The sequence below is a fragment of the Uloborus diversus genome, unplaced genomic scaffold (genome assembly GCF_026930045.1).
Source record: "Uloborus diversus isolate 005 unplaced genomic scaffold, Udiv.v.3.1 scaffold_251, whole genome shotgun sequence".
Taxonomy (NCBI): Eukaryota; Metazoa; Arthropoda; class Arachnida; order Araneae; family Uloboridae; genus Uloborus; species Uloborus diversus.
In genome coordinates, this window is record NW_026558408.1 from 256 (window position 1) to 122,053 (window position 121,798).

The window sequence follows — 121,798 nt, forward strand, 5'->3', positions numbered from 1 at the left end:
GTAAGAAATTCTTGACCATGTTGTATGGTGAACAGAAATGACTTATGTTCTGTTATGTTACGTTATTTTAACGAAAACTTTTTAAATGTTACGATTTATTCCAATGATATTTTGTACGAATAAAAATTGTAAAAAGTTGTATGAAATTTGTGCAAGACTATGTTTTGCGAACATAAACAACATAGAAAAGAGAAAAATAGAACTAAAATAAAAGTAAATAAATAACGTAATAACAATAAAAACTTGGTTGAGAGATCTTAATTAATATTATTATTATTATTATTATTATTATTATTATTATTATTATTATTATTATTATTATTATTATTATTATTATTATTATTATTATTATTATTATTACCTGTGGACTCGGGTTTTGGCCTGCCTGAGGTTGCCAGTCGGTGAATTTTCAAGATGCAGAAAATCACCAGCGCCCATGTCGCATGATTATGCGGCATGTAAAAGATCCCAAGGTTATTCGTTTGACTTAGAATTCCTTAGGCAAAATTAAATTCCTAGTACAATTTTGCATCAAAAGAGAGCCCAGGTGCCTCCAGAAGATAGCGTTCATATAGTTGACCGCTTTTTTGTTTCTTCATTCCCCTGAAAGTACAGTCTTACCAGTAAAAGAGTTAAGTTATCGAATCGAGTTTAGCCTTGTCACAATAAGGCCTTTCCCTGCATGTTTAAACATTACCGAAACACATTATCAAGTTATCATGCCATGGCGCGAATTTCATTGTTGAAACACGCGGGTTAGTCGATCATCAGCTATTATTTATATGAGGATTATTATCATTGTTATTATTATCATCATCATCAGTATTATTATTATCGTTATTATTCTAATTATTATCATTGTTATCATCATCATCATTGTTATTGGCGTTTTGCTAACGTACAAAACGTTGTGTTTCTAATCAGCGGTTTAATTGAAAGCAAAGTAAACAAACACCGAAATGTGATGAATAAACATTTATTCGTAAAGCAATAATAAAGTTTAAGTATCAAAGTCGCCGGTACAAAGGTAACAGTACAACATAACAATATGACATAGATTTTATACAGTAAACGTAAATAATAAAAAGATATGTATCTTAAGATGTAACAGTTTAAGACTAAAATCAAATGTAAAATTGGTATGTAACATAAATTACAGTTGGTAATGCGTAAAAGGTAATTCAAAAATTCAAAAAAGTATATAATGATGAGAATGGTGGAAAAGATTGTTTTATCAATAGTTACCATTCAAATCTTCAGAAATATCACATACACCCATTGATGTTGTGGAATCTCATTGATAAAAGTATTTTTTTAACTTTTTTTGCGCTTCAATTCAACATAATTAAAAATAATCGCTAAACAATGTTCGTTTTTAATTTAGGGTAAAATATTTTTCATAGCAATTTTGATCAAGATTTGAACTGTACATTAAAGCAAGTTTTGAACTATATGTTGTACTGTACATCAAAACGAGTTTTGAACTGTACGTTAATACGCATTTTTCTCTGAAGCTATAAATTATTTTCCAATGTTTTTTGCTTGTGTTGGAAATTCCAACGCATCTATTTTATTACGTTTACACATAATAATTAGATTTTTTTCTCCAAAATTCAAGATTTTCCATTCAAAGTTTTGTTAAATATCTTTGGTACATAATCTCTTAAAAGTCATTCAATATTTATTTACACCAATAGTGCGAGGGAATATTTCTTATCAGCAATCACGTGTGATCTATCTTTAGGGTACAAAATAAAATCTCAGTTCGTTCAATTCGTCGTTATGGTCCATAGCCTCTGAGATGTAATTAAGGATCTGGTGGGGCAAGAATAATCGAGAACTGATTACTGTTATTGCTATAGTTGTCATTATTGTCACAACTAAATTATTATTTTGAAAAATCTTGCTAGTCATCACTTCGTAAGAAACAGGTACTACAATTCTAAACGTGGACTGTATTGCACAAGCGGATAATACTATTGATTTTATTTAATTAAGATGCATTTAAAGAGCGTACAGGCCGACTCCTCCGCCATTTTGGATCAAAGCGCTTGTCTGCATATCTGAGTTTTCTGTCATGATAAGTCACTTTAGGTGATGTTTCTGAGTGGTTATATTTTGCGGAAACGAATTGGTAATTACATAAAATGTATGTTTCTTACACAGAATATTTGAATTTAACTATATCCGCGCTCTGTAGTGCTTGAACAGTTTGGTGTTAAACAATCGTCATATATTACGCAATGAATAATCAAAACCTCGTTTTGAAAAGCAAAAATGCCGATTCATTGATCCAATGTGGTGGTTTTATAAGTTTTCTCTGGCATTTAAGCTTCTCTCTCACCAATTTGACATAACTGCGCTCTGGAAATCCCAGCATTTCAACAATGAAAAATATGATCGAGCGAGTTGTAGCGAGCGGGGGGCGGAACCTACTAGTAATATGAGGACTAGTAGGTTCTTATCAGCAATTACGTGTGATCTATCTTTAGGGTTTAGGTTTAATAAGTAGGAACCTACTAGTAGTATAAGTAGCCGTAGTCATCGCTCATCACTTGCATCATTCGCCAATTTTGCCGTTTCTTTACTCAAATGGAAATCTATTACTGTTTTCCCCACCTATGGGACTAATGGTTTTTTCGTCATCACAACAAACCTGAAATTACATCCAAGAAGCTCATTTCAAGAACTCAAGTGAATCCAATCATTTCTTATTTTTCAAAAATTTTCGTAAAACCAAAGACAAAACGTATGATTTCAACGAACATGAAATGTATAAGTGTAGAGATTCTATCAACGCGGGAATTGAATGGAGTATATAAAATAACAAAAAGTTCCACAAGTACTAATTACTGGACATACAATCCGTCGATGGCAGCACACTAGGTTACTAATGTTCTTATGTACATAACTGTGGGGAGCTATTTTCACTGCGCAGTGTCGTAAACGTGCCCCTTGCTTTTCTTCTTCATGGAGGAAGGCTTTGAAGGAAGTGGTCTGTCCTTCATATTCTAAAATAAAGAAGCAGAAACACTATGAGTATTTTTTTCCATGGCTATTTGACACTTAAAATAATTTTCAAATATACACGCAGCTAGTGGCAGAAATTTTTTCAGTAGTCTGCGACCCAGATTAAAAAAGAAAAAATAGTCTGTAAGAAAAACCGACATCCGAACGACCATAAAATCTAAACATCGAGCAATGCTTAAAAATAAATTTTTTATACAAGTACATACGAGGGAGGACCCAAAAGAAACTGGAGTAATAGTGCGATGCGAATCCTAGTAGTAGTAGAGTGTTCTCCAGCTAGAAGGCTCAAGTAGAGATCTTCACAAACCAGCTGTGCAAGTGGCGTCAGTTTAATTGATAACGTCTGATCGTAGGGTTGGTTTTCTCAGGTGTTGTTTCTTTCCGCCTGCAAACTCATTATGGCAGATTTGAAAGAACAAACTGTAAACTTGAAATTTTGCTTCTCCTGCTTGAAAAGTCGTCAACGGATTAGCTTACCAAATGTTTCAACAAACTTTCAAGATCGATGATATGAGCCGTACATAAGTTTTCGAGTGGTTTGGGCGCTTTAAACGCGGGTAGCATGAATGTTGAAGATCATGCTCGCTCTGAGCGCCCTTCAACGTCCCGAAATGATGAAAACGTTGAAAAAATCTGCCAAAAAATCAACGAGAGTCGTCGTTTTACGATTGACGAAAATTTAGAAGAAACAAAAGTGAGTTGGGAGCTCGCTAGGGCGATCAGAAGGATGGTTCCTGCACAATGATAACGCTCCCGTACACACAACCTTCACTATTAACAGCTAATTGGCCTCTCAGGGATGGCCAGTCCTTCTTCGACCCCCGTATTCGCCAGATCTAGCCGCCTGTGATCTTTTTCTGTTTCCGAGGATGAAAAATATTTGAAAGTGAAACGTTTTGATGATGTAGAGGTTGTAAAAACTGCTTCGCAACGGGCACTGGACATGGTCAAAGTTAAAGAGTTCCAGGGGAGTCCTAGAGCATCTAAGGGTGAACACTTTAAAGGAGACTAAAGAAACTTTGTGAATAAACTAATATATAAATATTTTACAACAAAGATCCGGTTATTTTTGAGTCCCCCCTCGTATTACTTATGGGTTATATACCAGAAAATACGGTAGAAATCTTCACTAGCTGAAATTTAAAATTTAGCTTTCTTAAAAAAATTCAAGGTTTTTTCTCCTTCAAGTAAGAAATAATCTACAGACTTTCTCAAGATTCGGCGACGCACTTCGTAGCATAGCGTTGTTTCTGCTACCGGGAACTCACATTGAGAATATATATTTATGTTTGAAAGTACAAGGGTTCAGACACTTAATTATGTACAAACGGGAATAAATATGTTGCCATCGTAGCGTAGCGTTGTTTCTGATACCGGGAACACACATTGAGAATAAACATTTATGTTTGAAAGTACAAGGGTTCAGACACTTAATTATGTACAAATGGGGATAAATATGCTGCCATCCTTCGATGTTATCTAGAAATTACGTTACGATAAATGTAACATCCAGCACAAGAAGCAAGTTTTCTTTTTTTATCAATGATGTTAAAATTAATATTATGTACCTTATTTTCAATTTTAACACCAAGCATATTACGTTTTCTCGAGCCATCCAGATTGCTAATTGTTATCACTTTGCCATAGTTTAATGTTTCTCAAAATCTATTGTCCCTGTGATTGGTATATAGAGACTCACGTGATCACTGTTTGTTTTCCGTTTGGTTGTTGCCGATGCATTACATTAGTATATGAAGAGCGGACCATATGCTCTGTTCAAAGATACGGTAAGTATGATGATTCTTTAAATCATATCTCACTTAGGAACACTGAGTAGATAGCAGTCATGGGGTAGCACTATGCAAATAAGCAGACGGTGGTATAGTTTCGTTTACAAAATGTATAAATTAATAAAGTATTGGCAGGGTTCTAGTTATATTCTAGTGATTCACGTGAAAAGGTTTTTGACATGATCGCACGATGGGAATTAACAAACTTTGAACGCGAAATCATAGTTAGAGTTAGATTCATGAGGCATTTCCTTCCGGAATTCATTAGGAAATTTAACATTTTAGTAAACTCAGCGCCAAAAGCTGTTGGCGATAAAAGTAATTTCAGGGATAATGTGCCCATGAATAATGCAGTAGCCGACCATATGCGATTAATAGCAAAGACCAGCGGCATGTACCCGTATGAATTTTCAGCTTTAACAGAGAAGCAACACTGCTTGAAATAACAGCAGGAACCAGGTGGGAAATACTAATATGTCTGTTAATAAAGCGCGGCGAAATTTAGCTAGAATCAGCAGCAGAAGACAGATTTGAGCATCTTCAGTAACAGCACGACGTTGGCTGTATAGCGCATTTCCTGGGCTCGTGACCCTATCAGTTAGATACCAGACGGCTGGAAGATCGTGACTTGGCAGATGAGTCAGTTGGTAAGAGTTGATAGTAGGAGAGGCCAATCAAGACAGTGGCGTAGCTTGACGCGACTTTCGGGGGGGGGGGGGGGGTTACTTCTTTTATATATATATATATATATATATATATATATATATATATATATATATATATATATATATATATATATATATATATATATATATATATATATATATGTGTGTGTGTGTGTGTGTGTGTGTGTGTAATCGCTTGGAATTTTTTCCTTTTCTTCTTTTTTTTTCTTTCTCTTCTCTCTTCTTTTTCTCTTTTTTTTGAGACTAACTTTTCGGGGGGGGGGGGGTTTTGTCCCCAAAACCCCCCCCCTTAGCTACGCCCCTGAATCAAGATATCAAGAAACTTTAGGCCAAGCATCCTGCAGTCAAATCTTACAATTTTAGCCTTTGGCTAGAACAGTTTCAGCATGGCGGCCTTTGCATGAAAGGAATCTAAGGCCCCTGCTAAGTTAGCCAATTCAGTAATCAGGTCCTGATGCCTTGCACTGAGCTACGAAGCCATCACTGTATGAATGATTCATAAACGTTCCTGGAAAATAATGGCCAGGTAATATATCTTGCAAAAACCAGGAACGGTTTTCGCTAAAATTCAGTAACCTTCCTGAAATTTTCCTTGAACCTTTCTGAAGAATTTGGAAGTCTCCCCGGTTAAATCTAGTAATACAACCATATTAGCGGCAATGTAACTGTAGCCAAGGCTGAACTGCAAGTAAGAACCAAGCATCTCCCTTGCCTGCCATCCGGAGACTTATTCGCTCTCATTTGGAGCTTAGTCATTAGTCAACTGGACGGACCGCAATAGAACTCACACCGATATACTTATTAAGCATGTTCTGTCAATCTGTAAACCGGTAGCTAAAAATATTTTTTGCAAGAGTGAAAATTTTTCATTCGTGCAACTTGTAGCAATTCAGAAAACTTTTTTTGCAAATATACTTAATTTTACAGGGAAATAGATTAAAACCAGTGAAATTCCGAAATGTTCCAAGGAAATAATCAGCGACGTTTCGGATTTTTTTTTTTAGTGATGGGTCCAAGTTGTCAACAAAGGCACTATGCAAGTTGGTGGTGATTCATAACGGTGTGTATTTTTACAAGGCATGAACTGGGTGTTTTGATCCAACTACGCCGAACATTGACAGGAAATGGTTATGTTCTGCTACTTGAATACCTAATGCAGCCATTCATGGACTTCATGCACTCAAACAGCGGTGGAATTTTTATGAATGATAATTCTTTGTATCAATGGGAAATGAGCCACAATTGTTAGCGATTGATTTTGACAATATTCTGGACAAGCCGACGGATGATTAAGACACCTATATCACTCGATACAAATCCCATTGAACATGTATGGGATATAATTGAAAGAAGAGTTCATACGCAAAATTCTGCGCCGGCAGCACTTTCATAATTATGAATCTCAGGCATTAGGCATGGCTCAGTATTTCTGATGAAGACTTCCATTGACTTGTTGAGTCAATGCCACGTTCATTTGCTGCACTAAACCAGACAGTCACTTATGGCTTTAGGAGGCATCATATGAATTTTGTCACCTTATCTTATACTACTTATTTGGTTTGCTGAAATAGAGAGAGTGGGGAAAAAAAAAACAACAACGATGTTTAGCCTTACCCCGTGCATAAATGCTTTCATTTCTTGCGTGCCTTCTTCCGTGATTTCTTGTGGGGGGATGGTGGCATAAGAGGAAGTGAGAGTTCCTGGCTCGGCGGGAAGCCTGGTTTTGTCGATGTCGATATAACGCTGTGTCGAGCCAGTGTATGGGAAAGGTTTTCCTCCCTGAAGAGCTGGTGGAGAAAAAAATCATTATAATTGACTAAAACAAGAAAAGAAGATAGGCCAAACGTAAACTTCATCATAATATTACAGGATTTGCCTAAATCATTCATCGAGTTCCAAAGCACTGCTTATTTAATGGTATAAAACATACAAACATTGTTGATGCGTAAAAAATACTCTCCAAGCTTTGGTACATACTATGAGGGTAAAATGTGTTTGCTCTTGGTCACCTGGCTCGCATCGAAATGGTACACTGCAAATATTAAAACACTTTTTGAACCCTGACACTTTTCCCCTTTTTTAGAGCACCTTTAGAAAATTCATAAGACATCCATCTTTTTCTAAATTTTATCTTTTACTAGTGTTTCTTTTTGATTTTACAGCGATCCCGCTTGGCAGACGTTAGCCGCTGGACAGTCAATTGCATTGTCTTTTACTAGGGATGGCCGGCCTTTAGAAGGGTATTCAAGATACCAATCGATTTCGATACATTGCAAAAAAAGTTTTACTAGTATCACATTGAGGGATTCTATATAACGATAGTTTAAAGGTAGTTATTATGGGTAACTTGTAGTTCGTATAAAAAAGCGGTGGTTTCCACCAGGGTACATAAATTTGTTCTCAAACGTAACCCCAATATGTGCTCAAATGTTCTGTTCCCAAGTTTAAATTTAACCAATATCCTGAGCGGGACACAATTGGTACGCTTTCAGAACAGGTTCCGAAAACATCTCAGTAATCTTTATTTTTACCGGAGCACATTTAGAACACCTTTAGGCCACTGTAAATTTTTTTTTCTGAATTTTAGCGTTCCAAACGTGTTCCGAATATGTACTGAAAATTTGCAGTATAACCCAGCTCCCGTTCAATAGCTTGTTTCTGTCAATATCCGTCATAGCAGTGGTGATGCGTTCCTATTCTGCGTACAGCAATGTTGGCATTCAGGACTCTCATGATTATTATCTCCTTCATATAATCTTATTAGAATAAATTACATACTTGCGATGCAGGAACGCATCACTGTTATTGTGACTGAATTGACTGGAAAAATGCTAGTGCACGTTTGAAGGATGTGCAGTATATTGCTCATCCTTCACATTGCATATCCTCGGATATTCCGTTTTCTTGTCATTTGATTGCGCGGCATGTAAAGGATCCCTTCGGTATTTGTTTAGTTTTGAAACCTTTAGGTCACATTCAATTCCTATACTCAGCTGCAACCTTTCTAGCTATATAGAAATAAGCTGATACCAAGCGAAGGAAGTAGTGTCCAGTGCAGTGTCTGAAATTTGAGTGAAATTCGGCACTTTTCTTTAAAAATCAGATAAGTTTGTTAAACTCACACATATGTTACCTTTTTATGCCATCATTTCTGCAAGTTATTAAATATTTTCGTTTTTACGAGCGGTGCAGCGCGGAGTATCACATCCGTTTGAATCAAACGCGCCAACCAATAACAGCTCACAAACAGTTGGCGATCTCCTCCAATTCGCCAGTAGGCAGCTAGAAAGTGTGACATTTTATCTTTTAACTCGTTTTTTTTTTCCGTGCGTCGTGACTTCAGTGTCAAGATGCAAGCAAGTATAGTCTAATTTCGCATAGCCCAGGTGCCTCCAACTAATGGAGAGACTGGGCTTCAAAACTCTCTTGTCAATGGCATCCGTTGATAGTGGTGCCACATGAATGAATGGTTGCCGGTCTCTGGGATCTGCGAATGGTTAGGAGCCACTGCACAGCTCCATTAGAAACAACAACACCGTTTGAAGGGAGCTTGGTTACCGTTTGGATGCGTGCGTGGGGACCAAGGGCGAACACATTGAATCTTTGTAGTATGTACCGAAAGTTTGGAGAGAGTTCGCATCTTTTAATGCATCACCTGTGTTTATAAGTCACACCTGTACAGGAACAGCCCTTTAAAACCTGATGAATCATTGCCCAGTGGTGCTCACCCTTTTTTTACCCGAGGGCTGCACTTCATATTATGGTATGTTTTGTGGTCAAGAGCACATACAGAATTTAAATATTTTTTCTCAGTAAAGAACATGGGAGAGATGGAAAGAGAAGGAAAACTACAAATCAATAATTATTATTATCATTACAATATGCTTATTTTATCAGTATAAAGTTTCTATCCGTCTTTTAGAAACCTATTTCTGACCATTTGGTTCTAAATACTTAACTTTCATTCTTACTACCGAGTGAAGATGCCCACTGATTTAGGTTAACCCTGTATTTTGTGAGCATAATGATCGAGGAAATACATATAAGGAGGGTGGTAGTATTTCGGTTGATATTGAGTTTGAATGAACAAAGAGAAAAAATAATAAAGAAAAAAGTAAAACTTTGATCCTCTTTTTAAGAGGACATAAGTGGGAAGATTTTTAATTTTTTTAAAGTTTGCATCTGAATTTCAGATACGGTTTTGTATTTCGTACATGCTTAATCTTGTTGGGCCGGAGTGTTTTAAACGAAGAACCATTCGTTTTAGGATTATAAAATTTTCAGTTAATAATAGTAACAGAAGATGGCATTTCCTTTACTAATTTTGAATAGTTGAACAATGTTTTGGCTTGTTGGAAAATATGTTAAAATTAACGGTCGTGTCCTCTTTCAAGTGATATATTTTCTTAAAAAATAGTTGTTTATGTATGAGTATTTTTAGTAATAACTTTTCCAAATATCAAGAGAATAAGTGTTAAAATTTCGAATAATATTGTACTGAATGTATCGGAATCTTCTATTTTTGAAGATTTCAAGAGCTCTCTTCTTTTATTACTCTAGGAGGTCAATAAACACTAAACATTCACTTTTCCCTCAAACTTTCGAATGATTAGTATCTTTGACACAAATAAGTTGATAATACATGCTTAAAGATTGGCTGAAAAATATGTGCAGTTTGTGAAACATTATAATTATGTTCATTTTTCTACTTTCACCCATTTATTTGCATGAATTTATTCGCCAATAGAGAAAACTACTTTCAAAGGATCAATTTTCATTGTTCTACCTCGCATTCAAATGACGTTCATATAAAACGATGTTTTAAACTAATTTTTAAAAATCACTTCACATATGTTTCTTTGAAATTGTATGCCAGAATTTGGCGTTTGAATAAAAATATTTTTACGGTCTTACTTACCTCTTTCTAGATTGTTTCGAGCCTTTGATTTTCTGTAGTAAATTATGACAACTATGGCAACCACAATAAAAGCCAGGATGCAAGCAGCTACTGGAACTATTACAGAAAGATCTACATACGTTTCTGTGTTCCCAATAACAAAACCTATAACAAGAACAAAAAACATTTTTCCTAAAGAAAATTTAACTGTGTTTCAAATACCCTTATATAAGCAGCATAAATATGTGTATTACATACTCTGACCTATATTGTTCTCACGAGTGTATAACATAAAAAATCAATCATTATTTAATTGATTTATGTATATCTTCAACAAATGTGTAAAACATACTTATAAGTAATCAGTTATCATTCATTATATATTAAAATTCTGATTTGCAGGACCAAAATGAAACCGTGTAACTCACCACTTCCATAATATTTAAGAATTTTTTCGATCAAAAATGAGATAATATTAATCATTTTATGAGAATCGAAAGTTGTCATTCCCTTTTTTAATACCGGTACGAAACCAATATTATATAAAGTGTATTGCGGGCACAAAGAAGATTTTTTTTTTTTAAATCGTATTTTTTCTTTTAAATTCGATTTTTTTAGCGAAAATTTTCGCACGAACTTCCAATTTTGGGGGCAAAAAGCCTGAACGCTTTCAATTTTCCTACCACCATAAAGGTTTGCCTATATTGCCCTACTTAAGATGAAATTTTGTCATTCTTTTTAGGAAAATTAAAAAGCTTGTAAATTTTTCTTGCACCATTTTACTTCTTGCTCATTTTCTTACAAATAGAATTTTGCATTTTTAAAGCGAAAGGAGTGATTTTTTTGACGTTTTTTTTTTTTTTTTTTTTTTGTGCTTTTCATGATTATATTTCTTTTCCTGATTATAATACATTTTTTCTCGCAATTTTTGTTCCTCGATTCTTAAATTATTTAATATTTTGCATTTTCGGCTGTTTTAGCTAAAATATAGTTTTTTACATTATTAGTCCCATAAACTTTGGCGCAATATTCCTCAGGTCCATAAGGATGTGCACTGCGATTTTTTTGAAGCAATTTATCAAGGAAGTTTCAAGAGCATTATTGCAAACATGGTCAAAGCTAAGCCAGAATCGCTGGTAAATAACGAGAATTTTACTCGCCTGCAATTCTTGCAAAGCAATGCAGTCCATACTTATTCGCTCCCTTAGGAAACTTATTTAGCATAGACGGGCCGTAATTGAACTGAAGCCGATGCCCTTTATAAATAAGCTCAGTCAATATTGAAACTGTGAGGTAAAAATATTTTTCACAAGTGTGAAAAGCCCACATTCGTGCAACTTGTAGCAGTTCATGGAAACTTTTTGACAATGATACTTAATTTTTCCAGGAAGTGGATAAAAACCTTTAAAACCCCAAAACGTAACACAGAAATACCTAGTAACGTTTCGGAATTTTTTTACAGTGCAGAATCACAAACAAGCGATTTTGCTTTCCTCACAGCTATACTATTTGTTAAGAAATGAATATTATATTTAGCTACTTCAGATTGGCTTCAATTGCACTGTTCAGGCAGAGACAAATGTTTATAACATCTTGTACAGCATCAATAAAATAAGTACATAGGTCAAAAAAGCACAATATCAAACTTATAAGTTAAAACGACACAAGATGTTAAATTAAATAGAAATAAAGATGAAAATAAATTTTTAAAAGTACTCGCCTTTCATAGATGTGGTGACAGTAGTGATATCACTTGCTTCTCCATTGCCGTACTGATTCGAAGCAGTTATGTAGATCTTGTATGGGGTGGAACTTTCCAAACCGGTGATGGTGAAGCGATTCTTGCTGCTGGACGCTATGATGGGAATGTGGAACCACTCGCCGCCTTCCTTTTTGTAGTGCAAGGTATATCCTAGAAATAATTCGAGTAAAATTTTCGAGTGAAAACTTTTATGAATTCAACCAAGCTTATTGGTAAATTCATTTACCCTTTAAATGCGGGGGGTTTTCATTTGGCAATGCGCATATTTCAGTCATGTAAAATATAAAACACAAAAAGAACAAATTTGAGGCTCTTCTATTGCCAATAACCAGTAAAGTATCTTTGAAAATGCTATTGAACCAATTTTAACTTGAAGAAAGCAGTTATAATGTCAATAGAAAATAATGATAATAATAATAATAAAAAAATTCCCCCATGTGCTTCATGCACATTTTGTTTAGTTTGGGTACACTTGAGAATGCCTCTGTTTTTTCTGAGAAGAATAAGAATTTGCTCCTTGAACAGTAAATAATGTATTTTAAAAATATTTATCAATAGTTTAGGCTGTTTAAACTGAAAGAAATTGTTATTTTTTCAGTTAAAACCTAACGCTGCCAAACGGTTTCAAACCATGAACCGTAGTTAAAGTAAAGTCTTTTAAGGAATTATTCCCATGGTTTTAAACAGGAAATAAAAGCCGAAGAACACTTAAAACCGCTCTTATTATTTAAATGTTAACAGCTGAAAAGAAGAAGCGAACCAGATATGCTTTTGAAAACAGAGAAGGTTTAATTTGTTTTTGAAAATCCTTCCACTAATATATGTGCTTCACTTTTTATGATGTATTCGGGAATTAAAAATTTTGAAAGTGCATCGACGGGAAAACAGTCGCCAGTGTACCCTGTTTTGCATTTTCCATGTACTTTGTAGCAAACAATATCTAATTAATTTCAAAAAAAAAAACTAAATTTTTACATTACGTGTTGGGCTAGTTACGCGCCCAATAACCAGCCTGAAGACTACGAAATAACTAAACGACTAAGGGAAAAAAATGTGAGAATCCGACCCTCGTCAGACAACGTCCATTAGAGACCACCAATGAAAAACCTCACTCTGCATTGAAGATATAATGTAGAATGAGCGAGGAGGGAATTTCGGGTAGCGAAGTGTACATAATTTCTTCTGCCGGCACTTCACAGCGCAAGGTTAATAATCCATAGAGTTTTATTCGGTCTTTATATCAGAGCTTATTGATATAATGAGAGGTGTAACGAGTTGAGTATCAATTCCAAGACGTCTGGATTCCAGACAAGGACAGAAATCTTACTAGACATTCTTGATGGGCTTTCTTCAAAACACACTATTCATTTTCAATGGATTCCATCACACGGTGGTGCAGATCAGCGGTTCCCAACCGGTGGTTCGCGAACCCCTGGGGGTTTGCGAGAGGTTTTCACGGGGATTCGTGAAAAAAAAAAAAAAATGTTGTAATGGTGGAGTTTTAACATGCCGGGTTCTGATGAAGTCTCATGTTCAAGCGGTTTCAAGAAAATTTTGCTCTTTTTTATTCTTTTTCTCTTGCACAATCGATATTCTTAGCATGAAAATATTTGCGTACTTGCTGACATATTTTACATTAAAATAAATTAGTCTGTCATTGCAAAGCGCTGGTTTTAGTTCTTTCATTGAGAATGATAGCCCTGAAGCCATTCTGAAAAAGCTCTACTAATGAATACAATGTCCTCAGATGAAAGAATTTGAAAGCGTTCGTTTCCTCAGAAGCTTCACTGTAAAAACGATTCAGAAACGTTCCTGGAAAATAATAGGCAGCTGATGTGCCCAATTTCAGTCAGTAACATATCTTACAAAAACCAGGAACGTTTTCTGATAAAAGTCAGTAACCTTTCTGAAATATTAAGAAATCTCCCCTATTAAAGGCAGTCGTGAACTATCTAGAAAAATTAAATAGGTTTAATTTATTTGATTAGAATCTTCCTGATTTACCAAGAAAGCTCCAGAAATATTAGAGCAACCACGGCCAAGCTATGCGAAAATTGCAAGCAAGAACCAAGCATATTTCTTGCCTGCAATTCCTGCCTCGCAAAGCTGTAGCTATCCAGTGACTTATGTGCTCCCATTGGGAGCTTAGTCAATCCGAATGGGCCGTAGACGAATTAAAGCCGGCATGCTAAATAAACACACTCAGTCAATCTTTAAACTGGTAGAAAAAAATATTTTTCGCACCAGTGCAAAGTCTGCATTCGTGCATCTTTTAGGAATTCAGGAAACTTTTTTGCGACGATACTTGATTTTTTGGGGAAATAGGTGAAAACCTCTGAAATCACAAAACGTTTCACGGAAATAACCAGTAACGTTTCGGAATTTTTTTACAGTGTTTTGATGGAAAGATTGATTAAACTTGATGAAAACATTACATGGAGCATATGCGAGAGTCTCAAATATTTTGTTGTTTAGTTATTTTACCATTTAAGTGTGACGAAAATTTGATGAATTTGAGTCCTCTTCTCTTGAGTTGAGTCAACAATACATAGAAGTGACATCGCGCTGTTGCTTGTTGCTATAATTTCACGATACGTAGACAATTAACTTCCAGCTTTATTGTCGAAAAAGAGAAAGATTGTCTAGCAACCCAAAAATACCACAGGAAGTATGAAAAATTAATTACTTTAGAAAATTTTCGTGAGTGAAAGTTTAGCAGTGTGAGGTTTACGCAGTAAAAAAAAAAAAAAAAAAAAAAAAAAAAAAAAAAAAAAAAAAAAAAAAAACGAATTTAACCATGCAAGTTAATTTACGCTATATATAAAAAAGGAATTTATGAAAATGTAGTGTGTAGAAAATTGTCTTGTAGTAAGTAAGCTTAAAAATAATTTGTTTTGTTAAAATTACCTTTTGTGTGGACTAAATGCGTGGGGTAGACCGGGGCACATCCACGAGGATTTTTTTCAATGAATTTCCTAATTTTTGTGCTCAAACCTAGGAAATTTTAGACATTGTGGTTTTATGAAGCAGTCAATGAAGTCAAAATTTGTGCATTCAGTCGTCGCTCAGCTTGTGTTTTTAACCGTTAAAAAAAAAAATGTTTTTCGAGTCCGAGTCGGTTGCGTAAACTTGCTCCGAACATGGGGCAAGTTTACGCATCGAGTAGGGCACGTTTACGCCCATTAAAAATGATGCCAAGGAGTAAGCGAAATATATATTTAACCAATTTTTAACATTTTATTTCTCCTAAAACACTTTAAAAATAAGAACATCTCAAATAATTAATTAAAGAACATTTTTTAGTCCTAAAATCATAGGACTTATTGCTAATTAAAAACAGAAACTTCTTCATCACTGTTATATTTTACTAACAAAAATAAAGTATTTCTTTTCGCATACTTGCCATGAGACTGCGTTTTGACACCTAAGGCATGGAACCCTGTCTTGTCCTTTTTTCGATTGGATGTGTACTTTCAAACAATAGATGCAAGCCCAATTTTCTACTTCGTAAACAGAATCGTTCATTAATTTCCTTTATGCAGATTGTGCTAACTTTTTCCCCGTCGTAGGTTTTGGTTTCATACTATTTTCTTTGATGTCTTCTATTTCTGCTTCAATAGAAACTTGTAAATTTTAAAGTAATTTCTCCTTTTTGTTTTGTTCTGTCCATTTTATTTTTTTTCCTTTGTGGCTTCTAACTGCTTTTGTCTGAAGGCTTCTTTAATCGGAATACCAGTTAGAATTCTGAGCATCTTTGTTTTTTTCCCTTTCCTGGTTCTTAAGCTTTGGTCCTACTTTTGCAAATGGTCTCCATTTGGATAGTACACATGTGACGATGTGGAAGGTCTACTGTGAAAAATACTTGGATTATCGATAAGCCTTTTCATTATTTTGACGTCTAACGTGGTTTTGTTAGTGTTTTTAACTAAATGTCTTACTATCTTTAAAATAAAGAAAATGTATTACAGGCTGAATAGTGTATAAAGTTAAAGCTGAACAGTCATGAAGACAACACTATATGGTTGTAAGCTATAAGAAACGAATCTTTTACTTTATTTAAAATGAATGGTGATTTTCAAAACTAAATAACCTAAAAATACTAAAGATTTGAAACAGTACAGAGCAGTGGCGTAGCTAGACCCGACTTTCGGGGGGGGGGGGGTTACTTCTTTTACATATATATATATAATATATATATATATTATATATATATATATATATAATATGTATATATATATATATATAATCGCTTGGAATTTTTTCCTTTTCTTCTTTTTTTTTCTTTCTCTTCTCTCTTCTTTTTTTCTTTTTTTTTGAGACTAACGTTTCCGGGGGGGGGGGGGTTTGTCCCCAAAACCCCCCCTTAGCTACGCCCCTGGTACAGAGCGAAAAAAGCGTTCGAAGTCCTTTTAGAAGTATGATAGATTAATAAGACACAGTAAGAACGTGCGTAAATGTACCCCAATGAAAATGCGTAAACGTGCCCTGTCGGCAAGTTTGGATTTATTTTTAACGTGCAAGAAAATTTAATAACTTTTCTGTCCATACAAATACAATTCTCAAAAAACGATAAAATTCTGCTAATTTTTATACATTTATTTGTTTTCAACTGTGTATTAATTACTCACAATAAGCTCCAAAACGCTCAACACAAAATTTACTCAACTTGATAGAAAACAAATTTTGCTATCCGCATGCTTAACCGAAGCTCGACTGATGCTCAAAAACTTGTGAGAATATTGGATAGGGAGCAGCATCAATCTAATATGACTGTTGGCTCTCCAGTTATAGCTCGTTTTGGAAAAATTGCACTGCGTAAACGTGCCCAATGCGTAAATGTGCCCTAATTTACCGTACAATGGAAAATGGACGCTTCTATTATTTTTCAGTATACGCTTTTTACTCCTCCCTTACAGCATAATTACAAGAACATTCTTCAACAATCAAACGATTAATGTGCGCAGTATATCCTTATCTAACCGCAATGCTCGTAGTCCTTTTCAAGAAGACTTAAACCTAGAAATATTGCTCATATTACTAGAAGAAAAACGTTTATTTAGTTAATCTGAGACAATGCCCTGAAAGGTATTTTAAAGATCATTCTTTAATTGGCTTCTGATTTAGTGATAAAGATAAATGTACCTTTTTGTCAGAAAAATTTCAGCCTAACTTTGAGCCTCTTTGTTCTACAAATATTTCATTTTCAAAGTTGATTGAAGCTCAACCCAAAATGATCACTGTATTTATTTTTTGGTGAATTTGTTTTACATTCATTTTTTAGTGATCATTTTAGTCGTGGCAATATTTAATTCTGTATTTTGCAATTATGTTTTCTTTCTTGTAATAAACTCTAGAACAGCATATATATATAAATCCGAATTTTATTGTGTGTGCGCGCGTTTTTTTCTTTAATTTTTTTTATTTATTACCTAGTACCCAAGGGGTTCGCCAACTTCTTTCGGAGTTTGCAAAGGGTTCGCAAGGGGGAAAAGGTTGGGAATCGCTGGTGTAGATGGTAAATAGAGAATCGATTTCCTGGCCAATGCTGCTGAGAAGGGTATGAGACCTTGTAGTGAGATTGCAAAGTCTGACACTTTTGGTAAGACTGAGCTAAACCATCTAGAGAAAACTCCTCCAACCAAGCCATAGTATTTATATGAAGTTTGCTTGGGTGTATTCTGCTCAGTTCACAAGGTATTAAGCTGCATATTCGCGCTTAATGAGTAGCCAAATCAGAGTCCTCTCTTTTTGGCAGGGATGAATAGTTCCCTGAATGCCACTGGTGCACTTACTTAACGCAATCCATTTAAGGTATGGGCTTTCCTTTATTTAGGCTTCACAAAAGACAAGGCCCTTCGAGATCTCCTGCTGTTTCTGAACTTCTTTCATACTTTTAGGCTCATGGAGATTGTCTAACTCAGCTAGGCGGTCTAATCTCTGCGATTAGCAGCAACCTGTGATTAGCAGCAATAACAACAACAACAACAACAACAACTCGACTTTAGATACCCATCTTAGTGGCTTTTGAAAGTACTTTGCTCTTGTCACAAACATGTTTATACATGCAAACAAACAATGTCTTACCTGTCACTGGAATGTTTCGTGAAGGCGGGTCGCCCCATCGTAAACTTATTTTCGATTCAGATGCTGCGACAACTGTGAAAGCTGGAGCTTCGGGTACATCTGAAACATTTTAGACAATGAAAACTTTTGAAATATAAACAATTCTGTTTTTATAGTATGAACTTAGTGTTTTTCAATTAGTAATAAAAATATATCTTACGCTACATATTTTAATATGGGCGGATCCAAGGAGGGGGCCATAGGGGCCATGGCTCCCTCCGAGAAAATTTAGTTAAAATCCCCTTTTTTTTCAGCAAAAATGCAAAAAAATCTCTCTTATAATGCAACAATAAGGAAAACAATGAGAGGGGTCCATGGTCACCCTGAAAAAGTGTCAAAAATAGTTAAAACCGTTTTTAGAGCTAAATATTAAAAAAATTCTTATTATTCCTCGAAGTCTAACATGAATATAACAACAATGCCGAGGAGTCATAAACCCACACGGAGGAAGTTTCAATTAGTTTTTTAAAACACTCTTTCTGAGCTTAAATTGAAAAAAATCAAATCTTTTTTTTTTTCGTTCACAGTGGACCTCCGAATCTTTTCAAACCCTAATCTTACCAAAGATAGTCTAAAATGTGTTTTAAAGTCTATAAATTAGAAAATTTTCCTGTGATGTGCCTTTTAATCCCTCCTCTCCTTAACATCACAAAAAATTGTCCAAAACAGCCTTTTTAAAGCTACAATTTCTAACAATTTCCGGGGGAGTGCTCCAACCCCTTCTCTCCTACCATTACCAAAGATAATTAAAATGCATCTGTAATTGTAATTTTTAAAAAATTCTTGGTGTGAGCCCTCGAATCTCTCCTCCACGTATCATCACGAAAAGATCGTATTAAACTGCGTTTTTAGCTCTACAATTGAAAAAAAAAAAAAAAAAAAATCTGCCGGAGAATCCCCGAACCTCCCTCTTCTTAACATTATTGGAGATAATGTTTGCGTTTTTAAAGTTTCAATTTCGAAAAATGGAGGGGGGGGGAGGATGGGGTCGCACTCGAGTCCTTAATATTACGAAAAACCGTTAAAATGAATTTCTAAGATTACAAATCAGAAAAATTTCCTTAGATGGCCCCTCAAATCTCTCCTCCCTCTAACATCATCAAAGATAATCTAAAACTGCTTTCTTAGAGCTACAATTTCAAAAAATAGACAGGGGCACGCCACCAAAACTCTTTTCCCCTAACATTAGATTGTTTAAAATGCGTTTTTAATACTACAAATTCCGAAATTTTCCGGAGGAGAAACCCCCGGACCCCCTTTACTTCAGAGTTAATATTGTACTTGCGGTTGGTTCATATTTGCTTCCTCTTATATCAGAAGTCCTCTACAGTCGCCTCTGAACAAACAGTACGGATTACAGGAATAGCCCTATGAGACGACGATATATACACACGTGAGAAAGAGGAAAAATATTGGGAAGGTTACAGCCTTTATGTTTAAGCTTGCGTTGCCTTGTGAAAAATCCTTAAAAAATGCTCTAGTTAAAAGGTGGGCGACATTGATACTTGTAAAATTCAAAAATTTCCAAAGCATCATATGTTTTCAAATGGCCCCCCTCCGAGAATTCTGTCTGGATCCGCCCCTGTATTTTAACAAGTAGGGACAAAAACGTTCTTTTTGTACTTTATCCAATTGAAAATAAATGTTTGGTACCACACAGTACAAAAGTATATGAAACATCACTGATTACTTCCTGGTAGCGATTCCAGATTTCAAGGTTTTACACTAGTTTCCTATGAAAAACAAGTTTTCTTGCGAAAAGGTTTCCTGAATCGCAACAAGTTCCATGAGTGTCGATTTCACACTGTGGTGAAAAACCTTTTTAGCTACCGTGTAAAAATATTCGATTCTTTATTAGGTGTTTCTCCCTCAGCTTAGTGACGGTTCCGTAAAATTAACCGAGTCCCAAATGAATGCAGTCTGCGAAATGCAGTCTGTGGACATTGTCGCTTTGAAGTATTTGCTTGCAACCTCGTCTTAGCTTCTGCCATATTTACTTTAGGAGCTTTCCTTGTAAATCAGGAAGGTGCCAAGCCCAAGCTATTACTTAATACATATAGAAGTTTTCACTGAAGGTTCCTGAGATATTCCAGAAACATGGCAGCCTTTAATTGTAAAGGGTTTGGAGTTTTTCAAAAAGATTCCAGGTTAATTTCAGGAAAGTTAATAACTTTTAGTGGAAACTTTCTTGGCTTGCGTCAAATATGTTATTGCCGAAATTAGGCACATCTTATTTGTTTCTATCTATTTATTCTATTTATCTTTCTATTTATTTAGCCTATTATTTTCTAGGAATCTTTTGGAGTTTTTTACAGTGCATGCATTACGGGGAAGACATTTTTTAAAGAATTTTCTCTGGTTAGTAATTTTTAGCTGCTTTTAACAGGTTAAACCTTTTTATATAATAGATGAGTACATCAATGCTTAGCAGATCGTATCTGATCCACAGAGGAAAAGAAGAGGGGAGGGGGATCAACAGTAGACATTTTTGTTGATCACATTTAGCGTAACTACAACCTGAAATATAAATCTTAGCTCACAATTTCCGTTTAAGAGGTCAGAAATAATATTTTGTCTTTTGTACAAACTGTATCGGAATCCTAAAATTTGGTTATTTTTCGAGACTGCAGAGAGTTTAGCAAGTAAATACTATTCAACAAATGACAATCGTCAATTAAGGTATGAATAAACATATGTTTTTGTAAAATGCAGATTTTTCAGAAGACAATATGACGGGGGAAATGCAACCTGGCCTCTCAAATAGTAGAATACCCAATAAATTTCTAAAAAAAAAAAAAAAAAATCTAGAAAATTTTATATTCTGCAAGTGTTCGTGCAAATAAAATACAAATAGTGTTTAAATGCAATTTTTTCACAAACCATTCAGGGGAAAAGAATTTACTTGCAGTACTCAAAAGCATTCAAGACAATCAATCATAATTTCTGATAGGTGTATGCGAAAATTTTCATAATGTTGTCAAGAAAATGAAAGAGCATTGTTTCAGAATTCTCTTTTTACAGTAAAGCCCTAAAATTACTATGTACGGAACACATAAATTTACTTTAAAACTATTTCTTTAACATAAAAAAATATTATGTATATATTCGTTTAGTGACTACTTACCAAAAGGAGCACCGTTTGTGGGGTGGTGGAACAGGAAGGGCAATTGCACCCCTCCCCGGCTTTAAGAAATTAATCTTTTCTATACATGTGAAGAGGGTGTGGTTTTTGTTCCTTTTTGATTGAATTGCAATGAATTTATACCTAGCAGCGCCCCCCCCCCCTTCCGGTCTTAAAAAAATTCGAAACATTGAACCTACTAATCAGTTTATAATAAATGTTTTAGCCATACACTAAAATCTCACCACGTTTTATGCTCCTAGAAATGATATGTTGAATTTTCGGTAATAAGCTTTCCCTCAACGCTTATTTAAACTTTTTTTAAATAACTATTACCACACCACTGACAGAAGATCATATTCTAGCAAGGGAAATTAAATTTATGAACTACTTATTTTAATCATTCGTAAAAAGTAGCATACATTTTTGTCTTTTTAATTAATTGAACTCTCTTCATTATACATTCATATTTTCATTAATCTGTTGTTTCCTTGTCTTTTCCCTAGGATTTTTTTTCTCTTTACGGGCAGAATTTTTTTTAAAAAGATGGTTTTGATATTTCGCATTAACATAAAAAGTTATATTCACACAAAATCGCAAAGGATTTAAGGATTATTTTTTTCCCAGAACCTAAATGCCAGTTTGGCATGGCAAAAACCTCTGTTAACAATTTCCAAGCACAAATAGCTGTCATGATTAAAATTCGAGTTCTGATACGGAATACTTGACTGCAACTTTAAAAATAAATATTACGATTCTAGAACAGTAGATGGCACTGCAATCGATCACAAAAATAAAAAATAATTGTGACGTAACGTGTGACGTAGTGAATTCGTCGAACTCGCAGCTGCTCCTCATAACATCTGTTTACAGAGGAAGGTCAACCGGATAACTCATAAAGATGCCATTCATAGGCGAAACGGCGAAATGGGCTCTAGATGAGCGGTTTACTCACATTCATATCATTTTCATTGCGTTCATAACTATGAGACATGCATGTTGCAAGCTTTGTATGAAGAGTAGTTAAGAAAAAATCTCCTCAATTTTTTTTTTGTTTCTATCATTCACTATTCGTACAAAAATTATTATTAATTATTTAAAAAAAATAATTCATTGGTAAAATAATGATTTAATAAAAAGGGCTACGGAGTCAGATTCGGACTGATTTTGGTTAAAGGGACAGGACGCTATACAATTCCCTACGAGTGTGCAGCTTTAAAAGGGCTATGAAGTCAGAGTCGGAATGATTTTGAGAGTCGGATTTGGTCATTTTGCCCTGGCAGCGACTGACCACTCGTACATATCTATAATGGACGATTATTTCCAAATCTAGGTCTGAAAATCGAGACCGCAATTTATTAATAGTAGTTATAAAACTTCTTACATTTGAGAAAAGATTGCTAGATATATGTAAGTTAACTGCAAAAAATGCCCTTACAGTATCATCAGTTTAGTTTCTTTTTTCTTTCGCTACTATATAGAAGTGTAACTAACAGGTTTTTATAATAAATTATGTTGTGAAATACACCTAATTAAACCACGACAAAACAACAACGTACTAAAACACTAATACTGCAAGAAGTTGCGGGCAAGCGTTTCGCGGTTTCAAGGGTACCCTTCGACGCAAAAGCTTTAAAATGTAAAGATAACCGATGCGGTAAAAGAAACGAAATGGAACAAAAGACAGTTTAAATAGTAAAATGTGAGGAGAAACAAAACAACCAAGATAAAATGAAACCAAGAGCTGAAATTTACTACGCAATTCCCGTCAAAATCGTTTAAAGCAATAACTTCCTTGAAAAATCCAAAAGCAATAAATTCTACTATTGAAAATGAAATCGTCATTAAATAAGTTAGCAATAAATTTTCTGTTGAAACTTTTTTTTTGTAATGAATTAATTGTAACATTTTAAAAGAGGCAGAAAAAACAGAATGAAGGAAAAACATTTGAAATTAGTTGCGAAAGAAACAAAATTCATCTGCAGAAAATTGAAATAATAAAAATAAGCGTAATGCTTTATTATGTTGTTTTGTGGTTTTTTGTTTTGCAAAGACAGTTTTTCCTTTCTCATTCTATTTTATTTTACACAAGACGTTTGACGCTTTAAAATTGAGATTTTGCAGGATTGAACAAGATCATTAATTGAATGTAGAAGAGAAATATTTTTGAAAGAGCACTGTGACTTTTTTTAACATCAAATTAAGCAAAACTTATAGCTGCAATTAAATATCGATTTTCATTTTTGTTTCGTAACAAAACGTGTTTGAAGTATGAGTTCTTAATGAGTTTTCTACTCTAATAATACACAGAAAAAGGTATCGAGTGTATAATAAAAAAAAACTTCTTCGGAATGAAAATTAATAAATAAATAAAAATTAAAAACCAATGACTTTTAAAACCATGTTGATAATACTAGAGAACTTTCATCTGTAGCGCTTTGAAGAATAATTTTTAACTGATAAACTTCTCATTTTATGCATACTTCCAAATAAAAATACTGTAAAATGCCATGCATTAAATTTGGTTATCAGCATGAACAGTTATTTGGATCCAAAAAACTTTTTGGTAGAAGTTATTTCACTAAAAGTAACTAAATTTTGAAGAGAAAGAAACAGTAATTTAACCTGCAAATTCTTACTATTAGAATGTTCGTAGATCAATTTTATTTATCTAAAATTTAGTACTAAATAGAAAGTTATGCGTAAAATGTAGCATTTTGACTGTCTGAGCTTTAATACAGCCACGGGAACTGTTAGAACAACTGTCAATCGAAGTAAAAACCATGGCCAAATTATGGCCATGGTTTAATATACATTTCTTTGCACACTTATCAAGAATACAAGTGAATTTGCGCGACCCTCGGTGCGGGAATGGGACTAACCCACAACGTTCATTCGCTTCAACAAAGAGTCGCCAGTTCCTTCTAGTTTGGCTGTATTTCGCTAATTTATTGGAGGGAAATGTTAAACATTTTCATTTCGTGAATGTATAAAAAATAGTTTTGTGAACAAAAGTTGAAAAAAAAAAAAAAAAATTAAATTAAATAAAATTAAGTCAAAAAAATATCACTGAGGGATCACTGGGGGTCACTTAATGATCACTGGGACAGAGCATGAGTGGGGGTAACTAGGCGAAACGAGATAAAAATAAGTTAAATGATTTAGTGTGGACAAGAAATATAGCTTCTAATTATGATTGTATTTACTGTGCATTTATTGTAAAAATTAAAGTTAAGTCGCAGGTAATGCAAAGCAATTCAAATGTTGGGCAGTTTTTTTTCCAGCGTTTTTTAAAATATGTCAGCTGGTTGTAATTGATTATGTTTTGTTACAGATGGAAAATTCTTTCTTTAAGAGTCTTTTTGAAACAACATTGACTGATTTTCATAACTAAAACGAAGAAAATCATACAAGTGTAGTACAAAAAAACCATTTTTGAGGAATATGTAAAAACAAATTTCAATTTCAACACTAGGAGAATAAAACAAGAAATTTTCTTTAAAGATCTTTTTCCAGAATAATACATTCAAAGGAACGTTGAAATAGCAAAATGTGCTTTGGTTGCCTTCACGTGTAATGAATTTTGCTTTACGACAACCACAACTATATATCGATCCAACATCCTTCAGCATTCCAGTTGGCGAAAAAACTTCATCCTCGATTCGGAGTATAGCAACCCTACCGACTCCCCAAACAGCTGAGCTTTAAATACCTCCCTGAGTGACGCTATCATACGCTTGAGAGGTGACGTCATACAGGGACTCTTTAAATGCTGTGTAAGGGAGAAAACATTCAGTAACCGCTGCGAGCGGAACTGGGAAGGAAAAATATTTCAAACATTTTAATTTCATGTGAACGGTTTCAGCATTCAAAGTTTATCGTTGAAACGGTAACATTATTGAGGAAGTAGATATTAAAAAAAAAAAAAAAAAATCTGACATTGACAACATAAAATTTAAAGTGTAGAAATACGCGTTAAAAAACTAGATTGTTTATTTAAGGTAATAAAATAAATAAATACACATTTCAACTGGCACTTTGGTAAAACGTAACGTTTAAATTTGTTCCAATCTCTTGCTAGATTTGACAATTATAACTCTCCTTCAATTTTACTCAATTATCAGGAAACGCTGAATGCTTTTTAAGATTTGTTTATTGTTTAATGCATACACACAAGACTACTATGTACAATATGATAAAAAATTAAGGATAAAAACATCATTCATGTAAAAATATATAGGTTAGTCCTTAGCTTCTCATCCGTCTCTAAGTCTTTTTTATTCCCTCTGTTTCTCTCTTAATTCTTCTGAAATCCTTTCTTGTTGCCATATTTTACTAAATAAAATATATTGGCAGAACTCGTAGAAAAAGCTCGTATGTCATCAAATGCATCCTTTAACTTAACCGTTTGCATATTTGCACTTCATTTGTATAACATCTAGCCAAGTAACACAGAAATGTACGAAACTTATGCAAGCAGTTGGTGTGTTTTGAGATTTTGAAGGCTTTGTAGATGGTCCGAAATTATTGCAAAAGCACTATGATTTAGTTACGTAGGTTAAGTTATGCCAGTTTGAACGATATCTATATTTGTGGGCTTGAGTGTTAGTTTCTGATTCTAAGCATTACGAATGATGAAATTTAATTCAAAAATTCTTTTTAAAATACTACATTACTATACAGCACCGTTGGAATAATTACAAATGTGTCAAGCAATCTAAAGTTTACCACTACAAAAAAAAAAAAAAAAAAAAAAAAAAAAAAAAAAAAAAAAAAAAAAAAAAAAAAAATCAGATTTTTATAAGAGCAGAGTCCCCACGCTTCCCCCTGAACTAAAGCACTAAGTCTATTGGCGAAATTCAAACCTTTGTTCCAAAAATAAGTGTAAATAAAAATTATTTCTTAGCAACAAAAATTGAGAAAAAAAACCAAAACAAAATAAATGCTGGTATTCTGTTTATATTTTAGAGTTTTTTTTTGTTTCAAGAGAAAAAAAAGTAATAATAGGTAAAATTCATTCGCTGCAGACTTAAGACTGACAAAAGTCGGAGGTTGATTGAATCAATGTGAAGTGAATTCAAAGGCGTTTCATTTCTTTTGCAATATAAATAGTAAACGACACTATTTTTTATATTTTTATTACCCCTCTTGGTGGCAGAACCACGCCCACACAGTGTTAAACGCTGTTGTCAACCCTGCGTATAATCTATATTACCGGCAAGAGGATAAAATTGTAATGTCATTATTTTCATTCTAAATTTTTAATATTATTCTTTTATTTTTGTTGGAGTAAAAAGTTGAAACATTTTTTTTATGCCCACTGCTGAAAAGAAAAATAAGCCCTAAGGAGAAAGAAATTTGACTTTCAGTTTTGTCTGGTTATAACTTTTGTCTGTAACTTTTGTTAAGTGCTGCACAGATATTGTTTTCACTTTGCTTGATTTTGTTTCACATATTCGGATTCGGAATTTTGTATCTAAGGAGATTTTAGCTGTAGCCAGAGGCGTGCACAGGGGGCGGGGTTAGAAGGTACACCTGTTGTTCTGGGCCCGAGCCTGAAGGGGCCCCAGTTTTTTTAAAACTAGGGGTTAAATATGGGGGTAAACAATATGGAGGGGGGCCCGGAAAAGTCATTTGTGATGGGTCTCAAAAATTCTGCTCACGTCCCTGGTTCTAGCCTGTTCCTCCTAATTTTGTACTCTTACATATTGAAGAAAAATGAGCTTGAGTTTACTTACTAGGTTACAATTAGAAGAACGAAAAAAAATATTAATAGTTGCAGTTTTTGAAACATAAAGCCTGAAAGTCTGAGAGAACGAATTCGTTACTACTTTTATTATGCAAATATCTTCTCTTCACGTGAAAAATACATTTCATTTAAAAAAGAAATAATAATAACTGTTGAAAAGGTATATAAGAAATGATTTGGAGCATAAAATAATCGACGGAAAACATGGCCAATGTTAGAAAATCGATGTTGGCATATGAAAAAGAAAGCTTGTTTAGCGGTTTTTTTTGGTATTTTAAGTTGGATTCATGTCATAATATTGGTATATTAAAACGTATAACCTTGCTCAAACCTTAATTTCAAACTGTCTTTCGCGGAATCCCGAAATTCGTAGCACATTTCCGGGATTCCGTTAGTTACAATAAAATGTATGAAAGAAACCTCGAAGCTAAATAACACTATTCCACTAGTTTTTGTTAGTTAAAACATATATAGAGAAATCAGATTGAAATGTGACTGCAAAGAACATTAAAGGGTACACTCCAAATGTCAGCATACACTGTAAAAAAATTCCGAAACATTACTGAGTATTTCCGTGTAACGTGTTGGGGTTTCAATGGTTTTTATTCATTTCCTGGAAAAATCAAGTATCATTGTCGAAAACTTTCTTGACTTGCTACAGGTTGCACAAATGCAAATTTCTCGCTGTTGTGAAAATTATTTTTAGCTCCCAGTTTAAAGATTAACTGAGCGTATTTATAGAGTGTATCGGCTTCTGTACGATTACGGGCCGTCCATGCTGATTAAGCTCCCAAAGGGAGCGAATAATTATGGACTATGTTGCTTTTCAAGAATTGAAGATGAGTAGTATTCTCGATACTTGCTTGCAATTTTAGCTTAGCTTTGACTATATTTGCATTACTGCTTATGGAACTTTCTTTATAAATCAGGAAGGTGCCAAGTTATTATATTACTCTTATACCTAAGTGCACTCTCAAGTTTCAGAAACACGACTGGCTTCAAACGGGAAGATTTCTCAATTTTATCGGAAAACGTTCCTGGTTTTTGTAAAGTATATTACTGGCAGAAACTGGGTACATCAGCTGCCCATTATTTTCCAGGAACGTTTCTGAATCGTTTCTACAGTGTAAAAATCCAAGAAAACACCAACAGTCTCGAAGTATATAGATGAGAAGCGTATATAGATAGTGCTCAAAATATTTTACCTCCATCAAGTGTCTTTGCCACAAGATCTTGTGAGGGTGGCCCGGTGCCCGCACTGTTGTACGCTTTCACAACAATGTTGTACTTGGTGGACTTCATGAGATTTGTGAGGAGGTATTCTTGACTGTCGTTTGCAGCGTTGTCCACTGTTTTGAAGAAATACGAAGGAGAAGATCCGTCCACTTTGTACCCGACGTAGTAGCCACGGAGCTCACCGTTCCACAATTCTCTTGGAGGAGCCTATAATGAATTGCATATAAATTCTAAAGTTAAAAACAGGTGTTTTATTACAGACTTCTGACAAATCGCTCTCTGCCGCTGAGTTCCCTCTTCCCCCACTTTTTTTTGGATTGACAAAAAGGTTCCCCGTAACCTCAAAATGTATTGTATAATTTAATGTAGTATTAAGTTTTTTAGCAAAGGTAAGCATTTTAACTAAAAATTTTAAACTATCTATGTAATTTTTCAAACATTAGTTTTAAAGTCACTCATTTCTGAGGGTATAGCAACCAAAAAATGCGTTAGAAATTTGAATTACATTAATGTTAAATTATGTTTTACGCAGAGGAGAGTTGGGAGAACAATGAAGTAATTTTCTAAACTTTGACTCTTTGCGTAAAAAATACTGTTTTTTTGGAGTTTGACAATATGTATGTACACTACTTACATATTAAGCATGCTCATTTACCGAAAAACCATAATTATGCACACGTATCTACATTAAATTTTACTTAACAGGCGACAAAGTAATTGTTGTACCCTGAGGCCGAGATATAACGGCGAACAACTTAAAGCTGAATGGAACAAAAGTAATTTTAAATATTACATAAATGTAGTGCGTTTTTTAAGAGTAAAAAGATGAGATTTGTTTATATGTATACTCCCAATCATACACAAAACTTAAGATTCAGTACTATTAACTTTCAGAACTCGAGTTTAAATGAGTGACCTGAGAACTCGTGCGTGTCAGAATTTTACTCTCACCATCTATTTCCCTCAACAAATAAAAATGTTTCTTAATCGAAAATATTTCATTTACAGTTTATTTTAAACACACTGCAAATTCCCAGCACACATTGGAAGCACTTTTAGAACACTTTAATTTAAAAGTGTTCCAGTACTTGAACTTGCAGTAAAATATGTTCTGACTGTGTTCCGTTAAAAAGATTGTACTAAAATGCGCTCCGACAATATCCCGAAAGGAAATGTTCTTAGAAGTGTCTTGAAAACTGTTTCAAAACATGTGCTTCAAAGTGTTCTAAAAAACAGGTCAAGTATCCGTGTTCAAAAAGTGCCTGATAGTTTGCACATGTTATACAAAATAATAAGACTTGTTGAAACACAAATAGTAAGTGAAACACAACAATTTTTGTGTCACTGAACGTTTACTGTTTACTCGTAAAACTGTGGGTCAGAAATGCTCGTCGTACAACATGACGAACATTTACGAAAGGTTCAAGTATTTTAAACGTAGGATACAGAAATAAGTTCCAATGACCTGTTTTTGTTTTATCGTACACAGGTGTCTAGAGGTCCATTGACTTTATTGGAACTTTCGGCAATAGCCACTTCTCAAAAATATCAAATTTTGCAGTTAGTTATTTTTGCGTTCTTAAACATTGTTTTCCAAATCGCTAATTCTTCGTGAAAAAACCCCTGACATTTTTTGCAAAAAAAAACTTATTTATGGGTACCACATATCAACTATCAAGACAAATTGTCAGTTTAGAACATGAATTTTTGCTCACTATTAATGCCCCCCCCCCCCCACTAATTATGTGCTGAAAATTCAAAGCATTTATAAAACATAAACAGCATAAAAAAAGTAGGTGGTCTGTTAATTGCAGAGATTTTCGTTCGTTGGCCCTCGGAAAAACTTTAATGAGTAGTTCCTCGAAATGTTCCTCTGTCTATTTTTAAAAATTTTTTTATTCCAAAAGCAGTAATAATAATAATAAATAAATAATAAATTTTATGCAATATGTTTTCCATTAGTTTTGCGATCACTTTAAGCTATTTTTGCGTCTTTTCTCAAAGTTTTATGTTAAGATGTATAACAGTTATACTATAATTACTTGTTTTGCATTTAAATATCATTGTAAGTGCAGCGTAATAAAAATATAACAATCAGCAAAGTCAAGCGGTTTTTAAATACTTACGAGAGAACGGTATAAACTTGTTCTTCCAGAGAAAAATTTAAAATATGGTTCTTATGTATATCGAGGAATTTAATCTGATGGTGGGGGTCTAATTGTTTGCAACTTCAACGCTTTCGAGATGTACGTGATCATTAGAACTTAGTTCTGTATCCTACCGTTAAAATACTTGAATCTTTCGTAAAGGTTCGTCATATTGCACGACGAGCCTTTCTGACGTATAGTTCACGAGTAAACATTAAACGTTCAGTGACACAAAAATTGTTAAGTGTTTCAGTTATACTGGATTTGTTTCAACAAGTCTTATTATTTTGTATAACATGTGCAAATCGTGCAAATCATCAGGCAATTTCGAACACGGACATTTGTAAGGAGACAAGATTGGAACAGTGTATTTTAGAACGCTTTGAAGCACACGTTTTGGAACAGTTTTCAAGACTGAGAACACCTTTTTAACCATCTTCGGGAGCGCATTTAAGATTTTTTTTTTTTTTTGAATACTGTGTGTGTGAGAGAGACGCATGTCATTTTAGCGGAAAACATTCTTCTTTTTTTTTTTTTTTTTTTTTTTTTTTGAGATATGATACTGGCAGAAATTGGGCACATTAGCTGCCCATTATTTTTCAGAAACGTTTCGGAATTGTTTTTGAGACATGACTTATAGATGATAAAAAGGGGAATAAAAGACAAGTTGCACTTGGAAAATTAAAGAAAAGTCCCGAATTTTTTGTTCAACCAATTAGTATTTATGCGCTAAAACGGCGATCGATGCGAACGTAATTTTTTAATGATTTCGATTTTCTTGCATCCACTGAAATTATCTCTGCGATTTTTTGCAGCAATCAAACTGTTACCTCGATAAAACGTTTTTAAAGAATCCGGACCCCAACTAAAATTAATTGCCAACCCCTGCGATAGGGATTGGGCCTCTCAAATGGCATCATTAACAGCTACAACAAACGCTTGTGGTACAAAAACAAAAAATTTGAAAGTATGGCTAAATGTAAGTTTTAATAGCTCTGTGCATTTGTTATTTTTATTCAATTAATAATGCCAACATTAGTCTGAACGGTTTATTTCCATCAAAAATAAAGTTTCGTACGCGTAAATCACGCATAAACTGCGGTGATTTTTACAAGCATTTTCCATGCAACAATTGTACCACTTGATAAACTGTGTCTGCTCGGCGAATTTTTAACTTTTTGAATACTATCATACAATAAAGATTGGTGACGCGCATGTTCCGCTTACTCAATTTACGATTTCATTCGATAAGTGAGGGCCAAATTTTAAAATCATTGTTTATCTTACTACCAAATTTTGCATATAGGAAAATAAAATCGATAATGTTTTCTTTTTTTACTTCAACTTTTAAAAAGAGCTTCCGAATAAAGTATCTAATAAGAAATTGAGGAAAATCTTCTACGATTTCAGTTTTACTTCATTTTAAACATCACAAAACGGCACAATCTGACGTTTATTCAAATTTGTCACGGCATTGAAAACGCCTCTAATAAACGTAAAAACTCTTCTCAGATCAAATTTATTTGTAATAAAATAAATATGTTATAACTTGAGTTAAAGTAATTATAAGAGAACGGATGGTAAGTGCCAAAAATTCCAAATAATCAGTAAAACCAATGAAAAAAAAAGCAACTGGCAACTTTGGCGTCAAGTTTGTAAATCTCTGCATTATGTCCTCAGCTCACAATCCTATGATAATTGGAATGTTTACGTTATTTTTAAGCTATACCTATTGGTTGAAAACGAAATTAGTGATGACCAATAGAAAAAGTTAGCAGTAAAATATTTTGGTTACTAAAATACTGTAAGCCTTGTAAAAACACTAACTCTTGTGTAACAACAAAAAAAAAAGTACAGGAAACGTTTTGTATGCAGTTTAATTTGTGGGGATTTTTTTAAGCCATAAACTCTATGCCAAATGTATTTTCAGAGTTATAATTTTGTATGAGTTGAAGTTTCTTCATACTTTTAAGCAATTTCTATTGAAAACACTACATGTAAATTTTAGATTTAAAAACAAAAAAGTTAGAATATTATCAAATAAAAATTATAACAATAAAAGAGTTGCATTAAAATATTCACGAAATAATTGAATATTACAACATTACAATACACACAACATTGAATATTACAATAGGTTGAGCATTTACATAGTATATACCTTCCATGTTACCAATATAGAGCTTGAACTTTTCGCTTCGATCCAAACGTCAGTAGGAGGCCCACTTGGCTCTGGAAAGTTTTTGAAAATTTCTATTAGTGCACAAAATTGAGAAAGTCGGTTAGATATTTAGATTGACAAATAAAGACGATAAAATATAACAATTGTATTTATTTGACTTGATAATGCTTATATTTTTCATTTGAAAATTTTGTTTTTTTCTTAAATCGTTAAATAGAACTCAACGTAATAAAAACTTACAAAATTTATCTTGAGGTCAAAAAGCAAACCATTTATGGATGCATATTGTTGTGAAAATGTAAGAAATCCGAGAAGATTTCTGTTGTGCCTGGCACGGAACGGTATTTAAATGCAAGAAGCTGTTCCGAAGAAGAAAGCAAATAACAAAATATAAGTCTTAAAATAGTTGTATCAAGAAATTTTTCTCAAGCCACATACTCATAATAACTATTTTACAGATAAAAATTAATGAAAATTAACGAGCTTTATGAATAAAATGTTCTTTTACAATGTCCTTGAATTCCTGCAAAAAAAAAAAAAAAAGTACATTTTAGAATAAATTGAATTTCAAAATGTTCTCAAGAAGGAGAAAAAAAACTTTGTTATACTTTCTTGCGCGATATGAGATTTACATCACTTATAAAATTTTTATTTTCCTTTGCCGGCAAAGACTGAGACATCCACAAAAGCATGCGGCCCTGAATTCATAGCCTGACCTAAAATCTTAGGCGCTTAGGTCAGGCCTGCAATGCCTGACCTAAGTGATCGGACATTGTTGAATCGCCAGCAAACTATTACGCAGAGAAAAATATCGTTGCTATAAATACCTTTAACTTTCATAGTTATACAGTAACCAATTTGTGGTAGATCAATATGAAATGACAGTGAAAAATTAAATAACAATCATGGAGCTGTAAAAACGAACTAATTCGAACTATAAAATGAATTTAAGTAATGCCTAGTGAAAAATGTAATCTCTCCCGAACAAGAATTTTTTTCATAAAAACATCCCACTTTTACAAATTGTAAAACTTGTAATTGCAATTTTTGCAACGTGATCCAAAATAATCCACCTACTTGCACATTAATATGTTCGTCGAGATTCAATCGCTAAGCATCAGAGATATATGACGAAGGTAGAGGTGTATTAATACAACAGAACTCGGAGACAACACTTTTAACTTAAAATTTATGATGTGTACGCGTTGGGAGCGTGATCTTACGGTCATCGCCAATGGTACGGTCATGGTCAATTTTTTCAGTTTCTTTACATTCCAATATCGCAATTGAAAAGTTGAAATTCGAAATTCCAGTAGTAAAGTGCAAATATATACTTAAAAATGTCTCATTTTTGCAAATGAATTGAGCAAGTTAAACGCCTTAAGAAAAATGGGGAGGGTCTCAGATTGCAAAAATTTCAAAACGAGATCTTATGAGCTCAAAAATGAGTAAGCTGCAGTAGTTTCTCTAGAGAAGTGACGATTAAAAGATAATTTGGAAGATAAGAGTTTTCAAAAGAGTAATTAACAATATAGCAATAGTAAGAAAAGACTGCGTTTCATTGTACGCAAGTTAGAAATTGGTTATCAAAAAAGCGAAAAAGAAAGATCAAAGGAAGCGGGGCTTCATCTAGTATCTTTCTTGCTTTCACACTACTGAATTTCAAAGAAACACCATCTCGTAGTAAACCATAGAGGTGCGACATCAATGGCAAAACATCGATATTTCAAAATATCGATGTTAGAAATTAAAACATCGATGGTTTGTAATAAACTAAGTAAAATATCGTTTCCAAAATTCGGTAGATTGAGAAGTCAACCAGGTCATTCAAATAAGCAGCGTCAAAAGTTTCAAGCTTTCAATTGTTGGAAATAGAAACAAGAAAAAATTTCACTTAGAAGCGAAATAAAAACTTCAAAGATGACTATTATTCATCGTATAACGTAAATGAATGAAAGTAGATGAAAAAAAATTATAATAATTTAAACATCACGACTATTTAAAAGGAAACTTTCATTGTTTAAATATATGTTGAGTCTGTTAAGTTTCGTATCGCAAAATAATGGGAGTAGTCTAAAATTTGAACTTTCACACGTTTTAAAAGGGTAGCACTACATTCTGTGGTTTTAATGCAGCATAAATTTGACTAGCAATTTAAAAACATTAACTGATTCTGATGAACCACAACCAACCTTCTTCGCCTGTTATGAATTTCAAAATATCGGAAGGTTGCCCTTGTCCTATCTCATTTTCTCCAAGGACTGTTACTGCATATGGAGTACCTGGCTGCAAGTTCTTCAGTAAAACTGTCGTTTGGCTGTTTGGAACTGTCTCTTCTAAAAGTCGATGGGGTCCGCCTAAGTTAAGAAGAAAAAATAAAAAGCTGCAATTTCAAGGAATGACATAGTGAAAGGTTGCCGTCAATGAACCACATAACAGTTTTCGATTTTTTTAGAAAGGAAATCCAACACAAATTTCACGCTAATGATAGGAACAATTTCTCAGTATATACATTTCTCTTTTGAATAATAATATTCAATTTCATGTTAAGAATACACAATAAAGAATGAAAGTTAAAAATATATATTTTAGCATGTGGTCCGTTCATGACTACCGGTTGCTATGGATGGACCATCGAGTTTCCATCGATGGACCACATTCTCAAATTAAAAAATCAATGTGTAACTTACAAATATTTATATCAGGCTATCAATAAACACTATAAATAACAATGAGTTATAGAAAAATAGATTTATTTTCTAAAATGTTTGATTTTCGAAGAACGGGAACATAAAAAAGAAAAAAATACAGCACTCACACAACACACAGCTGTTGTCATCACACTTCGTTCACCACTTGATATTTTTCCAACCTGTGCAACCCCGTTCTTAGCTAATATCTTTTCAACCTCTTTTGAACTGTTGAGAATTTCGTTAAATCGATTTGGAAAATTTTTGTTTGACGCAAGATTGTACTTGCTCTTTAAAATGTCAGAGAACATTTTTGGTCATTTTATTACTGAAACCAGAAGCTTAAGTCTGAAACTACCAGAGGCTATAGTACTAACAGACTTTGTGTCTTAATTAAATCTGTGGGACATGTTATTTTTCTCATTTTTCTCAGCATCATGAAAGGCCAATTCCCCCAATTTTTCGGAAGTAATTCCAAAAACTTCTTCTCTAGTTTCAAAATATGATTCACTAATCATATTCCTATTTTGGAGGGCTTATCAACTAAACTTTTAATAAGTGGCTTAGGTAAAAGCAAACCGTTTTTATCTTTCATGCGACTGTTTAAAGTTGCTTTCAGGATTCTATACTGTCGGCAGACTTCGTTAAGGTCCATGACACCATCTCTGTAAGCTACTGTAGCACGTTACATGCTCTCACTCGTCCACTGGCTATAATTTTAGTAATCTTTTTGTTTTTTTTGGAACAGCAAAAGTTTCTGAAACTATATTGTTGTGTTTTAAATTTTTATTCAATTTTATAAAAAATTTGTCTTGAAATTATAATAAAGTATAAGAGTTTTCAAGAATTACTGAGATTATTTTTTTCATTGTCATATTTATTTTAAAGCAATTGAGCAGTTTTCAAAGGTAATTGAGCTGAAGTTACAGCAATATTTGAGATTTTCCATGAATGAAACTCTTTGTTATGTGGTCCAATCATGGAAACACCTAGTGGTCCAACAAGCACAATGTTAGCAACTACTACATTTTGAATATTTTTATAGATGTTACTGCTGTGAAGAATCATGATGAAACATGAAGTATGGGGAATTGTACTTGAAAAGGCACTCTTTTAAGTCAATATTCACGTTTAGATTATCAGTGATATTCAAAACATGTTATAACTAAATGAAAATCTCAATTAGTTAGAGAATGGTAGAAATGTTTTCTGACCGATTAACAATATGATTAAATAATTTTAGCTGCTTGACGACTCTGCAGTAGACAGTTTTCAGACAAAGGAAGGTACTAAAACTGATTACGCGTCTGCAGAAACCCTGGTACGGGAAATATCTTCGCGGTCTAGTCATGGAACCGGTTCATTGACGGCAACCTTCCCCTACATTTACATCTAGCTCTTCTAGAATAATATTTTCCCTTCTTCCTTGAGAAGAAAAATTTATTGGAGCTTAAAAGCAAAATATTTTGATAACAAAATATTAATTTAAATGTATTAGGATAGAGCAACATATATTTAAGTGTTTGTAATTTATATTTTATAGAATCAATGAACAGAGCCCATCTTTCCCGCTACAGCGCAGTTTTTACTATGACTCCGAAACAGCCCGGTATTGGCTTACCAGAAAATGTCTACGGCCTCAAAATGAACAAAATGTTAGCTAGGTCACATTTTGCTCATACTTGAGTTTTATTTGAGCTTTTAAATGACCCTTGCCTTTCGCCATTGGAAATTTAAAAAAAGTTATTTTATCATGAAAATTTTCAGAGATAAAACTTTCATTTACTCTTTCCGAAGATCTCATACCAAGAAAACCTGTACTGTACGTTTAGTAAAAATAAGAAATTCGTGACAGTTTGAGCAATTTGAATGTGTTTTACCTTCTTTTGAACTACATTTTAATATAACTTCATCCGTTTTACACAATTATGTTATATCCAAATAATTGGAATCGTATGGTATAGCATAGACTATCATGGCTCTTACGCCAAAAAAACTAATAAAACCAACCAACCGACCGACCGACCGACCGACCGACCAACTGACCGACCGACCGACCAATCAACCAACCAGCTGGAAATTAAAAACTTATGCCTATGTTGTAATAAAAACTGTAATCTTTTTTGTTATAAGTTTAAGTAGGTTGGTAACATCGAGGACTAATCAAGAGGAAAAAAAACTACCTACATAACATGGTATTAGAGATTATTATTTAAAACTGTAAACTGATCACTTAGGGGAGGGTGGCCCAAAGCGGGTAGGTTTTCGAAGAATGCTCGAAAATTGTAGGTTTTGGATTTTAATCGCTACAATTTCGGTTTTATTTCCTAACAGGTTTCTTGAACTTCAAAATAAAAAATGATTTTTGTATTATTTCAAACCCAATATTTATTTATTATCAAACTTAGCAAATATGTAAAAAAATCGCTTTGCCCTACACTGTAAAAACGATTCAGAAGCGTTCCTGGAAAATAATAGGCAGCTGATGTGCCCAATTTCTTCCAGTAACATATCTTGGAAAAATCAGGAACGTATTCCGCTAAAAGTCAGTAACCTTTCTGAAATTAACCTTGAAATTTTCTGAAGAAGTGCGAAATCTACCCTGTTAAAGCCAGTCATGTCTCCAGAACCTTCTCGCAAAATTAAGTAGGTTTAGTGTTAGAATCTTCCGGATTTACCAAGAAGGCTCCATAGAAATCAGAGCGACCACAGCCAAAGCTATGCAAGAAGGAACCAGCCATATCTCTTGCCTGCAGTTCCGGCCTTGCAAAGCTGCAGCCATCCATTGACTTGTTCGCTCTCATTGAGAGTTTAGTCAATCTGGACAGGCCGTAGCAACCTTAGGTCAATACACTTAATAAACACGCTCATTCAATCTTTAAACTGGTTGCTAAAAATATTATCCACAACAGCGAAAAGTCTGCACGCGTGCAACTTGTAGCAATTCAGGAAACTTTTTTGTGAAGATACTTGTTTTTACGGGGAAATAGGGGAAAACATATGAAATCGAGAGACGTTCCACGGAAATAACCAGTAACGTTTCTGAATTTTTTTACAGTGTAGCATTGAGCCCAAAGCGGGTAAACTTAACTAATTGTGGTTTGGTACATTTTCCAATCAAATATGAAGTTATAAATGGTTAAAATATTTGACTAGCTACCTGCGATTATATAAAAAAATATGAAACAGTTGTACTTATCCAAATTAAATTAAGTATCTTTGTTTATAAAACATAAAGAAATAACCGAGTTAATTAGTAGACGAATTAATTGTGCCATCCTAAAAAATAACTTTTTAAAGTTATAATTATATCATTGAAAGAGAAAATCTAAGTCAGCACACGAGTCAAGAAATAAATATATGATTAAATCCTATACCAGCTTTGCCCAAAGGCACGTTTTTATTTCAATTATTATTACCTTAAATTAATTTGGCAAAAAACAGAAAAGTTTTCCGCTAAAAGTCAGGAACTTTCCTGAAATTAATATGAATCTCTCTAAAAAACTCAGAAACCTTCCCGGTGAAATTCAATAGTATTTCTAGATTAAATCAGGAACCTGCAAATACGGCCGAAGCTAAGGCAGAAGTACAAGCAAATCCCAAACATCATATTTGCCGGCAATTCTAGCAATGCTGCAATATCCTGAGACTGCATTTTACCCTCACTTGGGGCTCAGTCAATTTTGCAGGACTATAACAAGCAACTGAATATATTTTCCCACTGTCTGGTAAAAATATTTTTTACAACAGTGAGAAGTCTGCCTTCATGCAACTCGTCACGGTTCGGGAAACTTTTCACAAATATACTTGTTTTGCAGAGAAAACGTGGAAATTCGTGAAATCCCGGAAATAACCTGCGACGCTTCTAGATTTTCTTAGAAAGGAATGCTAATATTTCAAACCCCTATGTATGTGTGCGCTACTCAAATTAAGAAAATATAAATTATAAGTACCTCTGTCTCTCCAGTACTGAACGATGTATTTCGTAATTGGGCTGTTTCCTGTGTAGGGCGCATACCACACTATGCTGGCTGTCCTGCTCCAAACTTCCTTAAGTTTCACATCTATGGGTTTTGCTGGAACTTCTGCAATGATTTGCACGAAACAAAATCAGTTAATATTGAGTTAATGGATTTTATCACAATATCTCTCAGAATAATCAGTATTACGTTGGATTGAAGACGTTAGACATAAAAACTTCAACACAATCGCCAAATTGATAAAACCACGTTCAAAGTAATAAAACATCAAAAACAGAATTCGTTTGGCAAGAAAATACAGCAAATAAATGTACGAAGCATAGTATTTATAAGAAATAATTTGTGTACAACTTTTTTGTGCTAAGAGATGTTTCGCCCCTAACTTAAAAAAGATAAGTAAAATTCATTTTCTTTAAGAACATAAGAAAAATTGTACGCATTCAAAGTGATCTAAATATTTTAACTTTTTATTAAAAAATAGCCAAATTTAATGACGTTTACAATTATTTCTGAGAAAAGCAAAAATATAATGTAATCTGTATCAGCGAAAAAAAAAAACATCTATTGTAGTTTAAATTTTTTATAAATATTATTTGAAACTGTAAACGCACAATTTCATGACATACAAATAATTTTAAAGCTGTTTCTCAAATAATCTAGTAAGGAGTTGATGAGTTTATTAAACGTAGTTTTCATTTTTTTAAAAATATTAATCTCAACTGTAACAAAAAATAAATAGAACAGAAATTTGTGAGACATGCAGCATACTGTAATGATACAAATCTGGAGTTGCATTTTTTTAAATCGTCCCTATTAATTAAAATAGAATTACTTTTATTTGAAGCTATTCACTTTTTTTAACCTCCCAACGCAAAAAGTGGAGCTTTATCAGTTTAACTGTGTATCTGTATAGGTGTGTATGCGTGTATATGTATATTTGCGTGTTAGTATATAGCATTATGGCTCTACACCGGATAAAGAGGTTAAAAAAAAAACGGTTATTTTTTTTACTTTAAAATACAGCACAGGACAAGGACGACATGCTAACATTTCACGCCTCTAAAAACTAACATTTAAGCATAATGAGTAAAAGAGCATCCCAATTCATGTTTCTATAAATTATCTTAAACAAAAAGCTTTTTTTTTTTTTTTGAACACAACATGATGTCATTAGTTTAGCTACAAGGAAGCGACTGGATGGCCGAATGGTGCTCGACTGCGGACTCAGAGATTATGAGCTCGTGCAACGATTTCAACTTTAAATTAATTCACCTTTTAATTTCAAATTGCTTTCTCAACGTTTCAAGAACATTACTAAATATGTATACGTATGTAAATTATCTCAACTTAAATGTTACTGGAACATTTTTTAGCTCTATATAAAGAGCTTCCCTCGAACTGAGAGAAGTTAGTTGCAATCATGCCAGCTTGATCGCTCGCCTGGTAACCTGCTTCCACGTAATCTGTGCTTTATCTGCAGTGTTCTTATTCTACGTGACAGCATTATTTTTTATGAGCGTTTATTACAAAACTGGCTGCACCGTTCCACGGTTTAACTTGAAAATAAAAGCGATGTCAAATGACACTTGTGTCAATACTGACGCCTAAATGAAAAAAAAAACGGGAAAGTTAGGGTAAAATTTGCTATCAGAATCATGAAAGCGTTCCTTAAAAATTCCATTGAAATACAAACATTAGTTCCTTAAAATTTCTATTGGAAGAAAAAAGACAACATTTAATAAATAAAGTGGAAAGTACTCTCGAAAATCCCAAACCTCACTAGACTGCTTGGTGCTGCTATTATTATTATACCGTTATTATACCGTTACCACGATTATTATACCGTTCCCTATTGGAAAAAGTAACTGAAGTTCAACATTCTCTCCAGCAAAAATAAGGAGAATTATGGTTAAAATTCCCATTAGAATAAAGATAACAGTCCCAAAATAGCGTCAACAAAGTCTTCATCAGAACTTGGACAATAATTTCCAAATAAGGACGACCCCCGGTCCGCAAAAGTCTCGATTAAATCTTGACATTAGTCCGAAAAATTCTCAGTAGAGAGAGGGAAACAGACGTAAAAATTTCCCTGAAATGTTTTGTAATGTACAGGGTGTCCCGCAACTACCGCATAAAATTTGTACAGCTAGATTCCTCATTGGGAGTACATAAAAATTACCCTAAGAAGCGTTCCTGTACGATCCATAGTTTACGAGAAAAATACGAAAAAAGAAGTATGACGTCACTGCCGATGCAAGGAAAAAATACTTTACTGGATATATCAACAACAATATTTGCATATCTTTCCAGACGACAATGTTTAAAACGCAATTACACGTATTTGTTGTTATACGCAATGTAGGGGAGACCGGGGCAAGATGACTATGTTAACAGTTTTTGTTGTTTATAAATTTTATTTTAAGGATAGTAAAATTTACTTTACACGAGCTGTTAGAGCAGTTCTTTGTAGCATTAAATATATTACCATTTAAATTTTTAAAAGAAAAAAAAAGAAGAATATTTTTATTTTTTTCATTAACTTAACAAATCGTCATCTTGCCCCAGTACTGGGGCAAGATGACTTTGGCCTTGGGGCAAGATGACACATTCTGAAAAAGTTGAACATATTTTATCTTTTGAAAATATTACGCAGCTTAACAAATGATAACTGTGTTTTTACATCTTACAAAGTATCAAAATTAATCGTAATGTAAAAATTTAAGCGTAATGTTGTAGTATGCAGCTAACGTAATGTTAAAAAAAAAAAAAAATTCCATTTTCGTAATTCGAATATTCCTCCTCATTCTTCTGTTTGAGGGGTACAATATTCCTCTTTATAAGTAGGGCAGCTTATAACACCATACTTTGAAGTTGATGTAACTGGATTGTTTAGAGCAAGATGACGAGCTCGTCATCGTGCCCCGGACTGCCTGTTTGAAATGATTCATCTTCATTTCCATTAAGGAAGGCGATTAATTGACATTTATTTATGGTAATAGGTAGTATTTAAACTAAGTTTCTCATAAATACTAAAGGGACACGATATATCTTATCTGTATCTGTAGCAGAGCTTATTTACACACGCATAAAAGTTATAACGTGGCAGCCATAAACAATCAGAGTTTCAGAACTAATAGAAATATTGCGATTTCAGTGTCTCTATACTATTGGTGAACGAGCGGCCGATGGGAGAGCCAGTAGTATCCAGGTGATGCTGTTACGTAGTAGAAAACGGAAAAAAAATAGACATTCGTCATCTTTCCCCGGTGTCCCCTACGTACACTGCTGCTGATATGTTCAATAAAGTATTTTTTCTCGCACCAGCAGTGACGTCATACTTCACTTTTCGTATTTTTCTCGTAAACTATGGGTTGTACAAGAACGCTTTTTTGGGCAGTTTTTATGTACACAAACGAGGAATCCAGCCGTGCAGAGTTTATGTGGTCGTTTTGGAGCACCCTATACATATACGTATATACACTCAACTCCAGATAACTCGAAGTCCCAAGGAACCCGCTAAAACCTTTGAGTAATCGGCGGTTCGAGTTATCGGACGTTCCTTTTTCAGTCTCCTGAGGAATAATTTTTATTTTCTTTCTCAGGAATACTGCATTATGGATAAGTTATAGTTTGTATAAAATTAATCATTACTACTACGCAAAAGTATCTTTAGAGAGAATCAATTTTCCTAAGATAGTAAGTACTTCAAAAAAAAAAAAAAATAATTTTTGACTGCTTACATTTTCTTTCGCATCTCACAATGTCATGAAGTTTGTATGTCGTATGCCCGATTTCGTTTCTCTTGATTCCAGTTCGTATTGTTTTTATACGCCTTTTTGTCCTAAAAGCAGATTATTTGATTTATCCAGAACATAAAAGCTACTTTTTTTTCACAATTTTTGCAAAAATTTTAAGTCGTTCAAAGATTAGTAAGCAATAAAATTTTAGCTAGTTAGTCACTGTAACAAGTAGCCCAATCTACTACTTCTCACGTAATCTTGCAACATTGCGAGCATTAAGAAGCACTATAGAACTATAGTAAATAAATTTTCCCCTCACACAGACTGATAGCAAAACAATATTTAAAGGGGAAAAACTTTTCTTTCTTGTTTTGGCTGCATTTTTATGCATAAAACGGAAACGAAACTTTCGCTAAAAGTTTCGCTTAAAACGAACCTTTGACTTAATAGGAGTACATTCGAGATATAGAAACAACGTTGTATGAAAAACGCTAAACTTTTTTGGAACCGAAACTTCGAGATAGAGGAATATGAAGCTTCGAGTTATCCAGAGTCGATTGCATTAAATTTTATTACAGTTATCTTTCATACACTTGACTACTTTTCCTAGTACGTAAAAATTTTTCTTTCGATTGTTCATTTCGTGTATCACATGGTATATAAAGTATAATTTTCAGAATATTATGATTACGATTCACAACTGTTTTTTCTACATCATTTATAATATGAATGAAAAATATGAAAATATAAAAGGAAACGTATGCAAAATGACAACTTTTAAAACTCACCTGAGTGTAATGCTCCATTGCGAAACCTTGAACTTTTCAGGAATGAATTGAAGTTTTTTTTTATTTTTTAAATTCTTGTGTCACTTACCAATTACGAGAAGTTTGATGTTTCGCTCGTCAGTCCCATATTCATTTTTTGCTAAGCATCCGTACAGAGCGCCGTCTTTTCGATCTGCAGTGCGAATGATGAGTTCAGAACTCAAACCTTTCTCCACGTCACGATCAAACTTTTCCAACCTGTTCAAAACGAAAAGAATTAGTTTATGACGAATGGTGATGCGTTAAAATAAATATATTATTTGGATATTTTAAGGAAAAAGTGAGTAATATTTTGAATTATTGCTAAACAAAATACTGAGCTTTTATAAAGCTAAACTTTGAATAACAGGGGAAAGTAGGGTAAAACTGAAACGATAAGGTTTGAAGTGGTAGAACTATAGTAGAAGATTGTTATATTGCGGGTATGGGAGATATGCTTTTTACTTGTGGAATTTCCCAACCAGTGTAAAGTGAAACCAAATGTAAGTTTATAAAGAATAAATACCTTTGTGCTGAAAAATTAAAATGTCAGTAATCCAACGTTATTAAGCACAAAACTTGCAAATGATTGCAGACACGTGTTTCGGTGTTACAAGGAACACCTTTTTCAATGCAAAGAAGTGTGAGCTTTTGGATGAAAAGTCATCCGAGAAAAGCTTTTCTCGGATGACTTTTCATCCAAAAGCTCACACTTCTTTGCATTGAAAAAGGTGTTCCTTGTAACACCGAAACACGTGTCTGCAATCATTTGCAAGTTTTGTGCTTAATAACGTTGGATTACTGACATTTTAATCAAATGTAAGTTTATTAATATCAATACGAAACAGGACAGGGTCAATCCGTGTTAAATCATCCAGGCCATGCCACCAACCATCTCCTATTTTTTTTTTTCAAATTTGGTTTAATTGTATGTTTTTATGCTGATTATGAAAATATAATTTTTGTTGGGATTTATGAAGGGGTTGAAAAGTTACGAGCCTTTAAATATACGCCAAGATGATTTTTGCCGCCATTTTGATTGACACAAAGAAGCGTATATTTGAATATAACTCATTTACAAATTATCACAGAGCTTTGATTTTTTTTATTTTGTTTAGTATAATGTATACTTGAATTTAAACTGGGTTTAAATTGCATAACTCATTTAAATTTTTTTCTGTGAGGGTTTACTTTTAACTTTTTGACTCGAAAACGGAGTAACTTTGACCGAAATTTACTCAAAGTATACCCCCTTCGCTTTTAACTACATTTTGTGCACAGATACCTTTTAGTGTGATAAAACATCTGGTAAAAAATCTCGGTGGACCATTTACAGCCATTTACAGTGGGGCAGTCGTTAAAAACAATTTTTTATTTTAAGTCAAAAAAATGAAACTTCTTTCCAAAGTAAAGTTTATTGTATTGCGTGTTCCCTAAAATGAAAGCCAACACGTTTAATAGAAGCCACAGCATGAGAATTTAGGTGCGTACAAAATAAGTACAAACATCAAAATAAGATAATATTATCTATCAGTAAGGGTATTTACACTACTTTGACTTACAGTACACACCGAAAACATTAAATTTTATTCCGAAACTATTATAAGTATGTTATAAAATATCTATATAAGGATAATCTTATTAATAAATAAACTTCAAATGAATAATATCATGAAATATTACTTCAAGCATTTGGATTTACTTCAGGTGATGTATTTTCAATTCGATATGTGTAAACATCGATGAGTGTTGCATAAATTCTGTTTCGCGTGAAGCGTAATATAATAATTGCAAATATTATTTTCTTGCACTATATTTTATGAAGTGATCAATATCTTTTCAAGTTACTTTATTGTTAAAAAAATTTAAAATAATGATCGCAGATTACATGTATTATATAAAAAGCAAGGAATTTATAACTTTTTGTTCTTTATAGATAGACTAGTTTCCAAAATCAGAATTTTCTATTTTTAGAAGCATATTTCATCCTCACAGTGCACACTAAAGCTACACTTTTCAACAATTTTATTAAAAATATTTTTTTTTTAAATCTTCAATCAAAAAAAAAAAAAAAAAAAACTTCCCACAAAAATTATGTTTATTATACTGTGTTTCCACAAATTGAAAACCAGTACATATAAACGAATCCAATCCAATTTCATCCAATTATGCTTAGATCATTTGATAGAAAACATTTACTGATGACTGAGCAGTAGTATTTTTAAATTACTGCTAGAAGATTATTTTTTTCCCAATCACATCCATTCCTCAACTTGAGGTTATTTTAATAATATAATTCTATGTATTGCGAAGAAAAGTAGATTTTACACAGAGTCTAACACAAAAAGTCCTTGTGACCTTGTGAGTAATGAGTTTTAGACCTCTACTGAAGAAAAAGAATATTATTCCAGAAATCTACATCGACGAAAGTGATGCAACAAGTCAACTGCATCGTCCACCACCTTTGAGCCAGAATATGATATTTTTCACTTACTCCTTGTACTGATGATATCAATACAAAAGCACAGGCCATCTAGAAATGGTAATAGGTCTAAAGTTTTAGTGTGCACTGTGAGGATAAAATATGTTTCTAAAAGTTGAAAATTCTAATTTTCGAAACTGGTCTATACATAAGGAACAAAAGTTCATCAATTACTTCCGTTTTTCATATAATACACATAATCTGCTATCACAATTTTAAAATTTTGTAACAATAAAGTAACTCGAAAAGATATTGATCACTTTTTAAAATATAGTGCAAGAAAATAATGTTTGCAATTATAATCTTACGCTTCACACGAAACAGAATTTATGCAACACTCATCGATTTTTACACATATCGAATTAAAAATACATCACCTGAAGTAAATCCAAATGCATGAAGTAATATTTCATGTTATTATTCATTTGAAGTTTATTTATTATTAAGAATATTCATAGATATTTTATAACATACTTACATTAGTTTCGGATTAAAATTTAATGTTTTTGGTGTGTACTGTAAGTCAAAGTAATATAAACACCTTTACTGATAGATAATCCTTTCTTATTCTGATGTTTGTATTTATTTTGTACACACCAAAATTCTCATGTTGTGGCTTCTTTTACACGTGTTGGCTTTCATTTTAGGGAAAACTTTATTTTGGAAAGGAGTTTCATTTTTTTGACTGAAAATAAAAAATGGTGTTTTTAACGACTGCTTGTGAAAGGCCCACCGAGATTTTTTACCAGATGTTTTATCACACCCAAAGATATCTGTGCACAAAATCTGGTTAAAATCGTAGGGGGTATACTTTGAGTACATTTCTGTCAAAGTTACTCCGTTTTTGAGTCAAAAAACTAAAAGTAAACTCTCACAGAATTTTTTTTAATGAGTTATGCGATTTAAACTCAGTTTAAATGTAAGTATACATTATACTGCACAAAATATAAAAAAATTCAAAGCTCTGTGATAATTTGTAAATGAGTTATAGCCATTTATACACGTCTTTGTGTGAATCAAAATGGCGGCAAAAAATCATCTTGGTGTATATTTAAAGGCTAGTAACTTTTCAACTCCTTCATAAATCTCAAAAAAAAAAAAAAAAAAAAAAAAAAATCATATTTTCATAATCAGCATCAAAAAATCTACAAGCACACCAAATTTGAACAAAATGAGAGATGGTGGGTGGCATTTTAAAAAAATCCTGGATGATTTGATATGGAATGACCCGACTGTAATAATAGATGTTGAATTATATGCTGCTGTGATTTTGTCAAAATTGTGTCATATTTTACTAAGTGAATTAATTTGACAAACAGAATTTAAATAAACATTTACACAAGCAAACAAAAACTACAACTTAAACAATGTAAAAGTCTTCAAACATTAGTAGTAACATATTCCTGTAACATCAAACGCTTATAAAACATAAGTACGTAGATATCGTATGTAAGAAGATGTCAGATTATTCACGTCAGACTCAAAAGATTTCTTTTATAAAAGGAAAATAGAAATTTTGAATTATAACGGTATACGTGATAAGCATCCACGATAAAACCGATTCTACGTGTAACTAGGTATGCTATTAGTGTTCTACTGTATTAAGTTTGGAATAGTTATATCTTGCGCTTTATTTTGAAAAAATACTTGGGATGCGAAATTTGTTCTACACTTACTCTTCTCAAAGCACTCTAGAAACAAGAAAAAAGGTTTTGCAAATAAATTTCTTTTCTCTCAATGAATATTTTCTCTTAACGAATTGAATCACGATTTGTTTTCGGAGAAGCTGGCGAGAAAAGGATCGAGTTTTTTTTTCTTTTGACAGAAAATAAATACTAAAGTTTGATTTATTTTTTGCAATTTTAGTCGTTTGGAGAATAGGTAAAAGTTATGAAAATAATTATTGTACACATAAAGTGCAAACGTTTTGGTTATGTGTTTATTTTGAACTTTGAAATATTAGAATCAAGTTAAGTCAAATTGTCAATCTTACAAGAATAAGAATAGATAAAAATTCAAAAACTGGATATCTTACCCTTTCCACACCAAACAACTACTTTACAAATCCTAACAAATTTGCAGCTAATCATTAAAATTTACTACGTGATACACGCAAGAAAAGGGCTGCATAGTGGTGCGTGTGTGGTAAACAAGTTAAAAAATAATCTGGCCTATCTTTTGCACTAAAACGGATCTCAGACGGGCATTAGAAAAAAACTAACAAAAGACACAGGACCGCCGGGGTGAGATACGGCATGTGCAAGTTTTCCGATAACTTTTGCCAGTATCAAGCACGAAAAAATGCGTTAAGTGGTAAGTATCTTAAAAGACTTCAAAACATTGAAATGTGTCAAAGTCTTACCTTGTATGCTTTTTAAAATCAATTTCTGCTTTATCTTTTGTCCATGTAATGCTCAAAGGTTTGTCTCCAACTGCTTCGCATTTAAGAGTGGCAGTTTCACCTCTACGCACATTCTGAACTTCGAATTTCCTTTTGAAATGTGCCGGAACTAGGAAAGAAAATAGACTGTATCAATTTTAGCGTATCAGGTTTTTATTCATCAAAAATATTTTAGCAGAGGAAATGATCCGCAAAAACGTAAATTACTATTTTAAGGTTAAAAAAAAACTTCTGATCCATTTTTTAGTCCTTTTATTTTAAATAAATTTATATTACTTTTATTATTTTAAATTTCTTTTGTTACGGTATCCCACACACTAAGATACACATGTACACTAACTTACGTGCAATCCATTGGATTTTGTATTTAAACAGTGTATGTAATGCTTTTTAAAATGTACAGCAACAATTTCCTTTTTTGGTTATGGTTTTTTTTACATTAAAAAGACATTTAAAAACTTCACAACAAAACTATGTAATGAATGTGAGTGGAACTAAAAATATAAAAGGAATATTTTATATTTTTATATTTATATTTTTATTTAATAAAATGTTCTTCAAAGTTCCAGTTAGTTGAATGCTAAATGTTTGCATGATAATCTTAATTCAAATAACTGGAAATAACTTCTAAATACTGTTTTTTTTTTTGTTTCGTATTTGAGACATTTTTTATTCTATTCGAATATATTTGCGGAAATTGCTAAACTCTAAATATTTTTTGCAGAATCACAGCTTTTCAGATGACCCTCATCTCACGTCAAATATTTATCTTAAACCTTCTTTGATCTAACAATAATTAGCTGCAGACTTCGACTATCATTATTTGCTACAGTTTAAAATTTTCAAGGATTTTCGTCTAAAATAATAGGTACTTTGATTAAAAGGAGACAATCTAACATATATAATACAATTTTCGCTAATTTATGCATATGATTTAACATCATACATATGATTATAATTATTTTAGTCAAAATGCATACAGATTACAGAAAAATAGTAATTATTACAGGAAATTAAGCAAAAATACCACAAGCATATAAAAAATAAAAAGACAGACAGTAGTTACAGTCATAGAAAAAAATATAACAATTTTTAATTTTAGAAATTAGAAGTCAAAAGCAATCACTTTTTTTTTAACTTCATGCGTTAGCTCTCAGAAATTTGGTTTTGACTTCGTAAATTAAAAATCAGTTATTAAACGTAAAGATTATATGAGATAAATAAATAAAAAGGATCCACAATTCATTCATACAGTATGTTTGTGGAATGTCGCTTCAAAAAATGTAGGCAAAATATTAGCAAGTTTAGAAATACCTGATACATAAAAATAATTTTGAGCACTAATCTTTAACATAGGAACTTAGATCCAAAATAAAAGCAATAGTTTGACCCACAATAGTAGACCGTCATTTACAACACATTTAGCGTTAAATTGAATAGGTAACATATATTATCCACTAGTTCAATGCTTAGAGTAGGAATTAGTAACTGGAGGGAGTCAGTCCAATCATTAGGCTGTGACAAAGAACCCAAGTCACATGATTCATTCATGACTAATGGGAGACACGTTTTACGTAAAACGAGGGAAAGAAACCTGATTTCTTCCAAACCTTTACTTTAAAATACATCACGTGACTTGATATCTTTGTTTCAGGATTTGAAAGCGTCACTCCCTTCATCTTTATCCCTTCTCAAAGGTTCAATGACAACATAAGAGCAAATTTTTTATTTATGACGGAATTGCACTGATAACATGTTGGATTTTTAAACTAAATACATTTAAACTAAATAATTTTTAATTGTATTTCATTTGAAAGTCCAACAAGTTAGCTCGAAAATGCCGTCATAAATAAAAAATCAAAAATTTGTACCTATGACGATATTGAAATGGAAGCTGGATATTTTAGTCATGGAAATATTACTATCGTTTCAGAAGCAAAGTTTCCGATTTATTTAGTTATTTGAGAACATTTTCGTAACATTTCATGACGTATCTACAAAGGGCTTAAACGCACTCCCATTCCACAATAAAGAAATTAGACAAAAATATTGTTATTGAAACATTATTTCAGTTAAATAGACCCGTAATTTCTCTCATACAAGTTCCAAAACCATTTATAATTAAGTATACTGAAAGGATTCAACAACAGTCCTTGTGTCTCTGTATTTAAATTCCAGTCTTTTGCTCGATATTTTTGATAGTTTTTGACCTTAGTATAAGTTGCTTTTCTTCTTACATACAACCTCATATAAAAGCACAGCGATTATTACAGTCATGTTTCATCAGTAAATTTGGAACACAAAAAGTTACTGCATCCTTTATAATAATTTTGAATACACTCTGATAGGCAATACTTACTTAGCTATTAATGCTTAGTTAATATGACTCGTTTAACACAAAGAAGCATTTGGTTAATTGTTTGCACTTCAGAATTTACTAAATATTCATATGCTGTAAAAATATAGTTATGAGTAAACAATAACACTTAGATAAACAAATCAGCCATTATCACTAATTATTTGTACACACGCACATATGTAGAGATAACTCTCACACATTTCATCTTTTTTTAAAGTAAAGTATGACAATATTTGTCGTGTTATGATGACTTATTATAAGTTTTGCAGATAATCAACAATTGAATCGGAAATAAATTATTCACATCACGTAAAATATTTTCTTACAAAGAAACAGTACACCACACAATATATCGGTAGTCATTAATGCAAATTTTAATTCTTTTAACAACGGAAATGTTGCGTTATTCAAATAACGTCAAAGAGTGTGAGCTAAATCTATCCGTAGTTTCACATGCGCATTAGTTAAGGTTTTCTGCTGCGGGAAGGTCAAGAGCAATATCTGCGAATTCGCTTTCTTTCTTTCTTTCTTTTTTCTTTTTTTGCATTTTCAACATCTATTGTACTTCAGATTTACAGTACAAGCTCGCTTGTTTGGTTTCCACTGAAAATAAAGGGCGGAACCCCCCCCCCCCGTCCAACTCCAACATTTCCGTATTTTTAGTATGGAATCCAAAACGCGTTTCTTGAAATATCTCAAAACCTAATTTCTGCAGATACTGCGCTTTACATTACCACGGCAGTATGAGTTAAACTATAATATGGGTAACTGAAGGTCACACTAAAAATTGAGCCTTTTTTTCGAACCAGAAGCATAAATAGGACACAAAATTTGGAATGCATCATTATCATCAATAATGCACATTCTGTGTAAAATATATTATTTGTAGTTGAATTTATACTATTATTCAACTGCAAAACACATTTAAATGATATTAACACTAATGAATTTGATCGTGAAATATTTCTTTTAAAGAAGTGATTTCTTAGGCTGAACGCACGTTTAATAGAGTAAAAGTCACAAGAAAAATAATTGTTTGTTAGGTTGAAAGACACAATATTGTAGTTTTCGTGTTTCTAAATAATGAATAATGAAATTATTTAATATTAATAATGTAACAAAAAATGAATAAGTATTCAAAAGGGATTGTAATTGAATTTTTCCGCATTTAATAAAACCGAACCTCGGTTTCGGTTTCTGTAAAGAGCAGAAAGTTGTTTTGCTGGCTAGCAGTATGTCATCGCAAAGAAAACCGTTTTACAGAAAACTTTTTACTGCATAGAGGTGACGGCAGTTCATTGCTCGACGTTATATAATTCCAATCGAAAATTCGGTATTTTAAAATCTAATTCCCTACTTATACGAAAAAATAACACAGATGTTAAGAAAATACTCACATAACATATTCCTACCCTGATATGTTACTTTATAAATAAATAAGTAGAACAAACAAAAAGCAACTTGGCGTGCAAAAATTGCGCTTACATGACAAAACTCTATTACTTATAATTCAGTAATTAACTTGTTATTTCAAAAGATTCAATAGATTCATACCTTTAAAGAATTATACATTAGTTCATAAAACTCTATAATTTTTACCTCATTCATAAGTCATTTCTTTTGAAATAATTCTCAGATATAAAATTTGAGCTATTTTATGTTTTATTCACATCGCAAAAGGATGTAACCTTTTTTTAGAGGAACAACGAAATTCAACAAAAAGAGTCAAAAAACTTTTTAATATTAAAGTTATTATTGTTTTAAACTTTAAAAAGAATCATAAAAATATTTCATGTTGAATTTTCACACAAGCCCATTGTGTTTATTCAAAAGGAAAAGATACATTTAGCAATCGCGAAAATTTTATATCAGATATTGTATATTTAAAACTGTAATCTTAAGTATTCCATTTACGAGAAATTCAAATAAACAAGTAAACATATGTCATCTAAAAACAAAGAAGATTAAGATCAAACATCTTTACTGAAAACAAGTACAGATATGAGAGCATAGAAAGAAGATCGTTTTTATTTTCATAATGCATCATTATGAGAAATAATTTTATTCTTAGTATATATTACCAGACAATATAATTAGAACTCTTTTGTTCAAAAAGTTCCAACAGATATCTCTTACCAATAACAGTTAAAGATACTAATTTACGCAAATCTTGCCCTATGCTGTTGCTTATAGTACAGCTATACATTCCTTCATCAGTCTTTTGAATATTAGAAATCAAAAGGCTTCCATTTGCAAAAACTTGCATACGTTCGTTCTGTGATTTATCGTTGGCCTCTGGATCTAAAAATAAAGAGAATACCGTTGGCTATCATTTAAAAGCTACTCAGTTACAAATCATTTTGTAAAATTTACATTTTAAGTACATGTACTATTAAAATCCAGTTTTCCCTTTTATATACAGTTGAAACAATGTTGGGGTCTTCCACAAATGATGTCAAACTTTGAGGGGCAATTGTGATAGTTTGTTACAAGGGGGAAAGAGGGGTTAACGAGCAGTGTGACATCACTGATTGTGATTGAAACATTTTTATAACGATATGTTTATGTAATATAGCGTGGTATGTGAGTAGGGAAGAAGAGGGGATAAAGCGAAGTGTGACACTTTGTGAAAACACAGGGGGAGGGTAGGTATATTGTACGAGTTGGGAAAAAAAAGTCTGAAATCAATTATGGACAGCCTCCGGATGAAATAAAAAATAAGATGAGCGGTTTTGTCGATCAAAACTTCAAGACTAGAACCGAGGTTGCATATGATGCCCTAAAATTGAGCAACTACTTGAAATCTCTCCTTGTGAAACTGTTGCTTTCGTTCTATTTCATTGATGTTTCCCGTTGGCAAAAAGTAGAATATCGAAAGCAACGTTTTTCTACTTACGATCAAAGATTCACATTAGGACAATGTTTCTTCTGATGGGTACAATGACAACCTTATTTTGTCAAATTAGTTTTGAACAACATCAATAAAAATGAAAACAGTAGTTTACATGCAAAATTTTGTAAAGAAGCTGAAAGAAACAAAGAAAATATCCAAGTAATTGTTATTTATAATAAGCTGAATGCGAAGTGCAGTTTTAATTTTATATGATTATATGTTGTAAGCTAATGTATTTAAAAATACATTAGAACTGAACCTTATATAATGTCAATTACAAGGTCATGAAAAGTATAACTTTTCAAACTATTACCTTTGTACAAATTATAGTCAATTACTTCATTCGTAGCATCTTTTTCATAATCTACAAGATCTATTTTGTATCAATAAAATCCAATTAATTCATCTGTTTTTCCACAATTATGTTTTTTGTCCACTATAGGGTGAAGTAGATACATTTCTACAGTGTTAAGCAAATCTTACTTCTGCATAAAAGTGCATTCTTTAACAGATTATTAAACATGTTGTTTTACATAATTTCGGGCAGAGAATATAGTACTAGAGTACAAAAGTTTATAATGAATTTGTTTAAGTAGTCAGCTTTTTTTTCATAATTTTCGTAACATTCTGTTATATTGTTCATATTAAGTTTTAGGACCTTTACCTTTACTCCACGTTATAGTAGGTTGCGGAAATCCTGTACCGCGACAAATAAATGTAGCGTCTTTCCCTTCCTGCAGTGTTTGGTCTTGTGGATCTTCTTGAATGGATGGAGGAACTATAATTTAAAAAATGAATTTAAATAAAATACATTTAAATAATAATTACTTATACAGAAGGCATTTATTTGTAAGAATTTGAAGGAAGGGTGGGATAAATAACTATTAATTTTTTCAACTCTTCTTTATTCTTTATTTCCTTTAGAATTCAAATGAAAATACTTATTGGAAAAACGTATTGGAAGATCACAAACTGGAATTGTATTTTCTTTGTTTTAATCCAGTTATTTTTTTTTCAATTTATAATATGTGTCGGTTTATAATATGTGCGGTGAAATTTTTCTTTCGTTAGCGTTAATATGCTTTTTTTTTCTTTTAGTGTGAAAGAATTTTTTAAAGTTAGAAATATAACTATAATAATTTTGTTAATATGTAATTGAAAAGAGATATTTGGTAATCTTTTATATGCATTAAATATTTATCTTAATTAAACGTATTTATTTATTCAGAAGTTACTCAAAACCTTAATTGACATTGTGTGGTTTCTAATTCAGAAAAGATTTATAAAAATTATATTATTTTCTTTTTTTTTTTCGATTACGTAAACTTACAACTAATGAAGAAATTTTAGTGTAAAAGAAAACTATCAAAAATAATGTTGTTCCTTTTCTGCATGGATATATTGATACTGGAATCTAATAATATAAATGAGATATTAGAGGAATTTCTTTTTGCAACATTGTATTACACATTGCACTAGCGCAACCTGAATTTTCTGCTGAAAGGAGAGAGTTTACGCGTTGTAAACAAGTACACGTTGTATACTTGTACATACAAGAATATGAACTATGGCTTTTCCTCAAAGATTCTGGGGAAATGCCCGCCCCAACTCCTACCTATTGCGTCCCTGACGCTTTCCGCGAGCGTGTGTAATGTATATTTTTTCAATTTTATTTTTGACTACTTATCGAATACGTATTAACATTAAGAATAACATACGCATCAACATTAAGAACACATGGTACGAGAAAATAGTTTCTTAAAAATAACAAAACACATACCCATCTACGTAAAAATGCTCCATTTTTAGCAAATGCTTAGAATTTATGTAATACGCCGCCAATGTGATTGTTAACAAATAATAAATAGCAATTAAATGCTGATTAAGTCATGACCAACGCCAGACATTAGTGAGAAATATAGTTCTTTTTTTTACTGATTAAGAAAAAGAATTAAACGAAAAAAAATGTTTTGTTCTTTTTTTTTCAGAGCTCTTTTTTGCATTGGAAATTTTTTTCCGCTGAATTGAAAATGGTAATTGTAACGATCTATCTAACTCAGATTTTATAACACAAAATATTAAGTTGTGTCTTATTTTGAAGATATAATAAATGATACAATAAGTTATTCTACAGTTTAAAAATATTCTATATATGTTCTATATATTGAAAAATTTCATTCTTTTAGCTCTTGATATAATAAAAGCAGGGAAAACTTTAAAGGAATCTTAATGGAACAATTTCTCTACTTACCATTGACAATTAACTGCGATGTGTGAGAATCCCTGCCGGTTCCACTAATAACTACGCAGGTGTAGTTCCCAGCATGTTCAGTCATTAATGAATTGATGAGTAAAACGGAATATTCTTCACTGTTTTGAATAGTTATGTGTGATGAAGATGATAATGGCTGTTCGTTTCTATACCAGGCGAACTTGAAGGGGCTGACTCCTTCTATAAGAGCACATAGAGCTCTCGCTTTCTGCCCTTCTGTAAGCTTTTCAGGAAATGTAAATGGCTGAATCTTCGGAGAACCTGAAATCCAAAGTAACCATCATATCTAATTTGTCACGAGAAAGCAGCATAAATTTCAAATAGCTATAAATATTTTAGTGTAAAGGGTTGGTTTAAATAAAAAAATAGTCCAGATATTTTGCGAAAAAGTTCATAGATCTAAAACAGACACATAATGAAACAGATGAGAGAGAACAAAATGCGTAACTAAATAAAAAATATATAAATAAAAATAAATAATAATAAGCAAATGAAAACCGCCGATTGCTTAAAAAAAGCTAACACTATCAAAACAGCAATGTTCTCAATTGTTTCTTTTCTTTAATTTGACATTTTATTACCATGTTAAGTTTAATTTCACAAATGTGTGTACAAGTAATGCATGTCGATATAACAGATATCTGTATGCATTTATATGTAAACAAAAACACATTTTCAGCAAGAAATGTGAAAAATGTGTAAGAAACGGTGCATTTAGTAACATTTGTGCTGACACCTTCTTCGTGCTAACATGTGTATTTCAATCTGCTGTAAATTTATCTTTAAAATAAATAAATAAATAAATAAAATGAAAAAGTATAAAAATGAAATTAAACAAAAAATGTATTTAACACTAACTTTTAATTCAAAAAAATAAATCAACTTGCTTCAATCAATTAAAAGTGCAAAAATCTTTACAGACCACATAAGCTAAATCAAGAATAAATACATTTTAAAACGCAGAGCAACACATTAATAAAACTCATTTATTACATTAAGCCTAAACATGTTGTACAATTAAATTAAAATCCTAAAAACCATTAGCAAGAAAGGTATACGTTTGATTGTATCTAACTTAAATGCATGTACACAATTAATTTGGGGTTTTAAATGTATATGACTATGTACAATTGAGATTAAATAAAAAAAGGAGGAAATACATTGCTTGATTTCAGTATTAAATAATGTTACATAGAAATGCTATAAAATAATGAACTAGAGTTTTACATAGCACTACGAAGAAATTCGTGCACATTCGTTTAGAGACAACATATATACATAAAATTCAATGATATGTTCAAGAAAATTTCAAGAAGACTTACCAGAAGGTTTGTAGCAGCTTGAAAGAGTTGCCAGTAACAATAACAGCAGCAGAAACTTCACGCAACTTTCACTAAATGCGACATTTTTCATCTTCATTTTTAGGATGTTTAAAGACAAAAAATTAAAAGCGAGTGGTTCGGCTTCAAAACTCATCGGGAGAGCAAACATTCGTACAGGAAAAACAACATTTCAAGCCTTCTATCGTAATAGAAGTATGTAATTTTGAGTTTAAATAAAATAATGCCAAACGTTATTCAATATTTGTCTTACTATGTTAGGGTTTTTGCTGTATGGTAGCGCCACACTGCGTTAGACAACGGAAATAAAAAGTAAAATCTGTAACAATTTTACAACTACAAATAAACATTAGGTGAAATACAAATGAAAAGTAAAGTACACCTGGAAAAGTGAAAATGTTTGGTAAAAGTTCAAAAACGACTTTTTAAAATTCCTCTACATATAATGCGGAAATCCTGAAATATCGCAATAATCCATATAATTATACTTTGCAAAACAATGTACAAAATTGTAAAGGCCTAATGTCAGAAAAAGCATTTATAGTGTATTTAAAATAAACATTAACATTGATTTCGGTTTTCATGAAAACATGACAAAAAACATATTTTGTTTCCTAACAAAATAAAAAGAAAATCGTCAAAAGTTTCAAATTTTCATTTCGCAGTACGAAAACAAAACCATGAAGATTTTATTAACAGAATGAATACGTGTGCTTTGACATCCTGGAAATAAATTTTCCAATGATAGTGTAAGGAACTACTTTGCTTGCTTATGGAAGAACATTAGAACAAGCATAGACTATGTTATACTATACAAATATATCAACAAAGATCTATGTGCATGTATGCATTAATAATTTCAAATTCACTGCACGTTGTAAGGAATTCCCTTCTCTTTACCAAGTACAGAAACGGAAATGGTGTGCATTATTCCGTCTCCAACCCCATTGGAGGCTTCACATGCATAGTTGCCTTCATCATCTTCTTCTATTCCGTTAATATTCAGGGTATTTCCTTGGATTTCAAGTTTAGGAGTGTTCAGAATTTTTCTGGGCTCATTTGAAGTTTCTGAAATAAAAAATGTTAGAAGAATCAAAACGAAAAATTTCACAACTTTTCGGCAGTTGATATGTATCTGTATAATAAACATAAGCAATATCAGAATAATCTTGTTTTAATTGGAAGAGTATTGTCAAATTATTATGAGTAACTCTTCGGTAATGAAGCAAAACTTTTTACGCAATGTAATTACGAATTCCAAATTGTATTTAGAAGCATTTAATGTTTCATGAAAATAAAAACGAACCAGAATAATTTTTATTAAGTGATTAAAAACGTAACTTAAAAAAAAAAATAAATGGGTAAAGGCAAAGTCTGAACGAGGAAAAAAAATCACTTTTTTACTATTTCAACTCTAGGTAAACTAGTATAAAGAAGGCAAAATGACAATAATTATTTTTTTGCGTTTTACAATCACGAAAAGGATTGCAATAAATTAGATTCTTACTTTAAAGAAACAGAATATATCATTAAGATAAAATTAGAACTACAGGTAATTAAACCTGCACAATTGTTTCAGTACAATTCATTTAAATTAAAAAACCTTGTCAGATCCATGTGCATGGGTGTATTAAATCAAATAGTTATTATGTGTAGGAAAATTGAATAAATGGTCGAACTAAATAATCTTCAACTGGTGCTTTCCTAAGCGTGTTTAATTTAAAGCGCAAAAAGAAATTAAAATGTATTTGAAGTATGTGTAGTATACTAGCTCTTCATTTAATATTTTTGAACTTAAAAATAAAAAAGTTATCTTGTACGAATTATTTCTGTCCACAGACCATCTTGAATTGTAAATACCTGAATTAAATTTAAATGCTTCATAAATCGAATGATCGTTACATACATAAGCAAATCACGGGCTAGTATCTTCCTTCCAATCTTGGATCATTTGTTTCACTTCATCCCCCCCCCCCGTTTTCTTTTTATCCTGCTTAGACTCATAAAATGAATGGTAAATAAATCAAATGCCAACTGACTTTTTATGTGTGTAGAAATATTGTTGTAAAATTTGTATATATATATGACTGTTATTAACGTGAATCAATGGCGACTCAATTTGAAATTTACACTGTAGGAAAATTGCAAAAAGACACAGATTATTTCCGGGCAGCGTTCAGGGATTTCACGGATTGCCACCAGTTTAATGTGAAAATCAAGTACTTTCTCGAAAATGTTTCCTGGATTGCTTCAAGCTGCTTGAATGCAAATTTCTCACTATAGGGAAAAATATTTTTAGCTACCAGTGTCAAAACGTACGTAGAGTATTTATTAAGTGTTTTACCTTCAGCTCAACCACGGACAGACACACCACGTCCGGTTACAGGTTGACTGCGCCACAATTGAAAACGAGCTGGTGTTTCTGGATACTGTAGAGTAACAAAAGTTGCAGGTAAAGTAGATATTTGCTTGCAATTCTGCATTATTGCACCTGCATTATATCTTTGGCCACAATTAGTGATTTCAATACTGGTATATTGAATACCGGTATTTCGGGCAATTTTGTAATTTCGTAATACCGGTATATGCTGAGGTAAAATACCGGTGTTTTCGCCATTAGCTAAAAACAATATGTAGTTTTAATTAAAGAATTTTTTATTTAAATAATTAAACATCTACCTATATTTTAAATGCACATTTCTTTTTCTATGATACAGTACCAAAATCAATCTATTGATACAAAAATTTGGCTTCAAAAGCATAAATTAATAAAATATCATTAAACAAAAGTGTTTTGTGCATCATGTTTTTATTTTTTCAATTTCCCTGATCACTCATTTTCCCTTTTTGTGAAAATTAATTTCGAGTGTAATTTTGAATGCATTTGTCCGATGAACAATTTATTCAAACCACCAATTGCAGGAATACTGAATGAATTATTTTCTTAAATATTTGTCTGAACTGTACTAAATTTTGACACAAACTTTTTCTTGTTAGCATTACAAATGGTAATTTGTTGGCACCAGTATTGGTTTGATGTGCTGTCTCGCTATTTGGCTTCATACATGGCAAGATAATATTTAGAAATTAAATAGAACCTTGAAAATTTGCATAGAGGAAAAGCATAAATATGTTCCATGAATTTAAAGATGTTTTCAGATATTTACATAATTATAATTGTAAAGAACTTTGAAAAGAAAGCGAAAACGAATAAGAGAAACCAACAAGATCAAATTTAGTCAAGTTAATCGTAAATTTCAAACCAAAGGGCTAATAAAATGTAAACACAAACCTCTACTGATCAAGAGAAAATGTTTATATCGGAAAAGTATCGTCTCTCGGAAAGTAATTACAACTAGCTTTAAATTAAAAAAAAAATAATAGTATTACACACAATACAAAAGAAAAACACACACACAAAAGAGTTTATCCAAAAATTACATGCAACAAACCGAATTATTTGAAGATAAAAGACTTCTAAATAATTAAATTAGAGGAAGTGTATCACCCATTGTTAACAGTACCCCCGACCTGCGTGAGTTCAGACAGAGTATTTTCAACTGTATGAATATTGAGCACTAAAATGAGTTCCAGGCTTAGAGACAATTTAATAGATGCATTATGTGTTTTACTAGTGTTGCTTTTTTATTATGACATTTGTTCCAGCATTTTATATTTGTTGACAATACGTTTTCATAACAATACAATTTTTGTACAAAATTATAAAATTTGGCAATGAAACAATATGTTTTAAGCAATTTTTGAGAAATTTCAAATATCGGTAACTAATACCGGTATTCCGGTATCACGTTGTAAAAATGCCGAATACCGGTATTGAATTTTCGGTCCAGTACTGCAATCCCTAGCCACAATGGCTAACTAAAATGCTTTAGGTACTTTCCTCGTAAATCAGACCAGTGCCGAACTCTAACTATAAACATATGTAAGTTTTCTTAGAAGGTTCCTGTGGTAGTTCAAAAGCATGACTTGCTTTTATTGAGAAGGTTTATGAATTTATCAGAAAGATTTTAGATTATTTTCAGGAAAGTTACTGACTTTTAGCGGTAAAATTTTGTGTTGTGCAAAATATGTTCCTTGCAATTTTTCACAAAAGACACCCATTATATTCCAAGGACGTTTCCGAATTTCTTACAGTGCAGTGTAGGTCAAGAAACGTTTACTTTTAGCTATCAGTTATCTTTTTGCTTTTGAATACCATATCAAATAAATAGGGAATTTATACACTGTAAAAATGATTCAGAAACGTTCCTGGAAAATGATAGGTAGCTGATGTGCCCAATTTCAACCAGTAACGTATCTTACAAAAACCAGGAACGTTTTCCGATAAAAGTGAGTAACCTACCTGAACTACTGGGAAATCTCCCCTGTTAAAGCCAGTAGTGAACTTTCCACAAAATATAAATAGCTTTAATGTATTTGATTATAGAATCTTCTTGGTTTACCAAAAAAGCTCCAGAAGCATTAGCGCAACCAAGGCAAAAGCTACGCGAATAATTGCAAGCAAGAACCAAACATATTCCTTGCCTGCAATTCCTGCCTCGCAAAACTGCATTTATCCAGTGACTTATATGTTCCCATTGGGAACTTAGTCAATCTAGACGGGCCGTAATTAAACTATAACCGATACACTTAATAAACACGCTCTGTCAATCTTTAAACTGGTAGCAAAAAACATTTTTCACGTTCCACGGAAATAACTAGTAACGTTTCGGATTTTTTTAGTGTATCATACTTTCTCTGCATTTTAAATCATGATGCGTATTTAAGTCAATCAACTATTTAATCATAAGGTAGTTCATATAAAGTCAAAAATAAAAAAGACATGAAATGTATAAAAAAAGTATGTACCTTGCGATTGAATTCTCCATGTTATAACAGGTTCTGGATAGCCATCAGCCGTACATTCCAGCGTGATACTTTTTCCAGCGATACTTTCTTGGTCCTTCGGAACTGCTTTCCACTTGGGAGATACTGAAACAATATTATTAATTTTAATTTTCAGAACAAATGTTAAACTAGTTCTTTACGTTAAAACTTCATTTGTAACTAATATAATTTGAATGACATATTCTTGAAACTAATGTGAAGTTTTATTTTACTTCTTTCATTTTTTTTTTAATTTAAGAATTTATTCTGTGCTGAGAAACAAAATTTTAAGACCTTGGTGCAGGGTTGAACTGCTCCACTTTTTAAAAGCTTTCAGCAATCACAAATTAAAAAAAAATCGTTTTTAAAGATTTTTTTCCTTTACATTTAATATTTTAATAGAATTTGTCTCCGTGAGAACGATTTAATGACATTTTATTTGTGTCATTAATTGTTAGGCTTTGCCACTACCCCCTTCTTGCTCCAAATACATGTAATAATTCAAAAGAGTTTCATATTTTAAATCAGTGGTGCTAAACTTTTTTGCAAGCCGTACCTAGTATTAGAATGATTTTCACGGGACAGAACACATATAAACATAAAATATCATTTTTATATTTTTTAAATATGTAGCATTTATTCGATAGTATTTCAGTGACGTTAGAAAACATGGAAAAGGAAAGCAATTTACAAACTAAGAATTATTGTCATCATTACTGCATTATTATTTTATTAATGAAAAAGTTTCCGTCTGTTGCTTTTTTTTTACTACTAGCTGCATTGCCCGGCTTAGCACGGTCTACCTCGAAAATAAAAGGTATGCCAGTGACGCATGCTCAACAATCGGGCTTCAATTCGAGAAAAAAATATACTGTAAAATTTCTCGTCAGAATAATCATTCTTAAAGAAAGAAAACGGCAAATCAAAAAATTCCCGAATAAATTAAACGCAACCCTCCAAAAATACAAATAAAATCCTTAAAAAAAGAAAAAAAGAAAGACGATAAATCGCGAAATAATAATCAAAAGGGGAAATTCTTACCTTAAAATATAAACAAATTTTTATTTAGTCACAGCCGGAAAAGAAAAAAAAAAGTGGCAACCTTCTGAACTCTAATTTAAAATGAGATCTCGCAAACGATAGTTTTCCGATATGAGTTTTATTGGGCTTAAAAAAGCTTTTTAATTGTTTCCCCGTGATTTTACAGCATTTTTATTTATTTATTTATTTATTTTTTTAAATTCGAAGGAAGTGATTGAACTCTATTGGTATTTTTCACGAGCTTTCGAATGGCGTTGAAATTGAATAGGTCGGATAGTTATTTCGGGTTGAAGGAGCCTTAATGGCATTTTTGGGCCGTAAAAGTAAAATTCGAACGGTTCGGTACTTTTTTGGGCGTTCGGATACCCCCTACGTTCCTTTTCGGGTGCCCAAGTACCTTTCTGCCAAATTTGGTCTCAATTCGACGTAAACTGTGGATTTGTATAAGGAACATACACACACACACACACACACACATAAATATATTCTTTGCTTCATTTATATAGACTTGGCTCTAAATTTGCAATAATCGTTTTTAATACGGAATGAAAATGATCTCATGTTTTGGAGAGCTCGAGAGTATATTGTTTCCATACGTAATAATGAACATAACAACGGACCACATGGAACACATTCGAGGAGCAAATATGACCAGCGGGCCATAGGTTGGGTACCACTATTTAAAAACATATATCAAACATTATTTGGTTCTATTGAGAAAACAATACTAGTTTCGTGATGAAATATACCTTAATTTCAAAATGATACAAAACAATCGGTAAAGCTTTTTTTCACTTTTTCCTGAAACGTAGCCTGTTACAGCTAATTTCCTTTAATGTCTTATGGAATATCGGTTATAGATGTCTCGTTTTTGTACCGAATAGAATAGACTATTTTTCTTCATATTTCATTGTAAAACACAAAATCTGAAAAAAGAGAAGCTGTCACATTCCCGCAACGAGGTCTTCAATTACGAATAGTTCAGTAGTTAACAGAATAGTTCCTTTAAATGCTTTTATGATCTATTGTTTTCATATTCCCTTCTTAGGTAAATTTTGAAGATGCTATTATCAGAATTCAGCTACGAAAAAAGTAACTGCAACTGAATAGACCATGCAAAGTATTACGAATTAAAAGGTGTCTGGATAAAATTGCGTAAATAGTTCTAGAACCAGATTTTTAAAGTGAAATACTATTTTATTTGTATGTTGAACCGAATGGTAAAAAGCGTTTTCACCTCAAAACATTTTTGCTTTAAAAGCATCTTGAATTTAATTTAGCAAAGTGAAAAAAGATAAAATATCATTCAGTTTAAGCGATTTTATGCCTTTACTATACTATTTTCGAGATTTACATCTCGAAAAAGTATTGATTTTCCTTAACCACTTTGATGCTTAGCATTCAGGTTTGAAATGTAAAATTTAAAAACATTGATTTTTTTTAATAATTTTACTTAATGTTTGAAAAATAAAATCAATCCCAGCAATTGCAACGTCAGTTTTTTTTAATACCCCACCAATTTTCAAAATACAGTGTGAAGCTATACATCATCTTGGAATTACATTGCATCAAGCTTAGAATTACACTAATGATGCGCAGTAATTGATCATTTAATACTTGCTTTTTTGAAAAAAATTAAAACTTAATAACGAGTAGGTAGTTTAAAATAAATCGTGAAAATATGAACAATTCCTAGTTAGAATAACACGCATAAACTAAAAAAAATATAAAAACAAATGATTCAATTAGATTCAAAAAGCAAGAGAAAAAATTTTATGTTGTGTCATGTTACTTCTCATAGTTTAGTTCAAAGTTTTCGGCGTTTAATGAATTTCTGAATAATTAATAAGCATGGAATGCAGAAAGTATTTTAACTGACTAAATAACAACCACTTGAGCAAATAAATTACTGAAAAAGTATGGATATTAATGACAGAAAGCATTATTTTTATTGGCTTACCTACGACGTTGAGAAATTCAGTATGGGCATCAAATCCATAGGCATTGGACACTTTGCATGTATAATTCCCTCTCGATTCTAGCGTCAAAGCAGATATAACAAGATTTGATAAATCTGTCAACTGATGAACGGTAGATAATTGATCTTCCTTAAGTTGCTGCCCATTTTTCAGCCACTGGAAAGAAAATGGAGGCGTTCCTGACTTTATGGCACACAGCAAGGTTACTTTTTCCCCTGTTGTAAATTGAGTCGCTAAATTGAATGGCTGTATCTTTGGCGTTGCTGAAAAAAGTACATTTTTCCATTACTCAAAAATTTTTGTGTTAAATAGTAACAATGTATGAAATAAAAAATAATAATCTGCTGGAAAGTGGGGGTTCATAACAAACTTATCAGGCTGCATGAATGCGAAGTTTCCAAAAATAACGAAGAAAAACATAATATCACAAAATGTATATCTCTACTATCCAAAATTTGTACGATTTTGACTTAGCGCAAAACCATTAACCATTGACCTTTGGTTAATGGTTTTGCGCTCATTTTCTCAAGAACTGCCAAAACGAAAGGCCAGAAATATGATACTAAAATCAAGCATTCCCTTTTAGGCTATCCAAAATAGACATAAGATAAAAATGTACTTGATGAACACTTAGTTCAAGGGAATTTATAGTAAAAAGCGTAATATTTTAGCTATGGTCATTGCATATTTAAGAGAGTCGTAATGACTCAATTTTCAAATGAAGCACTAGAAATATAATATTTGTTTCTATTTTTGAACCAAAATATAAAGCCTAAAAAAATTAGCACTTGGGGTGTCCAGATTTGCCCATTTACGCTTTCTCTTGCATATTTGTTTCTTGAACCACAGAACATATGTAATTTACCAGTCAAAAAAGATTAAACCTATTACATTTCAAGCATCTAAAATTTGTTAGGTAAAAGTGACTCTCGTTTTGGAAGAATGGTTCTGTGCTACTTGTTGTATTATTCTTAGTATACGAAATTGTGCTCACATGACAAATAAAAACTGATTTGAAGTATTATCAGACATAGGTAAAAAAAAAAATAAATCTTCTGAAAAACAATTTAAAATACAGTATTTTAACGATCACCGACTTTAGTTGTAAATTTCTTTATACAAATGTATCAAGTCAAAAATGAGTAAAAGTTCTTGTTAAAAATGTCTAACCACTTGCTTGAACTTGAATAATTCCCTTGTATAATTCCCTGTGTGTAATAAATGTCTAAATGTGTAATAAATGTCTAACCACTTGCTGAACTTGAATGCTTAGCATTCAAGTTCGTAATGTAAAATTTAAAAACATTGATTTTTTTAAAAATTTTATTTAATGTGTGAAAAATAAAATCAATCCCAGCAATTGTAACGTCAGTTTTTTTAATACCACACCAATTTTCAAAATACATTGTGAAGCTATAACAGATCTCAAACGGACAATTAATTTTTAGAACATCTGGCATTCTCAAAATGCAAAATTAAACTCAAAATATGAATACAGGTAATCGCTTTTTTAGATTTTTTGATTATTTATTGTTTAAGCATTTTATGAGCATTGGAAAAATAATGGGAAAACAAATCCTCGACGCATTTCACAGAGGTGAGGGGAACAAAAAAAACTTTGAGAAATGTTATGTAACAGTTCATTTTAAATATAAATATGAATAGTTAAGCATTAGAAAAGTAGATATACAGCTTACCTGCTTTGGTGAGATAATTCTCCATCCACACTGTTGCAAATATAATCGTGAAAGGTAAATAGGGAGGAAGTTTTCTTCTTTGCATAATGCTTATATTCAGTGAAGATGGTTTCACGGCCTCTGTATAAGTTTCTTTAATCTGCCTTAAGTGTTTTTTATTGCAACCGAACTAAAGTACATTTCATATCCAAGTGGAGCTGAAAATTTCACAGACGCAAGGTAAGCAATGGAGAATGTCAGCATCGAAGCGCCACGTGGTGTCAAATAAAGGAATTATTTGTTACTCCCTTTAAATGGACTTATTAGTAAATTCAGGTTCAATGCTCTCAAAGTGATGCTTATATAATGCATTTAAACAACAATTATTAAATAGTTAATTTCAGTTTACATTAAGAAACGTTAAAGGTACAGAAGAAATGTCGCGAAAATTGATCTAAAACAAAAATGTTTAACCTCAAAAATAGTATGAAATGGATTTAATTTAAAAAAAGATTATCAGAAAGCTGAGGTGAATTAACAGGCTTACCACTTATTGCTATAATTATAACATTCGTTTGAATATTTGCAATGCCATTTTCCGCCATACAAACGTAATATCCAGCATTTTTTTCGCTAGCTTCTTTTATTATTAACATGCTTTTTCCTTCTATTTTCTTTTGGTGTACAACTTCTTCGTAGGCATGTTTTCCATCTAGAAAAAAAAATCAAGTTTGAAAGAAGTCGAAACTGATTTGAGAAGTTAGGAAGTATCTACAAAATATTATGCTGAACACTTTCTAACAACAAAAAAAAAAAGGATGTAAGGCTTTCGTCTATAGTTGGGGCAAACCTAACCTGGCAGCATTGTGAAGACTGCGAAAATCCTAACCACAATGTTACGATACTGCCAGGTTATATTTTCCCCACTGTAGAGAGATATTCATTAGAAACACATAAAAATATGAACGAAATGTTACCGGCTCCTGAAACTTTTGCCTTCAGCTCTCTATTAAAATAAACTACTGCCATTTTTTTAAAGGAAAATGTTCTTTTCTCTTTTTAATTGAATTATTGTTACGCATACACAATTTATAAATTAATTTTACCAAGTTACCGCTTTAATAAATACTTTTACTCCATACTTATGCTTTAAAAACTAAAATTTTTTCTACAATTTTACATTTTCATTAAAACATAATTTTTATGAAAAAAGAATTAAATCTATTTTTTTTCGAACTTGGAAAGGAAACTTGGGAGTTGGGAAATTAAAAAGGGAAAAAGATGTTTCAAGTACACTCAAACCTGTTTTGGTGCGATTTTTCTTGTGCGATTTTTTTTTTTTTTTTTTTTTTTTGTGCGGTACATGAAAATTTCGATCTGATTGGCGCTCAATTGACGAAATTATTTATAAAACGAACAAAATTATTTATAAAACGAACGATTTTTTATGCGTTTTTTTAATGCATTTCCTATCCACCGCACAAAAACAGGTTTGAGTTCATTGAGACAAACAATAGTTGTAAATTTTCAATTCAATGTAGCATTTATGGATAATTTCCGACTCCTTTGCAGATTTTATGATACTGAACTATAAATAAAAAGAAAAGTTTTAAAATACAAAGAACATACGAAAGTTTTACACGAGGTTGGGGGCTGGGGGGGGGGGATAACAAAAGGTTTAAAATTGCACGGGTTTAGAGACCATAAAATGAGAAAGATAAAAAACTATTGAGCAATGGAAAAGAAAAATAAATTACTCCCACAATTATACCTTCAGAGCTTTTCTTCCATGTTACAGCAGGAATTGGAAAACCAGAGGCCTCACATTCTAAAGATACATTCACTCCAGCTATCAACTGCAAATCTTTTGGTTCTTTCAGCCATTTGGGCGGTTCTAAGTAACACCAGCAATTATTAAATCTTTTAAATTAATTTTATTAAATTAGAAAATTCCAATTAGATTAGCAAAGTAATTTACCTTTTACTTCAAGCACAGTTGTAAAACGATCAATACCAGTTGAAGTTTTAAGCTCACAAGTGTAATTTCCGCTAGTAGAAAGGGATACATTTTCTATGAAAAGCATAGAGAAATCTGATGAAGTTTTGATTGTAAATTGCTGATTTTGTTGTATTTGGTGACCATTTTTAAACCATTTGAATTCCATTGGCGGGGTTCCTGAAATCGCTGTACAAGCAATACTGGTTCTTTCTCCTGTGGTAACTTGATCTGGGAAGTTCATTTTCTGAATCCTTGGTAGTTCTAGGAATACAAGAAATTACTAAACAAATAAAATAAACATAAAAGAGGTTAAAAGTTAAAATTTAATTTTGTTATCTGAATATTTAGGAAACTGGTAAACCTATTTCGTACTATGTATGTAAACATAAAACTGAAAAGTATGTAATGATAAACTATGCATTTAAACTTAAAATGCATAGTTAATAAATTTGTTAATGTTTTCTTAAAACAAAGGATTTGTCGGATAATTCATTGTAAACAATATATGAAAATCAGAGACAACTTTGAATCAAGTCATATTACCTTTCAGAGTAATAATTTAGGGATCATTAAAATCGTTTTATATATACGGTAAAACAAATAGAATTGCTTTTAATTTCAGTAATTATTTACATCCTAAGGCATGTATTAAGAATTATTGTCACTAAACAAAAAAAAAAAGATTTGCAAATGTTTATCATAATTGTGTTTAGTGAAATAATGTACTATCCTACATAAATTGAGAAATCTGTAATTAGTTCTCATTTGTCATTCGAATGCAATTCCGTTGTTTTCACAGTTACATTTTATTAAAATGTACCTTATGTAAACCGAAAAGTTTATTATATATATATATATATATATATATATATATATATATATATATATATATATATATATATATATATATATATATATATATATAAACATAATTTAAAAGCAGAATATTTGAATGGAAAATCTAAATGGTTTCCATCAATTTTTTTTTTACTTAATACATATAGGTTTTTATAAAATTAATTTAAGAATCTTCAAATTAAAAAGAAGCGTTCGTTACAATATTCCACATGAAAGTAGAAAAAAAATAATTCAATATAAATTAAACATACTTTTAATCCCTTGCAATTTTACCAAGCAATACAAATACACCAGCTCGTTAATAAATATTTACACTTTGATCTTTCAAATTTCCCAAACCCAATCGTTCACATTTTAACTAAGCTTGCTAACCTTTTCTCCTTTTTTTAAAAAACTCTCCTTGTTTTACGATCTATCAAAAAATATATTGCGCACAAAATTAATACATTTGACGTACAAATAAAATGAAGTACAATATTTACAAGAAGTCGTACGGATTTATAAATAAGAGACACAATTTTGAATTATCATATTTAATATTTTTATTGATTTCATCATCTTAAAATAGTGGCGAATACAGAAAAAAAAAAGATTAGGACAAGCATAAAATGAACTTACCTAATTGGTATGTAACTCCACAATGCAAAATACTGATGAACGAGAGTATTATCTTGATTTTCCTCATGCCGAATAGATATCTATAAGTTTTTGTTATAAAGTAATTGCATGTGAGCTAGTTTTCATCAAACGTCTCTTTAGCAACTCTGTACTATCATGAGAGCAAAATATGTCTGATGCCAAACGCTGTACGTAAACATGGTGTAGCGGGATGAGAGCGCCACATGTTGTCAAAAAGAGAAATCAAAATAACAAAATGAGAATCTAATTTTACTTTCTGTAATAAAATGCATTTTCCATTGTGTAAAAAGTACGTATTATAAAAAAAAATAAAACAGTGACTTTTTTGTGATCAAGGTAACATGTATCTTTCCGCTATAAAATTTAATTAATGTATTAAAACGTTTAAATTGATCTTTCCCGATTCGACCAATTCAGCCATTAAAATGCCTGTACTAAGGAGTGAAATAAGCGTTTTTATTACTTCAATGGTGTTTTGTTTTTTGAATAATTTGACATAATGTTCGTGTTGAAAGAAATACACACCCCATTACATATACTCAGTACAGTAAAATCTTTACTAAAGAAGCTGCAATAAGAAAATAAATTAAAATGAAATTGCAATGAAGAAAATATTATTTGGCTGATGATCGGGTGTAAAAACATATTTTACTAAAGGCACTTTTAGAACTATCTTCATTTCAATAAAAATGTAATTTACAGGAAATATTAGTTTGGCGTTGGTTTTGAGTAAATATACAACATTATGTTGTATACTTATTTTGCATCTGAATATACATTTTTCCATTAAAGTTACTTATGATGAATTTTAAATAAAACTAAATAGAAAAGTAAAGACCATAATTTCTCTCCTTCGTATTAAAACGACAAAATATTTACATTTCAACTGCTAGAAAAAAAGTGAATCTCGTGTGTAGCGTTGTACATTAGAAAAACGATTTTTTTTTTTTTTTTTGCATTTATAATCTCGCTTTTATTTCCATTCAATCACGGTTTTTAATTAAAACACAATTAAGAGCAATAACTACTTCAATGACGTGTAAATATGCCAAAAAGCATATTCTAATACGAACGAACATATTTTTAAAAATAAATAAGCATTATTACCGATATATTCCTATAATATATGCAAGAGACACCTCACATACAGTCTTTCATAAATAAATACAAGCAATACGTAAAAAATTACATAGCACAAACGTATCTGTAAACCTGTTTTCCATGTCATAATATTAGTATAGCAGAAAGAAAAACATTCAGAAACACGCACATGACACATATTCGTTTTTAAAAACGTTTTGTAAGAATAATTCCAATGCTCAACATAAACTAATATCGAAAAAAAAAAAGTTTCTACGAGAAAAAAAGATTTTTTTTTAATAATATATATATTGAAAACATGATACAAACGAATACGGATCAAGTTTAATGCTGTCCGAGGACGAACTTAGCATGAAGTTAATGTCTTCAAAAGCCCGCCCCTCTGATCTTATGCATTTTTTTTTCGGAATGAATCATTTTGAATGATTTTTTTTAACAATAACATGGAAAAGTAAACTATTTATGGGTACACCGCCCTATAATAATATATATCATAGGGCGGTAACTTACTGAAAATACCATGCCTTGCCTGCAATCTTCGAGTTGAACCGAACCATTGCTTTGGTCACTCGTCTGGTCAGTGCTAATTCTATATTAGTTACCAGTTTGTTTGAAACTCTTGGCTTTCCTCCTCCAGCTCAGGCACTTCCTATTCCGGGCTGATGAGTGCTAATAAGCATGAAACTGCAGTCCTTGGATGGAATGACTGAGCTGCCGGTGTATTTCATGTATTTCTGACTTAGCCTTGGCTATAGGGCGGTAAGTTACTGAAAATATTTGTGGGTAATTCTGATCAATATAACTTGGAAAAACCACTTCCCATGCTATTGAGTCACAAAAAACTAAAACACAAGTAAAAAATAAATATGAATCCTTCTTTATTATACTTAGACGACGTTTTTTGAGAATAAAGTGATGTAACCCCCACGGTGCATGTAGAAATTACATTTTGATGCATTAAATATTCATGGTGTCATAGAAATCAAAACTACTAGATTTGTTTTCCTTTTTGAAGAAAACTTCATTACATAAAATGCTAAATGGGGAGAACTCTGTTTCACAGTGAGCTGACAAACTTTTTACAGTTAATAAAAAATGCCTTACCACTAACAGTGATTAAGATGCCATTTGTTTTGATACTATCGATACCATTGTCAGCAGTGCAAATGTAAAAGCCTCCATCTGATGATGATGCTTCTTTTAGATCAAGATAACTTTTACCTGGAGCTTGTTTTTGAGATTGAGCTATCTCAAAATTTTCGCGGATACCTGAAATTGTAAGAGTTAAAAGGTTTATCCCGACAGTAATTATTTCACATTGAAAAAAAAAACATTGAAATGGATATTACTAGAATGCAAAGAAATTACAGTTTAAGAAGAGAAGTTTTAGATTTCAAAAAATCCTCAGTACGGTTATATGTACATTTTTATATTAAGGAGACGTAATAAATATTTACCCAAGAGACGTAATAAATATTTACCCAAAATAAATTCAAAAATAGGAAAATTACATGAATGTTAAAAAAGTGTTAGAACCTTCAGTCGCTTTTTTCCAAGTCACATTTGGCAGAGGATGCCCCGAGGCCGTGCATTCCAAAGTAACATTAGCACCACTATTCAGTGCTACATCTTGTGGTTGCTTTACCCATTTTGGAGGCTCTGAAAAAAGGACATATGTGCAGTTTTAAAGACTATAAAATTGATGTAGCTATTAGGTAGCATTAATTTTTTACTTATTTAATTTCATAGATCTAATGTAGAATAAAGGTACATTAATTATATAACCGATTTATCGGCGTTTGAAACTAACGGTTTCGTAGTTAGTGACATCCTATAACAGCTCGGCAACTTCATTTTTCTCCATGTTTGTGGTCATATTAACAAAAAAAAAAAAAAATTTATTTGGCGTGGCGATATCTCACATGGCTTTAGTTTTTCAATGAAAAATGTGTAAAAAAAGAATTATTAACCAAAACATAAAACAAATGTGTAAAATTGAAAAACAATGCGCCCTAGTATTTAAATCAAGGCATAAAAATATCAAATAGACTGTCGACTAAATTAAACAACATTAAAAGCTCCATTAAATTGTAAACGAACCCGTCAAACTAAGATATGACGTCATTGAAGAACTTTACAAGCGTCCATCGACTGTAAAATTAAAGGATGAGGTCCAATATTACGTAAACGTTATTATTTGGTTGAGAGTAAATGGTACAATTCATTTGAAATGGAACTATTTTATCACATACTTATTGAAAATTTAAAACTATTCATACACTCAAAATTACTTCGTCACTCTTTTGCAAAAAAATTAAAGCCAAAATCAACTACTTGTCAGATTAAACTATGTACGTTTATAAAATTGAAGAAGAATCAAACGCCGACTTCAGGAAATTAAATAGAAAATGTTAATAATATTGCCAACTTCAAATTGTATTATTTTACTTTTAGGACAATTTAAAAAAAAAACACGAAAAGATAATGCGGGGGAAAATTTAATCTGGTGCTAAAAAGAAAACTTACCTTTCACGTCCAGGTACGTAGTATAAGTGTCTGAGCCTGAAGAACTCAACAGTTCACACGTGTAATTTCCACTTGAACTATGGTCAACATCTTCCAGAAAAATTATCGAATAATCATTGTACATCCTGACACTTGTTTTTTGATTCATTTTTAGTGAGTGCCCATTCTTATGCCACTTAAATTCCATGGGTGGTGATCCTGATATTGCTGTACAAGTGACGCTTGTTTTTGTACCAGAAATGACCATTTTTGGAAAAGAGAAAGGTTGAATTTTTGGAGCAACTAAAATAGAAAATACAGATTTTAGCCCTTTTGAAAATATGAAAAAACTAATGTTTCCAGAATAATAGAACATATATAAAGGAGTTATTCGTTGCTAGAAAATGATGTAAGATAATGTATAATATTAGTTTATACTGATAGAGCTCCGGAAATAATTTTTTTTTGAAAGATTTCTTGTTCGTTTTTAGAATTTTATTTATTTAAGAACAGGTTTAAGTGCAAACTGTAAAGATTTTCACGATTTCCAAAACTGAATAAGAATTTCTGAAAATTTTATTTGTATGAATATTAGACTAAATTAGTTTCAACTAAAATTTTTAAACGCAAACATAAAGCAAAATAAAGCATCTTCAATTTGATTTTTAAAAACTTTATGCATGTTACACATTTCTAGAGATTTGATATGTAAGATAACTAGTCTAACTTATCGTTAGCAAATATTTTGAGGGAAGGTAAAAACAACAGTTTTGGTTTAAAATTGAGCTCACAAAATAATAGAATTTATATTCTAATAGCATTTTACATCTGAATGTGATGAAAAAAATTGAATCTACAATAAAATACAGATGAACAAAATTTTAAAAAAACTGCAAATAATTATACTAAAATGCGAAAGGATTATTAAATAACAGCGTTACTTACCAGTTTTGAAGCTTGAGCACTGCACCACTATGGTTATTAGTATGAGATAAAGCACATTTATTTCTCCCGCGAAAGCCATTTTTTGTGCTCTCTAAGATAAATAGAAATAAATTACTTATACTATCCGAATATTATACACGAGTTTTGATGATTTTGCGATGACGGTTCTGTACTGTTAAGCAAGTGAGATTCATGTAAGAACGCTTTCGCGAGTTAAAAGAAACACATATACAAGCAGGACTGGAGCGCCACATATCGTCTGAAATTGTAGTTAAATAAATTACTGCAGAAAAAATGCTTAAAGAAATAAACTTAACCATGTATATGATTTTTATAAAATGTAAGCATATTTTTAACAAACTGTCAGTAACAAATATGTTATACTAAACTAAAGTAACAAAATATTACTTTAGAGCAGCGTTTATAAACCCCCTTTGATCTGCATACGGGCAAGAATTTAAACAAAAATCACAGGCAGATGAGATTCTTTTTAAATCATTTTGAATATACATTTTTAACCAACCTTTTACGATAAAAAACACTTCAACACATCGATTTTGATTGTCTTTATGAGCTATACATACATACAAGCATACACACACACAACCATATATATATATATATATATATATATATATATATATATATATATATATATATATATATATATGTATATAATAAAATTCTGAATAAAAAAATTACTGGTAATTCTGAAAAAACAATCTATGGCTAAAGATACAACATATTGAAAATTTTATATATGAAAATCTACATGTTTATAAAATGATATTTGTGTCACAAAAATGAAATAGCCCCACGGAAGAAGACATACATTATCATCCGCAACAATACATTTGAGGTCTAAAAACTGATGTTAAACACCGCTCATACAACACATAAACGAATTAAAGTATTTATAACTCTGAAGAGCTCCATTATGGCATCCTAGCTGTTTTACTGGTAATTAAAGATTAATATTTTCTTCACAAATGAATACATGATTGAAAATTACATTGCGTCATAAGTTAAAGAAACGTCACTAATGTTTCTCTGTAGCTTTAATTAGGAAGAGTTCAATATGTAATACTTTGGCATGATTATCTAAGTAAAATCCTTTAATAACAAATAGAAAAAACTATAATTCTTCGAATCTAGCACCCACAAAGAGTGAATCAACAGTAAAAAATAAGTTAAAGATGTAAAAGATATGTAAAAGAAAAAACAACTATTGTTTTCATTTCTTTCTTTTCAGTTTCCAGAAAAAAAACGAACTTAAATTGGAAATAAAGACGGGGTAGTGTAGTTTAAAATGTTGGTGCACTGTATTTGTCTGAAAACAGAGAAAATTAGAACATACATAACAAAATGTCAGTAAAATAGTTCATTACGTCTAAAATATTTGTGGTTATTGAATGCGTGTTCAACATTGAAGATAATTTTGTAAGCGAAAAATTATCAAGCGTGTTTATATGATTCAAATTTTGTAATTAGCTTATAAGAGCAAAATATGCTTACCGTTACCTTTAAACCCTAATCTATACTCTTTAACCGTTTTTTTTTTAAATCCGAAGGTTATGCAACTTTTTACGTTGGGAGTCATTTTTGGTTTCAAAAAAATATTTTTTACTTCATATATTAGACGAAAACTTCAAAATTTACATTAGGAAGTTTTTTGGGTGATTATGTCCTTTTATGGTAGAATGTATTAAAATACATCTGGAAGTTAGCAAAAAAAAAATCTTTACACCATTTGGAAATGTTGCTTCATACCAATAACTTTTAATGCCATTGTAGCGATCAACGAGTTTCCGACTCCGTTGCTTGCATTGCACCTATAAATCCCTTCGTCCAGCTTAGAAGCTTCTTCTATCAGTAAGGATCCATTTTGTGCAAGTTTAATGTTTTCTCCCAGAATTATATTGGCGAAAATAGTATCTTCATTTTCTATGATAGAAAAAAAAATATATAAGAAAAGTGCTGAGCAAAAGGAAGGCATAATTTTCAACTCAGTCATTTCAAGAATAAAACAAAAGTAACATATAAAGTACTATAATTGTTTAAATTTCCAAAGCCCAGACCAATCTAAATATAATTATATACAATAAGTATTTAGAAAAGCACATTTCTTTACTTTTCTGCATTAGTATTTAACTGAATACATTCAAAAATTCCTCAAAATGAAGATGAAATATTTACTCTGTTTCAGCGTATGCAGGGGTGAGCTCGAGAAGGGGGAGAGGGGTCCGTTGAGCACCTTGTGCAATATAGAAATTTTCAGGGATGTTAATTTCAGAGTGTTTTGGATCGCGTTTGAAAGGGGGTATTCTAAAGCATTTGAGGGGGTGCATCATCGCTATTAAGGGGGTGGGGGAATGGGCACCCCAGGCGTATGTAACTTAAATTCATGATTTTCTACTAGGATTAATGCTTACGAACTTTCTTTTTGGACTATGTGAAGTTTGCTATGAATAGTGACGTAAGCGTAACCAAAAGAGGCAGGGTAGGGCATTTACTTCTTCCTTGATTACAGCATGAATTAAAAATATGATTAGATAACGAATTATGATGAAACATGTACTGGCAACTATTTTTAAAAAATGAGATCAGATGTATAAAAATGTACATAATAACTTAAAACTATAATTTGTTCTGAACACGTTTTTGAGTTATTACAAATTTTATATCAATAAATTCAATGAGAGAATTTTACTTGAAAATGTCCACTTAACAACAGCGTCAGGTTTCCCAGAGGCATGGCATGGAATTGAAACTTTATCCCCATTTAAAATATCTTTATCTGTGGGTTTTTGGATCCAAATGGGAGGCACTGTAAATACATTATAAGCATAGTAAGTGATATAAAATGCTTGAATTTTCATCTTAATATACCTGATTAATTAAAGAGTAAAAATAGAACTAGGTTTTATTTTATACTTTAGAAAATTTTCAAAGAAATGTTTGCGTTCAATGAACTTCATCTAAGATTACAGGGTAAGAAGTCAAAGTGGAAACTGCAAAAAGTTGCTTGATATAATTTTGTTATCTGATTTCAAAATCCAGAAAATTTACATTGCAATTCCCCTCAAAAATAGTATACATTTAAAAAATGCTGATTTTATTGCTTTTAGAAAATATCGGCATAAAAGTATGAAAAGAAATCCTAAAAATTTCAATAGATTTTTTTCAAAGAGTATAGAAGAAAAAATTTTGTTTTTATCCATCTTTTTTTTTCTTGCACCTTCATTTGGAACCCCATCTCTCCCGAATGGTTAATAGTTTTCCAGATCATTAATAAAGTTTAATGTGACATATATATTTTTTATAAATTCAACCGAAAATTGAATTCAATAAACTTCGTTTAAACAATGATTATTTAATTTCTGCTTCATTACCGCTGCTTAGACCGTGTCCTACAAGCATAATTTCTCGCTAAAATTTAAAAGTTTAACTGAACAACTTCCTTAATAAAATGTGTAAAACACCCCATATAAAGCGTAAATAATGTAACTCAAAAGATTTGTCATATAAACGCAAAAGAATTGTCTCTATAGGGCCAAAAATTTCAGCTCTTCTTATTATTAACGAAAGAACACGGTTCTACTACAAAAATCAGCATTTTAGGAATTGAAGAAAGAATGAATTTTATGAACACAGCCAAAATTTCAAACAATATGTACTATTTAATACTTCTTTTTCATATTTTATCTCGATTTGAATTACTTTTCAAGATAATTTGTTTAGAGAGATCATAACTTAATTGTACTATACTCAGTTTAAATTCACATAAAACAACTTTTTTAGAGCAGATAATGTTTTTGAGTAATACTTACTTAAAACTGTCAAAGACGTAGTAAAACTATCACTCATAAAATCAGATTTAACCATGCAAGTATAATTTCCTGAATCTTCTTCTTCTAGTGGCTCAATTAGAATCATTGAGGAGTCCGTATAGGATCTTATCTGCACATTTGGTGAGGTATTTAGTCGTTGTCCATTTTTTAACCACTCGAACTTTAGGCCTTTTCCCGTAGTGGTAGAACATAGTGTACTTGCCCGTGTTCCTACGGTAAGCGAAGGCGGAAAACTAAAAGGTTGAATTTTCCACGTTTCTGTAAAACAAAAGTGTTTATATAATCTTTGGAGAAAAAATTACAATTGCCGCCATTTAAATAGTTCATTGATTAAAAATTAAAATGCCTAGGGGGATAAAAACATGTACAGTGGACTCTCTCTATTCTGAACACTCATAGGACCGACCAAAAGTGTTCAAAATATTGGGGTGTTCATTATATTAGGAGAATACATGCCTATGGATTCTATTGCGTTAATGACTATGTTCAGCACTTTGGCAAGTTTTTTTGAGATAGAGGTGCTGAATTTTGGAGTGATATTAATTTAAATTAAACTAAATTTTTCCAATTAAATTAAGTAGAACCTAAACTCTTGCATTTCTTTATTTCTTATATAATTTAAAAAGTTTTACGTAACATTCAACTATAGAATATTTCAATACAGTTATCGGTACAGTACCTGTGAAAAAAAAAGTAATTTTAACTTGCTTTTGCATTGTGTATTCTCGTGTAAGATACACATTATCATCCAAATGTTTAAGTGAAAAGTTTTCCAGGTGATTCTCATGCGTATGTTGCTTGTAAGTAATCGTAATTTAAAGACTTCTTAATATTCTTCAATCATTGTGGTTAAGTTGTGAAGGTATTTTAATTTTTCCAAGTTGATTCGTAGGAACTCCCAAGTACTGATAGTGAACACAGTATATAGACAGGTAATAAAAGAAGGGGGTAAAAACTAGCGTTTATATTACTGAGGTGTTCATATTATAAGGTGTTCAGAGTACAGAGAGGTCAGCCTATGTTAAGCTCATGGAGTTTCGCCGGGACTATCAAATTGTGTTCAGCATATTGGGGTGTTCACATTAAGGAGTGTTCAGACAGAGAGAGAGTTCACTGTATACCATTCAAATAATGTCAATGATGAATTAAAAACGCTAAATGTGAGCATCATCTAGATTTTTTCTACTAATGCTCCAATATCTAAGAAAGAAGCTAAGTAGAAGATCGCGAAACAGTTAAAGGAACTTATTTTGGGGTTGAAAGTACCTCTGTGATAAATGCTTAAATAATGGATTTATTACATCACAAAAATAATTGATGTTCTCCACAACTTTAAAACCCTTTTTTTTCTCTCAACATTTTCAGAAATTGGGTTAAAATTATGTTTATTATCTTTTCCATTATGCAACTTTATTCAATATTGATTTTAGAGGAAGTTTCTGTATTTACTCTTTTAAGTCTCTTTTCTGGTTATGGAGGATAAAGTAATATTATGGTAAAATATTTAATGTTTTTATGGTGATTATAAAGCTTCTACTGGAAAAAAGCTAAAGTCTTCAAAAAAAAAAAAAAAAAAAAAAACCATTTTAAACCCTATCAGTGTGTGTATATTAAGTTTTAGTTTAATCTTTCTTCAAAGTATTCAAAGATTGAATTCGCATTCCTTTGCAATTCTAAATTAGCAATTTAGAAAATTTTTCGTTTAAACCTTGCTACAAATAAAAATGTTTATTCATTACAAAATTGACTAATTATAGGGTTTTCTTTTGAAAATAAAACGCAGAGAAAAACCAATGTACTTTAGTTATTCAAAAGAACACGCCACTTTCTGTACGTATGTACTGTACGTATGCACGTACGTATGAATAAAAAATGCGGGAGAACTCGAATGGTGAAGCAAAGGAAAAAGGTTAAAAGTGCATTTAGGATCCAAAAAGTTTAAAAAGTGAAAACGTGTTTAGAATGCTAAACTTAAGCGAATTCTTGATGTGCAGTGGCTCCTAAAAGTGTTCGTACACCTATTCCTTTCAATGAAATAGGCTCCTAACCATTGGTTAAAATTAATGATTCGGAATAGGTATTTAATTATAAGATCTATGATCTATTTTTAATAAAACTACATGAAAAATTTTAATAACATATTAAAACATAATTTTTTAAAAATCAATAACCAAAACGTGCCGGAAATTTTATCTCATAAAAATCTTCGTACACTTCAAAAAATGTCCATATATTATTGAATAATCTAACTTTTTATTACGCTATTGTTTAGTAGAATATCATTCATCATTCACAACAACATTTAAACGTCTGAGAATAGATTTCTTTTTTTTTTTTTTTTGGTGCAATTTCTTAGTAAGTGTTCAACTACACTTCGAGTCTTACTGTTTCTTGGTTTCTTTTCGTTTCAATGCCGTATTTTCGCAACCTAGCCTCCAGATATCTCTAAATATAGTACATTAATTTTAAATCTAGCGACTGAAGAGATATTTCTAAACTTAAGGATAATTTTTGGGGCACCAGACGCAAACGTTGAAAACCGTGTGCTTCTTATCGTTATCTTGATAAAAAAAAAACAAAGTTGCTTCCGATTACCAAATTTTGGGTTAATAGTTTAAAATTATCTCTTAAAATATTTAAATGAACAGCGTAATTCATTATTTCATCAAAAATTGCAAACTGCCAAGTCCTGATACTGATTTGCACCTTCAAACAACAACACCTTCACCGTCCTGATAAACTGATCCAACTAAGTTCTTAAGATTAAATTCCTCATTTCTTCTTCTATTTACCATTATACAATAATTTAACCAAAAATGTGTAATTTATTTTTGTGTGTAAGTAAGACGCTGTTCTAAAACGTTTTGAGCTTATTTATAATTGATTTTACGACGGAAAGCGTAAGCTTTCTGCTTTACGCACGAACAAGAAAATTTCTGCTGGAGGAGGTCCCATTTAATCCAGCTAATCAGAGAACTTGGAGAGCAATTTTAGGTGAAAATTAAGCGCAAAATGTTTCATTAAATTCTGCGCAAACTTTTACAGCACTCAAATGTGTATTTTTCATAATTTTTTTAATTGTAAATCTCCGATCACGCTTTGTTAACTTTGCCGGTTGACCTTTTCTCACTTTGTTTTCGATCTGATTATTTTGTTTAAAACATTTTATCAAGCACTTCACAATAGAATGGTATAAATTAACTAATTAAGAGACATTTCAAACCAATTTACCCGCTACTGTGAGGAAAGGAAATCAAAGTTCGAAGGGTGTTTGTAGTTTTTTACGAATCACAGCCATTTAAAAATAATAAGCAGAATATTAGGGAATAAATAAACAAAAAGTTAAAGCTTAATGACTTTGCAGTATCAGCACAATGCAAAAATACTAAAAAAAACGACGCGTGATAATTTTAATAATAAATTCGCACGAAAGTATTTCCGTGTACGATAACTCTGTCTGTTTCTGTCGATAATTTTGTTTGTTTCTTCGTTTTTTGACAAATTTCAGAAATAAAATCGGGCAATGTTTTGAAAAAAAAAAACTACTGAGTTTTATTTAGAATGATATAAGAATGATATGGAAAAAAATAGACTTCATATTCGAATTCAGTTTAGCGTTATTTTGGTTTTACTACAAAATTTCACGGTGTACGAACACTTTTGGGAGCCACTGTCTGCATTTTTTCCTGCTTTACTGCTCTTAACAGTTTGGGATACAAAATATAAAAAACGAATAAGTAACTTCCAATTCAAAGACGCTTTGTCTAAACTATCAAAAACCAATGCAATTGTTTTGTCATTTTTTGACTGTTCAGAGAGAGAAATGAGAATATTTTTATCATTTAACATTAAGAATATTATTACAGCTTTTTTAAATCACTTCTTTCGATGTAAATAATGTTGATATAAGAGGCGTATTATAAGTTAGGTAAGGTATTTAGGATTTCAGGATAAATTTTTATTCGTAACATTATAAAGAAAAAGTAAAATATTTACACTTACCATAATCCCCATGGACGCTCAGGATGAGTTCTAGGATGATTGTAAGTATCAGCATTGTTTTTTAATTATCAACACACGGACTCTGAAAATGGTACCAGTAGTTTACTCGAAGCTTCAGCTACTCAAATAGAACACTTAGATGTCCAAATCTAAAAGCTCAATGGCAAATCCAGATTTACTTCAGTCTCTGGAAGAACTAAAATGGCAAGTATTATGATGGATATAAAAATCAAGTTCAACCCTAGTGCGCCACGTATCGGTTAAATGCGAAACTAATAAGCAAGTTCTAATGTAAGTTTTTATTCTTCAAAAATAAAACTTAAAAACTTGTCACACATGTTCCGAATTTGCATAGGTAAGTAGTTTTGTTTTTTATGTATATTTTTTTAATTCATCCAATGGAAGCCCGAGTATACGTTTTTTTAAAAAATCAAAGTATTATATAAATCAGTCACAATATGTTGAATCAAATTAAATTAGCACTAGTAAGAACTTCAAAGTTTTATTATATTTCCAGGTTTTGATCCGAATATAAAAGTTTGTTTTCGCCGTATTAGTAAACATTATTATTCGTGGAAAAAATATTTTTACTAAGAAAGTTGAACAAAAAATCTAAATCTATTTTTTTTCTTCCAAAAATACCGCAGCTCAAGAATATGTTACATTATGTATAATGTATTATAACTATTGATATTAACGTTGATAGTTTGGCTTTATAGATCAATACAGCATTGAATTAACTTTCATTTTTAGTTTCATTCATCATGTTTCACAATAAGAAAGTGAATATTTTAAAAACATAGTAATTAAAAAAACAGTGGGCAACATTTTTGAATCCGAAAACCAATTATAGACAGATGGCTGTTCGTGATCTTTATTATCTGAATAAACACACACACAGACACACGCATGAGTATATTTCGTTTTCCTACCAAAAAAAAAGAAAAAAAAAGAACAATGTCCCGAAAAACATTGCAAAAATAATTCAGAGAAGACTAGTTAATGTGTTTAGGAACTGTGTGGTTACGCGCAATTTCAGCTTGCTCCAGTAGTCAACATTAATTTACTTACATTACGATGACTTACAGATACTATCAAAAAATGTATTGAAAAATCAATTTTTCTACAGCAAAATATTTTTGTTTCTTGCACTAGTTGTGACAAAAACAAGTATTATTTATGCACGTTATGTAATTCAAGTGTTTTACTTTAATAATTACCAACGTTCGGATGAATACGTTATAAAGCACGTTCTACCTTAAACAGTTTCAAAATTTGTTTTTTTTTTTTTTTTTTCGCAATAGAATTCTTAAGAAAACATAAATATGAAAAAAAAAGGAAAAGGAAAACAAAAATGTTTTATTCTCTTATTATACAGTTGAAAATAATGCGCAAAGGTGAAAAAAATGGCGAAGCGCATTTAAATAACAACAAAATACACAGCGTAATGTTTAAAAAAAAGCAGCATTAAGTATTTTAAGATTATTTATTCAAAATTAATAATGGTTTCTCTATAAAACTATCGAAAATGCAAGAAACTAGATTATTAACACACTCAAATGTTTTGCATGAAAGTTATTTGAATAGTTGGTATTTTGTATGAAAAAAAAATCAACCCAAGCAAAATGAACCACTCAATTCAAACAAACTTCACAAATCTCAGTTTCTTAATTTTTTTCAGCGTAATACGCAAGCTAGCGTTTAGATTTTCGCTTGAAAAACACATATAATATACAAGTGGAAACAATTAGATAATGCGCTAATCAAACAATTTTAATATGTTATAATTAACAGACTACAACGTATTTTGTATTGCTGCTGTTATACTAAAAGAGTGTCGCTTGTTACTACAGCATCATGTCGATTCAGATTTTTGGGTTATTTTTCAGTTTCTTACATATCGTTGACCAGACAAATTAAACTCCTCATCACACCCTAAAACTTCTAAATTGTGTGATGGATTTAGGACATTGTAAAACATTTTTTTCCTGAAAATAAATGAGTTAAAAAAAAATCATTAAATAAACGTTAAACGCTTAAAAAGTGAAAACTTCTTAAGCGTGCAACTTACATGATTTTTCATCTCTGTTTAATATCACTTACATAGTTCTTCAAAACTATTATTAGCTGAAAACAGATATATACTAAAAAAAAAGAACTGAAAATTATTAGCTCCTTAATACGCAGCTTTATGGAAAAATCATTAAATGTAAGACTCATAAATCCACAGAGATACATTAATTTAAAGAAATATGTAGAATAAAAATGTTTACTAGAAAATCATCTACTTTTACAATTAGCACACCATTTTCGAAATTGCAAATTAAATTTTTCAGTTTTATGGCCGTCTTTATGTTATGACAAGGGGGAAAACACCAACTCTTATTCACACCTATTTATTGCGTTCTTGCTGTGGTTCGCAAGTTTACGACTCAATGAATGTAGCTCTGGAAACATCCTTCACGTTTTGTCTTATCCTCGTCTGTTTTCTGATGACACGCTTGTATGAATCGTTTTTTCAATTGGAATCATGTTTTATGGATTTTAATTTTAATACTAGCGCACTGTGCCCCTTGAAAGGGTGTTTTTATGCCATTCACTTTTTACACCCTCGTATTTTTCATTATACCAAACAGCCATCTTCGGTGGCTGACGTGCCAGACGCTGAGGATATTAGTACAAAAGTTGCATTAGGCCCATGCAAAATGTTCACACATTTTTATAATACAAGTGACTTCAATACTCTATCGAAAAGTTCTCATTGGTGAACCACACCATGTACCAGGATAAAGACAATAGTTTCTAACTAACATAAACAACTACGCTGAGAACATTTATCTTCACACATTTAATTTGTGCTAGGAACAAAATCTCAGAAGTTTTTTGAGTATTTCAATCTGCATTAACTTAGTACGTGACACTTTATAAGTATTATTTTCGTAGTTTAGTATTTAATGCTGAAAAGAAACGCGAAAACAAAATAGTGAATTAATTAATCATCTGCGAGGAAGAAAAAAAAACTAATGAGAGTGAAAAAATCATATTGCGCTAATGACGAAATTTCAAAGTATGTGCCAAAACAGGTATTTTTTCTGTTGACTTACAAGTTAGGAATAAATTTCATATATTGCAGAAAAATAAGCTTTTATTCGATTAGTATATTAAACTTTCTTTTTTATCTAAACTATCATGGTTTAGATTGAGTCTTACGTATCCTCCAAATTCTCCAAATCCGGTAGCACTTATCTCGATGTCGTACTCACATCAGTTGCTCTCGAGAAGATGCTGCAAGACACTCGCACACAGGAAAAAAAATTTTGAACTAAAAGTAAAAAAAAAAACAAAAACAAAATAATGTGTTAAACTTTGCACCCAAGTGAAATTTATTCTATTTGGAACAAATCTAGAAACTTTTCAAGAAAAAAATCAGCCTTTCCTCATATTTTATTGGGAAGTACCCAACGGGCTTAACTTAAGTAATCGTAAGGTAAAAAATAATAAACAATTTCACATGAGTTAGTAAACTAATTGTTCTGTACATGAAACGTTTTTCATGTCGCTATGTATTGGGATAAAAGTTTACTCTATTCAAATATCTTGAAAACTCTTTTCTTCATTTTTTTTCAGTTCATTTCCCTTTTTACTTAGATATCAAAAACATACTTAATTAGAATTCAAAAAAATATAGTACATCCTTTCAGAGCGGACGAAACGATTTCATTCATAAAAAGTAGAAAAACTTTTTACTGTATGTTTCTGACCATAATTATTAAAAACAAAGCATTTAAATGAACTTCAGAATAAGAGTAATAGCAGATAAAGCCACCAAATATAATTGCTAGTTTTTCGTACAATATAGCGTAATTAAAACGTCACAGATATAATTCAAATCGAGAGTCAAATGTGTACCAATAATAACTGCCTTGAACATGGTTCAGTATAACATTGTTAGAAGGTGGGACGTAGAAAACACAAACAGTGATTATTTTGTCCTTCGATGCTGCTGGAATAGAAAATGCATGTAAATTTTTCCTTCGCTTGTAAGACGTTTTACTATTCAGAAAAAACTTTTAGCATACTGAAATAAAATCAAATTGCATTTCTATTGTAAACATCGTCAGTACTAGATGTTTCTTATCTGAGTTTTTCCAACAGGAAAAAATAAAGCAAAACTTACCCTAATGACAGTGGGGCAGCGAGGGGCGGGGGGGGGGGGTCGTTTGGGGTGAAAATACCCCCCAAAGCCATTGGTTTTAACATAAATGTAAATTCTAATATAATAGTTTATGCATATGGAAGGGCTGTTTTGCTCAAAAAAATCCCTTCAGAAGGTATTTTTCATCGAAAACCCCTCCAGAAGCTATTTCTGGCTGCTCTAGTGCCTAGTGACATTCATCAACTACGATACATTCTAATTTCAGCAGCTGTGTTTCTTTAAAATAAAAATGTATTATGAAAAGATTCATGATAAAATCCTTGTCATTATAGAAGTGCAAACTGATCCCACAAGAAAAATTGCCTGATATATGTAAACAGATTGAAAATTCGGAATCAGCACGACGACTTTACGCACAATTCCGTATTTTTTCCTCAGAAAGCAGACAGAAAGTTTAAAATAGCAAGCTAATGTAATTAATCCATAAAAATCAATTGAATAACTTCTAATGATGATTGAAATGGTACGAATGAATTTTCTAACGCCGAAGACGTTTTCCACACCCTTTCACCACAGTCTTCAGAGAAAATTTTAAAACCACTTCAAAATAATGAATGCATATTTAACACTATATGAATAGTTGACGATCCCTTTAAAAATGGTACATAAAAGCATTATGTTGGGGTATGTGTCATAAAAGTAAGTTCTTAAAAAAAAGCAAAAAGAAAGAAATTGATTTGATGAGCGAAAACATTAGTCATGATTTGAAAAGTCACAAATGATAAGAAACAACTAATGCAAAACAGTTTTGAAAAGAAATTAAGCACAAAGTTTTAGTGTTGAAAACGTTTTATATTTATTATGCACTTGCATTGTAATAGATGTGGGACAATCATGAACAACTAGATTCTTTCTCACCAATCACGTGCAAACTTGCAGCTTTTTCTAATGGTGTTCCAACTTCATTTGAAATTCGGCATTGATAAATTCCTTCATCTGATTTAGAAATTCCATTAATATTTAGAGATCCGTTTGAAAGATGTTGTATGCGATCTGTGCTAGAAGCATCGGCAGGTAAAATGTGAAATTTACCGTCAATATCTGAAAAGAATATATAGAAGTTGCTATGAATAAAAAAACTAGCAAAAGTCAATATACATTTAGATGTACAACGCAGCCCATTACCACAGCTCTATAAGAATTATCAATACTAAGAACATATGAGGCAGTGAGAAGCAAAGAGATGTAAGTGGCAAAATTAAAAATTTGGAGATAACCAGTACACATGGTAGGTGAACCTCTCCTCTGTCTTGGGGCAAGAGATGGTACTAGTAGCCCTGGTAGTTGTTGCTATACAGCATGATTTAGAAAAGAAAATCAATGAAATCCTACCTCGGATGTTATCTTTAAACGCGTTTTACTCAAAACTTGAAAATGTCCACTTACATCCCTTTGCTTCTCACTGCCTTATATGCTTTCGTCAACTATAATTTGCATGAAGTGACAAAATGAAAAACTAGAAGTTACTAAACCTTCTACTACACTGCCGTGGACAGGTAAAGAGCAGTAATGGCAATTTTTTTCTTTTCCTCTTTTTTTCCATCTATTATATCTTTACTGTACGAGCTTGCTTATTTGGTTTCTGTTAAAAAAAGCGCGAAAAAAAAAAGTTTATTTCAACATTTTCCTATTGTTAGTACGGAATGCAAAATGCGATTCTTCAAAGGTCTCGAAAACCCATATCCGCAGATACTGCTTTTTACCTGTCCACAGCAGTCCACTCCACAAATTTCAATTTTGATCGAATCATATTTTGAATCTTATTTATGTGTTAAAATACTACTCGAACTACCATTTCTTTCCTTTCAGTCAATGAAGAAAATGATTACTTGTAAGTGCGAGTTTAAAATATTATCTCTGAACATAGATTCAAGTTTTACCAACTTGCAAAGTAATTTCAAGCTTATGAATATATTATGTGAGTAGAAGTGTCATCTTTGGTGAATTTGTCATGAAAATTCCATATTTTATTGCATATCGGTTCACTAAAATATTATTTTAATCACTATAAGCAGGACATCGATTGCATGTCCCAATTAAAACAATAGTTTTCGGATAGTTTTTACGTCTCGTTTTAGAAAGCCTGTTTTAAATGTAATATAAGAGAGACTCAAAAGGAATTGTGGATGTTCTGTTCACAAACGACTTTTAAATACAAAATAGAGACAAAAATGCAAAAAGAAAAATTTGCTCCCATTTACTATGCGGATAAGCATTAGAGTTTAAAAATAAAATTGATTTAGCTCTTGTATTTATGTTTCAGAAAAATGAGTAACGAATTCCTAGACACAAACAGCGATTTTGAAAACTATTTATATACTATTTATCGTCATCTAGCTAATTAAAGATGAATATTTAATTTTTAGGAGTGGAACATGTGAAACGCTTAGATGCAAATGGGTGAAAGGTACGTCAAAATAAAATATGGGAGATAACGTGCACTTTTGGTGAGGGAAACTTTCATCTGTTTTGGAGCAAAAGGTTTTTACCTTTGCACACGTCTTGCTCAAAACGTAAAAAAGTCTACTTTCATCATTTTTCTTTTCTCCTACCTCATACATAAAAGTTGATGTTTAAAGAATTAATGGGGTTATATGCAAAAGGTTGCATTAAAGTTGCTTTTACGTTCAACCCAAAGAACGGGAACGTGGAAGTACGTATAAAGGTGGGGGGGGGGGAGTTGGTACTAAAACCAGTTGCTACGAAGAATCTCCACTATGTCTATTACACTATGGAATATACTATTACTTGGCTATTTTTCGCGCGGTTTAGGAAGATAATATGAGGCAATGTTAGAAGCAAAAGCATGTAAGTGCCAAAATTAAAAATTGATCTCCTATGTTATGGGGCAGGAGATAGTACCAGCAGCTCCGATAGGTACTGCTATACAGTTTAATTTCAAAAAAATTTTACTTGAAAGCCAACTTACGATCTCAGTTTTAAACGCGTTTTACTTGCAACTTAAAATTATTTACTTACATCCCTTTGCTTATCCCTGCCTCATATGTCGTAGAAACAATTTTAAAATTTATTTTTCTTGTTAGATTTAAAAGTATTTAATTTTTTAAATAAAGTGAATAGGGCATTCTTTTTAATTACTATGTACTAATAAGCCTACAAAGATTTTTGTTTTGCAATCTGACCTGCATTTTTTAAAAAAGACATATGGTTTCTTTTGGGCATCCAGGAACACATGTAAAAATCTCTTAGTAGTTCCTGACATCGTGTTGAATTTACGAATTAGTATTACCGAAAATAAAAACATATGGCGTTATTCCAGATAATTACGTTTATAGATTGTTGTCAAATCAAAGAACATTTAATATATTTTTTGATAGCCTAGATGACTTGAACCGTGAAAAAATACATTTAAAACGATGCGTTTAGTATCAATACCAGCTCAATCCACTTTTTAAACGACTTCAAAAAAGGAGGTTATGATTTCGTCTTGCGACTTTTTATGTATGTTTTCGTATTTCTCCAAGAATACTGGACCGATTTGAAAAATTCTTTTTTTGTTTGGAAGGATATACTTTCCAGATGATCACATGTTAATTTGTACTTACCCACCAAATACTGAATTAAGCACTAATTTAACAAAACGCGAAAGTCTTTAAAACTAAACCTACTCAGTTACGTTAGGTAGTGGTTTATAGGAGGCCTTGACTTCAAATAGTTATTACAAATTAAGAGATCATATATAATTAGTTATGTACTAAAATAATTCATCATATAGTAATTAAAATCAGTATTTATTTTTTGGTTGTTTAGTTTAGTTGATTTTTGCACTGGAAGTGTAAAATAAATTCCATTTATACGTTTGGGTAGGAAATCGGATGTAAGTATGACCAATTATTTTTTTACTTTTTAGTTCCTTTTTGTTTTTTGAAGTCGGATCTTTTTTTATTTGAAAATAAATTATTTTTAATATTTTGCAACAGAGAGAAAAAAAAAACATTCACGGATTGAGCTGTTTTTCATAGAAAACCAGGTTTTTTTAAAAAAAGTTATCAACCTGACTAGGCTGCAAGCATTTCAATTACGGAAAAAGTAACTTTAGAAAAGTGATGGATTCAGCTGATTTTAACTTTAAACGCAAAAGTATCTTTCCTTTTTTAATAGAACACTTTAAAGAAAGGTAGCTGGAAAAAATGTTTTACGGGAAATTGAGACTAAATGTGTAGCATCTATTGGTGAAATATGTTTTTTTTTTAAGTTTATGCGTCTGTGCTTAAAAATAAATCGGGAGAAAAAATTGTGAGTTTAATTTTTCGTCTCCATGACCTAGTTATTCGATTGAATATTGAAACATTTTGCAACAGAAATAAAAAGAAAAATAAATTTTCAGATCCTTTGCTTAGAAAGGGTCATCAGATGTTAACACATATTCGTTTCTCACAAGACAATTTTAAGTGTATCACTGCAATATTTGTAATTGTTTCCTACTTGGTACGTGCCAGCGAAAGCTGCTAAAAATTTGTACTTAAAATGAAAAGTTTATAACAAGAATTAAACCTATAAATTAGTTAAGAGAAGCGCGCTACATTTATGGAACAGTTCACATTTTGAAATGAGAAAATCGCTTATTATTTGGAAATAAATAAACAAATAAATAAAAATTTAAAGAAATAAAAAACCAAGACTTTTTTTTTCTGTGCATATTTATGAACTTTCACTTTTAATCACCAAAAATATCTTTCTCTGCCGATTGTTCTAGTTTTAAAAGTACATACTTACTCTTAATTGTAACAAAAAGTCAGCTTCTTACTTCGAAATCGTTTATAAAAATATCGTAAAAGCAACAAACTTACCATTGAATTTAGCCCACGTGGAACTTGGTTTTGGCTTTCCTGTTGCAGAGCATGAAAGCGTGACAGTTTCTCCTGCAAGTACTTCCTTATCACTTGGGCTGTTTAGCCATTCTGGAGGAACTGTGAAAAATACAAAGCAAAATGATCAGAACCAGGGTTGAATGATTATGTAAAACATAGAGGTGTAATGTTAGGTAGAAAGAGTATTGTATATTAAGTACAGAGAGGGGAGGTTCTGCATGTATCATATGAGAAGAGGAGAACGTTTTCATTATTTGGCGAGTCATTTTGAAATTAATATCCGTAGCGATGAGCTTTCTGATGATTTGTACGGTCGAAAGTAGATGTCTCCAGTGATTAAAACACGTTTTATGGAACGAGGTTTTGGTTCCGTCGAAGATTTGCTTTTTCTAACCCGTTACATCTCTATGGTATTAAATGATACACATACTCGACTCACTGCATACCTATGCAAAGATTTATTTATTTTCATCATGTCAACATGTTTAGTTTTTTTTTTTTTTTTTAAGTAGAAGAGAGCTCGTGGCTGGCCTAGTGAATAAGATATTGGACTAAGAATCGCAGAGCGCACGAGTTCAGAGCACAATGCCACCAAACACCCATCTAATACATGCCGAGTACGTAGTCATTAAATCTGTGAATCCAAAAGTCCTGTGGTCAGTCGTTAGCAGTTACTATAAAAAGTCCTGTGATCAGTCGTTAGCAGTTACTATACATGTAGAGTTGCTGGAGACTTTCCCTATCCTTGAAAACTGTAGGGGGGAGACCGGGGCAGATATTCTGTAGGGGCACGTATTCCAACGCGCCATAGTTTAAGTGTTTCTCGATAGATAGCGACGCTTACCGGACAGTGTGAAACTGCAGCACTGTGCACTTCTTCCAAGAAATCAGACCATTTGAAAAGGCTGCCCCGAGGAAAGGCACAGGCAAGGGCGGGAAAAAACGAAAATCCACCATTCTAACGGATGCTCCTATCAAAAACGCTCTTCAAACAGAGCAAGAAGCAGAAAAAAAGGAAGTCTAACACGGTCATTTTAAAAAATGAAAAAGGAAAGCAAATTGTGAAGCTTCAGCTATTTGTTGACGAAAAAAGGGAGAAGAAGACATTTCGCCATCTCAAGAAAAATAAAACTAAATATGCCAATGTATCAAGTGAGGAAGAAGATGAAGACAGTGTTTGACTATATTGCTTTGACACCTTTTCTAAGTCAAAACCAAAAGAAAGTGGATCCAGTGTATTCGTTGCAAGAAATGGGCTCACGCAGCGTGCGCCAAAAAAGAAGACTCTTTGTTTTTTGTTTGCATTAACTGTCACAGTGATATAGAAGATAACTCTGACTAACTTTTATTATTGTTATAATACATTTTAATGTAATAAATTATTAAGAATGTACCCATTGTACTTACCAATGAATTAGAATATAAATTTTACGTTAACTCCATGTTTATTTTACCTTTATTATAGAAAATTTAAACTAATTGGAAAACTTGCCCCGACCCAATTTTATATGTTAGAAAACGTGCCCCGGCTACGGGGTTGGTTTTCCAACGTGACTTGGTAACAAATATATACTTATTTCTTTGAAGTTTTTTTAATTTTTTATTTTTTAGTAATATTAATACTTAGCCTAAAGTACAAGAATTCAAGGTGTAATCAAAACTTAACTAAACGTTTAAATAAAAAATTTAAAAAAAAATAAAGCAAAAAAAGTTGGAAAACCTGCCCCAGTCTCCCCTACCTAATTATCTAGGCCTGATGGGAATAATGCCTAAATTTTTTGATTAATTGTGGAGGCCTTATTCTGTGCCTAATTATGAAGGCTCCTACACATTTGAGGGTCTTACTTTCGCAGGAGTTGCTCCCTTCTACCTTGCATCTATATTTTACACGTGAATGAAGCTTAGGTCTCCAAAGAGGCGTTAATAACAACAAGAGCAAACAAAAGTGTAAAACACTTAATTCAGAGTATCAAGTTACTTTGAACGCTTTTTTTTTATATAGGCTAAAACTATCAGAAACTATACAGCAGTGAAAGACTAATTGATTTAACTTACCCAAACACAAAATTGAAATTCTGGATGTTTTTAGCTCTTACTTATTTGATTATACCAATTTCAGTAAACAAGTATGTTTCGCGTTTTGTAAACGAAAGAACTCATTAGTAAAAAAATATAACAACATTAATATGCCCAAGTTTACCGAGAACGTACTGCTTGCGCGTTTCAGGACTGCAAAAAACCCCCTTTTTCGATACATAAGAGGTGAGTTTATGGATGAAAATAAGTCCGACGACACTTTCATCTATAAGCACATCTCTTCTGCATTGAACAGGTGTCTGCAGTTTTCTGAAAATTTGGGAGATTTAAAGTTGCTATAAAGGGTGTCCGAAAAGCTCTTTACCCATTTTAAAAATACATAAAAAAGCAACAAATTGTTGTATCAATATCAGGTTTGCGCCGTAGTACTTCTTAGGTACAAGAACTTTTTATAGCATCGTAAAAAATGAAAAAGAAAGAAAGCAGTGTAATTTTGGTAATCACTGTATCGTCAAAGTTAGAAAACTAATGTGAGGAGTTAAAACATTTTATTAAACAGAAAGCAATACCTTTCATTGCCAGAGTTTAGTGTTCGCACAGTTTTTGGACAAGGGATGAACATGAGTATGGTTTAAATGTGGGTCGATCAACATAAAATGCACACATTGAACTTTAGTATTTAAAGGTATTGCTTTCGGTTTAACAAAGTTATCAAATCCCTCACATAGCGCTTGTTTTTCTTACTGACGATACAGTAATTACCTATAATTGAAGTTTTTCCTTTTTCTTCGTGTTTTTCCTTTTTCACTTTTTTACGATGTTATAAAAAATACTTGAAACTGAAATATTGCGACGCAAACCTCATATTCATACTACAATGTGTTGCTTATCTAAGAATTTTGAAAATATATCAAATATATACTTTTCGGACACTCTGTATTTTCTTTTACTTTTCAGTACAAGCGTTTTTTATTTCTTTAATGTATTCCTTCACAATAAAAGAGTTGTGAATGCCATTACGTTCCACAAAAATTCTGCGATGTTTAAAATCTTGAGAATGACATCTAATATATTAAGAATATAATAATTATTTGCTTTTAACTAGAAAATCGCCCGTCAAGGTATGACGAGTGAAAATTGTTTCTACATTTTAACGAAGCAATTGTATGTTTAGTGATATTTTGAAAACTGAAATTTGAACCCTAACTCCAGTGGATGAACCCTAAACTCCAGTAAGTAGCGTTACTTAACAGTAAAACAGTTAAATTACCGGATACACTTTAGCCTTGTAAAATAAAGCATTTCCCTGCATGTCAAATATTATCAAAAAATATTATCAAATTATCATTTCGTGGCACGAATTTCATTGTTGGTGACGTCAGGGTTACTCGATCAGTAAATTCGCTATTATATATATGAGGATTGTTTAAAAAAATTTCTTTCATTATGGGAAAAACAAGCCTAATAAAGCTGAATGTCCGTGTTTTTAGTATTGACTTTAAATTATGAAGTTATATAATTACAACAAAGTAAAATAAGTGAAGATATAAAGTATTGCCTGCAATACACAGAAGGTTTAGTCAATATTTTAAAAAGAGACGTAGAAGGGCGGGGGAGGGGGGTGGTAACAACGCAGTTTGAGATCCATGCGATTAATTAAACATTCGGTTGTTTAGCGCCCGAATAAACACAGTCTTACTGAATTTGATAAGGTTACAAATCTAAACTTTAACCAGTAGTCTAAGAATGCAAAATTTTCATTAAAGAGAGATTTAGAAATTATATAATTCAACATTCAAGCTGTTATCAGCACTTTTCATTTCCACTCAAACTTGTTTTTGTGCAGTCAACGGAAACCGTATGAAAAATCGCATAAAAAAATCTTTCGTTTTATATATAACTTCGTCCGTTTTAAAAATAACTTTGTCAGTTTTATAAATAATTCGTCAATTGAGTCCCAATCTGATTGAAATTTCATGTACCGCACAAAAAAAGTTATTTAAAAAAAATCATCACACACACACACACAAAAAAAAAAAAAAAAAAAAAAAAAAAAAAAAAAAAAAAAAAAAAAGACCGCTTAAAAACAGGTTTGAGTGTGCAAAGGAAAACATAACTGTAATAAAAGCATTGTAATAAGCAATAATTAGAGCATTAAAAACCAAAGTATGAAAAATTAATGCTCAAAATCCTAAATTGCAAAAAAGGCGGACACTTGCCTCTGGTGTTCAAGGAACACGTTTGTCAATGCAGAGGTTTGTGAACTTCTGGATGTAAAGTCATCCAATGTTTTGCTGGATTACTTTTAAACCAGGAGATTAAACATTTCTGAATCAAAAAAGAATTTTTTTGAAACTCCAAGACACGTGTCTAATTTTTAGCAAATTTCTGTTTGGAACGTTGATTTTTCTTACTATTACCCAGCAGTTTATTTCTTTTTGTTTATTTCTTTCTTAATAAAAACAATGCTTGAAATTTAGAAGCCTGAAACATATTTTAAAGAAAAACAAATCTTACCGTAGACGTTCAATGAAGCAACATACATGTCTGTCATTCCTTCAGAATTGGCTACACAAGTGTAATTTCCAGAATCTCCTTCAGACACTGGTTCAATGATGATTGTGGAAACATCAGAGACGGATATTATTTTTATGTTAGAGATTTCTTTGACGCTTTTGCCATCTTTAAGCCATTCGAAGGTCAATCTTTTTCCTCCTGATGTTGTACAAACCGTGGATACACGCTGACCAACTCTAGCGCTACTAAATGTAAAAGGTTGTATCTTCCAAGAATCTGAGAACAAATTAACAATATTTTAATTTAGTACTTAAAACCAAACGGAATTGTACATTTTATAAAGCTACTGTAAGCTATTATAGTTATTACTTTTACTAACGCATCATATAAGAAATAAGAAAACTAATTCATTAAAGACAAAACCTTTTATTAAAAATAAGTACAAAAAATGTAATTAAATGGTCTTGGTAAAAATCATCGTAAGTCAACAAGAAATACGTTGAAGATGTCTTTTAATTATTTATCTAAAGAAGTAATGTGATATTAATGTATATACTGCCGTGTGCAGGTAAAGGGCAGCAACTGCTTTTTTTTTCTTTTTTATTTCATTTTTTTCTTTTTTTTTCTTTTTTTTTTTTTTTTTTGCATTTTGTCATCTATTTTACGTTATCTTTATTGTACAAGCTCGCTTATTTGCTTTCCGCTGAAAAAAGGCACGAAAAAGGCGTCTAATTCCAACATTTCCCTATTGTTAATATTGAATCCAAAACGCGTTTCTTCAAGTATCTCGAAAACTGATTTCTGCAGATACTGCCGTTTACCTGCACAAGGCAGTATAACAAACTAATGTGTATAAAAAGGTTACTTTTTGTGTTTTCGTTATGTGAGAAAGGTAAGTAAAATTTTGTTGTTTTAATCATAACATTGGTTCATTTAAGGCAGACGAATAATGAATTTTTGTGTAAGATATATTTTAAAACAATAATGAAGATGCGGTAAATATTTATAAAAAACAAATGAGCGTCAATAAGCAAGTATTTGCTCTTCAACAAAACACAAGAAACGAAAATTAAATATGATTTCGTGAAGCAGAATATATTTTAAGATTTTCAAAATCGGTTCAAATGTTTTTAGCTCTAAATCTTCCTGTGCTTTAAAATGGGAAGTTTTGTAGTGCAAAATTACCTCAATCAGTATCGGGTGTATCGATCGGTTATTGAAAACTGTCTGATACCTATCAATTCAACACAATGATGATTATTGAAATATGATTTCTATAAAATATTTCACATTTAACAATATAAAGAATATTAAATTACTTTGATAATGTGCAGATATTCAAACAAACGGAAAAAAACGATATTACCCACAATTCAGTTATAAATAAGACAGTTGTTTACATTTAAATACAAAACGGTAGCTGAGGAAACGAAAAGCGAGAAAGAAATTCAAGTTTAGTATTTAGCTACATAAAGTGTGATCTTTGTCAAATGTCATGGCTGGATTAAATCAATTAGTAAAATATAAGAATGAGTTAAATATTATAACCATGAATAAGTCGATGGATCTTGTAGTTACCTTTCGAGAAAAAAATTTAAACTAAAATTTTAAGTAACGATTAAGATGTTATTTTTCACTTATTTATTATCTCTATTTATCACTTCAGGTTTTTAAAAATAATAGCAATACTATAAACACCAAAAACTGTTGGGTAAACCTACTTACCAAACGAATGGCCTAAATGCAATATAGTCAGCATTATTACGCATAAACATTTCATTTTCATAAGAGATTGCTTTGTATTTGGACAATGAATTAACGCACAACCTATATTTTCGATGCTCCTGATACGAATATATTGGCATCCCTCTGTTAAGACGCCGATTCGGTTATGATGGTAATTTTGCTTGATAACACTACAGCGCCCTCTTGTGCAAAGATAAAATGATTTTTCTCTGGTTTTCTGTTCAATTTTATAATTAGTAATTAAACTAAAATTAAATGTGTTATTATAAACACCATTTACAAACGAACTAATTTGTACTTATATTAGTAATGTGTGCATTAAAGCAACTAGCATTTAAAAAAAAATTCTGCATTTATTTGTCTCTACTTGCTTTAAATTTTCTTTATGTTTATTGAATATATTTTTTTAAAAATTGTATAGTTATTCTATGTAACATGATTAAAAAAGAAAAAAACATGTTTGATATCATAGTATTTGTTGATTTAGGAGATGACTCTTGAGTATCCAACTACGGGTAGCGACCCACTGGTGGGTCGCGTGTGGGTTCTCGACTTTATTATGATCTTCTGAGTTTTTACTTAAACCATTAGATCGCAATTTCACAATTGATTTTAAAACTACTTTTGTTTATATTTTCCAATTTTTTTTTTTCAAATTTAGGTTTTTGAAACGTAAGCAGTGGTGTTTAAAAGTTTGTGAACCCTGGATGACTCATTTTAACTTTGCTTTTTTTTTATTCACACAATTTTAATAAGACACATTCATACAATTAATTGAATATATGTAAAAATAAAATACAGAAGTAAAAATCGCTCAATAAATTCCATTAATATATTTTTTAAAGTATAAGTAAAAGAAATAAAATAAATACTTACTTAGATTTTCATCAACTTTGAAATGCTGAGCTAGCCGAATAAGCCAGTGAAAAAGATGATCGGGTTATGAATAACGACATTGTTCATTGTTACTACAAAAATATGTCGATTTACGTTAACTGCTTGATTGATTCTAGAGAAATATAAAAAGATTAACATTGTTCTTTCAAAGGCAAGAAAGAGTATTCGTTTAACCTTGTGATCGATGAATCTTTTGTCATTTGATAAAATATTATTAATTGTAACTGCTATTTCATTTCAACATTCCTTTGTACAGAAAATACTTACCAGTTACTTTAACATTAATGTCTTTTTTTAAATTAGTTCCTACACCATTTGATACAATGCATTGGTACATCCCTTCTGATTCTTTGCTTATGTTATTTATTTCCAGTGTTCCATTAAAATGTACTATGATGTTTTTTGCATTTTTGAGTGTGTCCAAATCCAATTCTTGTCCTAAAAATGAACACATAGAGTCAATATGCTTTTCAAATAAATTTAAAAAAATAAATATAAATAAATATTTTAAAGATTTTTGTCTTCGTGATCATCTTGTATGATAATGGTAAATTTCTAAACAACTGTACACAAGTTTTCAGAACAAATTAGAGTTAAAAAAAAGAAAGATGATTTTAGTTTAACTTTGCAAGATACAGAGAACTGCAAAATCTGCAAAAAAGAAAAAAAAAAAGGGTGAAGTTTCGGTATTCTATTTCTTATTCTATCAGACTGAAAATAGTAAAAATGATTTTAGATATAAAAATATCTAATTGATGCTGCTCTTAAAGACTCAAACCGGATGATAACAATGAACATTCTTCAATAATTTAAGTTCACAGGTCTTTTTTTTTTTTTTTTGATTTTTTTCAATGCAAAGATTTACTCGCCAGAAAATTAAAAAAATAAATAAATAAAGGTAAATTTTAAATACATTAAAAAGGTAGAAATTGCAGTCGCTAGAGTAACAGAAATCAGCGTTAAAAGTGTGGCATTCGACTTAGAAAAGGAGTAGAGAAATGGTTGAAAGTCTTGGGAAAAAGCTGCTTCCTACTATTCCATAATACTAAAACTGAAGATATTACTATTACTATTATTATTATTTGATGTGAGCTGAAAATTTTAAACATTTTAAGCACATCCAACTTTTGCACAAGGATCTAAAAAAATATTTAAACACAGCAAAATTGAGCATAGCTAGTGTAACATTAACTGTATTTCAGCTTCATACTTTTGTGCACATTCACAGATAAATTTGCTTTTGCTAAAATTATTTATTATTTTTTGGTATAAACTTAAGTTTATAAAACAAACAAAATTACATTACGGATCTCACTAAAAAGGGGATAAATTGCAAATACTAAAAAAAAAAAAAAAAAAAAAAAAAAAAAAAAAAAAAAAAGATATTTACCGGGAAGTTTAGTCCATTTTACTGTAGGTATTGGCTTTCCAAAACCAGCACAGTTCATGAAGATCTTTTCTTCATTGCGGGCTTCAACATCATTTGGTTTATACTTCCAAGTTGGAGGAACTATTTATAAAAAGAATAAATGAAATCACAATAAATCTATACAAACAGAAGCTTTAATTCCTTACAATTTTAAAAATAAAGTTTTTAATCAGTAAGCATAATAGTTGAATGTTTAAGCTTCAATGTAAAGGTTTTGCTGTAAATATTATACGGAGTGAAAAGTTATGACAAAGGTTTAAAAAAAAAAACAAGTCTACAAATATTCCGTACAATGTGACCTGTCAATTAATGAAGCTTCATTCAAAACAGTTTAATATATCATGTTTTAAGGGAACTTTTATGTCAAGTGTTATCAACAAAATCGTTATGAGGTTTAGGTATAGATATATATTTTAAAAATTTGCTTCTTCCTTCGAATTTACTGCTTACGACTTATTCAACTAATAGTATTTGCGTATTTTTAAGCTCTTTCTAAGGACATAAATACCATTATGCTTGATTTTTCTATTGTATTTCATTTGAATTAGTAAATTATGAGAACAGATTCAGTAAATTATTAAGATTATTTTTAACAGTAAGTTCATTGCACAATGAGTTCTTAATCTATATTTGTCCCTTAATGCTTAGGGCGCTTAAACCTTCGTCTCCTGACATTTATTTTTATTTTAAGCATGTTTGACTGTTAAAAAAAAATAAATTTGAAATTTGACATCTTGAATTCAAATTATGTTTTTTGCAATCACGAGTGTGTGTGAGTGTATGTTGGCGTGCGTGTTTGTGTGTGTGTGGGGGGGGGGGGTATGTCTGTTTGTGTGTGGGGGGTATGTGTATGTGTGTGCAGGCATGTGTATTTGTGAGTGTGTGGGTAGTTGTGTGTTTGTGCGGGGGGTATGTTTATGTGTGGGTAGTTGTGTGTATGTGTGTACGTGTTTGCGTGTATGTGTTTGTTAGTGTGCGTGTATGTGTGTGTGTGCGTATGTGTGTAGGGTAGTGTGCGTGTATGTGTGTGCGTATGTGTGTGTAGGTGTGTGCATGTATGCGTGTGTACGTGTAGGATATGGACGCAACCTGGAGACGGTTTTCGCTAGAGGAGCAGCATCGTGAGGCGGCCGGAAGGCGGTGGTGCTGCAGAGGGAGGCGGGGGGAATAAAATCATAGGAATTCAAAACAGTCAAATGAGAACAATAAGCAATCGTGATTGCTCAAAAAGAAAAATGAGTTGTTTCGGAAAATTGTATGAACTTCATGCTTACATACAACATGAAAGTGTGTGTGTGTGTGTGTGTTTTGGAGGGGGGGGGAGACACCCTAAATTACAGCCCTGGTTAACCTTTGTATTAAAAATGTAACTGCATTTGACATGTATGCATACGCTTAACTTGTAAAATGCAACGTTGCACAAAAAATAATTTTATGGACACACACATGAGGACACTATATGTAAAATTCAGAGTAAATTGTTAAAAGCTTCCCTCCTTTTGTTAATTCTATATAGCATCATGCGCAACTCTTAAATAGTGATCGAAAAATAACAAAACTAAATGATACACTCTTGATATTACCTACTATTTGAAGTTTTGAAGGAATATATTATTTTTAAAGTATCAAGTCCATTTCTAATGTAGGCGACAGTTTTTGTATTCAATGAAACAAAATAGGAAATTTGTTTTATACTTACTTAAGACATTAAGCGCTGCTGTATAGCTGTCTGATATTCCTCGAGTTGTTACCGTACACGTATAATTTCCACTGTCTTCTTCATTTAAAGGATCAATTATGATGTTAGCTATTTCTGGGAAAGTTATTACTTGTATTCGGTTTGATTTAGAAATTTCAGCTCCATTTTTGAACCACTGGAATTCCATTTTGTTCCCCGCTGTTATGGTTGCACACATGGTACTTACTCTATGACCAATCATTGCAGATGGAGGAAATGAGAAAGGTTGGACTTTTAAGTTTCCATCTAAAAATATCAAAAATACTATTCAAACGACATTAAAAAACAGGTTTCAATAAATTGTTTTTAAGTAATATGAAAAACAACATTGAAGGCATACATATACATGGTTGGGTTTATGAAGTTTATATATTTCTTTTTTCAACTATAATAATTTCATTCGTCGAAGAGTCTGTTTTTTTTGTGTTTGTTGATAAAACAGAAAAGGATTTCAATGTTGAACACTTTTTAAAAGTGTTGTTTCGAGCAATTGTTTAGTTAGACTTTTACCTTTGCATTGAAATATCATGTAAACAAAAACTTGACAAATAACAAGTTTTTATGTTTTACGCGGTTTGCTTTTGCTACATTTGAAACATAAAGATGTTTTAATTCTTCTGATTTTTTTCCTTACTTAAATAACAAATCAGTGGAACTTTATATATATATAATGCAAAGTCGATAATAAAAAATTAATCACAAATTTTAAACTTCGTATTTAGACATCAGGATCTTATTTTAGCAAGAATAATTATGAATCTTTATTCCAACCGAAGCTATTATTTCTAAACTGAGTATGCAATGATGAAAATTCATGGAATTTTCAAAATTGTTTATGATGAAAAACAAAGAACCAATTAATAGCTTTTAGGTGCAAATAAAATGTCAAATAGACGATAAAATATTTACATAAAAACATTCATTGATTAATTAATGAAAGTTGTTTAAATCTTCGTATTTATGTTTCGAAAAAACAAAGATAATCATGAGTTGAAATTGCATAGTAACACTTAAACATAGTTTCAGCTTCTGTTACCTGGAATATAGCATTTTTCGAACTCCATATCATTTTAAATGCTGACTGGGATTTTTATATAACTATTATTTTAAAATTAGTCCAGAAGTAAAAATTCAAAAAATAACAGAAACAAGAAAAGTACTGTGCGATTTTTTACAATTTAAAGCGTTTTTTTCAAGTATGTGAAAAAGATATGGTGAAATAAAGCCGAAACATTAATAAAATATGTTCGTTATGCCTTTAGATGTGTTTCATCAAAAAGAAAAAAAAAAGAAACAAATTACTCTTATTAATGTATTTCTTTTGCCGTATAAGAGTAAATGGAAAGAACCTTAGCAAACAATTTAAATAAAACACTTAGATTCAATATTAAATATTGTAATCTCATTTGTATTAGAGTGTCAATATGCATTAAAAATTTTTATGTAAAAATACATCAACTCTATTAACATATAAAATAATTTGTGCATTAATTGAGAGCACAATTTATCTGAAACCATGCCATCAGTAAATGAAAATATAATGTTAAATAGCACAAGTTTGCATTTGCGAATTTGTTGTATTTAGCGTTGTTAGCTTTTCTTGTACTGATTGCATTGTTTGCTATTGTACAAATTTCTTTACTTTTTAATACAATTATTAGTTTAAAATTAGTAGAAATGAATAATGTAAAAAGCAAAAAAGGAGTTCTTACCTTTAACACAATGACTTCTTTGAACGTAGCAAACAGTCAAGCATAGGACGAGACGATAGATATTCTTTTTAGTAGTATCCATAAAACTGCTGTCTTTTAAGACGAAATTTTTTAGTACGTAGCTGAAGTAGAATATATGTAACAAAACTACATGCGAACCATTGCACTACAGCATTTAATGCTGTCCCTTAAGTAGCAATGGCGTACAGTTGAAAAACAGATATTCAGTGGTAGTAGTACAGCAGCGCCCTCAATGTTTTGAAGTATACACTAAAATTTTCAATAAAAAAAAAAACCAAAATAATGTTTATAGTTTTCTGTTTTTGTAATATTTCCAAGAAAGACACCATTACAGATTGAATGAGAATATTAAAAACTATTAGTATTGATTGTGGCTATGTTAGCTTGCTTCAAAATCATATAAAGCATGACTCTGATGAAAGAAAAATCGTTGTATTTACTGAATAAATTATGAGCTTTGTCACATTTTTCAACCGAAGTAAAATTTGTTTTATCCACAGAAACCACACAAAGAATGTCTTTTCTTTACAAAAATGATTTACTTATTTATGTTTCATTGCTAAAATGTATATTGAACATTAACAACAAAACATATAAAAATAAATCAGCTATTTACTAGGCATACATATAACGTTGGGTAAGTAAGGAATTTCCGCAGAGCTATATAAGATTAAAAAAAAAAAAAAAACTTAGATATTTCCCAAAATGCTAATTTGACAGTTTTATCAAAGAATGTATTTGCATATTGAACACTAACAACACAACATTAGTACTAGACGTACATACATATAACGTTGGGTAAGTAAGGAATTTTTGCAGAGCTAAATGAGATTTTTTAAAGAAATCCCTTAGATATTTCATAAAATGCTAACACAGTGACGCTTGGAATATAATTTAATTCTTTGTAAAATAAATCCATGAAGTTATTATTAATTTCCAATGAACCGTTTTTCTGTTTAATTTATGAAATAGGTATAACACATACCAATAACTTTCACAATGACAGTTTTAATCAAAGAATCTCCAATTCCATTTGAAATATTGCATTTGTATAAACCCTCGTGAGATTTTTCAACATCTTTTAGAATAATGCTTCCATTTTGTTTCAATTCGTGTCGATTAGAAGCGGAAATCTGATTAAATCCAGAAGAGGAGCCTAAAAAAGAAAATATTTTTAAAAAATAAGTTAAAAACCATGAACCAGTCATTTACAACCTAAACAATTATTATTCATTGAACATTTAAGCATTCAATTTTTTTTAAATCGAATGGAGAGCAATGATTGATTAAAATAATTTTTATGAATCGTGCATGTAAAAATTCACTGTTAAAAAAATTGAAGTTAGTTGCACCCACAAAGTGCAACGATATTACTTTATGAAAATACAACATTCAAAAGGTTTCTGACGAATCTTTTAATCTCACATACGAAAACTTTACTCTCATATTTCAAAAGCATTTCATACCTCGAAAACGTAGGCATTAAAAGTAACTAGGAAAGTAGGTCATCAAATGACAATTATTCCTTAATGTAAGTAATGTCACAATATGTCGATATTTCTGACATAAAAAACGTATTTCCTACAAATAAAATTAATTACGTTGCAAAAAATGTGAATATTCAAGAACATTATTTTAAACAAAAAGTGTGTTTCGTTAAAATTAATTATTTCACTATCACAACCTATTACTTTTGAAATATTCTGCTGCGTATATTCTATTAATTTTAGCGTCCATAATTTCCATACTCTATACAAAGCCGGTCATGTATTTCAGGTATTCTTTAGAATGCCTTATTTCATCAGTTGCGGGCAACATATCTGTATTTATAAGTATCCGTTCATCAATAATTATATCTTTATATACATGTGTGCGTTTCCTTTCCGTTTCTATTTCGGTATCACATGTAATATCAAATGCGCTTAACCATAATTCGCACTTATGAAGTTATTTCTTTATATATTATAAAGCACAGTTGTTGAAATCAAATCTTTTTTTTTCTTGGATTCATATTTGTAACTGCACTGCCATTTATTATTTTATTTAGTTAAGCTTTGCTTCTGGTAATTTCTGTAAATATGATTTCATAACAGTTGTATTAAGTCGACAAAAAAGCTTCAATTCAGGTGCTTCATTTTTTTCTTGATTAATCGCTTTGTAGCATGTTACTTACGCTGTACCATTGCTGTATGTCATTATTATTGCTTTTACATGAATATTACTTATGCTCCTAACTTATTTTACAACTTCAAAACTATTTTTCTCAGTTTTTTTTTTTTTTTTTGGTAAGCATCATCGGAGTTCTTTCACTTTATCAATGAAGACATTAAGGATTACAGACTAAAAACATTCTTTATTCGTAAAAGAAAGGAGATATATTTTGTTCCTTCGTTTAAATAATAATATTCTTGGATCAAATTTTAAAATCTTTTAATAAAAATTAATTTTGTTTTTGAATGCTTAACTTTTAATTTTAAACTTAAATTTTAACTTTGCAACACTTACTTTTAACTTTCATATCTTGTATGTAAATACATTTTTTAACTAAGAAATTACGTAGCTCTCTAATGCTTGCTACGAAATCTGAGATATTAAGACTGATAGATTCAAAGAAGTTAAGAATTCATTATTAAAATCTATGCTATTAATGGTTTTTACCTTTTTTTTACTCGTGAATCTTATTCGCTAGTCAAAATGCTCTCTTAATTTCGTAACGGTTTAACACTTATTTTATGAAACATTGCCTATTTTTCTTTGAAAAAGTATTCTTTTCAAATTTAAACCGATACTAGAAATACTATTTTACCTCCAGTATGGGACCAGACGACTGTTGGATTTGGTTTCCCATTTCCTTGACAGTTTAATATAATTGAATCTCCAGCAACAGCTTCCACATCAGAAGGGGAAATTTTCCATGCGGGTGGAACTGTAAGAAAAAAAAATAAAGAGCTTAAAACGTGACTAATGGCTCCCAAAAAATATTTATATTAAAGATAAACGCAAAAAATACCGTTTATTAAACATTGTCAAATATGAGATGGAAAAGGGGTAGTAAACCTTTAAAATAACTGTTTATGAATTTTGCATGGTTATTTTCCTTAGTGAATTTTGGAAGTTTTTGAAGCATTTGAGAAGTTTTTGATTTCATTTGATAAAAATTAATTAAGTGTATCTTTGTTCTCCCACATTTCTGTTTTTTAAATTAAAAATTTTAGAAAATAACAATAATAACAAACTTGGGTTTTTCAAAAGAAAAAAATGCTGAAGTAGATTATGATGGAATAGATTATTACTATTGCAAAAGCAAGCAGTGTGAAAAGAAAAAAAGAAGGTTAACAGAAAAATCGACGTTTAGTTTCCTTTAAAAAAAAAGTGATTAGCAAGGTGAAGTTTTATTTTACTTCAGTTACAGCTGAAGTTGCACTAGTGATGAAAGTTTTATATTTTCAAATAACTGCAACAACTTATTATTTTTCTATGTATTCAGTGGTTTGAACATCGGATGTTAAACAAACTAAGAAAGATTTTGGACTCTCATAACTTACGCTAAACATGAAAATTTTCTCAGATTTATTACTAGTAACTTTTCATACTGTAGCAATTTTAATATCGTTTTAGCACTTTAACACTAACTCTAATATTTTTCGGTTGCCCCCCCCCCCCAGTTTCGCAGACACAAAATTTCCTCCTCCTACCCTGTTTTTCAGTTTCAATTATTACTTTTGATATATTTAAGGGGGTAGAAAATTTTAAATGTCAGCAAAACTGGAGATAAACCATTTTTCTTGCTATCAAAATTTATTAAAACTATTGCTGTTTGAAGGCCGTGATAATTTCCTAATGCGCGTTAATCGCATATTACATATATCTAAAACTACACAACACATTTTTTTGCCCAGTGCATCGTTTACGCAATTTATATTTTAGCTATTACTTTAAGAAGACAAGTATTAAAATTCGTCTTATAACGATGTAAATCTGCAAAAAAAGATGCTTGTTCCTAAACAGAATTATTTTCATAACAGATAGAAAATTCTTACCTAAAACTTCAAGAACTGCTGTGAAGCTCTCTGATATACCTCTCGAGCTTGCTACGCAAGTATAATTCCCGCTATCTTCTTCACTCAAAGGATCAATTATAAGGTTTGAAAATTCTGAGAAAGTTTTAACGATAACTTTTGAATTTTTCAAAAGTTCCTTCCCATCTTTCATCCAGAGGAATTCCATTTTGCCCCCAGTGGTTGTTGCACAAACTGTAGTCACTCGTTTACCAACGACAGATGTTTTTGGAAAGGAGAAAGGCTGGATTAAAGCCGTAACTCCTGGAAAGTAAGAAAAATAATGACAATTATTTTGCAATGCAGAAAATAAATTCACATTTTATGGTTATGCACAACGAGTTTTTCAAAACTATGTCTCCATAATGAATTTACTTTTAAATTTGTTTTACAATTGATATTGATCTAAAAAATGTCATACCCTCAGATTGAGATACTGCAAGATTTTTTTGCAAGGCGTGAAAATTCTCCTCGGCATTTTTTGAAGGAGGAAAACTCATTTTGGAGGAGGGAAATGTACAAAAACTAAAGATCGTAATAGTGATCTGTGTCTCAAAACAAAACTAAAGGATGGAGCAGAAGATTTTAGAGGAAAAAAAAAGATGTGGAGTATACAGATTCTTTTACCTCTAGAATAGTCTTCGTTTTAAATTTCAAAAATCGTGAAAAATGTTCAAATGAAGTATTTTTTAAACTCCAATTGTTTTTTCCATTGTCTACGATGCTACATTTTATTTAAAATACTAAGTTGAAAATACCCTTGACTAAATTTTTGAGGAGTGCTTTTGATTTTCAATGAGTGAAGTACGCCTATAGAGACGTTAAAAATATCACAGGCTGCAGATAATAAGTTTTAAGAGGCAGGTAAAAAAATTAAGAGATTTATATTTGCTTTCTCTTTTTGCCTTGGTTTTTGTGTTGTACATTATTATTTCCGTTGGATACAATTTTCGAAAGGACTAAGGTTACGAAAAGATGATTGGAATACTAAATGATGAATTTAAAGTTCCTTGTTTTTGCTCCATATAAATCGACTCAAATTATTAAACGAGCAGATTTTGCTGCGCTTAATAGTGATAATTTAATCATTTTAAGTTCTTCTAATTTCAGAAAAGAAAAGTTAATATTCTTAGTTGGGTATGCGTTTGATTTTCAAGACCGTAGTACATTTGTGCCATTTAAAGCCATTCCGTGTACAGATAACATTTTACACCTCATATATGAAATAAGCAGAAAACATAGTAAACCAACGTTTCAAAACACCGCATAATTTTAAAAAATGCAAATATCCGCAACTTTCTTGTTTTTTTCTTACATAAAGTAATTTTGTAAAGTTTAGTCATCACTTAGAAAACTATTTAATATTCATTATATCTATAGGCATGTTTACATGTATTACAAACACAATTATTTACTGATATCTAAATTCACATAATCATAACATATGTGCTATGATTAGAAAAATAACATTTACACTCAGTTCAAAACAAAACTATTTAAAAAACCACAAAAAAAGTTCTCTTCAGCACAAATGAAATCATTTGAAAAATTGTGTTTTAGGCAATCTTAAATTTGGTACTTTACAGCCCAGTGTTCGTATTCCCACATTCAGCAAATAAACCATATTATTTCAGGATATACCAAAATAAAGATCAGATTTAAAGGGTTATTGAGGAAAACATCAGAAGGATTGTTAAAACCGTATAAATAAATATCAATCAAAACCGTGTTTAACTTACCGGTTATTAGCATTTTAGCAGCACACACCAGAAGCAGTTTCTTCAGTAGATAGATAGTCATGATGGCTTTTCGAATAGAAAATTGCTTTTTACAACTGTTGAGAAATGCTCTGTACAAATCATAAATGTTTACTTATAATATGAAGTATGATACCATTCAAGAAAAATATAGCACCGTTTTAAAAATATTTAGATAGCGTTTATACTTTTAACCTGAAAACAAGGGCACACAGTGAACATATAAATGTAATAGCAGCAAGAAATGGTACCTGGCTTTGAGACAGCAGCGCCCTCAATGTGCGCTGTTGTGAGTTAAAACACGAGATAAAACTTAGGAAAGGAAGAATTCTTAATGTTATTAATAGTCATTTTGCAGTCATCGTTTGCACGAATTAATTGCTATTTTATATGATTTTCAAAATGGAATAGTTGTTTCTAACCGTAACAAATTTACTAAGTCATGTTGAAAAAACCACATTACAAGAATATTTTAAATGCAGAAAGTTTCTGAAATTCTTATTTGATATATAAAGTAAGTTTCTATCACTTTAAAGACATTGTCCTACCTATGACACGTATGAGTATAGTTTTTTCTAATGACTTTCCAACACCGTTCGAAATATTGCACTTGTACATGCCTTCATCGTCTTTACTAACGGCATTTATACTTAGACTTCCATTTTGTAAAACAGTTTCTTCTTTGCTGTGTATTATCTGGTTGAAATCAAAGCTGTTGCCTGTAAAACAAGAGTATACAGTTAGGCAGACAACTGGGAAAAATAACTGGCATAACTTTTCGAAATTTAAACAATAAGCGATTTGAGAAATGTTAGAATAAGGCTGCTCTGTATAAAATCAAAGAATTTACAATTTGCACTAATATTTCTTTTTTAAATTAAAAAATAGATGCATTATATCTGATCCAATATTTTACTTCTTAATTTGGAAACCGAACTCATTATCCTAACGAAACAGAACAAATCCGAAAGTTAAAAGTGGTTATTTTGATATAAAAAAGTTTAAAATTTTTAATTTTACATTTTGTTGATACAGCAAATGGTTTTCAATGAAAGAACAAAAAATACTGCAAAAAATGTTTGATCTTTTCCAGTACAAGCCTAACAGAATTTAACCATTGCCACTATGATAATTTATCTGCCTTTTTAAAGGAATAACTACTGATATATTTTAAAAGTTAAACACTATAAGCACTCTTATCCAAATTTTATAGAAAGATTGAGCCAAGTTCGGGCAATTAAAATCAGATATTTATGATTCACTACGACTTAAGACATATATTATAAATTTTAAAAAAAATAAAGAGTCAATTATTTTGTGCAATCGCATTAATCAAACAAAAGATATTAAATACTTGTAAATGGGTTTCGACTTTTAATCTCTGTAATCTCTAGTAGTTTAACTAATAACAAATAGTCAACTCATTTTAAATAAGTTTGTCATGTAAAAGTTTATCCTTCAACTGTTGTTTTAAAATATCAAGGCAGATTTCGCACCACGTTTGAAATATGCTGAGCCTTATTTCTATTGAGTATTGTCGAATGAAACAGAGTGTTTACTGAATTTTAAAGAAACCCGACTTTCATGCGTTCTTGTAAGACTGGGCTGTAAAAAGCATTGCATAATTGTATTATGGTACGTGTTTCTAGTTTAATTGATTTCACAAAACATGAAATGAAAATTCAATTGAGGGAATATATACGGGACCAAAAACTTTTATCAAATATTACAAATATGAAAAATTTCACGCAATATCGGGAAAATTTCAGTGAATCTTCGGGAGCTACAACTATTAGAGCTGAAGAAAGTATACTGCTTTATGAATACTTTTGATAAAGATGGATTGTAATAACGAAACACTACGCAAAAAATATATAATAATTATTAATTTTAAAATATCAAACAGTTTCATATGTAATAATTATTTCAAAAAAAAAATTGAAGATCACAATTACTTGATGTTCTGTACCAGGCAACGATCGGGTGAGGCTTTCCATTTCCTTCACAATTTGAAACTATTTTTTCGCCACTAATGACATCTAAATCTGTAGGTTGATGTACCCATGAGGCAGGAACTAAAACAAAGCAGCACAGTTGAGTTTTCATGCGAAAAAAGAAAAATATTAAATAATGTTATTTATTTATTTGAAAAAGTTTTGTTTCCCTTTCAAAATCTAATAAGTTTATATTGAATATTATTTTAACACAAACCAGTAGTGCCAATCTACTGCCTGTGGACCACTTGCGGCCTGCAAAACGGATCTTTGTGGTTGTTTGTTTTATTCAATCTTACAAATCAAAAACAATGGTTAATGACAATAAATTAACAGCCAAGTATTCAGAAATCGGTTTCTGAAAAAAGTATGCAAATTTTGCATTCATACAACAAACATCAAATAATGATAACAAATATTCCTAGTCTGTAATTTTCTTTCCTTTTAAATATTTTCCTAAATTATTTAGAAATATTCAATTATTTGAAAATTTTACTTGTGTTCTAGCCCATGAGGATCATCTTAAGATAAGGTGCGTCTCTACAGTGCAAAATATATATGTCTGATAAAACCACTGTTAATGCTACATACTTTTATAAATCAAATACGATAACTTTCACTAATAATAATAAGATAAGCTCAATACAACTGGATTTTTCTTTTTTGACTTATTCTTATGCAACAAAAGAACTTTAAGATCTTGGTGGAAGAGTACATCGCACCATTTTATTTATTTTTTTATTTTTGATGCCATTCATACCAAACTGTTTAGAATTAATTTTAAAGTTTCACTATGACTAAAAATTTAAAAAAAAAAACCTGACACACACTATTTCTCTATATAATTAAAAACTAGTAGCTTAAATTTGAAATCATGTGTGTGTACAAAAAGCAAAACTTTTTTACTTTAAAATAATATTTTTAATGCCTCATTTCTGAAGAAGTCAATTATAGCCCTTAAGACTAAATCAGACAATATATTTTTTTGTTTTTAGTAAAACCATAATGGTAATGTGTAATGAGTAATAAAAATTAAATTCAAATACTTTATAAGTTATATCAATGTTGTCTTTATGATTAACCATCACTACTTTATTTTATTAGCTGTCTGAACTTTTCAATGTTTTAAACAATAGAGCTGAAAAAGGAAAAGAAAAAAAAATCCATCGGTGATCTTGCTTTTTCCCCTGAATTTATTTGGCATGTTTTTTTACAATAGTTCTCTATTAGTTAAAAAAATAAAACTGAAGTAAATAATTTAAGCTTAAAGAAAACATTTTGCGTTACCAGTTACTATTCATTTTCCTCTCTTAAAGATTTTCTGTATCACTTCTACTTAAAATTCAAGCAGTTAAAAGTATTTCTCCATTGCACTGACACATGAAATATACATAAATTCTTACCTAAAACATCGAGGTATGTAGTAAAACTTTCTTGGAATCTTTCTGTGCTGGCAACGCATGTATAATTTCCCGCGTCTTCTTCGGATAGAGAATCTATAATCAAGGTTGAAAACTCTGGAAATGACCTTATATTAGTTTTATGAATGTTTTTTATTTCTCTTCCATTTTTCATCCACTTAAACTCCATTTTTTCATTTGTTGATGTGGCACACGTTGTGATAACTCGATTTCCAATCATCGTATTGTTGGGAAAAGAAAATGGTTGAATTTTTTGTGAATTTATTTCTGAAAACAAAAGTAAAAATTTGTGAAATTTTCATACATTTTGAAGAAAGAGAGATCTTCAATCACTTTAAATAAAAATCAGTGCACCTACTTGTACGAGATTCTCAATTTCTGTATAAATTTTGGGCACAAATGTTATTTTCGTAATATTTATAGACAGTATCAATTGTTGATTACTCATTCGACACTCGCTTATGTGGACCTATTGCTTACAAAAGGCTATTTTTTTTATTCAATGTTACCTTTTTTTCATATTACGGACTCTATTTTACTAGCTATTTTGCAGTCGTAGCAATAAATTTTAAACTAAATTAAATTGTTGCAAACGTTTTTCAAGAACGCCTAAATAATTTTTCCTCATTAAACTTCAGTACTACTAGATACATGAAACATTTTTAAACAAATCTTCTGATCCTTGCTTTAAGACAGAATTGAAAAGATTTTTGTTCAAACCCTAACTAAAGAAATAATTCAAATAAATTTCCAGTTTTTACTTCATTTTCATAGCTTATGAACAGCATCACCAATATTAAAGTTTTTTTCAGACTGAAACAGATCGTAAAAAGGACGAAATACAGTAATCCCTCACTTATACAATACCATTTTTGTCTATCAGTTATACGTCAATTTTAAAAGTACCGATCATAAATACATAAATATTATTCGAATACAACTTTTATCTGTGAATCTTTCATTTAAAGCATCTATCAGTTGTTTCTTGATAAGTGTTTTAGTTTTCTTTTCGTCTATTTATTCTAAAACTTTTATTTTTTAATAAACTTTTATTTGTATGATCTTGCTTGAAAGCATTAACATTTGGATGCTACAGAAAATGTTGTTTTAAATAGTTGACCAAAAAAATTTTTTTCCCTTTTGAAATACTACTTTTTAAATGTATAAAGTTGTAAGCTGTGTAATTTTACATTACTTTGTTTCTTTGTGTATTATTTTTGACAGAAAAATTATTTAATTCAAATGAAACTGCTTATACCACATTCTTGGACATTTTGCGTCCACGTATAAGTAAAAGCTAACTGTAACTATTTTATCGAAAGTGAAAGCGCTCGGAAATATTGTTTTTCGTAAAAGTAGTTTTTATCGTACAGAATAGATTACCTTTCAACACCTAAAAACTACTAACATATAATTCAAAATAATTCGTATTGTTTCAATGACATTTATGGTTAAGTTTACGAATTTTATTGAAAAATGTATTACGATAAGTTACTGTTATTTTACGGTTGCCCACATACTGCAATTTAATCGAAGATTTAAATTAAATTTTCAAAACGATCTCAAAACATAATTCAAATTGCCTAGAGTACATGTTTAAAATACTTTTAAAATAACAATACTTTTAAGTTTACATTGAGTTAAAAAAAAATAAACATCAAATTTGTATCAATAACATACAAATTCATAAACACTTAGTTAAAATTGCATATGCAATTGTAACTATAATTTTCAAAAATTTTGTAATAAGAAGGGTTCAAAGGCGCACTTACCTCTAATAAATAGGATGTTGATCATGAGTTTTATCACGAGATAACTAAGAGCAGGTAGAGGAAAATAATGCATACTTCAAATCTTCATGAAAATCCAAAATATTATTTTAAAAATATAGACTCTTGTGATTCTTGCACCTTAACTAAAAGAAGTCAACGATAACACAAAAAAATAATTTAAAAAAAAAAAACACTTTTAAAATAGACATTTACAGACGTCTACGTGACACGCAAAATATTGTTTGAAATGAAATGGCGTTAGGTTTCACTGCGAAGCAATTATTAGCAGCAGTAGCGCCATCGATGTTGCGCACGAGGAACTATATTTGATGCTACAAATTTTACTTAACGCTGATAGAAAACGTTATGATACAAAACCGTTATTAAATATTACATAATATTACATAGAAATAATATACAAAGCGTTGCACTATTCAAAAAAATATTATGTCCATACACTCGGTATCTTGGTTTGTTTAAAATTTATTTACTTTTTTCGAGGCATAATTCTGAATAAAGCAGGAAAAGATGAAATAAAAAAGGATACATAAAATAATGAATAATTTTTTTTGTTGCGTTGATTTAAGTATTTCTTCCATATTTTCATGCTTTTTTTACTGACCTTATTTTGCGGGAACTTTCTTATATATTATATCCCACCAGTAACAGAAAGTTTCTCCAGTAGAATCAAGAGGTATACAAACGTACGAATACTTCTTTCGTCGTTAGCGAGTATCTAATACATGGTCCAGAATTTTAAAAAAAAATATTAACACATTTTCCCCCTTGCAAATATCACACCGGTTGTTCAAGAGCGACCAAGTAATAATTTGTTAAGAATGACTATTTAGAAGTAAGCTTAAAACCATAACGTTTTTGAAATTTTTCCGACACGCATTCAATCAAAGCTTTAATAAAGATCGATTAATGACCGTACACATCAATATGCTTCATGTGAAAAACACTTGGTATGATTTTTTTTAAATGAAAAATCACACTTTGAAAAAGCAAACTTTTATGATTAGCACATACTATAAATATTCGGAAATATTGTTGCACGTATTCACAATATATATATATATATATATATATATATATATATATATATATATATATATAGGAAATGTGACATTCAAGCAATAAACGTAACAAACGTAATGGAAGAAATTAAAGAAGCGCTTTTATCAACAAACTGTACTATATACAAGCCTTTACTGATGTATTTTCTAATGAAAAACACATCTAGTCATCCAGTGTGGCTCCGATGAAAAACATTTTATCAGAAAAGTAAGTACAATTTTCGTACTAATTTTAAATACGAGGAAACTAAGAATAATGAAAAGAGTTAAAAACAGACAGAAAGTACAATGAAAACATCCGATGTTTTCGAACGTACGATGAAGTAAACCCTAAAAAAAAATCCTCTTATCATACTTTTATGCAATTAAACGCATATGTTTCTCAATGCCATATTTTCATAGTTTATTATAAAATAAATTTACATGTGTTAAGATTTATTACAGCTTCACAATATAGTATGGCTCGAAACTTGTCAACCTTCTTTCTAAAATAATTTTTAAAATTAATATACTTAATTGATCTTGGAAAATAACATCATTTTGAAAAGAATGCGTAAAGATCAACATTGATAAATATATTCGAAATACTTTGTCTGCGAAACATTCAACGAAATGGTTGATAAATTTTGGCACAGCTACAAGGAGAGAAGAATGTTTTTGTACCTGTAGAGACAGGAGGGAGAAAATGTTGGAAGTACAAAAGATCTAACGGCTATGGAAATGTCATGTGTACATTTAAATATTTCTGTTGCAGTTAATAAGTTACATTTTAAAGCATAAATGTCTAATTGTAAAAATGTATGCCATATTTCAAAACATTTTGTTTAAATCAGAGAACATATTTCAAGCAGATAACATAGCTCTTTATTATTGTATGCTGAGTTCTGGATTAAAAATCTTGTTCATTTAATACCTGTAACTTTTAATATCACGTTTTTCATCAGTGAGTTTCCAATATTATTCGTAACGATGCATTTGTACATCCCTTCATCTTCTTTAGTTATTTCTGTTATAATCATAGTTCCATTTGAAGACACAAACGTTCGACTTTGTCCAACCAAAGGCACATATTCTACCGTAGAACCTAAGGTAAGTATATTCTTGTAAGTATCTTGTTAACTGAGACACATTTTGTGAAAAATAATTTGTAAAAAGAAAAACATATTGCTTCGGGTAATTTTAATCAGTTAATTTCTGTTATTTTTGAGAAGTAACTAAATGTTAAATTCCTTTTCCTTTCTGAAGGATTTTTGCTAAAAATGTAACATTAAATTATTTTTACTAATGAAAAATTTTGCTTACACTTAGAGCTTTAGTTTTATTTCGAAAAGCTTTTGCATAACATCACTATAAGTCATTATAGTCACCAAAGTAATATTTTATGTTTAATGATAATGGACTAATTTCTAATTTTTTTAGAGCCTTTACATTCTAGAAAGTAGGAATAATAACTACTAATTGCATTTCATTAAACACTTTCTTTCATTTTACTGCTAAGCGTTTCACTCTGAAGAAACTCTGGTTAAAACCCAATTTTACACACCTGTACATTGAAAATACAATGCCCACTGCATGTTGAAATTTTAATCATCTAAATTCAAATTCAAAAAAAAATTGAATTGAATATGATCTTACATACATAAGTGCCTTTTTTTTTATTAATCCAATAAAGAAATTAAGTTTCTAAAAAAAATCTATAGGAAAACGTATCTTTGTTAAAGCAAATGAAAGTTGTTTAGCTTCTAGACTTTGATAATAATTATGAGTTTAAATTAAAACAAAGTAAAATCTCAACTCAAAACTCAGTCATTAATTTAAAAACTAGAAGAAGGTAATATTTCAAACATTTAACAGGGTCACAAGAAAACTAAACACATTAAGTCAGGTAAAGCCTTATAATTTTTAATAACACTGCTGCACAACACAGCAATTTTAAGTCTGTGAAATCCAACCCTTAAGAAAGCGTGGTAACTCTAAAGAGGGGATACTAATATCAAGCAAATTCAAACTCATATTGCACTAAAATATTACTACTCAATAAACGCTGCGGAAATAATCCCTTATCTAGGGTTTTTTTTTAAATAAAAAATCCAGTTTTAGTTCGGATTTTCAGTTACGGTTCCAATGTAGCTAAAGCTACATTGGAGTTTAGTATTAGCTTTAGCATCCAAAATATTCTCAATACATTATTATTCACATAAACCGTCTTTCTTTTTTTCACGATCTCTCCATCTCTTTTCCCCCTTTTTTTCTTTAACTAATTCACTTACCTACTTATTATCATTTTTAATGTAAATTATTAAATGTTTTATACGAGTTGAAAGATTTTACCAGTTGCTCTCTGCCATTTCGTAGTTGGTTCGGGTTTTCCTGATCCTTGACAGTGAAAAATAACATTTTCTCCATTAACAGCATCATAGTCGTCAGGAATCATTTTCCAAGCAGGTGGTACTAAAATAATGAATCAGTTTGAAAATATTTTGATATGATGAAAGTTTCCAATGCAAAATTATGACACTAACTTATTCAACAGGGATCTTTGCCTTTTATAAATCGTCGGAAAGCAAACAAAACTTCTGCAAACGTCAAATGATGTTTTGTCATGTATATAATTTATTTGTACATTTGAAAACTTGACAATGCTTGAAAATGTCAAGTAATATGAGAGGGTAATAAAATCTTCATCACATTAAATAAATACCTTGTTTAAAATGTAAGCATTTAAAATGAAAAACAAAAATATCATGCAAAAATATTCAGTTAAATTGTTCATAGGGTTGGTTGAGCATAATTCAAATGCAATTAAGTAGCGTGATTTAAAAAAAATATACTCTTTCTGAATCATGTCTTGTTGCAAAGTTTTTTTATTTACATTAGCTAACTGCATTTTTTTCTGATTTGCAAACCATCCCAAATGAAAATTTAAATTCAGTAGTTTCAGGAGAAATTAGTTACAGCTAATGAATATATTTCAAAAATTTGCCTCAAATTAGCTAAACAGATGTGTTTGTTAAGAGAACTCAGTGACAATGTAAGATCCACGCTCTTCTTTCTCAGTTTGAAACAAATAAAAAGCCTTCCAAAAGCTTTAAAACAGTGGTTAGCTGTCTTACAAACTGTATTCTTTCTATATCTAAGTTGATTTTTGCTTCGTAGTTGAGGCAACGAGTTTGTTTGTGTCTATTTCCTTAAGGATAACTTTATTTCAATACATAACAAACTCAAGCTTTTTGACATGCGTAACTCAAAACGTGCATTAAAGATTAATTTAAATTCAGTTAAGCAGCAACTGGAGTATTTTTTTTGCTGAAAAAAAATAATGTTCTGAAAACTCACATAAATGAATTACAAATATAATTTACATAGTAATAATAAAAAATAATAGTGTGTCATTGCCGAAGTGATTTGGTCAATGATTTTGTCGAACATTCGAAAATAAATTTACAAATAAAAAATAAAATGTCATGTCAAAAGTAGCAAAGTTCCAAATTGAATAAATAAAAAACAGCGTAAATCAATTAACCCCTTCAATCAAGTCAATTAACCCCTTCAGACCTGGTGTCCGGTATACCGGACATAAGCTGTTAATTATGTATGTTATGTATTTGTTAATATTAACAGCTGTTTAAACAGCTCTCAATCATTTAATAATTGATTAAATCTAAATGATTAAATGACTACTTGATTTTTTTGCAGTTGACTCTTTGAATTCGTATTACTATCTGTGAAAGTATTTTTCGTTTTGGGATTGACAACACTAACACATATGAATTGGAAAATTAGGACTGACTAATTTTTCAGAGCATGGATTTTCGTCGCTAACGCGAGAGTTTTTTCCTGGTTTTTTTTAAATATAACCTTTTGATTTCATATGCATACATTATGTTTCGTTATTGCTTGGAGAAAATTTTACAATGAAGTTTGTTCGATTTTTCATCCTTTTTTAAAATCTGAAATATTCATTTCAAAACTGTACGTATGTCCAGAATATTGGAAATATCATTACTCTTTTAATTTTTCTTTTACAAACTTGGAATTTTGCCTATAAAATACTCTAAACCATTGTGCATTGTAAATCATATAAAAACTATTTTTGGTTAAGTATTTAATAATTCCAGCTGACGGGATTAATTAGAAAGTCGTGACTGAACTTTCTTGTTGTGTTTTAAGCATGTTTTCAACTGATGAAGTAGCTGGATTACATCATTAAAATAGCAATTCACAAGTTTTTTTTCTTTTCTTTTCTTTGTTTTTTGACAATTTGTGCTTTATTTTCATTGTTTTTTTCACAAAATATACAAGGCACTTTTGATCATTTAAAGCTCTTAATTGCTTGAAACTTACCAAGAACTTCAAGAGTTGCCGTGAAGCTTCCATACAGACCTCTTGCACTTACAATGCAGGTGTAGTTACCACTATCTTCTGGTGTCAATGGATTGATAACGATTGTGGAAAAAATCAGAGAAGGATTGTGTATTAATATTTTGACCTTTTGAAGGCAATTCTTTGCCATTCTTCATCCATTTAAAGTTCATTTTCTCTCCAGTAGAAGGTGTGCATGTTGCGCTCACTCGGTTTCCAATAACTGATACACTTGGAAAGGCAAAAGGCTGAATTTTCAACACATCCTCTCCTAAAAATGGTTTGAATTTTTAGGATTTGCTCTGAATTCAATCTAAATCTAATTCACGTTTAACTATTAATTTTACAGTTGTTATACATATTTTGTTTCTGAAACTAAATGTTAGTCAGTCGCAAATATAAAGCTAATATAATAAATGCTAAATATTAAACAATATTAAAAAAAATATATATTTCCAGGAATACAGACCATAAAATTGTGAGATGGATAAAGCTTTAAAGAAACATTCTTTTTTTAATTATTTCACCTAAAAAAATTGTTTTTAATGTATCACTACATTTATGCGTTGATCATTTAAAGTATAATTGCATTCAAAAAAAAATGTTGAAGCTGTATTTCTGTTAGTTTCTAAACATTTCTTAGCCTCACACGTGATGAAGTTCTGAAGGAAAAACGAAGTGCAATAAGATTTTGGAAGCAAGTAATTAAAGGCATAAAGGCGACATTAGCGTAAGCGACTTAAAGCGAGAATGTTTAAATCGATATAGCGTTGCAACAAGTACGTGAACACAGAATTATATATAAAAAAGAACGCGTATTCTATTCATTTTTAGAGCACATTTTTCTGTTAAATCAATCAGTTCAAAAATAAGAGCTTTATCATATTTAAAAAATGAGATTTTTTTTTCGTTAAATCAAATGCGTGAACAAACGTTCATGTTTCTTACACTGTTCTAAAATTGTACAACGATTATTGTTATTAGTATGAAACAAAGATTTGAATTACTTATTTAAACTCAATTTTGGGGCTATTGAAGTTC

The 121,798-nt window shown here is 31.2% G+C and overlaps 2 protein-coding genes across 2 annotated transcripts; both read right to left on the reverse strand.

Moving 5' to 3' along the window:
* Window positions 1-977: 977 nt before the first annotated feature.
* Window positions 978-57,765, reverse strand: LOC129233203 (cell adhesion molecule DSCAM-like). Its single transcript, XM_054867265.1, has 15 exons — window positions 57,669-57,765; window positions 56,326-56,607; window positions 54,733-54,852; window positions 53,318-53,476; window positions 48,784-48,931; window positions 44,010-44,158; window positions 39,367-39,498; window positions 34,916-35,080; window positions 32,703-32,773; window positions 28,364-28,601; window positions 18,250-18,348; window positions 12,124-12,315; window positions 10,425-10,568; window positions 7,121-7,293; window positions 978-3,011 (listed from the first exon to the last, which is right to left on the reverse strand). Exons 1-15 carry the CDS (start codon window positions 57,763-57,765, stop codon window positions 2,928-2,930), a joined length of 2,253 nt encoding a protein of 750 aa, XP_054723240.1. The 3' UTR covers window positions 978-2,927.
* A 786-nt stretch (window positions 57,766-58,551) lies between these two features.
* Window positions 58,552-120,908, reverse strand: LOC129233204 (hemicentin-1-like). The gene is made up of 27 exons (XM_054867266.1): window positions 120,740-120,908; window positions 118,727-118,846; window positions 117,309-117,479; window positions 113,527-113,811; window positions 112,085-112,204; window positions 110,678-110,848; window positions 108,355-108,636; window positions 107,121-107,240; window positions 105,300-105,470; window positions 102,543-102,827; window positions 100,805-100,924; window positions 99,682-99,852; window positions 96,772-97,047; window positions 92,197-92,316; window positions 88,244-88,426; window positions 79,147-79,425; window positions 78,027-78,143; window positions 77,087-77,260; window positions 74,393-74,674; window positions 73,403-73,525; window positions 72,971-73,135; window positions 69,248-69,529; window positions 69,041-69,163; window positions 67,817-67,981; window positions 65,575-65,856; window positions 62,556-62,678; window positions 58,552-58,754 (listed from the first exon to the last, which is right to left on the reverse strand). Exons 1-27 carry the CDS (start codon window positions 120,906-120,908, stop codon window positions 58,552-58,554), a joined length of 5,082 nt encoding a protein of 1,693 aa, XP_054723241.1.
* Window positions 120,909-121,798: the final 890 nt, after the last annotated feature.

Excerpts from the sequence above, each read along its gene's own strand:
- LOC129233203 (XM_054867265.1), bottom strand. The coding sequence starts at position 57,765 with ATGAAGATGAAAAATGTCGCATTTAGTGAAAGTTGCGTGAAGTTTCTG. Across the intron at positions 32,774-34,915 it reads ATTCATAACAGGCGAAGAAG|AGCCAAGTGGGCCTCCTACT; the intron begins GTTGGTTGTGGT and ends AAAACTTTCCAG. Across the intron at positions 12,316-18,249 it reads ACGAAACATTCCAGTGACAG|GATATACCTTGCACTACAAA; the intron begins GTAAGACATTGT and ends AATTATTTCTAG.
- LOC129233204 (XM_054867266.1), bottom strand. The coding sequence starts at position 120,908 with ATGGCAAAGAATTGCCTTCAAAAGGTCAAAATATTAATACACAATCCT. Across the intron at positions 118,847-120,739 it reads GGCAACTCTTGAAGTTCTTG|TACCACCTGCTTGGAAAATG; the intron begins GTAAGTTTCAAG and ends TCATTATTTTAG. Across the intron at positions 73,136-73,402 it reads TTGGAAAAAAGCGACTGAAG|GTATCCGCGAAAATTTTGAG; the intron begins GTTCTAACACTT and ends TTACAATTTCAG.